At 42.3% G+C, this 144,179-nt stretch overlaps 1 protein-coding gene across 3 annotated transcripts; it reads right to left on the bottom strand.

Annotated features, from left to right (window-relative positions):
* Window positions 1-30,431: 30,431 nt before the first annotated feature.
* LOC125715160 (leucine-rich repeat and fibronectin type-III domain-containing protein 2-like) lies at window positions 30,432-105,704 on the bottom strand. 3 transcript variants are annotated; one of them, XM_048986445.1, is made up of 5 exons: window positions 105,346-105,704; window positions 67,581-67,617; window positions 49,032-49,129; window positions 35,714-37,114; window positions 30,432-31,716 (listed from the first exon to the last, which is right to left on the bottom strand). In XM_048986445.1, the coding sequence occupies exons 4-5, from the start codon at window positions 37,087-37,089 to the stop codon at window positions 30,744-30,746; spliced, it is 2,349 nt and encodes a 782-aa protein (XP_048842402.1). In that variant the 5' UTR covers window positions 37,090-37,114; window positions 49,032-49,129; window positions 67,581-67,617; window positions 105,346-105,704; the 3' UTR covers window positions 30,432-30,743. The 3 variants fall into 3 exon arrangements, with proteins under 3 accessions (XP_048842402.1, XP_048842401.1, XP_048842403.1); XM_048986444.1 differs by lacking the exon at window positions 67,581-67,617; XM_048986446.1 differs by lacking the exons at window positions 49,032-49,129; window positions 67,581-67,617.
* Between the last annotated feature and the right edge of the window lie 38,475 nt (window positions 105,705-144,179).

Here is a 144,179-nt window from a genome sequence, read left to right on the forward strand (position 1 = left end):
ATCAGGAAACACATATTTCACTTATTATTTCATATTATCATATTATATTGTTTCACCTTTTTATTCAACATTCATTTCCTTATTCTTTTACAGATTTATTGTTTTTATGGCACTCCTGCTACTCCATGCCGTCGTATAAATGAATCAATGAATCTACGATTCGGGGGGCATACAATTGTTTATATGATACTCATGCAGGGACACACGCTAAACACACGCCTTGCCAGGGGTGCCAGCCCTTACTCACCTGGCGTGACACTCACGTAATCTTACAGCAAATCCAAAACTCGCGTTTTTGCCCCCATCTGTTCCCTTTTTTGTCTAGACCCTGAATTTAAAACGACACCACTTTTCAGGCGTATTTAGAGGGAAAAAACACTCTTATATTCGGCTCAACACGGTACTTTTAATGAAACTGCATGCATTAAAATCTTATTTTCATTACAGTTTTGGTCATTTCTGGGTCTTGCAAAAGTATATCAATCACCTCAGGTCAAATTAAAATAATAAAAAAAAAAAACAATCACATAAGCAGGCTTTGATGTTTTAAATAAAAACGAACGCCTATTAAATCTTGACTACCTTAAGAAATTTGCAAATATATTTTTTCTTTTGGGGTGCTGCAATGCATCTGCAATGTATCATGCATGAGCGGAGAGTGAGGAAGCAACTCCAGGAGCCGGGAATCCAAACATACGGATTTATTAAGGGAGAATGAAGAGGATCGGGGAAAATGGCAACAAACATTAATGACAAATCAGGGGAACTGACTCGGACGTGGACTGAAATACACAGAACAAGCCGGAAATAACATCAAACAGGTGGGAACCATCGGGGTTTCACACGAGGTTAATGAGGGGACGTGACACACATGAGGATCGGACAAGCGGATCATGACAGAACCCCTCCCAAGGCGTGGGCTCTGGGCGCACCTAAGGGGAGGCAAAGGACAAGCCAAAACTGGGGACATGGGATCTGAAAGACAAAAGCAAGACCATCACCGGGGAACAGGAAACAGAATGGAAACACAAAACAGACACAGGAAGCAACCAAGACAACAACTGACAGAGGACAAGGAATGCTGACAGACAGACCAGAAAAGGAGACAAAGAGGGAACAGAGAATAGAGGAACAAAAGGATCAGGAGTGAACGGAGGAAGCACTGGGGTAAGAGGAGCCGAGACAGGAGGGACAGGGGGCTGAGGAGCAAACACAGGAGGCACAGACAGACAAGGAGGAAACAGAGGAAGCCAGATGGGAAAGGCCGGGGGACAAAGGGGAGTCGGAGGGAGCCACAGCGGGTGACAGGCGGCAGCCGGAGGGGTCGCAGGCGACCAGGAGGCCGGAGCCGGAGGGGACCTCACAGGGGGTTAGGAGGCAGGTAGAGGGACAGTCGAAGGAGTCAAGGAGGGAGTCGGAGGGGGCACCAGGGGAGGTGAGAAGCGACTCGGATTGGAGGCCGGCGCAGGTGCAGAGGGAGGCAGAGCCGTAGCAGGCGACGGCAGAGCCACAGCCAGTGAAGGAACAGCAGACCGACGATTCGGAGGAGGATGACTTTCAGGTGACCGAGGAATCGAATCCGGGGAACCCCACAGGTGACCGACGAGGCACCGGAAGCGGGACCGAGGACGGCCAACGAGGCCTCGGAGAGGGACTCACAGTCAACCGCTGAGCGGGAGCTAAAGGACCCATAGGCATCCGCCGAGCCCCAGTTAAGGCGAGCAAGGGTGAACCAGGGGGCAGGGCGGGCGGGACCCAATGCCGGCGTAGGTGTCCCCTCCCCTTTCGGGATACTGACAGGTGGGAACCTGGCCGGGATCCACCATGCCGGGGTAATGGATAGATAGATAGATAGATAGAAACTTTATTAATCCCTCGGGTAGATTCCTCTGGGAAATTCGGATTCCAAGAGCACAGCACCGACAGAAGTTACAAAAAAATAAAAATAACAACGTGAGCAAATGTTATATATATACATATATATACATATATAGATACAAGAAAAATAAAATACAAAGGGATAGATAGAATAAATAGGAATAAGAGAATACAAGGGAATTGCACATTCCCAGTATTGAACCAGTATTGAACTCCTACACCTAATGGTGTAGGAGTCAGTTCTCTGGTGGGGCCTCTATGGCCCAGCAGGGTGTTCCCCAAGAGGACCCATTCAAGCTCCTTTCCCTCCATTAAGGGAGGAGGAGTGATGGTCAAGCAGTCTGAGACCTCCTCGGGGACAAGGACTGGAGTCTTGGGAGCTGGAGGTGGAGGCTGTAGAACCTCGGGTGGAGGCAGAGGAGCCTCGGGCGGAGGCTGAGGAGCCAGGGCCAGAGTCTCAGGAGCGGACACAGCTAGGACAGGTGGCCCAGCCGGGACCTCGGGCCAGGAGGAGGCGGCACGGGGACCTCGGGCGGTGGCAGTAAGCGGAGCAGCAGGCACTGCAGGAACCGCCGACTCAGGGCCAGCAGGGGGCGCCGCAGGAACTGGCAGGACAGGCATGTCAGGCGCCCACGGGACAGGCAGGACAGGCACGTCAGGCGCCCGCGGGACAGGCAGGACAGGCACGTCAGGCACCCGTGGGACAGGCACGTCAGGTGCCTGCGGGACAGGCGGGACAGACATGTCAGGTGCCCGCGGGACAGGCACGTCAGGTGCCCGTGGGACCGGCAGGACAGGCACGTCAGGCGCCCGCGGGACAGGCAGGACAGGCACGTCAGGCGCCCGCGGGACAGGCTGGACAGGCACGTCAGGCGCCCGTGGGACAGGCAGGACAGGTATGTCAGGCGCCCGCGGGACAGGCAGTACAGGCACATCAGGCGCCCGCGGGACAGGCACGTCAGGCGCCCGTGGGACAGGCAGGACAGGCACGTCAGGCGCCCGTGGGACAGGCAGGACAGGCACGTCAGGCGCCCGCGGGACAGGCAGGACAGGCATGTCAGGCGCCCGCGGGACAGGCAGTACAGGCACGTCAGGCGCCCGCGGGACAGGCTGGACAGGCACGTCAGGCGCCCGTGGGACAGGCAGGACAGGTATGTCAGGCGCCCGCGGGACAGGCAGTACAGGCACATCAGGCGCCCGCGGGACAGGCACGTCAGGCGCCCGTGGGACAGGCAGGACAGGCACGTCAGGCGCCCGTGGGACAGGCAGGACAGGCACGTCAGGCGCCCGCGGGACAGGCAGGACAGGCATGTCAGGCTCCCGCGGGACAGGCAGGACAGGCATGTCAGGCGCCCGCGGAACAGGCAGGACAGGCATGTCAGGCGCCCGTGGGACAGGCAGGACAGGCATGTCAGGCGCCCGTGGGACAGGCAGGACAGGATAACGTCCCTAAACACGCTGACCCATTTGTTGGCCAGGCGAACCTCCCAGAAGGAATAAGCTGTTAGCGGAGGTTGTTCTGTGGCAGCTAAGCTCATGACAGCATCCTTGTCACCTTTTCACCCCTAATGAGTTTGCATCCCTGCTAAATATATTAGCCCCCTCCAACCAAAATCTTTTGAACATAATTGGGGAAAAAGAAATACTCCCTAAATGTTAGCAACAGTAATTTTCAAAATGGCAGTTGCATACAAACATATTTCGAATATACAAACTGATTCTAATTGGTCTGATAGGTTACTAGTAAAAATGCTTCCTTTGGGGTAGTAACTAACTTCACCACTAGGGGCTCCCATTATGTCAGACTGTAATAGACTTTTATTGTGATATTTCCACCTGTATGCAACGAAAGTATATAGAGATAGATTTATGTCTAAAGTAATCGTACTTAAATGTCACGATTATATAATTATATGTAGCGTACATCCATAATCAGAGTTGAAAATATATACCTGTGGCTACCACTTAAGTTTCATAAGGTCAGCTTTCATTTTACATTTACATATCCTAAGTTTTGAGTTTATGATGTTCAGGTTGTGATTACAAATTTCAGGTTACATTTTCACAACTTCAGCAATACAAGTTACGTTGCCAGTGAGGACCAAGGCAGCCAGGACTGAGAAGTCAGTTTTTTTTTTTTCCCAGAAAATATATTTTTATTACAAACATTTACAAAAATAATCCAAAAATAAGTTCAGACTGAAGTCAAACTATCAAAAATAATCTTAAGCCGGCACAAAAACTCAAACAACTCGCAAAATGAACTAATACTGACTGACAACTAAGAAAATGACACAGATATGTGTACACAGGCCAGACAGTCCTGGCTAGATCATCAGACAAAGGGAAACAACCAATTAAATCACTGTTGCGGGGGGTCCAGAGCCTATCCCGGAAGCAATGGGCACAAGGCAGGGAACAACCCAGGATGGGGGGCCAGCCCATCGCAGGGTACACTCACACATGCACACCTATGGGCAATTTAGCGACTCCAATTAGCCTCAGCATGTTTTTGGACCTTGGGGGGAAACCGGAGTACCCAGAGGAAACCCCACAACGACATGGGGAGAACATGCAAACTCCACACACATGTGACCCAGGCGGAGACTCGAACCCGGGTCCCAGAGGTGTGAGGCAACATTGCTAACCACTGCACCACCATGCCACCCCTCAAAGTAAATCATAAACCAATCAAATAAAGCTAATGTCCAAAAAATATACTCACCAACACTCAACCAAATCAATATCATTGTATATTCACAATTAAACCCTAACATTATGAACTCTGTTTGGAGCAGTCCAATTTTTATATATTTGGGATGACTCAGCTTTTACCCTACTGCCACTTTTAGTCCCCCCCCCCTGAACTTAATGTGTACAAAATAAATGACATTGCAAAAGAATCTAAATATATGTGCCTTCATCCAGAAATTTATGCAATGAAAGTGTCAATAAATATAATAAAGTGAATGCTAAGAACAAATGTCAAAATGCATTAATTCACAATTACTGCAAATAAATAATAACCAAATAATATCTAAAGAAAATACAATGCATTGGGTAAAACTGAGAGTGTAAGCTTTAATACTGTTTGACAAACTTTCGGTATTTGAGTATTTTACTCACAGATGGTTACTCTAAGTCTCAAGGGCTTCATCTAGAATGAAACCGACTTGAAGGACTCTCATGTGTTCTGTCATTCTCTGCCATCTTGGAAATCGTAAGCTAGGAAACAGCCTTCTGCTCCATGCAGCCTTCTGCTGGCAGAACCAGGTGTTGTGTTCAAATTCTGAGCATTGGTATTTCTTGGTTATGTTTATAATGTCCACTAGAGGGCTCTGTCAGTCTTGTGCTTCTAAGTAGTAACTAGGAGAATTTGGAAGACATTACTAGCCACGGCAAAGATTTGTTAGTGATTCTTGAGTTGCGAAGTAAACTATGATTTTGTTCCCTATTTGTGCTGTTTTCATTTTACCATCCTCCACTACACCAGAACAGCAGCTTTCTTCTCCTCACTCAAAACTTTCATCTTTAGCAGAGTCAGTTGTTATAGCATAAACATAGACAGTTGTTACAGTTGTTTGAAATGTATTATTGGGAATGTTTTGCCGTGGCTCAGTGTGAGGGTTTGCATTTTCTCCCCACATTGTCATGAGGTTTTCTCCAGGTGCTCTGATTTCCCCCCACAGGATAAGAACCTGTTGAGGTTAATTGGAGTTACCACATTGCCCATAGGTGTGCATGTGTGAATGAATGATGTGTGTGTGTTTGTGTAAGCTGTGATGGGATAGTGCCCCGTCCTGGATCATTCCCTGCCTTGCGCTTGTAACTTCTGGGAAACACTCCGGGCCCCCGCAACCCTGAATAAGAGAAGCAGGTATGGGTAAAGCATGGAATGGATGCTTATTCTGACATCCATTTGGTCCAATTTACGTCCCTAGCAGGTGTTCCAATAGGCAATCTGACAATATTATTGCTAATCAGCAATTATGGACATGTAACACAGCGTCTGTGTCTGACAGTAACTGACTGATGAGGTTCGCCTTCGCCAGGGATGTAGGCTTAGATTACACATAAAATAAGATGGCAGAAAGATTTCATTCTGAGCCTCATAAACCACCAAAAACCCTTCCATCACTTCTAAAGGAATTCGATTATCCCATGTTTTAGAAGTTATGAACGGACTACTGGTTTTAGATTTTGAATTTCTGTGGCTCCCAATCAATATTCACACAAATATTTCAAACTTTTGTCAGTATTTAAATTTTATTGGCAATGTTCATTTTAAGAGATTAAGTGACATTTAATTACCATTTAAACCCAAAGACTACTATGATGTATGATCTGGTGCATGTGAATACTTACACTTACATACACTGATCTGCATGCACCAAAATTGAATAATTGATTCACTGATTATTTTGAAAGACTGAGGGTGTTAAAGGCTTCTTACTTATTTGTTATAGCTTCGCAGGAGCCAAAATTCCATCCATCCACTTTCTGAAACCACTTGATCCTATTCAGGGTCATGTGGGGTGCAGAACCTATGGCCACAAGGAAGGGAATGGTGCAGGAAGGGGCACCAGTCCATCGCAGGGCACACTCACATACCATTCACTCACACACTCATAGGCAATTCAGTAACTCCAATTAGCCTCACCATATTTTTGGACTGTGGGGGGAAAACCAGAGTACCCACAGCGACATGGGGAGAACATGCAACCTCCTCACACATGGAACCCCAGTCAAACCCAGGTCCCAGTAGAGTGAGGCAACAGTGCCTCAAAATATTCTGGAGAATTATATTTTTTCATTGTATTTTGTAGTTGTGTTTTTTGTTAATTCACAAAATTTTTAGTGGTTGGAACACGTTTTGGAGACGACTGATCGCTTTTGCCTTCAACTCTGGATTAACTTTTCTGATTTACTTGTGAATGGTGACTACTTCATATCCACCTGTTTGCTGCCTACTCTTGCTGCCCGCTCACCAGCCTGCCTTGATACAAACTCACCAAAACTCATCTGGATACTTTCTGAACTTGTGACTTACATCGAACATCATTGCAGATAAGCGCCTAAATGACAAGTCAGCATCTGTTTTCTTGTTGTTTGTTGGGATATCATTTGGAAACTGGCATTACAGTACAATGCCTTTCCATAAATACTTTATACTGTATTTGCTGGATAATTGTTATGGAGCTCATGGTTAGATGAAGCCTAACTGATTTTGGACAGTGTGCCTTGTGACTGTGAAAGCTAGATATCAGCTTTTAGAACCAGTAAAATGTTAATTAAACCAGCTGTGTGGTGGGGCCCAGTGGTGCCCAGTGGGGCACTGTGGATCAATGGCAATCCCAGAGCATATGGCTCTTAACTTCCAGTTATAACTTACATGCTGGACCTCTAACTGCCAAGTTTTAGGGAGCCCTGGCACAGGGATTCAACAGATGGATTTGGGAAGATGTGTAATGATGAAACGAAATGATGCTTCATTTACCATGTGTACAAGTGTGCTCCTCACGCATATCCCATCATGCTCTCCTTTGAGACATACGCATACATGCAGGTGAGAATGAAGCTTGGGGTTCAAGCGCAGGGTCAGAAATACGTCTGGCGTCCCTGGAGAGATTTTTTTGGGGGGATTAAGGACCTTGCAAAAGGGTCCAACAGGGATGTGACTGTTCTGCTGTATGTGGGATTCCCAGCTCTGCTCTGTGTACGTCCATGTTTACCAAGTTGGACAAACATATTAAGCTCACCAAAATTTACTGGTCCCAGCAGATGAAATGATGTTAAAGTGAAGCAATAATGTATAACAATGTACTTTTAATTTAAAATAAGTAGATAAATCATTAAATGTGAAATCTCTGGCAGTGCTTAATTAGTTATATAATTAGTTAAATAATTCAGAGATATAAATTTATTAGCAAAAAATTGGTCAAGTCAACAAATATCCAGGCATATTGGATGGTGAGTACAAAACAAAGCTAATGCATATCGATGCATGTAATGTCAGTTTTACACCAACATGAAGAAGGCTGTTTTAGACTTCTGCACAGTGCTGTACGTGTTGTTTGGGCATCTGCTAAGAAATTTCATCACACGTCGCTCTCCTGTGGGTGTGGAGAGACCATGCAGGGTATCTATGTAATATGTGGGGCAGGGGCGGAGATGTAAACATTACTGCATATCCTTTTTACTTCCAGTTATCAATGGATGTTTCAGAAAATAATTAAATCGGTATTCAGCACCAATGAGATTTGAATAGTTTGAGCAGCGGCAGTTTTTCGTAGAAAATATTAAGTTGTTTTGTTTTCAGATACATTTCTATTGTTTGCTACATAAAGTTATATACTGCCTTCATAATAATAATGACATTGAAAATGTTTCCGAATTTTAAAAATATATAGTAATTTATAACAGCTGTTCCTTAAGAAGATGGAAATTTATTATATAACGCACGCAAAACTATAAAATTTAATTAATTTATTTAATAAAATAGTATAGTGAAGGATGTTTCTATTACTAATATGCTACTTATGTTCTGTAGCACCTTTCTTATGTTTCTAAAACAATCTTCTAATTGAGTTAACTATTTCTCGATGTCAAATTCATTATGCTGTACACAGCTTTTAGCATTAATCTCTTAATTTTGCAATAAGTAGTAACATTCACAATCCTTTCCCATCCACCAGAATATCCCAAATATTTTCAAGGGTCCCTTGCTGAGCACGATTTTCAGCCAGCTTTCAAAATGGCCGCCAGTGAGCGTGAGCACATGTATGACCGTATCTTGATGTGCAGTTATCTACTTATCAATCAATCAATCACTTTATCTATAAAGCACATTGAAAGGCACCACATGTTAACCAAAGTGCTGTACAAAATATTAGTTGTGACACCCTGCATCCCTTCCCCTCTCGTTCTCTCCCTCGTACAGCTCTAACAAGCCACACCTTTTGCTTTTGTAATCTTGTCTCTCGTTACAGTCTTTGTATTGATCACCCCAGGTGCCTCTCGTCTGCTCCCTCATGTGCCCTGTATAAAGTGTCCCCAGTCCAGTCATTGATGTTACTGCCTGCATTTGCTCCCCAGTGTGCCCTGTGTCCTGTACTCTCGCCTGATCCTTCCTACCCCGTTTTGATCCCTCATGGATAAAATGAATAAAACAATGACATTTTAACAATCAGGTGCTTCAAATGCTAATGAGTGAAAATATTTTTCAATCTTGTTTTAAAAGCAGCGATCGATGGTGCGGCTTTCATTTGCATTGGTAGTCTATTCCACAGGGTTGGTCTGCGTACTGAAAAAGCACGGTCTTCGTTTGGTTTGGTTAAAAGGAGCTGACTGGAAGATCACAGTCATGTAGTGCTTGGAACTGAAGCAATTCTAGCATGAAATTGAGATATGTAATAAGACATTAAGTTATTGATTAATACATCAAGTCACAGACAAGGTTTTTTATTAATGCTATTTGAGAACAAAGATGTAAGTGTGCCTACAGCGTGTGTGTGTGGGGGGGTGATGGTCCCCTTTAATACGTTTCGCTGACCAAACGGGGGAGTTCCCTTCATTGATTTTGCTGGGGTCCCCTTCAGGCCCTGGTTTGGCTATACCCAATGCTAATGTTAACTCAATCACATGGGTTTCTGTAGTGTTGCCTGTAGTGCCTGTGTATGCCAGTATGTGTGTGTGTGTGTGTGTGTGTGTGTGTATATATATATATATATATATATATATATATATATATATATACCTGGACATCATCCAGGGTGCACCTTATCATTGTGCCCTGTATTGCATAGGTTTCAGGTTTTAGAAATATACTTTATTTGCCATTTGTATGGTATATAGAAATTCTTTAACACATACTCAATATTGCATCTTACTCTCCACAAGAGACCCAGACACAGATGTATAAACAGTTCAGAGCAGGTTTTGTGGTAAGACTGTAGAAGCCCTGGATCAGCTGAGGTTAAAGGCCTCACTCAAGGAGCCAATGGTGATATGATTACCCTTTTTGCTATAGGATTTGAACCCATGGCTTGACAGACAAGGACACAGATCCCAAACCTCTGGAGCTGGAATAGGATGGGTGGTTTTGGTCAGTTACTAAACCACAGTCATGATCCTTTGCTGTATTAAATCACAATTATGCTGATGTTTACTGTAGCCTCGACTCCTGCAGAGCACACATGAGACATAGCAACATACCGGTACCCAAAAGATGCAACAAAGGGCTTCTCTTTTGTCAAAATAAATTTGATTCTAACTCGTCAATTACATGTTGTACCACCTTTATTACTTTGTGATATTTTAAACTAGTGCAGTGTATATGCAGTCCGTCAAATTTTGCTAGGTTTAGTTTCACTTACAGTGAAAAGACTGTGGGCTGTATTCCCCCATTCACTTAAATAAAAAAGGTGCATAGCTGCATGATTTTTGTCATTTAAGCGTATTCTCCCATGGACGTAAGGTTTGTCCCATTTACCCTACTTCAGAGCAAGTGCATGGAGATACACATTGTGGTGACGTATGTTGACACAAGACACAAAGTGCATAACTGTATATGAAGTGCACAGGGATGTCTTGAAAGAAATGGGACACTCTTGATACCTGAAAATGTAAACAAGTGACATGTTGCAACTATGTTGTATTTCATATTGTTCTTCACTGTAGCCTAGGCTTTGTAAAGATTCATTATACAACTTTGAGAGCTTAGATTTAAACTTCTTCAGAGGCATGTTGGACTGATCACCTGGAAGACTTCCTTGTGTTCAGTTTAAACATTAGTCATTACTGTGGTGGTGCATTGTGGTCTGTATACTTAGCCAAAGACGGTATTTCATACGGTATTTGTCAAAGTGTGGATAAAGTGCACTTAGCTTATTTGAAGAATGGGACATCCTCAAGTACTTTTGCTGTGCACATGGACATGCATGTCAGGTGTGGTCAAGGGTGTAACTTTGGCTTGAACATTGGGGGGGCTTGAGGTCTCCACTACAGGAGAAACATGATTATTGCGGGGGTTGTATTAGCTGGTTTTGATGTATTGGGGGGGGGTACAACCCACGCATTGCCCCCGTAATTTACACCTATGGGTGTGGTAGTGTGTAAGTGTGGAAAAAGTGAGGCAAATCATGTTCCCGATGTTGCACTAATATCACCGAAATAGCAAATATATATTTTAAAAGAAACTATTAAATTTAGTTCCCAATGTTGCGCTAACGTCATAACCAGCACTGTTGTGGAGCCTCCTAGTGGACGTTTCGCCTCAGTTTCTTGGCCTTATTATGGAAGTCATGTGATTTCCTGCCCCACAGCGGAGGTCCTCTGGGGTGCACTCAGGGAGATGCGCACTTTTGGAGGAGAAATGCCAAAACATGGGCATGTCATGTAAATGACCCTTATGTGCATTCTGCCGCTGACTTAAATGTACTTAAATGCACTTAAATGCATTTCTCACCACGTGCTTTTGAGGGCTGTATTAAGCCATGCGCCTCTATGCGACCAAACGCAACATTGCAGTGGTCAGAAAGATGAACATGTAACAAAACTAAACATTCTATTGCATCATACATTTACAAACAAATGTTACGATCCAAAACATATGTGAATAGTTCATATAATTATATAAAAATGATATAACAATTTTATATAGGGGACATCTTGTGGCTCCGTGGGATAAGTCTCTGTGCCAGTGATCAGTTCAGTCTCCCTGCACACCGCTATGGGTGGAGAGCAACACGGGGGAGATGAAAAGACAAGTATCGATGGCGGAGTGCTCAATTACAAGTATCAATCAATATAACACAATAGAATATGTAAGCATATACAAAGTATATTACCATTTGCCAGTATTCAAGTGACATCTGCCTTGTCAACACCTATAGTAGCAGATAAATCAATTAGGCTAAACAACTGGTCAATTAAAAAAATAATTCTTTGAATTAATGAGTGAAAAATTGGTTTGATGCAAGTAGTGCATCCTTGTAACCCCAAGCCACACTGCACGTCCTTGTAACCCCAAGCCACACTGCACGTCCTTGTAACCCCAAGCCACACTGCACGTCCTTGTAACCCCAAGCCACACTGCACGTCCTTGCACTCCTGCGAGACTGGGACAAACAGAGATTCCCTCATCTTGATTTACTTCAGCTGATCAACACTGTTTGCATCGCATGTGGATCACGAAATTCTCCTTTTTGAATTCCAATTCTTCCCATATTTTCATATTTATATACATGCACTTCATATAAACACAACATACCGCTTGAGTAAGGGGTCTCCAACGGAACTACATGATCAGGACACTCGTCAATTTAGTAACCCTTCTACACTTAACGGGGTAGACGTGGGTTTTAGTGACAGTGACTGGCATTTGGAATAAGACGTTACAGCCTACACTGTAGCATATAAACTTGTTTGGATTATGCAGCTGGTTTTATTACTGTTATCAGCAATTCATTTCTGTCAATGCTGCTAATAATAGCCTCCTAACATTTACACTATGTCTGTTGGTTAGGTCTAGGTCTATTTACTGTCCTAAATGTAGAGGGGGGAAAAGATGGTCTATACAGACTGGTTCAAAGGCACAATATTGGTCATTCTCACAAACTCATTGCAGTAACAGGCCCATCAGATTTCTCTAATTTTTAAAATAAGTTTGATGACAGACTCACATTTTAATATTGTCTAAAGTGTAGATTGCCTCTATTGTAGTTAATTGGTCATGGAGTAAAACAATTAACAAAACAAAACAGTTGAAGAAGTGAATGTACTCTGCATCTTATCATGATGATTGTTTATTGTGGGGTATCTGCAGCAAAGTTGAAATATTAAAAATCATTTTATATAGTTTTATGTTTAATGATCTTAAATCTACATTAGTAGAGACTATTTGGGGAAAATGGTTGAGGGATCATTAAATCAGACCTATAAATTCACGTAATTTTAGTACAGGCCTACCTCATAAGTTGCTCTGGACAAAATTCACACACTGTATTTCACTTTTACATTTATTTTTTTGTCAAAAAAAACCATAAGAATGGAAAAATAAAAGGCTTTCTGTGGAATTCAATTCGGTTCACAGTGTGAAAGAAATAGTCCATGTTCAACGTTTTGCTTGTTGCCAAAATCATCGAGGGCGTAACCACCTTTTATTGCTTGATGAATTAATAATAGTTCTTGCACGGCTGCGTCTTCTGTTTTGGGTTAAGTGCAGTAGGCGTGTCCACTCTGGTCAGGGGAAAATCCGCTTAAAACAAACTTTTTAAGCACTTTTTTGACTTAAGTGGATGATGGGATATAAATAGACCCATCTGAATTGAACTGAAATTTAAATTAGCTACATTTAAATGTTTTTAAGATAATTATGCAAAACATCTGTTATAGTGCATGGATTTCTGAGATTCATACATCCCTCTATCTATCCATTCTTGGTGAACTTTTCCTCTTGAAGGTTTGGTCGGTTGAACTGACCAGGCCCTCCTTTCTCCAGTAACAGATCCTCCTGAGGGATTCCCAGATTTGGAGACAGTAAACCCTTCAAAAGTGATCTGAAAGTCAAGGCCAAAAGATTGCAGTTCTCCACAAACAACACTCTAACTCCTTCATACAGGACATCCTTTCATCCTGACTGGAATATAGTCAAATTAAAATCCATGCATTTAATACTAATATGTGACCCAACGGCATATTACAAGGTAGACCAAAAAGAATGTAGTGGTGTGTGATGATATAGTGATTTTACTACTTCTCTTAGTGACTCAGTGACTCCTTTTAATTCGTTATGGGGGTTGTTCAGTATCTCATCTGCCTTGGCTGCTTAGAAGCAGTAGGCTCTCTTCCTCTCTTTCTTTCGGAAAAGTTATACCATTTCTTTCTAAATATTTTATGTCTGTATCCATGGGGTGGAGATGAAAAGGCTGTAAAAGCAATTTCCTGAAATATTCATCGACTTTTTATGATGCTGCCTAGAAGCTGATTTTGCTGAAAACAATGGAAATGCAACACAGATTAAAATGACAGGATATGCATAAGCAGGAATCATAGGGACAGAAGAACGTCACCTGTATTCTTGTAGAGATGGCACTCTCGCTTACTCTACACTGCATGAGGCACATTCTGTTCATTGTGAATCTAATGGAGACAATTCACACATTTTAACATATATATCAGAGTTGCTAACTGAAAATCACGTAGCACTCTAAAGTTTTAAACGCAGCAACAAAAATCCTGATCCAATCCTCAGTCACAATAAATGAATAACTACTGTTTGTATGCATGTCTAGAAAAGATGACCATGAAAGCTGAGAAAATGAGCTGCAATGACTCATTTGGCCATCTGGCATCGATTTTCCAAATGGCTTACTCAGGTGACTGCTCTGGATACAACACTTTTAAAAATTGCCACCCAGTCTCTAAATTTCCACTTGGATGTTGAACCAAAGAATATAAACATGCTTGTTAGTTGTTGATTTTCCAGTGAGTATCTTTGTAGTTATGTTGCCTCTGTTTCTGTTTTTACTGCCGTTACCTTTTAGCATACCAGCAGACCTATTAGTATACTAACTAACTTTTTAGCATACTAAATGACTAAACAGAGTATGTTTTCTCAGCGGATACAGGTCAATCAAGCTGCATCTGGATTCATTTTGTCATTTTGTGATCTGAATACGATGTCCATTCCATACATGTTTCACAAGCGGTAATTATATGATTTTAGTTTTCATTTACTATTTACCCATTTTAATATATAATTTTCAGAACAGGGCTGCTATTGTTTTGCTGTCAAAACAGTTATTTCATCTGCAGATAGCTATAAAGACATATTATGCATTTTGTGCAATTTACCTGTGATGTTTAAAGTGAAACACAATCATTATCTTAATTAATGAATCTTAAGAAAAATATCACTAGATATAGTGTGACATTATAGAAATACATTTAGATGCAATGTAATAGAAATTTTGAATAGATAATCATAACATCTAAGGCATTTTGGTTTAACATGCCATCTAGTGGTTACTACTAGCTAGCAATGAAAATGAGCATCATAGAAATAGGTACAGAGGTTCGGATCATTCTCAAATTCAGGAAGAACAAATAAGTGGACATCATTAACATGCACACGTTTTGTGCTGTTAGTTAAACTACAACTTGATGGTTCATTATTAAATTGTTTGTGTACAGAGACAAGAGAAGACTCCCTGCAGGAGACAGGAAGAGCCTCATCACAGTGGAGCAAAACAATGACTTTGCCAACATGGTATTCCCAAATACAGGATTAGATTAAAATATGAATAATTTGACATCATAAGAAGTGCTTCATTTATCACAGGTGAAATTTATCTGTGGGGGCCCAGGATGAACATAAATCCATCCATCCATCCATCCATCCATCCATCCATTTTACAAACCGCTTATCCTACTGGGTCGCGGGGGGAGCCTATCCTGGAAATAATGGGCACGAGGCAGGGAACAACCCAGGATGGGGGCCCAGCCCATCGCAGGGCACACTCACACACCAGTCACTCACACACGCACACCTATGGGCAATTTAGCAAGTCCAATTAGCCCCAGCATGTTTTTGGACTGTGGGGGGAAACCGGAGTACCCGGAGAAAACCGCACAACGACATGGGGAGAACATGCAAACTCCACACACATGTAACCCAGGTGAAGACTCGAACCCGGGTTGAACGTAAATCACATTTATCAATTTCCATTTGAGAGGAGCGTTGAAAAGCCAGAAGCGAGCCATATGTGAAGACATGAAAGCGTCTACAGTGTACAGGCAACCAATGTCAGGTGGTCCTTGGTCACTATGCTACACCTGGGGCCTCATGTATAAACGGTGCATACGCACAAAAATGCTGCGTACGTTCATTTCCACGCTCACGTCAAGATGTATAAAAACGAAACTTAGCATACCGCTACGCACATTCTCACAGCAGCTCCAGACACGCCGTACGTACGTTTCTGCTCGGTTTTGTAAACGGATGGCACCCAGTGGCAAGTTATTGCTACTGTGGTTTCCCTTTTTAAACTAACAATCATGACACTGACTTTATCCAATACACCAACATTAATTAAATGTTGTTTCCAAATGTACGGCACCTGATTTTAATCATTTTGGCTGGATGGATGTAACAATAAAACGGTGCTGAAAATTATCAAACTATTACAACTACCATGGCAGCTCTTGCGTCATTGGAAGACATAGTTTATGGAAGAATTAGAAGAGAGTGCGTATTCAGGGATCATAGTGATTTCTTGGCCCATGATGATGATTGGCTTCTAAGTTGATTCAGATTTCCAAGAGCAATCCTTTTGGAGCTGTGTACTGAATTGAGGCCAGGCAGCCGATAAAGAATTGTGCTATACCTGTTCCTTTATAAGTTCTGTCCACTCTCGGGTTCTTAGCCACAGGTGCTTTTCAGCTAGAACTGGTGGACCGATCGGGTATTTTGCAGTCATCACTGAGCCGCACCATGCCAGCTGTATGTAAATAGAAAGCACTTTCACTCACACTTTCAATTTAATGTACAAATTATGTGCGATTCGAACATGCGTCTCGTTAATGTTGTGGCTAGATGGCCTGGCTCTACCCATGATTCGTTCATTCTCAGGACCAGTAGTGATGTAAACAAACTTGAAAATGGGCTGGTATGTGATGGCTGGCTGCTCGGTAATGTCACGATCCGGGAATACTGGAGACGGTGATCGTGCGGGAAACAGGCAAGGGAAGCCAGGTACGGGGAATAACGGGGTTTTATTAAGGAACCGGGGACTGGGAAGCATCGGACAGGGACTTACAATCATCCACAATGACGGACAAGGGTAACAGGCAAGACCAGGACTTAAAACAGGACAAGACTAAGCAAAGTAATCAGACAAGGCTGGAAACAATCAGGGACGCACATGCGAGTAATCAGGGGGCGTGGCACACGAGGAGCCGACGAGCCGGGTCATGACAGGTAAGAAGATATTTCCCATTTTATAATTTGACCCAATATTGCAAGCTTTGTTTGAATGAACCATTTGACAGTTTCTTAGGGGACAGTGGGTACCCACTGAAGTCGTGACTTCTCAAGCTGCCCGCAAACCCCTAGAGTGAACAGGAGCGGAATTATTATGACAAGACCAGTGGGGTGCTGCTATACAGTTCGCAAAACGTGTGTCATATTGTACATGTTGCATAATCTGGCACAAAATCTTGGCTTGCCAGTATCTGAAGAGCTTAGGCAAGATGAACCTGACCCTGAGCTACCAAATTTTCCGCCAAATGGAACAACGTTACAACTTTGTTTGAATGTAATAGCAAGAATGTAAAACAGGTAACCAAACACTGCATTAATTTTTTTACTAATTCTTTTAATGTGTTGTTAATATCACACAGCGTATCATTTACATGTTTTAATTCACTGGCAACATCTCTTACAGCATGTGCTATTGCATTTTGTGACTGCAGCACAGCTTCAGTCAGCACACGGCCGGACGGTCGCCCCCCGGTTTCCGAGGCACGGGAATGTGTGCGTCCCAAAGATGTGCTCGGCACAGCAGTACCATCGCCGCCTGTGTCGTCCTCGGCACTGGGGGCACCTCTTGTACTATTGTCTGTAAGAATAAACAAAAGTAACACCGCATCTGCGCCCTACTTGTTATTCATAAACATGCAAGTAATTCAAATAAATATGGTAAGAGAAAAACTCACCTGCGTTGACATCGGAGTCCCCTCATCCGCAGGCTAAATTCCTGATAAAACTGGGTCCCCAATCACTGTAGCAACTTGTTGCTCAAAGGGTGTGAGACCAGGAATTCTGCTCCCTCCGCCTGTGGTGTTAAGACTCATACGGTGAGCGGCCACTCGTTTTTTCACGTCGACTTTAATGTCTGACCACTTCTTTTTAATTTCGGCCACCGTGCGAATTTCGGAAACAACACTTTTAACTGATTCCGCCACGCTATGCCACTCCGACAACTTTCATTTATTGCTGATGCCACTACTTAAACCACCAAATAATATCACTTTTCTTTTCTCGATTTCTAACACTTCCACTTCAGACTTGCTGAAATACTTCTTTTTTGCACATGGTTTATCCATTGTTGTTTAAGAAAAACACAGAATAAAGTGGACATTTATACAGATTTACATATGCATCCATCCATCCATCCATGCCCTCTCCGGGTTGGGGATGGGGTCCTTCCCCAAGTGGAAATTTACATATGCAAATATACATAATTATGGGCTGGTCCAGGGGGTGGCTGTGGGCTCGTTCTCATGCGTAAATTTAGGTGTATAAAGGGAATGTGTGTAAATCCGTGCTTACGCACAGTTTTGTGCATCTGGATTTTTTTTTGCATACGCACATTGCTAGTTTTGTCTGTACGCCATGTTTTAGTGTGAATTCTACGCACGTCGTTATACATGAGGCCCCTGGTCTTTACAACACAGAACATCTTATACCTTTCTTTGATGTACTTTTGGCGCCTCGTCCAGAGAGACAGCATAGGAACCGCACATCCAGCCTTCTATAATGCTATATATAGCTGTGTGGGATTCCTTCCACTAGGGGTTGAAACTCACACTTAGATGATTTTGTTTCATCCTGTTTCCCTTCCTGTACTCAACTAAGAAATCTTTTTCAGCTTGATGAGGGCAGGAAATTGAGAAACCTCAATAGCCAGGGGTTTTTCTTCAGGTAATGGAGAAGGCCTGTGATTATACAAACACAAAGGCTCAGGTGACCCTAATATGGGGGTGTCACACTCCGATCCTGGAGGTCGGAGCCCTGTGTAGTTTAGTTCTTTCCCTGTTCCACCACAAATGATTCAGCTCAAGAGCTGTGTGGTAATTAGCACAGGTTTGTGCAAGGAGGTGTGTTAAATGAGGGGAAACCAAGAATGTGCAGGGCTGCGGCCCCCCAGGTCTGGTGTTCGACACCCCTTCCCTAATACAGTAGATATCTTTGTGCCACCATGTGGCCAGGTATAGCTTTCAGCCTGCATTTAAGGACATTGCTAGACCAAAAAGTTGTTCTGATATGATCAAGGATGTGTGACGTTTTCTGCAATTATGATCTAAATATTATGGATGTTTTGAGTAAGATTTTAAAATGTGATTGAAATATCTGTCTTCAGTTTGCTCCTCTTGGAAGTCAAAACATCTGCGTTCCACCATCTGTTTTTTCACTGCTAATTGCAATTTACTGCTGTGTCATTCCAATTAGCAGTGACTAGTGTCACTTGCAAGGAAATATTATTAATGATAGAGCAACTTGCACCATCAAAAAACAACCTGGTAACAGTAAGGGAATGCATCAGCAGACCACCGAATTGTTTACCTTCTTGTGATGTTTTAATGGTAAATTAATGGAGACTGTGAAGATAATAATGAACACATGGGTAATGACTATTTAATTTCAATGAATGTCTGTTTGTTAATAAGGTAATTTGGTAATATCTGTTCTTAATCAGTTAGTAATGGAGGAACTTAAATGCTGTGTTGCGATGTAAGATTTAAGAGGATATGAAACATCCCAAGATCCATATTCTAGTTAATGGTGGTTTCGATATTTGATTTTAGAGTTGTGGTATTGTTTAAAATTTAATATGTTTCATACTTAAGTATTTGATCCTCTACAACTGCAATGATTATTAAGTATTGTAGCTATTTTTTGGCAAGTGGTCTGAGCAAAGTAAAACTAAGCAGAATTTCTGAAAAGCTCTGTGTATGTGTGTGTGTGTGTGTGGTCCAGCTTTACCTTACCTTGTGGGGACAAAATGTCCCCACAACGTGATGAATACCCGTGTTTTTTTACCTTATGGGGACCAGTCTCCTGATCCTCATATGGGAAAACTCTATTTTATAAAAATCCATCACTGCAATGAAAAAACCAAAACTGCAAAAACTCTTGTATTTTGCTTAGTTACTTATGGTTATGGTTAGGGCTGGGTAGGGGTAAAGGTTGTCATAGTTAGCATTAGCATTTTTCTCATAGAATTGAATGAGAGAAATATGATTGAAGTGTGTGTGTGTGTGTGTGTGTGTGTGTTTACAGACCAATGTAACTGTTTGTCCTGGGTATGATGTTAAAATGCATCGCAGGGAAATATTTGTGAGTTGGTGGTGGGATCAACACTCCAGCCACTGTAAAAACTTCATGCAGCTCTGACAAAACAAACAGGATTCATTTCTGCTCTCTGTGGGAGTAGCTCTGCTGCAGCCGCCTACAGCAAGGCTGCACACATCATGAAGGGGAGGGGGTAAAGCCCCCGGGACCCTCATCCCCGGAAGGTTCAAAACTGTCAGAGAGCCAATGGGGTCAGGCCTTCTGGGGACCGGAACTGGTGTGGTGCTGGGGCTTTGCCCGCTGCACAACAGCACTCGGGTCTTACTCTGAGGAGGCCCATCTGGAACGTCGTGTCTCTCCAGCATGATGACCATCTTCCTCTGCTGTCGGAGGAGCTTTGTAAGCTCTGAATTTCACTGGCAGCAGTCTCTGAGGTACGCAGTCCGGAGAGTGGCCAGATCTCTGCAGGTGGGTGTATCTACTTTTGGTCTGATGGCTGCCATACTCAGGGAGTAGCTGTTGCTGTGGCAGATTGGCTTCTCCCGATAGTGTCTCGGATTGACTATAAAGTACTGCTATTAATTTATAAAGTCTTGAATGGCCTTGCACCAGAATACCTTAGTGACCTGCTGACCTCATACAACCCTCCACGCTTGCTTCGTTCTCAAGGCACAGGATATCTGTTAGTGCCTAGAAAGAGCTACGGTAGGGCTGCAGAGCTTTCTCCTATAGAGCTCCTCAGCTGTGGAATGGTCTTCCACCGGATGAGCAGGTTTCAGGCTCACTCTCAATATTCAAGTCTAGACTAAAAACACACCTGTTTAGTTTAGCATATAGGGACACTAGTTCTAGCTCTAGCTAACTCCTCACTCCCAGTCAGACCTATAGTGTGAGGTGTAGAGCTGGGTGGGGATCGATGCCACTGGCTTTGGATAAACTGAACTGTCAGTGCTGTCACTCTAGCTTCACAATCCCTTGTGGAACTGGAGTGCTGACATTTCAGGGACTCCCCATGCCTGCATTCCCACTTGCCTCTCCCTCCTACGTATGCTGCCATAGCCATATCTGCCGGAGCTTGCACGTTGCACTGCATGTTGCACTCACCTTACTGTTGCACTGCCTATAGTCTCTCCTACTTTGACTAATTGCTCATTTTTTCCCTTACTGTTGTGCTGCCTGGAGACCTCAATCTTTCAAGATATCCTGCACACCCTGCTACATGTGACGTAGCCACTACCCATGACATCCTTGCATCCAGCTCACAGTTCTGCCTCACCCTCCATATCTGCCCCGCTGCCTTACTACTGGTTGCCTAGCGATTGGAAGGAGAGTCGGCACCGGCTTGTCATCACCTCCCTGCTCCCCGGTTGTGTCTCACATCTTATGACTTAGACAGTGTGACTGGGCACTTAGCCATCTCTCTATTTGACTATCCCTGCCGGCCCCTGGAGGACAGGCTCCCCCTTTGAATCTGGTCCCTCCCAAGGTTTCTTCCTTATAGGGGAGTTTTTCCTTGCCACTGTCGCCTTTGACTTACTCACTGGGGTCTTTGGGTGCGGATGCTGTAAAGCACTTTGAGACAATGTAATGTTGTGAAAACGTGCTATACAAAAATAAATTTGTTTGTGTCTGATGTCACTCTTTTCAATGAAAATATTTGAATTTTAAGGTTTATTTTTAAGGTTTGGAAATTGCTTGAATTTTGGATGAAGTTCTGAAAAATGCTTGATATTTCACGATATACAGTGATCTAAATCAATAGATCACTTATTAAACTGAGAGAAATAAAATAATTCAGACTAAAAAATGAAAATGCGCTCCATGATGGCCTTTGCGTGATCGTTTGTGCATCTGGTCTGTCTGACACAGCAGCTCGTCGAAACAAAACCAACATGCCAGAAGGGTCCCGGGAATGATGCCGTTCAACTTTTCGCCATGGGAGAGGCTGCACTCTCTAGTCATATGAAATGTAAATCACAGCCTGCACCTACATTAGCTATACACCTTATTTATGCTAACTCTTAGTTATATGTTAATGTAGAAGCACTGTATGATATAATGTATAATAGTGTTAGTATTGCTTGTCAGTTACGCATCATTTATTGGGTATGTAGAGAACAAAGTCAGCATTTCTAAATGGTAAACTGTGCTAACAGTAGCACAGTAGACATTAGCCCAGTGCATAACTAGCAAATGAGTTAAATATGCATGTGAATGGAGGGGCGAGAATTATTACGGAAGTCCGTAGAGGATTCGCTTTATTTTCCTTCTCATGGTTCTCAAACCATGGCTACGGCCTTGGCTACTGTAATGTTTTACAAAAAGTTTGAAAGTTGACCTTAAATGTACTTAAAAAGTACTTGAATTTGACTGTGGAAAAGGTGTACAAACCCTGGTGGTGAGCATGGTCTTGATGAGAGAGACATTGTATTCGTAACTTTGCTCAGTGCTTGATGGGTGCCCGCGAGGAGACACTTCTTTGGTCATGGGTGACTTTAATGTGACCACTGACACCGACAGTGCTGCCTATAAGGAATCTGTCAGGCCCTGCAGCTGAAGTGCAAGTGAAAGTGTTCTTTGACTTTGCAAAAGGTTAAGGCCTGCAGATCGCTGGATCCTGGTTCCTGCACCCTGAGCTGCACCGTTGGATTTGGTACTCTAGTACTGGTGGTGCGGTGAAGGAGATCGATCACATCCTCGTAGGCAGACACTTGAGGCTTAGGTCCAGTAGCCTACCACCTACTACTGGAATGAGGGAGGACCTGGCCAGACTCCAAGATCAGGCTGTTTGTAATGAATTTGTATGTATAGTCGAACCCACTTATCTCGACCTCGGTTAACTCGCCAACCCTATTAAGTCGATGTTTTTGAAGTGGAACTGCCAAATTCCCTCTTTGTCTTGGCATTTTCTCATCGGTTATGTCGATTCTTTTATGTCGTCGAACCCTAATATCTCGAGCACAAAGAAAGGCCAAAATCGCCACTTAACATCGGTTATCTCGATCCCCGTGACTAATCGCCAGCTTTTGAAAATGTATCACAAGTGCTAAACAGCTGCATTAGCGCGTATTCAAATCGCATTCGCATGGTAATTTGCTGAACAACGCAGCAGTGAAACGCAATCCAGGTACTGTAAATCCCCATCAAAACCATAAAAGGGCGGGGGGGGGGGGGGGGGGATGTGGCCAGATGTGAATGGCATGCTTACGTTTATGCTTGATTTGGTCAAACCAATAAAATGATCTTTCACTCCAATGACTCACTCTTCTTGATCTTGTCTGAGGGATAACACGCTGTAGCTATTCTGTTAAGAGAAAACTGGATAATCAGTGTCAGAGCGAAATGACTCGTGAATTTAATTTTGACACTGGTTAGCTTTTTGTAAAAACGAACTACACCCCGCTGGTTTTTTGTGATTTTGTGAGCGATCTTTGTGTTTGCAATGTTGGAGAATATAATTAAAGGTTTGTATCAAGAATCGACGGTGGTTTTCATTGTATACTGGTAAATCTCTGCTGTTAGTTGGTGCCCATATGCCTTTTGTTGTTAGCCAACATGTATGTACATTTTTATAGCATGCCGATCGCGTCATCAAACAAATCGCGGCAACGCTGTTGTGTAAAAAAACACCAAAAACCTCTGCATGTACATTCTCATTTATTAACGCACATCATGTACATAATATGTGCTTGAAATTTCTTTCATATATTGCCACCATATTGGGTTCCGGTTATCTCGATCATCGGTTACAGTATCTCGACGCTTTTTGGCACACCCCTAGGCCGGCGACATAACCGTGCACAACTGTACTTTGTGTGAGGAGCTTGCAGACTTGGGTACTACTGCTGATACAGCTGTGATGTCAGAGACCTTCTGTGATGAAACCCTGAAGGTAGCTGAGGGTTGTGTTGGTGTTGCCGTCATTCCCAGAAAGAGGTGTTCCGTCTTGCAGGACACACTGGGTATTATCGAAGGGAGTCGCAGTGCATGGCTTGATGGCAAATCTGATCTATACCAGGAACTGTATAGATGGGCAACCGCAAGGGCTCTGAGGGCATATATGGAGGCATTTGTTAGAGGGATCTGTGAGCAATGTCCACACCATCTATAGTCTAGCGACCCACATTCTGCTTACAGAGGAATTTAAGCATTACGTACATCTGAATCTGTTCCTCGGAGAGTCGCAGCCAGGGCAAGTGATGAAATGGTCCTTACGGATTACACACTAATCTGTGCCGGCCTATACACTAATACTGTGAGTGTTGTGCAGAGTGGAGGCAGAACCTCTGTGTTCTTCCCAGTTGATTCGGGGGTTCGTAAGGGGGGTGCTCTTGTTCCTACTCTGTTCAATGCTTGTATGGACTTTTTGTTGGGCAGGGTCAAAAGGTGCAGCAGTTATGGGGCATCTGTCGGTGAAGAAAGATTCATTGATCTTGACTTTGCCGATGATGCTGTGATCTTCACGCAGTCAATGGAGGCTCTGATCTGAGCTCTCGAGAGACTGAGCGAGGAGTCTGAGTGTCTGGGATTGTGAGTGTCCTGGATAAAAAGTAAGATCCAAGCCTTTAATGACCTCGTGGGCACAGCCATCAGCAGTGTTTTTGTCTGCAGAGAGAATGTCGACCGTGTTGAGAAGTTCACCTACCTCAGCAGCAACATTCATGTCTCTGGTGACTCTTCCTATGAAGTCAGCAGATAGCCTGGGAGAGCATGAGGTCGCTGGAAAGGGGTGTGTGGCGCTCCTGTTATCTTTGTAAGAAGACGAAGGTCTAAGTCTTTAGTGTATTGGTGCTCCCTGTTTTGCTGTATGACTGCGAGACATGGATGCTATCCAGTGACCTAGATGAAGACAGGATTCCTTTGGTACTGTTTCTTAGGAGAATCCTGGGGCACTGCTGGGAAACAGGTGGTTGCTCCGGGAGTTCCGAATGAGGCACATTACTGTACCTGCCTTGTGAGGGAGCATCAGTTACGGTGCTACGGCCTTGTGGTGTGATTTCCTGAGAGTGAGCCAGCTCGCTGGATGCGTATTGCTGAGAAGACGAGTGGCTGAACCAGACAAAGGGGATGCCTGTGTAACACCTGACTGCGGCAGAGAGACGGCCATTTCTGGAGGGTGGGCCTGAGGGGGGTTGCCAGCCGGGATCCCAGGATGTTTCTGCGTGTGGTGGGTGCGGAAATGCATGATCCCCTACCTGATCTGACCTAACCTGACCTTACCTGTACCTGTGTGTAGGTCCCTCAGCACACTTAAATGTTTTTATGAATATTTTTATCTATAACTCTAAATGTGTGCTCAGTGTCACATAATAGAAATTACACAAGAAAAAGGAAAAAAAGAAAAAATGTGTATTATTGCATTGATCACTTCAACCTGGTGATAATAGGGGTTGTAAATATAGCATGTTATTAAAAGTTAATTACATTTCTACTATGAGCACCTTGTAGTTCTACATAGAAAAGTTTAGCTCCATAAGCAAGACAGTCAACATGCTTATGAATTATTGCCTTATACAGCTTTAATGGTTTATTTAAGCAACTGGACCCTTATTATTCACATAGTGCATCATGTCTGTGGTATGAGAGCATCTCACTTTTTCTTGACTTCTTTTAGTGATACACAGATCTGTCTTGTTCTTCAGACTCCAGTGGGTGACTTGACTCAGTAGCAGACCCTGTGGTAACGATTTGGAGGGTCAGAGACTTTACTCAGGGCTCAGAGGTACACCAACAAAAGCCAGGATTCTGTATGTTTGCATGTGTGGGTGGGTCCTGGCAGCAGGGTTTTCACTGCCTCACCTTCCCACGATGCATTATGCCATATGGTGCAACAACGTCTCATGATTACCAATGAAAACCTGAAGTCACAGCCAAATATTTGAGCAAATGTAACAGAAGTATCATAAAAAATAATCTCTTCTTGATTGTTTTTATTTCACATTTCTCTAGAAGTACGTTAACTGAAGTTTAATATTGTCTGGCTCATCAGATATATAAAAATCATCAGAACATTATTCTGCTTTTAAAACTACTAGATCTACATAGTCAGGTAAATACAATAAACACTGAAGCGCTATGAAGTATCAGAAATATGTTAGTTCTCCTCCAATCATTTTTTTCAGCTTCACAAACCCCCCCTACCATACCCCCACCCCTTCCTCTGGAGTCAAGCTTTTTTATGTCTTAAACTGACTGGAGCCCACAGATATCTCTCCTCCATGGAGTCCTGGGTCCTAGTTCTCCCTTTCATAAGTCCTCCAGCTTCTTTCTTTGTTTCTATTGAAAAATCCCTTTTCGTGGATGTATCAGACACTTTCATTTCCACTTGACCTCCTAATAACTAAGTCCTAATTGATCTTTTAATGGCATTCATGAGGAAGCTGGCAATCAATCCACAAAAGAAGGTCTGAAGAGAAACTTTGAAAATGTTGATGGCATCAGTTAAAGGCTTAATCATGGCCACAGTACGTCGCATGCCTTGTCACTGATTTCTAATCAGAGTTCTGAGGTGGGTTCATTTAGACGGCATAAGTCCCAGTGTAATTTGTATTATGCAACCGTCTCCTTATACTCAATAGCTAGCGGTGGGACATTTAACAGCAATGCTTCCTGTAGATAATAATTCAAATTCCTCAACATCTAGAGGAATCGTACAACTTGTAGCCACGATGTACAGTAGATCTGTGGGAGTTACGGATATATATCTTTGCTTCAGAGGCAGAGAGGACTCCAGATTAACTTTTCCACCAGTGGTACCAATTTTCTCAGTTAGTTGCACTAGCATATGATTTGGTTGTATCCATATTTTTCTTTATTTGGTATTATTGAAAGCGAAATAATTTCTTTTTCACTGGCTCAGTCAGTCTCTCACTCTCTGCATCTGTTTTTTCACTTTTGTTTGCCTCGGAACTAGGGTTGGGCTGATGGACAATGCCACCATCCATCGTGGACGCCTGACAGACATTACGATCTTGAGCCAGTATGTCGAATGTCTTTATTGTCCCAACCTGTCACAAACTTTCCACGTTGCATTTGCGTGGCCCAAGTTTAGCCTAACTACCTGTTTAGACTTCAGCGACTTTAAATAATTCATTACATTTTACTGATCGTTTAAAAATTGCTATAAAAGGCAAATAAAACATTACTATTAATCAAAATAAAGGAATGAAGTTGTCCCCGATCACACCTTTATTTAGAAAAAAAAGACCAGCATGATGTAATTATATTTGTGTTTAATCAATTTATAAATGGCCATTTAAAAAGTACTTTTACAAGACGACCCTCGATTTCATCTTCCATCATGATGTTTCACTATCGACATCATCACATGCCGGTTAGGTAGAAGTGGCCCAACCCTACTCGGGATCTCTCTCTGGCTGTTGCTCTCCACCAACCTCCTCCCCTTTCTTCTCATTTAGTTTTATTTAAATAATCAGCTATAGATGGCCTCGTTTTAGAACCACAGCTAAAGGGTTTGTTTTACCTTTTCTATCATGGGTGTGTGTATATTTGCACACTCCTGCATGCAGGTGAGACCAACTTAGGAAAAAAAGACACTGTGAGTCAGGGAAGAAGAAAAAATATATTTCAATCACAGTTCGTTAACGCAGAACCTGTGCAGGAGCAAAGCATCCTAAGGATTATCACATGCAGGCACAGATGTGACCACGTGAAATTTTAACTCGCACTCTCAATAAATGGCTGCATATACAACCATTTTCATTTCAGTCTGGAACCCTTGTGGGTCAATCTCAAACTTTATGTTTTTTTCTCCAACCATTCTAATGTAGACTGGCCAACGTGTGATCACTGTCTGTTATGTGCAGCTTATGGATGGGTAGCCAGATATTCTATTGTGGTGTAAACTATTCTCAAACACTCTGCAATGAAGTGATGTTATCCAGGTTCAAATGCAGCAAAGTATTCACGAACCATGAGTACTATCGCCAAACTTGTTGGTATGATCTTATTAATACCAGATGCAGCTTTTGATTTTTACCAGACATATACTGTATGGACAAAAGTATTGGGACCTATTCATCCAGAAGAGCATTTGTGAGGTCAGGCACTGATGTTGGATCTGAAGGCCTGGCTCACAATCTCCATTCTAGCTCATCCCAAAGGTGTTTGATGTGGTTGAGGTCAGGGCTCTGTGCGAGCCAAATTCTTCCACACCAATCTCCCCCAACCATGACTTCATGGACCTTGCTTTGTGCAATGAGGCACAGTCATGCTGGAACAGAAAAGAACCTTCCTCAAACTGTTCCCACAAAGTTGGAAGCATAGTTCCAAAATGTGACAGAACTAAACTAGCCTTAGCCCAACAACAACCCCATACCCTTATCCCTCCTCCACCAAACTTTACATTTGGCACAATGCAGGTAACGTTCTCCTGGCATCCATCGAACCCAGACTCATCCAGCAGACTGCCAGACAGTGAGATGATTTGTCCCTCCACAGAACACGTTTCTACTGCTCCAGAGTCCAGCGGCAGCATGCCTTACACCACTCCATCCGACACTTGGCATTGCGCTTGGTGATGGGAGGCTTGCATACACCTGCTCGGTCATGGAAGCCCATTCCATGAAGCTCCGGGGCACAGTTTTAGTGCTGGGGATAATGCCAGAGGAAGTTTGGAACTCTGCAGTTATTGAGTCAGCAGAGCGTTGGCAACTTTTACGCCCCATGCTCTTCAACACTTGGCGACCCCACTCTGTTACATTACATGGTCTGCTACTTCATGCCTGAGTTTCTGTTGTTCCTCAGTGCTTCTACTTTGCAATAATACCACTTACAGCTGACTGTGGAATATCTAGCAGGGAATACATTTCACAAACTGACTTTTTGCAGAGGTGGTATCCTATGACAGTACCACGCTTGAATTCACTGAACTCTTCGGAACGACCCATTCTTTTACAAATGTTTGTAAACTGACTGTTTGACTAGGTGCTTGATTTTATACACCATGACAATGATTCTGAATGAAACACCTGAATTCAGTGATTGAGAGGTGTGTCCCAGTACTTGTGTCCATATAGAGTTACTAGGCTCATGTAAGCTAAAAAAAATACTTGCAGGTCATATACTAATATTGTTCCCAAGTTCCTGAGCATCAGACCAGTGAGGAGAATGGAAAGATAGAAACCATAAGTGGATGGAATATGTTCCTTCTGCGTAGACTTACCTGATTTGTAATCATCCCATCTCTTTTTCTGCTATATTACTATTATTAAATTTTTGGGTATTACTAACTGGGCTCTTTAAAACACCGCATTACACACAGCAGAAAATGTTATCTATGACATCAAGACATGAATGAAACACCCAACACATTTTAGAAAGTCTTCATATTTATCGTTTTGTAGCAAAAACAAAACAGGAACAAAAAAAAGTGTTTGACCACAGAAACATTTTCAACATGTCCAAGATAGGAACGAACACAAGTGTGTTATAACAATCCAATTCAGGCACCTTCTTCAGGTCTGCCAAACTGAAATATTAATAGTGCTACTGTACAGTAACTTCAGCCATAGTCTCACTTCATTTTTACACAAAGTCAATATACAGTGCTGGGAGTAGCGATGAGTTAGAAAGGCAGCATGAACAGAAGGAAGAGTGACGAGCAGATTGGGGCCACAAGAGCTCCGATGATTCAGCTAAGAATTTCACACGGTCCCATGAAGATGCCACAAGCAAACCCTCAAATGGATCGTGCTGAAAATGAGATGTGTGATATGGGAACCAGTTGCATCGTCTGAATCTGTAATCCCATGCAAAATCCTTCATAGTCCAGCTGGAACAGCACTGAAATAAGACATTTATTATTCCCATTCTTCCCTCTATTCAGTCTATTCCGTTACTAATAGCCTGTCAGAATGCTGACACCAACTGTATTAGCTGCTATCCATTCCCTTCTGCATTCAAACTAAAGAAAGTGTTCTGCAAACTGGGTAGTGCAATAAAAATAGTTTCACAGGAAAAAAACAACAAAAAAGACATGTTTGGCATGAAATTTTGACAGGAGACAAAACTAAAGGTAAAAGAAAATGGATGAAGATGCCTGTCTTTGCCACATGCTCTAAACCCCTTCAACAAGGGAAATAACAGGCTGGAACAGAAATGTCTGACCTGAAAAGAATAAAACATAAAATAAACATATCAGTCTGTCAGTTACATTGGGGGTCTGGAGTCTAATATTCAGGCGTTCCCCTCCGTCGGCACAGTCCGTTCAGCCTGACGGACGTGATGGCAGAGGTGGTGATGTGCAGCGGCGTCCCTGCCTTGACCCTGTTTATTCACTCTTCTCTTCTGAGAAGCACCTGTCCCCTACTCAGCATTACTGCTGACATGTGGAGGCCACAAAGCTGGGAGAGAGTGCTAATCCCGGGAATGCCCACTGTGACGGCAGCAGCCTTACACGTCTGGGTTAATGTTCCTCCCCCCCCCCCCCCGCCCCCACCCATAATCTTATGGCTAGTTATCATTTGGCGACGCCTCCTGACCCCGATGCGGATGGATCATGGATGTGACTCCAGTCACGCGACTGAGAGATGGTGGGGATTCACACGGCGTTTCTGTCCAGTACCGGAGGAGGAGATGGTTCGTGTTTGCTGACTGCTCCTCTTCCTGCTCTGCTCTGGAGTATATTATGGCACAGGGCGGAATCACCCTTTACAGTGTTGTGGTGAAGCTGGAATGCGGATTCGGCAGCCCTCCACTCCATTTGGCTCTCTGAGAAATGGTTTCCTTGGGGTCAGGAAGGTGGCCTTTAGGGTGGGGCACTGTGCTGTCAAACGGTGCTCTCCAGGACCCACTCTGAACCCTCCAGACTCCCCTTGCCCTCCTCTGCATCTTCATCGCACTGCAGCAGCATCCCGTTCACAGAGAGGCTTCTGGTCCAGACGCTCCTGACCTTGCGGGGGTGGGGCCGTGCCTGCGTGCTGGAGGCAGCCGCCGCCTCTCCACCCACATCCCCCATGTCAAAGGACTGGCTCCTTCTGGGCCTGTTGCTCTCCAGTGGGAGTGTAAGCAACCGACTCAGCCGGGAGTCCGTCGGCGTGCCTAGCAGAGGCTCCCGGTCCGTGGAAGGAGCCATAGGGAGCACCCCTGTGGCAGAGGAACCTGGATCTCTTCCTGCAGCCTGACCCCTCAGCTCCAAGGAGGTGATGGCCCCCAGGAGGTGGTCCAAATTGGGTCGCACCTTGGAGTGGACTGGCTTCCACCGCCTTCCGAGCGAGGTGCCCTGGTTGTGACCATCTCCATTTCGGCCTCCCAGGGAGGAGGAGGACGAGGAAGTAGAGGAAGAAGAGACTGTGAGGTTTCCTTGCAGGGTGCTACACCTGAACGTCACCACCTCCTCCCGCAGTGTCACCTTGGGCTTGGGCGGAGTGGGTGGCGCTCCATTCTGCACCATGCGACTCCCATTAGTCTGCGAGTAAGTATCGCTGACGGCAGACAGCTTGACTGCCACCTCCTCGGCTGGTCCTGCCTTGTAGCGCACCATCAGGATGACGATGAAGACCAGCAGGGTGGCCACGATGACACCACCCACCACCAGGATCATGGTGCCCCCCAGGAGCTGCCCGCGCAGCGCCTGACACTGAGGGTAGTCATCGCGCGTGAAGAACTGCACGCAGCCCACCACGTTGGTGGCGGTGAGGGTGGTGGCCGTGTCCTCCCAGGCGGCCAGGACACACAGGTCGTAGCGCGTCCCGGACACCAGGTTTGTCACCAGGAACGCTTTACTGGATGCGGGGATCATCCTTCAAGACCAAAAAACCAGAGGGAAGTCAGCTGTGACAGCAATGACCACTTTCACACCATTAGATTAAGGTCTAAACACATGCATGTTACACCAACATAGTTTTTAAACATAAGCTCTGAGTAAGCCATTTAATATTCTTGTTCATTCCCTGTATGCCATGGCTGGTCACTCCAACAACTATTCTGCAATCAGGCTCTGCTCTCCGGCATTTTTTCTCAGCCGGGTTTTTAACTGACAGCCAAGGTCCGTGAACCATCTGTGCTGGAGCTCAACTTAGCTGTCCTCATCACATTTCAGAGTCACGCAACAGAAAAATAAGGAAAAACGGAGCAAGGTGAGTGCTTGTTATAATGTCTCCAAGATTACGCTTTTTTGGCAGATGTAAATTCTCTGCTATACATTTCTCTGCCCCTTGATCCCTTGTGTCACATGCATGTCCAAGCTGATGTTTTCCTAGGGGTTGAAGGGAGGTCATAGGCTGAATCGCAGCTTTTTAGAAACGAGACAAGTTTTTACTGCAAACGCAATGCACTCTGTACAGTACAGGGCTATAAACTTGGGGTCCATCTTTTCAAAGTTTGTGGCCCTTTCCGCCCCCTCCTGTCTAACACACATTCTTTCAAAGTTGATGTGTCTGGGTACAAATAACACACTGTCACCGTGTCAGAGAAGATTACTAATGACATTAAATGCAGTTTGCACTGAGGGTGGAAGTTTATGCAGCCCCCAGTGACCCAGTCCTGTCAATCAGTAGTGTCGGGAAAAAGTGAGCCTGACGTGCAGTTAAATAGATCAGGGGAGTGTGTCCAGAGACTATAAAAGGGTGTAGACTGGGGGGGTTGGGCTTTATGCCTCACCATGACTCCCTGGATGACAGAAACAGAGAGGAAAGCTTGTAATGAAACTGCCTGCAATTTTAAACCAGAAAAACAATTCAATAAATAATAAATACACCAAAAAAAATCTCCAGTGTCTAAAAATGCGGGAATTAATATTTAATTCATGTAAAAAAAACAATCGACAGACATTGCAAAACGCAGCAATTCTTTTTTTTCAGTCTTGCCTCCTCTGATTGCGGTCATGACGGATTTCAGCCTGTCTGTGTTATTAGATTCATCCCGTTCAATTCAAGCACGCTGCCACAAAGCGACACTCAAGAAAATGGCTGGTAAGCCTTATCATAAATCAGATAAAAATGCAGAGCGGAGTGTTTCCCACATAGGGGAGAGCAGGCAGTTCAAAGATGCTCCAGTGAAGTTCAGAATGAGCCCAGTTTAAAGTACAGCTTCGGGGGGCTGGAGTGGATATGAATTACTAGTCGGAAAAAGGGTTCAGGGCTTTGCCAGAAATAGCAGAATGAGGAAATATAAGATTTTCCATCCAGGATGCAATAAACTGGATTTATAATTACCTCTTTAAGTGACGTTTCACACATTTGAAGAAAAGGTACAGAAAAGTTATAAAAAATGTGTGAAGTCAATCATTTACAAGTTGCGATTGTTTTTGGCATGTAAATTAGGAAGCCTAATGTTTACGTTCTTTTGTGATCTCATATTAAAACAATCCATCCATCCCTCCATCCATTGTCGATACCCACTTGTCCTATGTGGGGTCGCGGGCGTTCGGAGCCTGTCCTGGAAGCTACAGGAGCAAGGCAGGGAACAAGCCAGGGTGGGGCCCCTACCCCTCGCATGGCCACCATTCTCTCACACACATTCACTTCCACAGACAACTGCAGTTCACCGTAGCAGGTTTTTGTTGTCGGATGGGAAACCGGAAGAAACGCCATGAGGACACGGTGAGGACATAGAGCTGGACGGAGACTCAAATTGCCCTCCAGCTAAAACTGCAATATATGTTCAATTCCATGCTGCTGAGGATGGACAGGTTTTCTTTCAGCCACTGAAATATTACATTAAAATGTACTTAAAGAAGTATAAGAAAATGTAATAAGTAAGTGCCTGCACTTTTGAGAAAGTAGAACGTGAACAGGCCACTGCAGTCACCTTATAAAGTGTGCAGGATTCTGGGGCTCCTGCCAGATGAACTCGATAGTACCGGAGCCCCCACTCCCACACCAAGATATTAATGCACGCGTGAATGCACTGGGATATACTGACACTATATCACTGTGTACACACCCTGTTCAATTCATAGACTTCAATGACCATAAAGAGATATCAATATGCATCTTACCCTAATCACATCCTTATCACATACATTTCTTCACAAGGAAAGTACAAAATACTATATATTATTAATAAATACAGAAATAATTTCAGTTCTGGTTAACTTATGTACAGATGGCCTACATATGTACTTAAATTCACTCTACGTACTGATTTTGATGACTATATTTATCTAATCAAAATGTTATTTAATAATTTGATTCCAATAAGATGTTCTTACTGGGAGCTAATAATTAACAGCCCTAATGTCGAGGAAATGGGGCATCATTTGTGAATCAGATTACTGTGTGGGATTAAACAAGAAAACCCCAGGAAATGTAGCACTTGGAAAGGCTACAACACAGCAAATCTGTAGAACTCGCCTGAAGCTTAATTAGAAGCCCAGCTGACAGCCCAATCAGAGCCCTGCACGCCCCTTCCTTATGCTGCTAACCCACGGCCGACCCTTCTGCTGTCCTGCTATAGAGTACTTAGCCATGACAACCAGAAAACTGGAAGACGCTGGGTGACAAAATCCAAAAATTGTGCCTTGATGCCTCAGCATTTGTCCAAAGTGTATGCAGACAGTTTGTTACTGTTGTAGCTCGCAAAGTGAACCACTCTTTTGTTTTGCTTGTGTTCTTTAAACGATGATTTATTTTCTAATATGTGCTTGGAGCCTACAGAGAGCAGAGTCTACACTCTCCCCGAATGGTAAGTACTCTGCATGATCTTACAGTCAACGCCTGTCATGTTATCCTAGTATTTGTCTGTCAATAAGCATTGCTTACATTTTTATACAGTAATATTGGCACTAAAATTCATTTTCATGCTTATATCTTTGTGATTGCTAGTACTAAGCTTGTCATGGATCGCTGGTGTTATGAAAGGATAAAGAATAATCTAGATATATTAAAATGAGTAAACTGGGCTACTAGCTGCAAGCTGCATACCAGGAAATAAAATCTAAATTCTCAAATATGCAATGTTCTACCACAAACTTGAAGTATTCATAGTCTTGACATGAGGGAAAAACTAGTTTTGACACTATCAGAATGAGAGTTGGTGATTCATACTGTGGGAACAAGAGACTCTTTCAGCAGTGATGACTAGTACTTGATCTGACATGAACGTGTAAAAATCCAGGAGCCTGGAAATTTGGGTTTTTCCCCATAACGAGGAGGATGTGGACCAAAATGAAACACAGCTCTGTTCTCTCTGCAGGAGCAACACAAAGCTGGAGAACATGGACGGATGTACTCGGCTCACTGAATGCGGGAAGCGTGTGTTTGATCTGTAGGCTTTAGCAATCCATTTCCTGGATGTGCTCTGATTAAATGAAATCAACAGAAAAGAAGCAGAGCATGAAAGCTTAGGTTACAAAAGGGTTAAATCCACCGAAAGTGCATTCTTCAGCTGACAGTGGACAATCCATGTGATATGTTGTTTTACAGAAAGTATTAATCACCATGAGCTATACTTTGTCATTATCTAATTTGCTGCTTATTAGAGGCTTTTGTCTAAGGCGACTTAGCAGTTTTCATTTTGTATTTTTTTTCTATTTTTCGGCTGGATGCACACAGAAAGCAATTTCACATTAAGTACCTTGCTCAAGGGAGCACAACAGTGTTCATGCCAGAAAGGAAACTTTTAACCTTCTACTTACAAGTCAGGTTCCTCGCCCACTAGTTCACATCACCGCTAGCAGCAAAATTTTGTTAAACCATGTTTGTCAGCATCAAATCCATTCTACAAAGGCTCAGAGACAAGGTTCACTGTGAGGTTGGGAGAAATGAACACGAGTCAGTGTCCTGCAGCTTCTCTTACCTGTATATTAGGACTTCATCATCGGAGCAGTTGTATTGTAGCTGGTACATCTTGACTCTTGGGGCACCGCCACTGACGGACCAACTGACTAGAGCAGAGACAGCGGTCACTTCAGACACAGACACCGACCTCTCCGACTGGCTTTTTCCATCGTTTTTGCCAGCCCTGTTGGAGCTGGTGATGTCGGAAAGGCGCGATTTGGGCTGCGTGGCACGGTCGGTGCCATTGCTGAGATGCGGTAGCTGGACAACGGACAGCTCCGCCACAGCGGTCGCCTCACCAGCCACGTTGGCCGCAATGCACGTAAAGGCACCCGAGTCCTTAGTCGTGGTGATAAGGATTTCAAGAGTGCCGTTCTCATAGACTACAGCGCGGGTGGAATTAGCCACCAGGCGCTCATCAGGAGCCACCCAATGGACGGAAGGCGTGGGGTCCCCGGCAGCTACACACTTAAGGCTGGCACTCTGCCCTTCTAGCACGAGCAGCTTGTGAGTGTGCTGGGTAATGAGAGGCTGCTCACAGATGAACTCCTCCTCAGCAACAGACCAAAAGTAACGCCCCTTGAGGCGTGGAGGGGAAGCGCAGGTCTCTAGGTCATCGTCCCTCTCGAGACGCCGTAGCCAAAGCAGCTCGCAGTTGCAGTGCAGGGGGTTCCCGCCAAAGCTGAGAGAGAGCTGCGGCGCATATGGAGTGACTGGTGCCACGCTCTCCTGGGCCCGTGCGAAGATGGAGTCTGGAGGTAGCTTCTGCAGCCGGTTAGAGGTGAGATCCAGACGGGCGAGGCGCTCGAGGTCAGCGAAGGTGCCCTCGGGGATATAGTCGATGAGGTTGTGGTCAAGGCTGAGCTGGTGCAGGTTGACCATCCGTCGTATGGAATTCCAGGGCAGTCGGTGTAGGTTGTTGTACGACAGGTCCAGGTCCTCCAGGGAGGGCACAAGGTCATCGAGGGCATGATCAGACACACGGCTCAGCTGGTTGTTGCTGAGGATGAGGTGCTGCAGGTTGAGCAAGCCGCGCAGGTCGTCAGGCCCGATCTCTGCCAGCCGGTTGTTGTCCAGGTGCAGCGCCCGTAGGTTCTCCAGGTCGGCGAAGGAGAGTGGCTGGATGGAGCTGATGGTGTTGCGCGACAGTGTCAGGTCCACCAGGTCCGTCATGTTGGCAAAGTCCTGCCGTGACACCCTGACGATGTAGTTCCCGCCCAGCCTCAGCTCCACCGTCTGTCGGTCCAGGTCCGGTGGCACAAACAACAGCCCTTTGGATGGGCAGAGCGTGCCCAGTGACTCGGACAGGTTCTGGCAGACGCAGTACTTCGGGCAAGCGTGGACCATCATCACCGTGGTTCCCAGGAGGAGAAGGTGACTGAGCACTTGGTCCATGGTGAATTCACTCACGCACAGGAACCTAGCATGCGGAGAAAGAGAGAAATCGTCAAACATCCTGTTTAAAATTAATCTCACTGTATATTAGATACTTTAAGCATGTAATATTGTAATACTGAAACTTGTCATGGTATTATAGCACAACCACGTTTTAAGAAATGTAGCTTATAGTCATTCATTTTCTGTAACCGCTTATCCTATTCAGGATAGAGGGGGGGTCTGGAGCTTTTGGGCACAAGACAGGGATTAACCCAGAATGGGGCTTACAGGGCACGTTCACTCCTGTGGACACCTTGGTAATTCTAGTTAATCTCTGCATGTTTTTTGGACTGTGAGGGGAAGAAGAAGTTCTTGAAAGAAACTCGATGACACAATGACACAAGAAGAACATGTGAACTCCACAGAAGTAGCATTGATGCTGGGACTCAAACCCTGGCCCCAGAAGTGTAAGGAGCCAGAGCCAGTCATGGCACCACAGAGCCGCTTTGGCTTGCAGCCATATGGTTTGGAAATGCTTTCTTTACAAATCTGTGCTAATGAAGCTATTCGGAAAATAAACTCCCCAGATAGGGTGGCAGGTGGGAGCGGGCATCACTCTGCCGCCCCCTCTCTCTCAACCCTCTCTGTCCTATGCGGCTTCATCACAGTGGCCTTCTTCAGAGGCCACACACTTGCACATAGAGATTTTACTTGGCTCTGCCCGGCTGCCGATTGACGCGTCTCAATTGAGCTGCGTGGCGACCCGGCACACTGTCGGCTCTCCAAACTCACATTCGGGGTGAATAGTCCTGACCGCAGCTCTTTGGTATACTGCTCAGAATACGTGCGTACACCTCGGAACACCCGACACGCCATACGGGGGGCAATTAAACAGAATTTAAGGACACTGCCTGAAAAACCAGTGAGCATTAGCAACATATCTCAGAGTGCTCTTCTGACAAGAATGACGCCTTTATGCTGCAGAGCCACCAGTTTTTAAAACAGCATTCTGGTGTAGTCCTTCAATATATGTGCACAAAAATAAACTTGGTGAGTAGCTGCCTATTTTTCTTACTGAAAAAGGTAACAGTCTAGTGGGAAAATGCAGCAGGTATATAAATAAATATTTCAAATACCCCAAATATCACAAAAACAGCAAGAAACGTGGGGCTGGAAGCCAACGGTATCCAAGCTTCATTTCTAATATAGGTGACAGCTTTTTGCATCTAGATTATACATTCCGTGGGTTGCAGTTCCAGTACTGTGAAGCATATATATATATATATATATACTTCATGATGTTTTCAAAACGTCTATTTAATTTCATTTCATTATTGTGACATGATGTGTGAATTGAGTGATTTGCAACTTGATTTCAGGTTTATTTCAGACAGAGAAATGTCATCTAAGTGGAAATGGCCCTTGATGAATTATTTCCAGCGCAGGTGTCCGCAGAGTCCCGGTGCGGATGACGCACACAGACACAAACGACGGTCACCTTCTGTGTAAGTCATGCTTTTTTCCAACCCTGTGAGAAAACAAAACCAACTCTGAAATAAGAATGAACTCTGCACTGAGCAGCTGCACCCAGTCTATGATTAACTATTAATAGACCCGGACCGAATTTATGAGCAATTAGCCACCGACGAGCTGTTGCTAGTTTTGGCTGACATTGCTGAAAGTGAGCTACATCAGCACATCCCTGACACGTGAAGATCCCTCCGTGAATCACTCCAAATGCCTGACAAATGGCAGACAAAAACAGCCGGGGACCAGGGCTAGCACCCACCTATCTGCCCCTGATCTTTCATGACCGTGTCTGTGTTACAGATGCAGCATTTCTCTCTGTAACATTATGGCTCAAAATTCACTCATTTATACAATAAGACCACGAATACAGCACAGTATAATTTAATGCTATTAATTTAACTCTGTAATTAGGTAACCAATTATTTTACACCTTCAAATATTTCCAATGTACTCTCTGAGTAGATCTACAGCTGTAAAAAGGGTCTGAATAATGAAACTTACAATCTGGACTGAATCTTAAAGAAAACAACATTCTGGGTGCCCAGGTGAATGCAAACAGGCATGCTTCTTCGAAACTGGTTGATAAAGATACTTCTTCAGTTGTCCTGCAGATCCGCTGCTCAGTCAAGCACTATATTAGATGAATGCAGACATGTCCATTAAGTGAGCCACCTGAAGCCCTTTCAAATGGCTTCATTATTATTATTTTGCCGCTTGACTTCCTATTTCACACAGAGCCAGGTAGGATCTGTCCTTTTATACAGCCGGAGCAGATCAACACTATCCTATTTGAAGGCGGGAACATGAAAATCATCTGCGGGTTCTTGAACAAGCAACCACCCGGTTACAAATTGGTGTCTTTAACTAGCCTTAGCGCTTAAAGGAGCTGAGTTGTAGGTTTTGCTGGTGGGACAATGAGCCATGTGTATAACATGCACTGTAGGTACAAAAGCAGCGGCACTCACAGTGTCTCATTGTCTCACAGTGTCTCATTGTCTCACAGTGTCTCATTGTCTCACAGTGTCTCATTGTCTCACAGTGTCTCATTGTCTCAGTGTCTCATTTAAAATGTGAAATCTGAGTAACGACACTAAGGTGATTATGAGCCTTTTACACCTCCACTAAAATATTACAATGAGACCTTAAAAACAGCCTGAAACCAGCTTCAGTATCAGTCTACGTACGAAATGGGCGTATGCCTGTACAAACTGGAATAATCTTTATATTATGTATGATGTACTGTAGTGAAATATTACAGTAGATCTTACAGCTAGGTTATATAATCATATCTGTATGCGTGTGTGTGTGACCTTGCACGCGTGTGTTTCTGGGGTTACCTTATACAGTGTACCACTCTGACAGAAAACACACCGCAAGGCATTAAAAAAAAACCTGAAACTGAAACAAGCTGCAGATTTGTGGAAGTCCGTCATATTGGCAGTAAAAATCTGCAGAAATATATTGGGCAAGGAGGGCTGGAATAATGGAACGAGGTCAGGTAGAGAAAATAGATAGATTAGAGAAGATATAGTACAGAACTACAGAAGAGGAGGAGTGCAAAATATAGGAAGAGTCATTCTGTGCAGCCTTTCTAAATCCAACATTTGCAATGTCACAGGCTGCCTAAGAGATGACGCGCGTGCAGCACGCATTTCTCACCGCAAGATGGGAACGCTGAGGAGCCCATGTGGCAGATCCTGGAAAAAGCACAATGTCATCGTGTCCTTGTGCCTCGCACCTCTCAGAAATGGAGAACCAGATCAGGTGAAATATCCACTACAGTCTCTTAGCCAGAAGAATGCATTTCCTGCTTATTACTAAGGAAGTTAAAGGGTCACCTTCAATAAGCCTGTTCCTCAAAATCTATTAATATCAAAATTCGGTGCATCAAAAGTCTTCATACAATTATCAAAAGGAGTACAGAAATACTAAACCAGAGCATAAGAAATGTATATCACTGAACAAACACAGGTTTGTAATTATATCTTTGGTCCCCACAATGTAATATATACATGACCACACCACATTTTAAGGCTTTCATCCACTGCCTTTCATAAGAAAAATTAAGGATAGTAAAAATAAAAAATTCTTAACGCTGCCTCCACAGCAGACCACGGCATAGAAGAGAACACTGGCAACGACAGACTGATAGAAGATCAGCATGAGCTTCCTGCAGATGCTGAAGGACCCCACCCTCCTCGGGTATAGTGTGTCGGTTCTGGCTGAGCAGTCCAGTCTATCGTCCAGCTGCCGCCCCAGGTACTTACCCTAACCACTTCGGGGGGGTTGGGCCTCTTAAAGTCCACCACCACATTATTATTATTATTATTATTATTATTAATAAACCAAACATCAGCTGTGTGTGCATCAACATTAATACCTCTTCGGTGTTAATAACCCTCAATTTCATTGATAATTATATAATTATACATTAACGGCTTCTCTGTGCTTCTGACACCTCCAAGTCTTACCTCATTCTGTATTATAATCATTCTAATTAATTCCTCTTTTTGGAATAAGGGGCTACGAAGCAGACTGGTCCCTCATTGTGTGGCTAATTAAGCAGGATGCCTACTGTTCCTCTTTATGATCTCATCGCTAATCATCTGAAATTCTTCTTCCAGGAGGATTAAAAATACTAACCATAGCACACGCATATACCCAGATCGCAAATACACATGCCTGCATGAACATATGCATATATGAATGGTAATTTTCCGAAACATTGATCCAATACAGGAATGCTTTAAGTTTGGAGGCTGTCCCAGAAGAACCCAAATCGGAGGCACCTTGGAAGGGATCCCAGAAAATCACGGGGCATCCAGAGACACACTCAGTCACGCACTAAAGGTAACATAGAGATACCGATTCCCCTAACTGCAAGACTCTGGAATATAGGAGTAAAGGTGAGCACCTTCAGGAAACTTACATACATCACTTTGTAGATGCTACCCGCTAAAGCCAGTATGCTGCTCACCATAAAACCCCAGTATTTACATTATGGAAGTGAAACATGCAGTTAAAATTTCTCCTAAGCATTCGGTGATCTTATTATGATAATGTAAAAGATGAAATATTGTCCGCCAGGCATTAAACACAAATCCATGGAGAGCATTTGTTTAGAGAAAGTGTTGGTGACAGTAATTATATTTCAGAACTCTCATTGTTTTACCAATAAAATCCTGTGCTACACAGGGGAAATTAGCAGCAGGCATGAATATTCTTTTTTTTTACATTTTTATTTAGCAGAGGCTTTTTGCCCAAAGCATCATGCAAATGAGGGGTGCTTGGGGTTAGAGAGCAGGCTCAGCCAGCATCTTGCACCCCTGGAGCAGGTAGGGATTAGGGCCTTGCCCAAGGACAGCAGCATTACTCTGCCTTCCACAAGACTCTAACCCGAGACCTTCAAAGCACTGGTACCGCCCCCTACCTTACATTGTCTACACAATACACAACTACAAAGAACAATTATGTCAGGATTTATGAAGAACGTGTTTCAAAAAAGACAGCATATACAAAAAGAATAGAAAGCTGCCATCCATCCATCCATCCATCCATCCATTCACCGTCCATTCTGCTTTTTCGCCTATCCCATCTTGCTCTTCAGAAGACACATAGACACATACACAGAGCAAGCTTGGGGGTCAGCGCACAGGGCAACCAGCACGCAGTGCACATGGAGCAAGTGGGACTAAGGGTCTTGCTCAGGGGCCTAAAGGCAGCATTAGTCTTCTGATCACAGGCATAGTGTCCTAACTTGCTGAGCCACCCCCACCCATCTCATATAAGGATTTGAATCATTTTCAGGACTTGAACAGCCAGTTTGCAAAGTTTTTGCACCATAGGGAACAATTTCAGGGCTTCAATCGAAGGTTTTCAGTTAACATGCAGAACTTAAACAACTAGAACAACAAATTCATAAAGTGAAAAGGGTCCCACATGCAAACACACCCTCAATATCTGCAGTGCTATCGGCAGCAAGAATTCAACCATCACCAAAGAGTTATCAGAGCCCTCTTTTCATTCCAAAGTTGGCAGATTGTATCTATCCGTTCATTAAAATGACTGAAAACCACACACCACCATCTTCCGTGAATGCTGATGCAAGTGAGGAAAATCTGGAACGCTTATGCCTGGTGACGAGCGAAATATATCGAAAATACCAAGAGGATAATACTGTCTGAAGTTTTCACAGTAACTGCGCAGTTGGACTCTGTACTGGATGCATTTGGAAGATGGGCGGATGTACAGTCTGAGGTAAGTTGCACCAGTTCGTAAAATGATACAAAAATAAATTGCATATAAATGACTTTCAGCCCACAGGCCGACTGGGGTATCAGGCTGGTCTGAGTCACAGAACGACTCAGGTCGGGCCCCTCAGGCGACTCAGAGATCTTCTCTGGAAAGTTAATTAATAAGGTAACAAAAGAATCACACCAGGAGCATGAGGCCAGGGAGAAGAGGAAGCCGAGGGAAGATGGAGCAGAGGTGTGACAAAGCAAGCAGTGACACGGTGGATAAGCTCCCAGTGCTGAACAATCAAATGATGGGGAGACATTTATGCTGGTTGGACAGAGAGAGGGAAAGAGAGAGAGAGAGAGAGAGAGAGAATGAGAAAGAGAGAGAGAGGGAGATCCTCCTCGCCTGACAAGTTGTCCTTAGTCACTCAGCCTCACTCACATGCTATTTTTGCCATAGTGCATTCACAGTGAGCTGCAGTCTTATTGTGGTGGTGTAGGTGGGGTGAGGAGGGAAGCACCACTAATAACAGTGACTGCCCCCCTCCCCCATCAGCTCCCCATTTTGCCGCCCGCCTCCCTGCCTCGTCCTCCCTCGCCCTCGCAGTCTGCGGAAGAACAGCGCACCCCAGGCCACACTTCAAACGACAGCCTCCCACAAGCTCTCAACGTTATTGTAAACTCCCAGGCCACCCCCCTTTGCTGCACAGCTTATGCCGGCGCTTCAATGGGCCTTATCCGGGAAGAACTGGCCCGCGGCGATCCACTGCACTACCACAGGATGTGGGAGAGATGCAGAGTCCCGGTTTTTATCAGTCACCACCAGGCACCCTCCTCCCGCACAAAGTGCCACGGGCCCCAGTTTATAGCACGGATTCGCTGATGAGGATTCGGCAAAGAGATACCTCAGTCTAACTGACACTGCGATTCTTTTAGAGATCCGAGCCAGATCTCCGGTGCCGTCTGCGATCGTAAAGTTAACACGTGTGTTTTCCACGGCACTAAAACGGCTACAGCTTGTGACGGCGTGATCGCAGAATGTGCGCGGTAGGAAATTAAAAGGCTTTTAAGTTAAATGGTTGAAAACTGAAAATGAACGCGTGGAAGATTTAAAGGGGTGAGCGAAACGCTCTGCTGGTACCGCCTGCAGCTGCTGCCAGGACTCATAAACGAGGTTCTCGCTTCGCCTGCTGAAAATCACTCCCAGCGAGCTTGGCAGTACTGGAGCATCTGCAATATTTACATGGAGGCGTCAAGTGGCAGCATGAGACAGAAACGGGTGGGCATGCTGTGCGCTGGTCCGGCGAGAAAACAGCTTTTCATTTTCAGGCACAGGTGCAATAGGCATAGCACTGGTGGAAGTGACAATACCCCATCGCAGAGGCACTGCAGACAGCCATTACATTCTATCCTCAACCCTACTCTCACAAGGCCGCGCCACATCACCGTGAGTAATTCAGGAGGAAGATCTCCTCTCATGTGACGCTCATTCACTCATCTTATGCTCAGGTTACTGTATACAGTATACATTTTTAAATATAAAACACATGTAAATATAAAAATCTCTTTTCTATTGAAACCCTTCACAGCAACTATTGGTTTACACCAAGCAAAGAACCATTTTTGAAACCTTATTGTGATTTGACAGTAAATGATTGATTTTCCTATTATTTTTTATCATGTTTCACATGTTTTTTAATTAATGTTCTTTAAGAGTATCCTACAGCATGAATATTAAGTATTACAGGATGAAATAGCTTTGATGTAGTTAGCTACTTTTTAACTGTAGCTGGTAGTGTAGCTATCTACTATAATAAAGTAGTAGCTTGGCTGTACCTTTTAAAAGCAGTTTCCCCAACACTGGCTATTCCTAGGTTGTAGTGTCACTGTGTATCATACATGCTCTATTATCACTCAACCAATTGAATGATAGATTAATTGATTGATTAATTAATTGGTTGATCAATCAAAGATGGCTGATGTTATTTACTGTAATGCATCATAGATACATTGATAATGTATTTTAATGATCGCTATACAAATTAATAAAGCGTTGCATAATCTTAATGCATATTGACAGTCATGAGACATATTGTTGACTATAGTACTTCATAAACTCCAACAAAGCTTTCATCTTTAATGCTTTATAGATACCTTCATAATGCATTTTAATGCTTAGTATAAGAATTAATAAAGCATTACAGCATCTTCCATTGACAGTCATAAGGCATTATAATGTTGATTATAATACTTCATAAGCTCTAATAAAGCTCTCATCTATATTGCACTACAGATCCCTTAATAATGCATTATAATGGTTGGTGTAAGACTTAAGAATGAATTATACTAAATTATGAAGGTATTTATAGTGCTTTATAGATGAGAGATTCATAAAGCATTCACAATGCACAATGAACATGGCTGAAATGTGTTATATTTATAATGCTTCATGAATTCATTATAATATATTGCAAATATGTTCATAGATTTTTACAGACATGGTATTCATAGACAGTGTTACCATGTTATCAATTATTGTTAATCTAATAATGGATAAAATATATTATTAATTTTTAATTCTCTCTAATACTATCTCAGAAATCTCAGACATCTTGTTATTATTTGAAAATGCAAGAATGCCACATGTATTAATCAAAAATAATTTGACTGGCAGGTTTAATATATTACTGTTGGCTTTTTAGAATTTCACTTTCACAGACGAGTGGTAGCATCCAGGGGAAATTAGCTCTGGACAAACCTAACATAAATAAATGGATGCTGGTGACGTGAGCCTGTTTTGCAAAGATGCTACATGGACCATTGAGGTAAAGTCAGATATGGTGCCTGCTGGGTTTCTAAGTCATTAACTGTCCCATTGAACCATTATCTGCCGCACACACAGCATTCTCCTGGTAATAAGAGCAATTAAGCCCAAATAAAATATTAATAAGGAGCTTTATAGCTTTACTGTAGTATGCCTAGTCAGTGAATGCAGTAAAAGAGCACTAGCTAAGCACTTTCGAGATAAAAAATCACTTAGTAATATCTGAAGAAGAAATCACTGGTTCATGCCTGATGTACTAGCATAATTTATGTAGATAATTGAAAAACATTCATGAACAAACAGGTATTAGCGATTCAGATGCATGTGTGATATAATACTGTGCGGTATAATAATGTAATACACATTAATAATAATATAGATCAGCCATCCATGATTTTTCCCCCCCAGTCTTGCCCAGCAGCACAGAAAGGTTGTGTATTATGTTCACATAGGGTGGGTGGTGCAGAAGAGCAAAGTGGGGGTCAGACCACAGAATAAGCCCCGCCCATCTCACAGCACATTGTCAGTAAGACCCAGTCAGACAGGCAATGTCAAGCTACCAATCTTGACACTAAAAGGAAACAAACTGTAAGGTGTGGAGAGAGTATGGATGTTTCAGGGAGGGGGCGGGGGGTGAGGTTGGGTGACAAGCCCATTTACAGACATGTAATCATCGGGTAATTGTATGAAGTGAGTTTGCTCTGTAGCTGTGAGAGTAAGAGCCCCAAAAGAGCAGTGAGGGGGTGGGGGGGGGCTCTCTGAGTTTCCTGTTTTTGCTTAGAGAAGTAAGAAGTTCCTTTGTATGTTTGCTCGATTCCACCCCTTCAGGTCCTTGTGTTTGGTGGATCTATTTCTGTGAAGAAACTAAAAGGTACTCCAACTTTTTCTGTGATATTCCAACTAATTACGAAAGGAGTGTAATGATTTTTTTTAATCCTCCATAACCACCCAGTCTTATTCTGGACACGGTCGCAGGGGGGGTCTGGACCCCATCCCAGGCAGCAAAGGGCACACGGCTGGGGTACAGCACAGATGGGATGCCAGTCCATCGCCGGGCACAGACACGCGGTATGGCATTTCAGGGATGCCAGTTAGTCTACCTGCATGACTTTGGAAAACAGGAGGAAGCCCACATGATGCAGGGAGAACATGCAAAGTCTGCAACAACAGAGTGGGGGCGTGGTCTGCACGCCCAAACTAGGTGGGAGGGAACAGTGCCACTGAGTGAGTCATCGCGCCACACCAGGCTATCTTACCCTAGGAGTGCTTGAATTAATTACAGAGAGAAAGTTTCTTGGCTGCCTCTCTTCAGATGGGGCAAACTAGCTGTACATAGAAGAGGCAGCGCGCATAATGTCTGCTTTCACTCACTCCGGCTAAGCAGTGGTGTCACTGTGACTGGCTCCTTCTGCCCCGGTCACAGAATGGCTTTGTTAGCCTCACTTTCATTTCTGGTGTGTCTAATTAGCCGGCGGAGCTGATACTGGGCCGGATTCCATTGCATTTAAAATGTAAAAACAACACATTTAATGCCAGTTACTATGTTTCTTTGACAAACATTGTTTTGGACAGTGTAATATGTATAGAATTCCAATTAAATGTTCACTTCCCTGTGCAATGTAATATAAAATGTTACATAAAAATATAAAACACTAGAATGCAACGGCTTACATTTAAATTCCGGGCAGTGAAGGGCACCTAATCCTTTAAAATTCTACTCTTTTAAGACGGCTTATGAAGATCCGACTAGATAAATTTATAACCAGACACAGTAATTCCTGGAAATAGAATGTGCGTTACGTCCATCCATTCTCCATAACTGTTTATATGGCTGGAGGGGCTCCTGAGGACAATCACAGGAAATACAGGGAACAAGGCTGCTGGGATGACACTCGCATACAAACATACAGTAAGGAAACTCGGAGATGCCAATGAACTACACTTTGCGGACTGTTGGAGAAAAAGCACATGATCAAGAGAACAATGTGATAACTGCAGACATGACAGCAAGGCAGGAATCAAATCCACAAGACCGGGTTGTGAGGCCTCTGTGACACAAACCACTCCTGTCACTAAGAAATACCTGTTTATGAGGTCACTGGAATGTACAGTGTTCAAGACAAATTGCAGATACAGATAATTATCAATAATTTCTGGTAAAACAGATTTCTTTGTAGTGATTATGCAACCCTTGGTGCTACATGGAGACTGATCAGATACCAGCAGCTAATACTGAACAGTATCCAGTATCAGAAACATTGGATACCTCAGACATGTGCTTGCAACAATCTATCTTCTTATACAAGCAAACAACTGACAAACGAAATATTGCTGGGCGGTAAATCTATGTGACATATATCTCGATATATTTTGATTCACTATGGATGTGAAATTGAAGCGTATATTTAGTTTGGCTGCACATGTATAGAAGATGCTAGAGTTTTCCTGCTTTCATATCCATCCATCTTCTAACTCTTCATTCAGCTAGAATCGCTCCTGGGCAGCATATAGCAGAACAGGTCAAGCTGGAAGGGATACCGGCCCAAGGAACAAGCACACTGAGACACACACACACACACACACACACACACACACACACACACACATGTAGGGTATACCTATCCTTATGGGGTCCGCTAAATCACTTCTATGGAAAAATGGTAATGCAAACTATGACAATCTTAACCCCCACCCTGCCCTAACCATAACCATAAGTAACCAAGCAAAATGCAAGCGTTTTTGCAACTTTTTCATAGCAGTCACAGATTTTTATAAAATAGAATTTTAACACGGAAAAAACGGATATTTATCACGTTATGGGGACATTGTGTTCGATTGCAAAAATGGTCCTTACAATGTCAAAATAACAGGTTTTCCTTACATTGTGGGGAAATTTAGTTCCCACAACGTAACATATACATAGCACACATACACACAGGTGCACAGAGACACAGACACACCGAAACATGCAAAACACAAATCAGAGATGCCACGTAGACTGACTGTAGGTCTTTAGACAGTTAGGAGGAAATCTGCATAGTACAGGGGAAACAGGCAAACTTCATATATATATGGGGGGGGGGGAGATTTACACCCCCTTCTCTGGAGGCATGGGGCAACAGGACAAAACAGTGAGCCAATAATGAGCTTCCGGTCCACCCACCTTTATAGATGGTAAGGCATGGGACTGTCCAAAGGTGCTCAATCATTCACAGTTACAGATCCACAACACAGTAACAGAGAACACATGCCACCTGGACAAAATACATGGAGACTTTGGAGAGCAAAGAAACTGCCTCTATCCATTAGTGCTCATTTTTCCTGTCTTTCCTTTCCTGACTCCTCTGCTCCTCATGATTTATACCTACCGGTATATTTCTGGATTTCTGCCATAGGTTCCCTTACTTGCAGAGACGTGTCTCTCTTGTTCTGTTAGTTCTGCACATCCAATCACGGAGACACCCCCCTGGGGCAAAAAAAAAAAGAATAACAAACAGAATGGAGAAGCGTTAATGCTTAACTAGAACATTCACACAGATTTCTGTGATGCTAGGGATCTGACTTAAATAAAGTTATTCGATAGGTGTCTTAGATCAGACATAAACAACGTAATACCTCAAAGCGCAGAAACAGTGGGGATGGGATTATAGATTTTTATTTAATATTCCTGCATTAACACGCAACAGAAGTACTTCAGAGGTTTTTCAAGTAACGGAAAGACCTGCTTATTTATTTGGGTCTCCACAGTTTCCCTCTTTGATGATGCTACTTAATAACAGCTATGCCCCGAGACTAAATTCAAGAAAAGCCAGTAATTCCCAAGAGCACACAGGCCAGTTCTGAAAAATGGCGGAAAGGAGATTAGACTGATTTATGGCATTGGAGGAGCCCAGAATGCATCACTATCCACATAATGCTGTCTAGTTTAAAAACAGAGATGATTCTATGCATCTCTTACAATAAAATAGATTAGAAACACAAACACCAACAAATGGACGTTACACACAATTTGTTCCAAGGCCCTCGTGACATTCACTTAAATTTCTGCTCATTTCAGGGTGGCCTCTTCATATTTCACTCATAGGTTTGCTGGGCTCGTCTCCGGACTCAGCCTTGTAACAGAGGGAATTGCGCCCTAAATCTCCTAGAATGTGATGGAAGCCCTCGCCGCCTCCCTTTTCACGTTTTTTTGAATTACATAATTTTTGTAAATATATGTCTTGCATGTGACAAGATGGGTGTGTCACTAAGATCCAAGGGCATTCATTGCGGTCTTGTGCCTTTCATTTTTATGCTGAAGAGGAATCATGACATTTAACTCGCGTTTATATCTACCATACTGTATACATGAATCTCTTTTTGACAGAAAGGATTTTTCTTTTTTTTCCAGTAACTCCGATTTGTATGTTATATATCATTAAACGTGCACTGAAATGCCAGGTACAGTTAGGTCTGCTAACCAATTGCTGCACGAAAATGCGTGGTAATTTTGTGGACTTCGTCAAAGAAAAATAATGCAATTAAACAAAAGACAAAGCATTCCAATCCGCTATGATTGGACAAAAACAATCTTGTGTAGTAATCTGCCATGTAGTTGATCGATTTACTGCAATGCCTCAGAATAATAGGACAGACTACATTGTATACCATTGGGTATGTTAACTGTAACTACACGAAAGGGAGCATTTATCTGTCTCTATTTATAGTCACCTCTCTGGTCTAAATTGTCAGTGGTTGATCTTTAAACATCATTTAAGGACAGTGCTTTCCCAAAGGATGTAGCTGTTTACATTCGGAGCAATCAAATATTTAATGGACGAAATAGAGAGAAGACCACGCTTTTACTGAAAATAAGCCTGACCAAGGTTTTAAGAACAACTGTTATCTGCCAAACGCTCATTAATAAAATGCTTGTAAACTGTTACTTTTTTCCTGGAAAACATTGCAACGTCATTGCCAGGAATCTGAATCCGTGAATGACCATGCAATCAGTAGATAACAGCCAACCTGACATACACTAATCTACGCTCCAATGAACTCACCTGTGTTATCTGATCCTTACAATCTGAGTGAACCATGATATTGTACCTTCAGAAAGCATTCATGCATTGATTATTTCTCATTTTGCTACTTTACAAGGTCATATTACAAATACGTTTGTGAGAAAAGGTTTTTGAACCAACTGCAATTATCTGGATTACTGCAAGACCAATAGAATCACCAAAAAAATTCCATGATCTGATCTTTATCTTTGTTGTAATAATAGGAAATAATGACGGCCTTACATTCAATTAGCAAAATCTTTTTGGCAATAACCAAATGCTTTCCGCAACTGCTGATCTGATCTGTGCAGTGGTTAGAAAGTAATTTGGCCCATTACTCCATACCAGCATTCCCATTCCCAACCCGGTCCTTGGGGAACCACAGTTGGCCCACATTTTTGCTCTCTCCGAGGTACCTGCCAGACAGTCCATATTTTAGTTCGAGAGCTGGGAGGGAGCAAAAACATGGACTGTCTGTTGGTCACCAAGGACACACAGACATATATCAAACTACTTCAGTTTATCAGTTTCCGTTTATTTTTATAACTCAGTAATTTAAAATTGAAAACCATCATTATAGTGATAGCATTATATTAAAAATAACATAGGAAAATGAAAATGATGTTAGGGCAGGTGTATTCCATTTTCATAATAGCTCATGCTAGAATGAGAATGAGGTCCACCTGTGTTGATCTGGAATCTATGCCTTCAACTGCCTCAGTGCAGAATAAATATTAAATACTGTTTGATGTCTCACAATTCAAAGAGTAGATAAAATAGTAGATAAAAGCTGCCAGTGGCACTTCGAATTGAAAGTGATTGGTGGCAGAAGGGGGGCGGCATGGTGGTGCAGTGGTTAGCACTGTTGCCTCACACCTCTGGGTCCCGGGTTCGAGTCTCCGCCTGGGTTACATGTGTGTGGAGTTTGCATGTTCTCCCCATGTCGTTGTGGGGTTTCCTCCGGGTACTCCGGTTTCCCCCCACAGTCCAAAAACATGCTGAGGCTAATTGGAGTTGCTAAATTGCCCCTAGGTGTGCATGTGTGAGTGAATGGTGTGTGAGTGTGCCCTGCGATTGGCTGGCCCCCCATCCTGGGTTGTTCCCTGCCTCGTGCCCATTGCTTCTGGGATAGGCCCTGGAACCACCGCGACCTAGTAGGATAAGCGGTTTGGAAAATGGATGGATGGATATACATACTGTATATACTGGATGGATGGATGGTGGGAGAAGAATACACAAAGATTGCCAAGATCAGTTCCAGGAGTGCACACTTAAGTCCTTCATAACAAAATAAGGTGTCACACTGAGAAGCTGCCAAGATCAGGCATAACCTCAAGCAACCCGACGAGGAGGGAGGCTGCAAGTGAAATAATTAAGAGGAAAGCTACATTGCGTTGTCACTGCATAATTCACCGCCTGACATGTGGAAACATTGTCCAGAGACCAATTTCTGCAACACTACACAGATTTCGGAAGAGTGGCACTGCTAAAGGCACTTGTGGGAAAAGACTATCATTAAGCCACACCTGGAGTTTGCTAGAAGCTATGAAATGTGCCATTTGGAAAGTCAACACTTGTTCGGATGAGTATTTACTGTATGTTCCAAGAGGACAATGGGCCAAAAAACACAGCCAACCCTACAAAGAAATGGCTCAAGCCAAGAAGGTCAATGTTCTGGAATTGCCGAGTAGAAGCTTGCATGTGAATCCCACTGAGAATCTGTGCTATGACCTAAAAGAGTCGACTGGAACTCTTTAATTTGGCAGAGCTGGAGAATAATTGCATGGAGAACCTCATTAAAAATGTGAATAAGCTCTTTTTTTAAAATCAGTAATGTGTTGCATTTTTTTCACCCATTCTCTAGCAAAATTTTGAAAAGTTTGAAGGGGATATATTCTCCTTTCTATTGGATCTGTACCACACAAAAAAAAAGAAAATCCCCAAACTTCAACCAAATATTAATGCAGATTAGCAATTAATTATGCATCGTTGCTGTAAAATTCCCATAAGCTGCTCTTATCACCTGTCACTGTACATCTGATGTCCAACATATCCCAGCATGAGATTAAAGTATGATTACGAATGGTCAGCATGCGTCATATTTACGATCGGCTTGACAGAGTGCAGTATGTATTTTTGTAAGCACCTTGTTGGTCTTTGATGCTGTACATTATTGTACATTTAACATTAGTGACTACAACAGTCTTACAGTAGTTAGAACACACTACAGCCACCCAATTTGGTCTGCTTGCTCTGTCAGAAACACTTAAGTGGTTCCATGACTATTAAAAGTACTTCACACAGTAAAATCAATAGTCAAGTCATGCTTGCAATATTATATGCTTAGGATGCAGCTGCTATTTATGACTAATACAGAAAAAAGCACATCTCTTGAGAGTCCTATTAAACAAAGTGTTAAACTGGAATTCACAGCCATTAAATATGCCCACAAACTATTTCTAAAATAAAATATTTCCAGCTTTAGTAATGGCACACTCTGCTAGCAGATTTTAACACACTGATCAGTCGCTTGGGACAGATTTTAAACTTAATTCAGGACAGTTTTATTCCTTATAATCAGTGATGTATACCCTTTTACTGTGTGAAGATCTGTCTAACTTTAAACAGGTATGGTAGATGTTTGTCCAGCTACTCCATCTATCCATCCATCCATTGTCCAAACCGCTTATCCTACTGGGTCGCGGGGGGTCCGGAGCCTATTCCGGAAGCAATGGGCACGAGGCAGGGAACAACCCAGGATGGGGGGCCAGCCCATTGCAGGGCACACTCACACACCATTCACTCACGCATGCATCCTATGGGCAATTTAGCAACTCCAGTTAGCCTCAGCATGTTTTGGGACTGTGGGGGGAAACCGGAGTACCCCACACACATGTGACCCAGGCGGAGACTCGAACCCGGGTCCCAGAGGTGTGAGGCAACAGTGCTAACCACTGCACCACCATGCCGCCCCTTTGTCCAGCTACTCTTTCTCTCTAATTATGCAGAAGAAGCATACCCAGAGGGGTTGAGGAGCCAGTTGACTTTGGACCTACAAAAGTTTTTTTTTTTCATGGACTCAGCTACAGAGGATTTTCCATCTTCTCCTTTTTGCCTTCTGATTATCCACACCTTTAAAATGACATCATACTTGCTCAGAGTCTCTCTGCATTGGTGTGATCTGTGTGCTTCTCAGGCTGTCAGTGGTATTTTCCCCTATGCTAAACAATGTAGGGCAACTATGTTTAAAAGGATGTCACATGGAAAGCATATTTAATCTGAGCTGAAAGCAGACATCAGTTTTAATAGGCAATTCCTTGGTTTTCAGCGTCAAAAATACAAAGAATTCTGGGCTAAATACGGATAACAACACAACAATGGTTCTGACACCAAACTCGGTTAATACAGATTAGATGTATGATATAGTATTTCTCTAGACATATGACTATATATAAAGGTCATTCACACCAATATGGCATTTCACAGAAGTGAGATCAACCACAGTGTACAGCAAGAGCTGTCAATTTACACTTGATGTATATATATATATGCATATTTATTTTTTAAATTCTGACCTTCTGATAATGACCCACTTTATTCTACTGTGAATGCTCTGTAAAGTTGGACTGCTATCAGTTCAGCTTCCAGTTCCTTATGAGCTTAAAATGTCAGTTCATAATAAATTATTCTAAACAAATTTCCAAAGGCCATGGAGAACATTATGATATGGATTTCGTATATCCTTAAATTATATGTGCCAAAAATCAAAACCTATTTTGAGAGGTTACTGGTGAAAATATTTTGACCTTACATGTTTTAGCATAAAGAGAGAGAGAGAGAAAACAACTATATACACACACTGTGCAGCACTTAAAAACTTTCAAAGGTTCATCCTAGATACCAGTAAACCAGAGAGAGAAGCATTTCTGACAACACAGAAGCTTAAAATTAAATATGAAGCTCGCACTGTACACTCAGTCCTGCCTCCTGACTACCTACATTTCAATATGAAATCTTTACCTTCCTTCTACCACAGAAATCACATATGTATATATCACAACTCAAGCAGGAAGTTGTACACAATAGCCACTGCACTATGCTATTTTAGATAGGCTGATCCATTTTTAAAGGGGCATCTGTGTGATTTTGCTGTGCTATCATGTTGTGCAGCAGTTCTAGATATAAACAAGGGCGTGGGAATGGACTACACACATGCTGATATGTAATGGAGAACTGTTGAGCTGTTTGCAGCCTAAGACAAGAGCAGAAATCATCTGATCAGAGACACTGGCAAAGAGAAGTCTGTACTGTAGCTGGAACCATGAATCTCACAGAAACATCTGCGGTGAGATACTTCCATCGCTAGGACGCAGTTGGTGGCGAAGAGTGTAATTCATTTGCGACAATGTGACCATTGGCACTGGACCATAGCAACCTTAGCGTGGGAGAGCCGTGGGCAGGCAGAAACGTGTAGAAAATAAAACCTAAGGCATGGAAACATTTCTTCATGTTTAACAAGTGGCTGGGTAAGTGTGAAGGTTTCACCGTGTGGAATAGGTTTAATTCCGAATGATCACTGCTGAACGACTACACAGTGCCGTTATCATCCTTGGCAGGTCTACAGTACAGATACTTAATGCATAACACAAGTCATAAAAAGACTAAGTCAACTCAAGGGGGGCCTTTGCTGTCTAAACATTAATACAGCAGCATTCTGACACACTTGAGAACCGAACAATCCCAGAATCTCAAGTCACTCTGTTACTCTGAAGCATTCAAAGCGGGTTATAGAAAGGTGAATAATACAAGCAAACAGAGGGAAAAAATGCAGGTGTCGTATGTGAGGGCCTTATTACATAAAAAAAAAAAATCAGATTACAGGGTTTTATTAAGGGCTGGGGATGCTGGTATTTGAATAAAGTAATTTAAATTCCAGCTCAGACTCCTACTGCTGAGAAACAGCCGGAATAAAACAGGAAGAAAAGCCAGATGGGAGGAATATTATGATTGATATCAACGGCATATTCTGTCAAATAAATAAATAAAATGGCTTTGTTACTAACAGCTAACACCAGACGAAATATGTCATGTATTAAATGAAAGCGTGATGTGAATTCTTTCACATTAATTTCGCACCTGCAACACTGACCTCTGCTCAGCTTCCCATTTGATGTGACCTTTTGTTGCATAATTGCACATCCGATGCCCTTATGACTGTGGTGGTCAGTAATAATATGTATACCTGGGAGCAATTTGAAAAAACAATGCTTTGCCAGCAGTTCCCCATGAGGGCGAGACGTCCATAAAGCAGCGGGTGATAATTCAGCACACGGCTTTCACTTTCAGGGCGTCTGCACGTACTTCCGTGAGCCTGTCACCTGGAAAGCGCTCCCATTTTGCAAATATATGCAGATCTAAAATTCTAAAAGACGGTGCATGTCTGCAGTAGAGGGTGACAGTAAAATCTAACAGGGTACAATGAAACAGAGTATAGCTTCAAAAAATGACTTTGGCGACAAAGGGACTGTCCTATTTTCATTCTCCGTCCGTTCGGTGGGAAGGGTCCATTAGTCGTAGGGACCCTGTAAAGAATGGTGAGCAGAAGACAGAGGTGGCCTGTCCTATTTTTTTGAATGTGCATTTTCATATCAAGTTTTTGCATTAAAAACATAATGAATACAGGGGTGGAACTTCAGAATTGTTGCTACTAGCCAACTATGAGCTAATGCTCAGTCTTTTGTACTCAATCTTCATCTAAATTACTCACCTCAGGCAAGTAGGTGAGCTTAATTTCCATCTCTAAACATATAAGAGTTTGCACTGCAAAGGACTGGCATCCCATCCAGGGTGTCCCCCCTGCCTCATACTCCGAAATCCCTGGCATAGCCTCCAGGTCCCCCAAGACCCTGTACTAGACCAAAGGTTCCAAGATAGAGGGTTTGCTGACTGTTGAAGAGAATCTCACCTGACCAGGAGGGTTAGATTATTAAACCACTTTTAATTTACAAGGTAAAAAAATAATGCTGAAGACTCAGTAATCAGTTGACCGAAATGTATTCTGAGGCATTTTACGCTCCAGGGCTAGATTTAATTAGTTGCACTGGGGGTGTGAAAACACATTCATATACAGGTCTCACAAAGCAATACGTGTGGCAAGTAATTTCTATGCTAAAATGCACTTCTTTCTTACATCAATGGGTCAACAATATGTACTACAGAAGTAGCCTTTCATAATTTATTTTGAGTTGCATCACAGAGTATTGTTATTCACAGTTGGAAAAAAAAATGACTTAATTTTTGTCAAAATTTCACCAAATACTTTTTGAGGAGCCCCAACATGGCTGAGGCTCATTGGAACATCGGAAATGGGAGGGAAATTGGTGCGGGAACGACATGGCAAGGCGGCTAAGGGAAAGTCCATTGTCCAGGAAATCTTAGACTGAAGTAGCACAATGCAAAAGAAAAGAACTAAACTTCAGCCCCGCCGCTGGTTGCCATGTCTTGTGCAAGAATAGCATTTAAAACACTTGACAGCAATGCTCCGTTTGTCTCCTGTGGTTCTATTCATTCGGGGGCATATTCAGAGGCTCCACAATGAGGCTGGCCTAAATTCAGCAGAGGAGAGCAGCACCTTTAGAAATTGTGCTGACACAAACTGATATTCGCTGAACAATGATTTATGCCTGCGCCGCGGCTCTGGCTGTCCGCTGACAAGCTGAAACCTTATTTACAGCGCATGCTGCTCGACTCAGGAGTGACCGGACCATATCTTGGAGTGGCAAATGGCTAGAATTCCCACACCGGCTGGAATAAAAATTTTGCCTTTCCAATTTAATGTTCAAAATGAGCAGGACACTGGATCAAGACCAAGCACATAGAGCGTCTACCTAAATGCTTGCTAATATAATGATATACATGCATAAGAGTGTTTTGAAAAAAGGGTAAGTGATATGCCTGATAATATTGGTATTAATTATAATGTCAATTCAAGCATTAATCCTTACCATAATCTTGTACTTATCACTGGATTGGATTATGCTATGTGCCTATCTGATTGCAGGAAAATGGATTTGAACACTTTTCTACCAGAAATTAATAGCTGGACATTTATAGATGATCACCGACAGACCTCTGACCCCACTGCTGGTGGGGAATGTGAGATCCATCCTCTCAGTACCACACAAAAGGTTTGCTGCTCTGAAGATCAATTGATGACAGATTTCATGTTCTATTTCCAAGTGTTACAAAAATTAAATCTAAAGTGTCTACTGAAAAATGCATATAATTAGGATAGTTTGAAGTCACTCCAAAGGATACACATACCCACTGGGGATGGAGCATCCACCCAGATTTGATACATAAGCATTTCTTATGAAAGTGTAACAGCCATCATGTCACATGGTCTTATATTAAGGCTATGTGCTATTTATATACATATGTATTATTAACAAAGATGTAGCTGGGACGCCCCCAATGGCAACCCAAGGTCTACCGACGCACGCTTCAGCCTACGGCGAAGATCTGGGTCACATTTCCTCTGTGCTACAATATCTGTCAGTGGCGAGTGGCGAGGAGGACCAGACAACACTGAATTGGCTTTTTGCCCCACCAGGAGATATAAATGAAGTGGGTTCTGGCAACGTTTATCACACTAAAGTGACGTCTACTGTTCATTGGCTACCGGGAAGGCTGTGGGCGGGGCTGAGTGATAAGCGCTCATCTCCAAGCATGTGAAGATCCTCAATGAAGCCTGCAACCCATACAGAGACAGGTTAGTGAGGCATGTATAAATGTATAGCACACTCCAGGATTGGGAGTAAAGAAACAGATAAGGGGTCAGCTAGAGCAGAAGTGGAATACAACAGAACATCTATGTGGAGCCTGCAGGTCCTCTGTACTTTCCCCATGCCCTGAATGTGACAGCTGACTATGACTGTAAAAGCAGGACTCTGTTAAAAAACATCTCAATTTAGCCTTTGATGTCTTGAAAACCTTATGAATAAATATATAAATTCATAGGGACGCAACGGTCCACCAGTGAGCCGTCATGCACCAGCAGGGGGCGATCAGTACCACGCAGACTGGTTTCCACGTAGTTGGCTACAAAGTGTGCCAACAGGACACGGTTGGCAGCTGCTAATTGCCCCAACCTGGGGCAGGGAGTGTCTTCCACAGTGCAGCTGGGCAGAACGTCAGGGAGGGAAGAAGGATAAGCAAGTTGCTTATGCCCTCTCTGCCCTCAAAAAAAGACAGCCTGGAGCATATACACCCTGAAGGAACTGCCATTATATTGAGTTTTAGGATAAACTTTTGGAAAATATCGTCATCATTCGTCAATAAGTGAGCCTTCAGCAAACAGACCCATTGCTCTACCACTCTGCCTCTCTTTGAATCAGGACTCAATAGATGACACAGCATGACATCACACTTAGTGTGCAATGGCAGCAGCCAATGACAGTCGTTTCAGGTTAGGCTTCCGTTCCTGTGGCTTTTTCGGGGAAACTGGTGCCAGGGACACACCAGTTGTCACACTCTCCCACCTTTCTGGTGACATCACCCATTGTAGAGATCACAGCATGGTTTACACTGAAATCACAAAACACAATATGTTAATGGAATTTGGAGGCCTAGGGAGAACTCTAGTTTTCTGACCAACAACTTGCCCTTAAAAAGTTGAGGCATCATTCTTTGTAGGGAAATGAGTGGCTTTTCTATAATTCGATTCAGTGACTCAGACGTATATTGTCTTAGAATTAGAAGACAAAATGTTGGGGAAGGCCAGGACTGAGACAGTGATACATTTCATTTACTTTTGAGCCAGTGCCGTCCTGTGGTAGGGCACCTCACCGACATTCGAAATGTCGTAGAGGTCTTGGTGGAAAGAAGCTGTCAACTAGGGAAGGGGTGGGGTGGTTGTATTAAATAACTAATGAATGGTTAAATTTGGTCTGACTCTGTTAGCCAGATGAGTCCTGTGGCAACTGGTAGCAACACTCCTGTATGGAGCTAAAAGCTGGAGAACTGCATGAAGATGTTATCTATCCTCATCTGTCCCCACAAACATCTAAACCGTCCCCCTCATCCCCACATGCACCAAAACCACCCCCACCCAGTCACTGCAGGTACCAAAACCACCCCCACCCCCTCCCCACATGTATCAAAACCATCCCCCCCTCATCTCCACATGCACCAAAACCATCCCCACCCTGTCACTGCAGGTACCTAAACCACCCCCACCCTATCACCGCAGGTACCAAAACCACCCCACCCAGTCACTGCAGGTACCAAAACCACCCCCACCCCCTCCCCACATGTATCAAAACCATCCCCACCTTGTCCCCACATGTACCAAAACCATCCCCACCCTGTCCCCACATGTACCAAAACCATCCCCACCCTGTCCCCACATGTACCAAAACCACCCAACCCTGTCACTGCAGGTACCAAAACCACCCCCACCCTATCACTGCAGGTACCAAAACCACCCCACCCCGTCACTGCAGGTACCAAAACCACCCCACCCTGTCACTGCAGGTACCAAAACCACCCCCACCCTATCACTGCAGGTATCAAAACCACCCCCACCCCATCACTGCAGGTACCAAAACCACCCCAACCCTGTCACTGCAGGTACCAAAACCACCCCCACTGCGTCACTGCAGGTACCAAAACCACCCCACCCCATCACTGCAGGTACCAAAACCACCTCCACCCCATCACTGCAGGTACCAAAACCACCTCCACCCCATCACTGCAGGTACCAAAACCACCCCCACTCCATCCTCGCATGCACCAAAACACCAACAGTGCATTGTAAAATTAAAAATATCCATATTGACCTTTAAATATCTTAATTATTATATTACTCACTTAATGCTGCAATTAGGTATTGTTGGGGTGAGAAGAAACAATTTTACAGAACAAAAGGACTTATTAATAAAATGCTATAAGAACATGCATATATGAGCAATTTCATTACTGTTATCACAGTGTTACCATACATTCTATTACCATCCCTGCAGGAATACCATAAAGATCATCTCCATGCCTGCTGTTACTATGGGAATATAATTTTTTTTCCCCATTCCCACAGATCCTGAAGGTATTACCGTTTTCCCCATTCCCACGGATTTCTACAGTTTTACTGCTTTCCCCATTCCCACGGATCCAAGCAACATTACCATTTTCCCCATTCCCACGGATATTACAGCTATCCCCATTCCCTCAGATATTTGTGGTATTACCATTTTCCCCATTTCCATAGACCCCTATGATATTACCGCATTCCCCATTCCCACAGATATCCGCGGTATTACCATTTTCCCCATTTCCGTGGACCCCTATGATATTACCACATTCCCCATTCCCACAGATATCCACGGTATTACCGTTTTCCCCATTCCTGTGAATCTCCACAGTATTACCGCTTTCCCCATTCCTGTGAATCTCCACAGTATTACGGCTTTCCCCATTCCTGTGAATCTCCACAGTATTACCGCTTTCCCCATTCCTGTGAATCACCACATTATTACCGCTTTCCCCATTCCTGTGAATCTCCACAGTATTACCGCTTTCCCCATTCCTGTGAATCTCCACAGTATTACGGCTTTCCCCATTCCTGTGAATCTCCACAGTATTACCACTTTCCCCATTCCTGTGAATCTCCACAGTATTACCGCTTTCCCCATTCTCATGCAGCCCTCTACTACAAACTCTTCTCCTTACTGCTGCCCACAGCCCTTGTTGTGTGTTTTGTTCTGTCCTCCTCACAGCATGCTAGTCTTGCCATGGGCTTTGACAATAAAGATTTCACAAACAGGGTAGCACTTCACCTTGTACACACCTACTCCGGACTACTGTCAGCTTTCTCGGATGAGTTTATCACTGTGCTCCTCTCTCCCTTTGTCATGGTTTGAAAAGCTTAAAGGTTAGCCACAAGGCAATTTACTTATAGATTTTTTTGGTAGAATATCTGAAAGTAAACTTAAATATTAAGAGCGGCTGCACAATGTTGATACAAAAACATATGTGACACCTGTGACCATGGTACACAAAATTGTCAATGAACCTAATAGCTTTGAGAAACCACAGTCTTTAAATCTGGCTGTCAGTACAGTCGCTATTATATTTGTATCACATTATGTGCAAAGTACAAATCCCTGCGAGTGACACCGGGGGTGCTCTCCGCAGACGTAGTTTGACAGATGAAGGAAAACCCAGCAAGGCTACGGGGTTGCATTACTTGCCTTGTTGCCTGAAATGCACCTACGATGTACTGTGAAAATAAACAGCTTGGCTCACGGCCCCAAGGCTTCAGTTGTCTTTATGAATGCTGGATCACTGATTGATCGCCTTCGTCCTCGTCTCTGCTACGGCAAAAGCTGCGGCACCGTTTGCTGCCGCTGCTGATCCACCTGCATCACCCTGTGCTCAGGTGACCTCTGAATGCATTCTCCAAGACGTCAGATTTTCTGTAGTAAGTGGTGTGCTGATTACTTAATCATGACATCTGAAGGTACTTCATGCATTTCCTGGGTTGCCAGCTTTGGTCAGGCGACTGGAGTGGAATTTTCAGTTTGAGTCTGCAGACACATACACATGCATTTACATGACCGTAAGTTGTAAATAGTCTGAGTTTGCAAACTACTCCAACGCTTTAGATGTTGCTAATTTTAGGTTTATAATGGAATAATATAGATTTGCCATAAGATTTCTTGTGTGAGAGTCTGAAAGTGTGAGTGTCACGCCAGACGCGTGAGACTTGGCAACCCTGTATTTAGAAACTTTAAATACAATGTCTGCCACGTAAAATGAGTTTTATCTTTTTTTTCCCCCAGGAAACCTGAAACCTTTTCAATACATTCCTAATGTGAATGAAATCTCCAGCCAATAGGAGCCCACAATCTTAAGCCACCCGGCAATTCGCTGCTTTTGTGTGATGCCTGTAAATGTGACAGCACCCCATGATGGGTGTGCATGCAACCTTCAATCATGTATATTCATTCCTCACCTTAAAATCAAACCAACAGTGTGTTCCCTAAACAGCAATGTAAATGGAATATACTTTATACTCAATACACAAGACATGCTGGAAATTGATATAATTTAAGGAATCCGCCATCAAGGCCCCGTGTAGTTTTTAAATGGTGCCATTTTCAGCAGCCTCTAGTGAGGGGAATCCACGTCCTTCATGGCACAGTATTCAAAACAGGAGAGCGTCTCCAATTCAAACAGCTGTTGACTAGGGACACTTCTGTGTGCCCTTGAGCAAATTGCTTTTCTTGCAATGACCCACTAAAATTGTGCCTGTATACACAGGCTACAAACAAAGAAAACTCGAAGGGATTGTAAGTGCTGCACCGACTAAAGATGCCAAATAAACATGCAGCAAATAAACATGCACAACCAGGAAGAGGTGCCTTGCTTCTATTCAGGTCCATATCTAGAAATGCTGGACCCCTGATAAAATGTTACCTTAGATCAGTGGTTCTCAAACTCAGTCTTCGGGACCCACTGCCCTGCTTGTTTTCCAGCTATCTCTGCCCTACACACTGCTGACTACCTGGATCAGGTGTGTTCAGTCAATTAGAAGCTGAAAGACAGCTGGGACTTGTGTGTGAGGCAGGGATAGCTGGAAAACAAGCAGGGCAGTGGGGCCCGAGGACCGAGTTTGAGAAGCACTGCTTTAGATGGAGGGATGGGTGTGATGGGGGAGGCGATACATTTTGGAGCTAGCCCCCCCTGAATAAGCCAGGGTTTCCATGCCACTCCCTGTCCCACACGCCTTCTCCCATTTTAGCTACATGTCTTGCTTCCGAGGTCCTGCTATGTCCTGACAGGACCCTGATCTCACAGTGCCTCGCCCACAGAGCCAGGCTTTTGGAGATGTCCCACAGGCTTAACGTGAGAGGATAATCAGCCAGCTTCACGAACGAGTGAACTGCCTGCCGGCAGGGCAGGAGAGCGCAGAGGAAGCCGTAGCACGGCACGGTGCCACAGGAGCTAATCCCCAGCCCTCACACCGCTCCTGTGTCCGGCCCTCAAGACGTCAACACTGGCATCACACTTCCGTGGCTTAATTATCGCTCACGCCACGCTGAATAAGCGAATGAGTTTTGCTCCATATCATCTTTTTTCTCCCCCCTCCCCCCCCACTCCCAATCCAAATGATGCCTCTAGCTGGCTGCTCTGGTTTAATTATCCCGCTCGGAGAGGCAGGGCCGGAACAGGGCTCAGTGCTGGCTTATCGCTGACGGTGCAGTTCAGCTGTGACAGCAACATCCCCGCCATGACCACGCTCACAACAATCCGGAGCAGCGGTGCATTCCAATATTTACTGTGCAATTACGCACACTAAATTTGAAGCATTTTCTGTTTATTATACACTCTGGGACGCTTTTTACAAGACTGCCTTTAGATGTTCAGATTTATTTTATACATTAAAAAAGAAAAGTTTGGCCAAGGTTATGTATAAGGTGTGTGTTTACTTGAAGAAGAAAAGTAATTTAAATGCACTGCAATAAACAAATGTTTATTCATTAGACATTCGTAAGAGCCAATTTTAAGAGCCAATTTTGGTAAAGTCAATCTGAAATTCCTAAACGCAATTCTGATCTTTACGAAAACATTTCGGCTATTTTACTGGTACTGTGTCCTCCGATGTCTCCTCAGAGGCAGAAATGATAATTACAGAGAGACCACTGTTCAACTAAATCTTTTTATCAGGAAGGCACTGACATTTCACGCTGATAAGTTACAAGGCCCACAGCAGTGTTAGCAAACATTTAGACCCATTAGCGAATCTAAGCTGGTGGAGGGCAGCAGCACCAGATGACTTCAAAGCCCGTTGTTCTCCCGATCCGCCCATCTGAGGTCCACCGACACCTCCAGGCAGCTGATGTTTGTGTCTGAGAAGGAGGCAGAAATCAGTTTAGGAGCCTTCATCCTTGTTGGATTCCCAGCGCAGATCTGCCTTGGTTTAAGCGAGCGTGAACTACTGAAGCTCCATAAAGACGGTGGGAGTTGGGACCGTCACCATCATCAAAGAGGGATGACAATTAGGCAACTGGCCAAATGTTTAAAAAAGTTGGATTCATGCAACACTATTGGAATTTCAAAGTATCCCTTTCTACACTGTCCTCATTAATAAGCTTTCCTGTCCTTGTTAATTAGCTCATTCTTTTCTCATCCCTTTATAATCATGTGGGACTGGCACAGGCTTTTCATCACTATAAAAATATGTCACATATATTTAGTGTCAGTGTCCTTTACGCACACATAGAGGATGATGAATCCTGACTGTCATTTGTTTAATTTAGTGACATAAAGCAGCTTGGTATAATAAGAAAATATATTTGCTTAAATTTTTGCATTATTTCATAAGACTTTCAAACTGCCAGTCACAAACAGAAGGATAAAGGGGATCACCAATTCTGACGAGCTCGTATAAATTTGTTTATACCTAAGCCTGCTTAATTAGTACAGACTAATGGTCAGAGAGGTATTTGGTGAATATAATTAATGAAACATAATTAAAGAGCTTGTTTATATTAGTGAAAATGCAGGAGCAGCATCATCACTGTAAGCTTTCATCATCTTTGTTGCACCATCATTATTTTAGCTGGGTAATTTGGTCCTTAGGAGAAGTGGAGAGTGTGGCCAGGATTGGGCTGTGGAGTATGAATGAGCACCCCCCCGTTTCCCTGCAGTGCTGTGCACTGGTGTGACATGTGACACCGGGTGAGCTGCCTCAGAGTCCAGATGCACTATCCTGTGACCCGCGGTCTCTCCCCACCCACCTGCTTACCCACACATCCGCAGTTTTGGTTTTCATTTTGCTTTTTTGGTCCCTGCTGAAACAGCAGACTCCATGTGGCGTCTTCACACACCTCCAGCCACATAAAAACCCAGGCTGCACCTCTGCTGCCTGTCACATGGTTATATTCAGCAGCTGCCAAATATGACTTGCAGTTTCATAATATATATATATATATATATATATATATATATATTTAATTTTTTTTCAAAAACCTATGTTGGTTATGTATATACTGACAACAGTTTCACTGGTTATTCAGAATTTGTGGTTCGTCACCTATACACTACTTATTAAAAGATTACATGAAAACCCATTTTTATAAAAGAACAATAACAAACTGCCCATCCATCCATCCATCCATCCATCCATCCATGTCAACGTCACAGGGGTGCTTGGAACTACCCCAAGCAAGAAAGTGCAAAAAGGCTGGGTGTACAATGAGATGTCACTGTCGCCAAACATTAATATGTCAGAATCAAATAAATGAGTTTGAAATGACTGGCAATTTTACTGGCAATAGTTCTGTAAGACGCTATCTATTTGAGAACCCTCCTCCCAGCGGAAGTGTCCTTCTGTGTTTTTGTCGTTGGAAAGAGTGACATTTCTAAAGGTCAACCCATTTGGGTTCTCTGTAACCTTTTTCACCTGCAGTGCCATTTGATCCAACTGTCAGCTGTTCAGTAATAAGCTTTATTAAGTATAATCTTGCCCCAGAGATTAGCTTATTGTTGCTCCAACAGAAAAGGCCACATCAACTGGAGTTAATAGTTTATTTAAATCTGCATTTGTAAAACAAGAACAAAGTAAAAAGAAGATTTTACTGTCTGTTTACATAATTACTGACTTATTGGGCACCGTATACATATTACAAAGCCACTATATTGTCGTACAATAAGAACAGGGATTGACTCATGCATTGCCATGAGCATTTAGATCACAGTCATAAGCGTAAACAGTTTGTAGAGAAGCCAGCCTCAGACTAATATAATCAAACAATGTTAAATTAATTTAATGCTCCATCACAGTAACATGATATGTCAAATAGAGATATATATATATATATATATATATATATATATATATATATATATATATATATATATATATATATATAGCTAAAAGTTATGGATCTAGCATACTGCACATACAAACAAATGTCATACACATCCACACTATCCTATGTGCAGTACTGTATCCAGAAGGTGTTGTAAAACCGTAACTCCTTCAAAGTCATCGAGCACCCCCATATAGGAGTGCCTGACAGATGCAGGGCTGAAAGGTCAAAAATGAAAAGCCTGTCTGTTTCTGACCCAAGCCCCCGTGTGCCGGTGCATGCATCCGCAGAGGCGAGGGCTGAAGGATTCACTCTTTACGCTACACTTCTGCCCTGATACTCTGACTGCATCCCGATAGCGTCCAAAAGTCTGCTCTGTTTCCCCCTGTATGGATCTAAGTACATCTTTACCTCTGATTCCTGACTATATGAAAGTATATGTATATAAATCTTTACAAAGCATGAGTCTTGAGGTTCACCATGTACCTTAACTTGGCATATCATGTTTTATCATGTGTTTTATAAGAGATTACATATGCTACAGACAGCTCATAGGAGTTTTAGTCACACAGAAATGTTCTGAGGGCAGAAATAAAAATGATTGGTTCAGAATGATAACCAATCAGAGTGTAGAAGAGGTGGGTCTAATCAACTAGAGGAGGCAGGGCCAACAAATCAGATGTCTTGGTCCTGCCTCCTCTAGTTGCTTGGACCCATCTCCTCTATAAAATGTTTGGCTATCTCTCTGAACCAATCATTTTTCATCCTGCCCATTTTGTGTAATAAAATTCTCACAAGCGCTACAGATGACCCACTGCACATACTGATTATGTGTTTTTGACTATGTATTTGTCTAGTCCTGTAAGTTACTGCAGAGAAAAGATCTATAAAATAAATATAAACACAGAAATTGTTCTTGTGGATCCCGCATTTGCAAAAACTTCATCCATGATGCAAGGTCACAACCACAGGGCTATTAAACATGCTTTTATTGAGGACTGACCTTTCTGACAGACGAGAGAGGTGAGGTTTTAATGTTTCTATAAAAGAAAAGACAAATCAAAATTATCTTACAGTGACATACAGGAGGTAAACTAAAAGTTAATCCAATTAATACTACCCTGGGGCCTGTTTCGGAAAGCAGGATTTCTTGCTTAGCCAGATATCTTGTTGGATTTAATTAAGGTAGTTTGGGCTAAATTTAAGTGAACAAAGATAAAGTCCATTTTTTCCTCTTTACTATTGTATAAACGTGAACTTTACAAAAATATTTACTAGGTTACTTTGAATAATTTGAGTGTAAACGTCCTTTCTGTGGGAAACAATGAATAGGAAATGTGTTTTTTTCCACCCAAACCTTCTCAAATCTCACAGAAGACGTAAAAGATGCATTATACAGTCAATAAATTGAGTTCTCTTCCATGAAAAGACATTAAAGAACGCAAAATATTATATAATCATATTATCTTATAATGCATCTCTTTTTCACATTGACTCACATCGCTGTAATTATGATTAAATATAGAAATAAGCAGAATATAATGATGTAGAATTTGCCCCAAACACATATAATGCCGTTTAACAATATCAATTCGGTCTGATTTCCAGTAATGACCCATATAGGCTTTCCGGCAGCCAAGCAGCGATGGCTTGAGAAGATGAAAGCTGTGCTCCCAGTTTAATGCTAATAGACTCTTGGCAGAGGGCTGGGGAGAACTCCGAGGCTGGGGCCAGCATCTCACGCTGCAAAGTGCCTTTAAACGACTCACAGCGGGATGTGAAAATGCACAGTCCCAACATTTGACTTTCCCATATCCAGCCTTTGAAGGTAACCTTTAGCCCTCGAGAATGAGTAACGTGTCCATTTGCGGGGGGAAATAAGCAGAAGCAGAGCTCTCCTTTCTGGTTTCCTCATCTCAGGTATGTCTAATCAGGTGGCCTTCAGTGCAACATCAGATCTTTGCCAGATAAAGTCACTCTGGCAGCCCCAAAATCAAAGACCTAAATTCTATCACCTCCTCTCTCTCTATCTCTTCAGCCCTTTACCTCTTTTGTTATTGTAGGCAGGATGCAAATGAACCACGGCTATTTGCCTCTTTTTCCACAATTTTTGGTCAGTTAAATGGCTTACAGTATTGAGTATCAGTGTTTTCAAAATGGAAAATAACTGCTAATAAAGAAACAAACAAATGAATAAAATAAAAGCCAAATACACTGGCTAGACAGTCCATTACCCATTTCAGATGGATGAGAAAAGACACCTTTTCGGGAACCCATATTACCATTACGGGGTAACTCTAGAAGTAATGCTGAAATACAAGCAAGCTGCTCCATTCTCTCTCTTTCTGTTGGATTTTTATAATCTATGGTTCACTGTCATGGTACTGAATGTTTCTACCGATTCCGAGGTTAAAAAAAGCTTATGGTTTGCTTTATTAAACATAATATTCCATTAATGAACTCAAGCATAAAGAAAACCTGCCCATTTGCCTGTGATGTAGTGTTGTAATGCTTGGAAGGTAGATAAGTGAATAAAGCAACCATCACGTATAAGCGTATCTATCATTAGTGTTAAATGAATAAAATAAATAAATGTTCCAAATCAGAGTTTTTATATGCGTACCGGGTCCAATAACTACATAAAATGAAAGAACACTTCTCATTTCTTGGAATCACTTGTTGTCCCCCATGCCTCCATGTGTGTGAAGTTTGCCTGTTCTCGCCGTGTCATCGTGGGGTTTCCTCTGGGTATTTTGGATTGGATTTCCCCCCACAGTACAAAAACATGCTGAGGTGAGCTGGAGTTACCAAACTGCCCCAAGGTGTGCGTGTGTCAGTGAATGGTGTGTGAGTGCACCATGCATTGGGCTGGCGCCCCCAATCTGGCGCCTGTAGCCTCCGGAATGAGTTCCGGACCCCTGCGACCCTGCATAAGCAGTTATAGAAAATGGATTGATATATACAAAACTCTATACCTATACCTATCAAACAAATCCATCCATTTTCCAAACCGCTTATCCTACTGGGTCATGGAGGGTCCGGAGCCTATCCCGGAAGCAATAGGCACGAGGCAGGGAATAACCCAGGATGGGGGGCCAGTCCATCGCAGGGCACACTCACATACCATTCACTCACACATGCACTGCGGGCGATTTAGCAACTCCAATTAGCCTCAACACATCTTTGGACTTTGAAACCTGCAGGAAACCACACAACAACATGGGGAGAACATGCAAATTCCGCACACATGTAACCCAGGAGGAGACTCAAACCCGGGTCCCAGAGGTGTGAGGCAACAGTGCTAACCACTGCACCACCATGCTGCCCCCTACTGCTCAAACCAAGTGAAATAATTTAAGCCTAAAATTACAAATTACATTAGTGGCTTGGTGATACATACAGAATTTCCCCCTTATAAGCAAATAAAATGGAAACATGCTAGAGTAACTCCGGCACAGATTTTTGATAAACAGGGTTGAGTGTGTTTCAATGAAAAAGACCTTGGAAATATACCTTGGAGTTAGACCTTGGAGTTATACTCGACACTTACATGAATAACATCCAGTCATCTTTCTTCTGCAGTGTATAGCCAAGGTTGAAAAAACGAATGAATGACGTCAGGGAAACTAGTCTCCGTGTTCATTACTTGAACACAAAGTTAATTTTCTGCTATTTGATTGCACAAATTCTTCATTAACCTCTCTTCAGCTACTCCAGGATGCAGCTGGAAGAGTCCCTAGTAGAACTGCTACCAAATTTAAAGCTGAATACAAAATGCTAAAATAAACACCTTTCCATGAGACGGCGACACCTGAAGTCAATTCTGACCCGATAATATGAATGCTGAATGGTAGCTGAGGACTCTTTCGGAATGTAACACTCTCATCCAAACACATGTGATGCTGTGCTTGGAACTGTCAAAGTCCCTGTCTCAGATTCGTCTGCTCCTTGTGCTGGTTGAGCCTCACAGGTAGAATAAACCACAGCACTGTCACATGAATAGCAAGCAGGCATGTGCCACTGTAAGCCTCAGATCCTGGCTGAGCCATGTAAGAGTGAGGAACCGTGAAGACCACACAACAGCAGTGAAAAAGCAAAGCAGCCCTTCTGTATGCTGTAATGTGCCGTGGCTCTTTGTGCTTCTCAGAGTGAAACCACGTTCTGGTTGCCTGATATGCAGTGGGAGGCGAACGCTGAGGAAATCCAAGTACGGTCTTTACAGCATCTCTGTTGCCAAGCAGGGTTCACTGTAGGTGTGACTCCAAAAGCAGGCGAGTGGCACTGGACGCCCCAGGTCAGCGTAAACAGGTGCCAGACACATCCCTCTCCCGTCTCCACCAGATGTGTCTGTAGCAGGCACTTCCTATGCTATATGAAAGCATGCTGCCAATCACCTACCAAAAAGAAAGCACTCTGCCAATCACCTACCAATAAGAAAGCATGCTGCCAATCACCTACCAATAAGAAAGCATGCTGCCAATCACCTACCAATAAGAAAGCACTCTGCCAATCACCTACCAATAAGAAAGCATGCTGCCAATCACCTACCAATAAGAAAGCACTCTGCCAATCACCTACCAATAAGAAAGCATGCTGCCAATCACCTACCAATAAGAAAGCACTCTGCCAATCACCTACCAATAAGAAAGCACACTGTGGCAGCACTCTTCTGCCCGATTTGATAAAAAAATACAGCTTAATTTTTTATCATCTCAACCAATGACATAGGAGGGTTCTTGATATTGGGGGGGGGGGGGAGGGGGCAGCTCAATAATTTAAATATGAAAGAATTGTATTTATATTAAATATGGTTTCTATGGCTTGTTTAGTCATACTGATTGCTTTATGCCTTTAAGAAATTCACAAACCTGGCAATCCATATAAATGCAAACTATTCATAAACCTTCAGTACCTTCTGTCCTCATTGGACTGTCCACAGTATTTCTGCGGAACTCAAGTTGAGGTATGATAATCTGCCAGCAGGTGGGCACTTCCTGAAAACACTGAGTGGGAAAACTAGCTAACTGAGAGAAAAAAATGCAAATATCAACTTGCTACTCTGCTAGTTTAGCTAAATGAATACATATATTAGGGCGGCATGGTGGTGCAGTGGTTAGCACTGTTGCCTCACACCTCCGGGACCCGGGTTCGAGTCTCTGCCTGGGTCACATGTGTTTGCATGTTCTCACCATGTCGTTGTGGGGTTTTCTCCGGGTACTCTGGTTTCCCCCCACAGTCCGAAAACATGCTGAGGCTAATTGGACTTGCTAAATTGCCCATAGGTGTGCGTGTGTGTGTGTGTGAGTGAATGAATGGTGTGTGAGTGTGCCCTGTGATTGGCTGGCCCCCCATCCTGGGTTGTTCCCTGCCTCATGCCCATTGATTCCAGGATAGGCTCCGGATCCCCTGTGACCCAGTAGGATAAGCGGTTTGGAAAATTGATGGATGGATATATATATATATATATATATACACTAGTGGCAAAAATCATGGAAACACAGCATTTTTGGCATTACGCTTTAAAAATTACCACACAAATACTGGTGGTAATGTTTATAAACAATCAAAGAATGTTTACAAATATCATATATTGGATGATTAAATAAGTAACTGGGGTAACTGGAATAAAGTTGGAAGTGTTTCCACAATTTTGGCCGCTAGCATACGTCTTTGATTGGAGATTGATGTGAGAAAGTAAGCTGATTGTTCCCTCAAATGAGAAGTTGAAAGAATTATTTTAAAACAGAAAGAACAGGAATCATTAGAAGATTAATAAAAAGGTTTCACATAAAAGACAATGCAAAAAGTGACAAGCAGCCAGGCCTCTCTCTCCTAGCCTTACAGGTAGTATTTAGCTGACAACACTTCTGAAAACAGTCATTAATTGCCTGCCCTTCCCACAGAACAACATGCAATTACACTGAAGGAATTTAATTAATATTCATGAAGAGCTAATAAATTAAGCTGCAGCTAAATGATTAAGGTGGCTGTCCGTGTGAACAATGAGTCCTCGGATCTAACATAATGATCAGCGGGGTGTGTGGAAACTGACACCACTGAATGCTTCTGCGGGTTTTGGACCCACTGTGCTGTACTGTCTCAGCAAGAACAGCCCGGCCTTCAGACACCATACGGACCGGCTATTCGGCGATAGGACTGTGACAATATCCGAGCCGGGCAGAGAGAGCCGGCGTCAGACGCGAGCATGTGAATCTCTCCAGCACAGCACCGTCACGTCCAACACGAGTAACTAAGCAACGCAATTGTAAATGTGAATGGTACTTCACGATCTCTCCTCTTATGCCCTCGTTGTATGTATGGTTTAGTGGGAGGGACTCATTATGATATTTCACACATTAAGGCTGTTCTGAGCATGTGTGAAACGAAGAGCTGCGCTCTGACTCACTGTAACCAGCGCATGAAAGAATCATCTCTGGCTCCAATATGTTTTTTTGTTTTTCTCTATGATCTAACAAGCAATTAAAATCTGTTTGCAGCAATATTCTTTCTGGTGCCAATGAAACAGTAGAGCGTTTTTGTGTTTCGTGCCTGAGGTGGTCTCTTACAGTCATTTTAGTCAGGTTAGCTACATAAATGCATATTTTCGATATGTCTCTTAGGAGACAAAAACAAAACAGGTAGAACGAACACCTGGGGTTATGACGATAAATTATGAAAACAGTCTCGTTTCGTACTGTGAGCCAGTTACCACTCTCATTTCACTACTGTCAAATCAGCATATGTGTATGAATCCCCAGCCTGTTCTAATTTGACTATAACATTGTTTAATTATTTAATCAGACTGCAAACACTTTTGCGTGTCATTAGCGCTGGCTTGCACCAGACATGACTCAAAATCCCGTTCCACGTTTGGCGGTGTTTGGCTATGTTGACAGCATCTGCTGATGTGTATGGTGATGTCACCACTGACATGCTCAGTCGGCTGAGGACTTACAATGCATCTACCACGTGTCACTGAATTAGCTCACTTACTCACCTTAATGCCATCTGCTGTCATTAATTACTGAACACTCTGTCAGTGAATGCAGCTTATACATAAATTTATGTACACATTTTGTATTGCCTTAAATTAAACAGATATGAAGCATTCATGAATTATTAGTTTTAAATGAATATTCAAGAGGAAAGTCTTTAGACAATCCCAAAGCAATGTCACAATGTCACTCTGTCTAAATGATGTAAAGCACAATCAGCCAAGAATCATTTTAGAGCCTTCTCTCTATTAATGAAGACAAAATTTGGCATCTATTTTATAAATGATCAGGCGTAATCCTTCAGCAAACTATATCTATTTAACATCATAAACTACCCCTTACACCATGTCACACCCTCAGCATATTACAATACCATTAAAATAAGGTATACAAGGTTAAAGACTAAATCCTGCTAGTATCATTCAGGTAAGCCAGTGGGGACAGCCAGCAATTTCATTTTTAAAAAGCTTTTGCTGTTAAGTTTGCCCTTTATATCTGCCTGTGTCATTTTTTTATGCTTTTGTGACTCTTGTAACTCAAAGTTTGCGCTTCATGCATTCTTCAGTTTTATTCATTGCAGGGTACATGTGCTGGACTTTTCCCTGCCTGCTAATGCCGCAGTTGCTTGGTTCTTGGCACGGCTCTGTTATCGTGTGGCAGATGGCCACCGCTGCGAACAGCTGAGTAGAATTCCACTCTCTGTCTGTGGCGTCTGACTGTCTAGCTGTCAGTGGACAGCATGAAGAGAGCAGGTAGGTGATTGACAAGTAAACAGCCAACAACAGGAAAAGATTTCCAGGGTCCCGCTGGTGTGCATTGCATAATATGTCAGGGGGGGCCTGAGACCCCACCCTCCCTGTGCAAACCCAGCACATTGTATGCAACCAGAACCCAGAATCTGCAGCTCGGCACTAAAGGCAATGCGATCCAAGGTTACATTCATGTGAATGTCCTTGAAGAATCTTCCACTTCCACTACTGGTCAAGCAAAATACAGATCAATCCCTGCAAAAAAAAATCAAAGTTTACTACAACTCTAGGTCATTTGACAAGACAGCAGTCTTAGGAATGAATAATGCAATAGGCTGATTTTCAGCATGCATCTTTTCCATGCTGGATGGTGGAAAACAAGCATTTCTAGCACAAAACCCCTTGTTACTAAATAACTGTCTTCATACATCATCTTCTTTTCTAAAATATGTGTTGTTAATGAATGGCCTACTTGCAGTCTAGACCGAGAGCATTCTTGCAATGCTGCTCCTCACAGATTGCAGAAAATGCTAATCAAACAGCTGTAGGCCATATGCTAGGAGTCACCGGGTTGCAAAGGATGAATAAACGTATAATACAACAAATGCGCATCTGGACACACATAACTTAAAACAACAAATGATTTCAAACAATTAATATTCATCGCATACTTTATATTCAAGTGTATACGTAAACAGAGAACTAGGTTGCTTTGATTAATAACAATTTGACTGATTTGTTCAGTTCCAGTCTTTCTAAACTTGTATGTTTATGTGTCAACCACGTTACTGTGTTTCATGCAGCAAAGCTTATTTCTGTGATTTAATATTAAGAAAGAGGCAAAATGAATCTAAATCTGACATTTGCTAGACTGAGTCAACATCTGCACTGGGATTTCTGTGATTTAAACCAGCCGTCAATGTGTTTAATCTTTATAATAAAGTCTAAACATCTGAGAAGGATGCAGTGAGATCCTCCTTACATACAGTAGCAGCCACATCTCTCCAAGCACATCTTATTCTCCCGACATGGATAACCCCACAGTTCTTGGCAGGTTTAACTCTGCTCATGGCTTCACACTTGCAGTGCCCCCGCACCTATTCCCAGGTTATGACGCCCTTGTGCGAAATAAACAAGCCCAGCCCCAATGGCCAGCTGTGATCCCTGGGGAAGATTCTGAGTCAAAGGCGATATTGCAGAGCTCGCATCAGGCAGCTCCACCAAATGCTCTCACATAGCATGAGAACGCACATCTCTCAGGGGGCAGACTGTAGACTATATTGGACCTGAGTCCCCCCACAAATAATGTGGAAATACAGATAAATGCTACAATATCTAACTCCAACTACCAACCCAATGTCACCCAACCCAATAACCCAAATTGAAGCATACAGATGATGTTTGAAATACATATAAATCTAAGATAAATCAATAAAGTCTGTTGTAGAAATTCAGTGAAAAAAATGTACATTATACCAATTTGCTAAAGGCCACAAGAACTAAGATGCAACATTATCCTTCACTCTTAATTTGTTAGATAAATACAAAACTAAGCTTTTTTATTGACTTTACAGAAACTTCTAAGATTCAATGATTTAATCCATGGTAAATGGCTTTTTAACGATCCGTTGCATTCATAATGTAGACAGCTTGGATGAAGCACCAGATTAGTGTTTAAACTGAATGACGTGGGTCAAGGACATTTTGGGTTATAATCAAAAGCTGAAAATATAGATGAAATCTTCATCTGTTATTAGTTAAATTAGCTCTGGCAGAGAAACCCCATGAGAATCCAGTAAATTTGCCTTGGGGATGACTGTAGATGACTGTGGATGACTGTAGATGACTGTGGAAGACTGTAAATGACTATGGATGATTGTGGATGACTGTTGGTGACTGTGGATGACTGTAGATGATTATGGATGATTGTGGATGACTGTTGGCGACTGTGGATGACTGTAGATGACTGTGGATGACTGTAGATGACTGCAAATGACTATAGATGACTAAGGATGACTCTGGCTAAGAAAACCACAAACTGGAGCATCTAAAGCTAGTGTGATTTATTATCTCTGGTCCAACAAAGTGAATTAACGAAGCTTGAGCTGTAAAGAACTTCAAGAGGTGATACAATACTTTTACAAGCACAACAGAATTATTTAAATGCTATTAAAAGCAGTGTCTGAAGTAGCTACTGACCGTGTGACACTGGTAGTTAAAGGCCATATGTTTTTGCTTCCTGTTCTTCCGGATTCATGGTGCCATGAGACACCCCCCCCCCCCCCCGATATTCTTATATTAAAGCTCAGTTACCTGTAACATAAAAAATGAACTCCAGACAGCATTGATCTGTGCTATTACACGTCTAGCATAGTGCTGCATTGTGATCCTTTATTCGCCGCCCCTAGGGATATTCTCTTTTCACCCATCCCGTCTTGCTCTCCGTGAGACAGACACATACAGGTTAGAACAACCTTGGGGGTCACAGCACAGGCTCAGCCATTATCCAGCACCCCTGGAGCTGTAGGTTAACGGCCTTGCTCAGGGGCCCAACTGCACTCATTACAGTCATTTTTTCAGTGTGTATGTGTGGGGGGTGTAACTTGCCTTGCATAATTTCATCAATGACTTGTCATTAACTTCCAATTGGAATCTGACTAAAATACAATATAGAATCCTTTATTGATGACATCACAAAGCTGTACCTGTAATCCAGTCAGCAGATCCACTTATACCATTCCTATTGACATACAATTCCTCCCTTGGGATCCCAAACAGCATTTGGTATTCTGAGCAGCATTGCGTTACATTTGTTCATATACCTGAGAAGGGTTGACTTTCCTCTAGATGTAGGGTTTCATTGCAGTACTACAGGAATTTTAATTTAATACACCCTCATGTCTGACATACTGCATACTTGCAGATCCCCCCCCCTCCCCACCACCACTAATTCAAGCATCACAAATGTATAGTTAATTTGCCTTCCCACTATTATGTATTACTGCTCACGGATTTCATCCTGAATATTTATTTTTGCATGCATAATTACCATACTGCTTCTCATAAAGACATGAGGAAAATGATCTCTGAAAAAGAATGAGCGCTGATGCTGGGTGGCACAGTGCTTTAGAGCAGTGTTTCCCATTCCGATCCTCGAGGGCCCACAGACAGTCCATGTTTTTACGTTTACCTGCTACTGTGGACTGCCTGGCAGGGAGCTGGGAGGGAGCAAAAACACGCATTGTCTGGCAGGGAGCAAAAACATAGACTGTCTGTGGGTCTGCAAGGATTGCATTGGAACTGGGATAGAGGAGAGCACTGTGTTCGATTCCCATTCCCAACTATGTGCATGTGGAATTTGCATGTTCTCCCTGCGCCTTTGACTGTTGCCTCTCGTAGTTTAAACAAGGTTTGAGGACCTGGAGTCTCTACATTTCATGCAGTGTGCAAATACGTGCCCTGTACTGGCCTGGCGTTTTGTCCAGGGCATCCTCTGCTTAGTGATCTCTGCGTCCCGGGATAAGCGGCAGGCTCTCCCTGACCATGTGCTGAATAAGTGGCATGGAAAATGGATGGATGTCATGCTGTCATTTGAAAGATTTACCCAGAGCATCTGACAGATCTTGTTATTACAACATACAGCTAATCCAATTTTCACTCCACTACAACACTAAACTTGCCAGAACCTAAAAAATAAATGTTAGGTTCAAGCCTATAGCCTATACAGTATAAATGTATTTAAAATTAGCTGCTCCAGGCTTTATTTAACTAAAATTAGTCCAATGAATTCTATTAGCTTAATCATAAATTCCCAAATTCTACCAAATAAATTGATTTTCATATAATGATGGGAAAAAGACCTACTCTGAATTTTATGCTTTAACTAATTTAGATATGTTTGATGTTCACATTGTGCTCATCAAACCATAATAGTTGATAAAGATAACAGAAAATACAGTTTTCACTTCTGGATATAGTGACTTGTGTCATCTTCTTTAGCGACGGCACCTCAGATTCAATATTTCTTGTTAGAGTTTTTCTCACATGGCCTTGGAGGAATTATGCTCCACATTCTACTTCAGTGGTGATACTTCTGGTCTTTCCTACCAGCTCAGCTCTGCAGTACTGTATGTAGGTCCCTCTACGGCATCTCTACACGCTTCGGGTCTGGACTTTGATTTGGCTCTTCCGCAGTCTTCAATTCCCTTTTTCCCCTGAAATTCTTCCATAGATCTGCATGTGTATTTTGGATCATTGTCCTGCTGCGTGACCCACTTTCGGCTCATCCGCAGATGGCGATCTCATATATTCCTCCAGAATCCTCTGCTATAGTGTGAAATTCATGGCAGACTCAATGACACCAATGCGTCCAAACCCCGAGGCGCAAAAACAGATTCAAACCATCAACCCCCTTCCACAAGCATGCTTGACAGTAGGCATGATGTCTGGGTGAAATATAGTGTTTGCTTTATGCTAAACATGACATTTTGCATTATAGCCAAGGACTTTTGCTCTTAAACTTATCTGTCCACATCCTAGGTTTCAAGAGCTGTCTTGCAAACATTGAGAAACTTGCAATGTATCTCTTTGCTATACTTCATCAATCTTTGCCTGGACTTATAAAGTCAACTATCATGGCAAGAGAATAAAAACTGGCTAGAACAGAATACTGAATGCAGTTCATTATGAGATCATGAATGGCTACAGTTTTTAATTCTATCCTTTTAAATGACGACCGGGTAATTTAAGAAAAAAATTGAGTTAATCCTTCTTACTACAACATAACTGATGTAATTTTGCATAGACAATTCACTCTATTTTCTAATCGTTCAATACCATACTTGCAAACTTTATACTTTATATAAGTGATTTCCCAAAATATAAGTTTTTTTCAATATCCTATGGCAGTGTTCTAGCAAGAGATATTTAAACGCACACATCGATGCCAAAAATTTCTTAAACCTTTCTCAATACATTATTATTGCAACAAAGTAACCAATTATTATACAAATTTTCCAGAAGTAATCTATAAAAATCCTCTATGCAATGAGCCATGAATCATGCCTAAACAATGAAGACAAATTATACAGGTTTGATATTCAGCATAATTTATTTTCAGTAAGTTGTCACTGTGAGGCATGCCCTGAATTCTGCGATTCTGCTTCCCTCAATTCACTGCACGAATCCCGAATCGCATGTCTAATTATGTGTACACTGCTCACCTCAAAATGCTGATGACTAATTCTTTTCTCTCTAGCATAAATTATTGCTTTTGCTTTTTGAAGTGACTCCTATGTAACCATGGAGTCTAAGCTATATATGATGTTCTCCTGCCTTAGCAAAGAGAGATTTGTCAATCGCACAGTTAAATTACATAATTTATTTCCACATAGCAGATGTGTTTTTTTAGTGCAGCGACCGTAAGGTGACTGTAATGCAGGACACTTACTAGAAAACACAAAGTTTAGATTTTCGTTTCAAACATCTTTCAGTTCCTCCAGGTACTCCAGTCCACCTCCCATCCCCCATACTCCAAAAAACATGCTGAATTTAACACAAACTCAGAATTTATATTCCTCCTATTCCATGGCAACAGAGTCCTGAATATCCAATACTGAAATTTAAATACTTGAGAAAAAGTGTTTACTTATTGATTGTTGACTATTTAATATTGGGTAATTATTTACAATTAATTCTTATAATTGAAGTACTACTTCACACACACACACACACACACACACATTCATACATACCTGCCTTTTAAAAATGATATTACTCAAGCCTAAATGTAAATCGTATACATACACGTTCCACTAAACCGGTAAGCAGGGCAAACAGCAACCCTCAGGGAAAAAACAAACAAATAAAAAGATTCCAGTGACATGCGTGATTCATTTAAATATTCATTTTCAGAGGTAGATCAGATCAGCATCTGCCTGTAAAGCTGCAGGTTTACTGTACACACAAGAGTATGAAGAGGCACTAGTTGCCCTAACCTGCTCTAATTTGAGATATAACCACTTCCTCCTGCCTGTCACACTCTACACAGGGAATCAAATCTATTACGCGTAACTACATTTAGCAGTGTGTAATACTTTGGCACATCACAGCCCTTCCGGTTTACATTGTGTACCTCTGAATTCAGCATTCATCCAAACAGGTGCGTATTAAGGCCACGTTCAGGCACCGAGTGACCTCTCTGTGTGGACAGCTACATCAACACTCTGTGTGTACCTGTTTTGGCATGTCCTTAGCTCACTCTTCGTGTTGTGAGATAGGGTAGATTCGGCGAATGCATAGAAGCTTCTCTCAGTTCCAGGTCGCCCTTTTAGCAGGATTCCTGAGCATGTTCAACAGACTCCATACCAGCTAACGATCCTCCGCTATACAGGTGATTTTGCCTGAGGGCCAGAAATCCCAGACTCGGATGGTATAGTGCAACGGCTGCTGGTGACAGAGAACAGTTCAAAATTTCAAACAAATCCTTTGTTACAGCCATGACTACATATATCTGCTCCCACCATTAGATGTGCAAATCAAATCTTTTATGGCTGCAATATGGCGGAGTTCCGATGCAAGCAAGATGTGAAGGAAAAAACTGGGCAGTGTGAGTTGCCTCAGTCACAAATGCTCTACTTCCAATTATACACTATGCCAAAGGTTTTGGGAAACCTGCCTTTACAAACACATGTATTTTAATTACATCCCATTCTTACTTCATTTGCTTTAATATGGAGTTTGCCCACCCTTTGCAGTTATAACAGCCTCAGCTCTTCTGGGAAGCCTGTCCACAAGGTTTAGGAGGGTGTTTGGGAATTTTTCACCATTCTTCCAGGAGAGCATTTATGAGGTCAGACATTGATGCTGGAAGAGAAGGCCTGGCTCACAGTCTCCACTCTGATTCATCCCAAAGGTGTTCTGTTGAGTTGAAGTCAGGGCTCTGTGCAGGCCAGGCAAGTTCCTCCACACCAGACTCACTCATCTATGTCTTAATGGATCTTGCTTTGTGTACTGGCGCGCAGATAGGTTGGAACAGGAAGGGGCCATCCCCAAACTGTTCCCACAAAGTTGGGAGGATGAAATTGTCCAAAACGGCTTTGAATGCTGCAGAATTAAGAGGTCCTTTCACTGGAACTAAGGGGCCAAGCCCAACCCCTGAAAAACAACCCCGCACCATAATCCCCCCTCCACCAAACTTTACACTTAGCACAATGCAGTCAGGCAAGTACTGTTCTCCTGGCAACTGCCAAACCCAGACTTATTCATTGGATTGCCCGACAAAGAACCGTGATTTGTCACTCCAGAGAACATGTCTCCACTGCTCTAGAGTCCAGTGGCGGTGTGCTTTACACCACTGCATTGATTCTTTGCATTGCACTTGGTTATATAAGGCTTGGATGCAGCTGCTCAGCCATGGAAACCCATTCCATTCCGATGCACTGTTCTTGAGTGTCATTAATTGCCAGGGCACGGACTGGGGAAACAGGGACAGGACTCAAGGAATCGGAAACACAGGGTTTAATCGAAGGTAAAGGAAAGCAGCACAACAGAATAGACAGCAAACTCAAAATGATGTTAATAACAGGACTGGGGAAGCATAGTTGAACGCGGACTTATACACGAGACTAATTAACAACAACGGGAAACAGCTGATGACACGGGGATTCCTCATGAGGTAGCGAGGGGGCGTGGCACACAGGAGGATCGGACGAGTAGGGCATGACATTGAGCTAACCTGAAGGCCACATGGAGGTCTGTAGCTATGGGCTCTGCAGACAGTTAACAACTTCTGCACACTGTACGCCTCAGCATGCATTGCTCCCGCTCTTTGATTTTACGTGGCCTACCACTTCATGGCTGAGTTGCTGTTGTTCCCTATTGCTTCCACGTTGTTATCATACCACTAAGAGTTGACAGTGGAATATTTAGTAGTGACAAAATTTCACAAATGGACTTATTTCACAGGTGGCATGCTATCACTGTACCATGCTTGAATTCACTGAGCTCCTGAGAGTGACCCATTCTTTTGCAAATGTTTGTAGAAGCAGTCTGTATGTCTAGGTGCTTGATTTTATACACCTGTGGATAAGGTAGTGATTGGAACACCTGAATTCAATGATTTGGAGGGATGTCCCAATACTTTTGGCATGATACACATTGATATCGACGTCACATATGGGTTAAATGCAGAGGACACATTTCATTGTTGTGCACTGTGTGCTGTGATGTCTCAACCATGACCACTGATCAATAAATTCTAATTCTAATAATGCTTAAATATCAACACAATATAACAGTATAGTTCAGTGGAGTTTTGAAGGTAGTTTCATAGTTGTATTGTCATTCATTTCTGAATATGATTATTCAGAATGGCAGGTCACATCAAATTGAAAATGAAAATGCCCCGTCACAGGCTTAACGGTGTTTTAGACATCTGGAAAAAAAAACATAAATTGGGAAGCATAAATGTACATAATTTGTACACGAACACTGCATACTTACATCTACTGTATCTAATGGTAAACCTGCTGTCGAACCGCCTAGATATTTTTATCTTTCTCTGTCCCACACTGGACACTGCTGTTATGAGTCAGAAAGTATTTATTGTTGAAAATAACGATCGGGGCTCAGAGAGCTCACAGCACTTCCCTTCACATAAGCCTCCGCTTCCTGGCAGGCACTGCGTGCACATCCCAGGTGAGCCTCACTGTAAGGCAAGTCGTCACATTATGCAAAAGGGCTGAAACTGTCAACTTCCTCCATCAGTCTCAATTTACTTCAGATGTTTGTATTGAAAATGGTATTGAAAATGGAAAAATCTGCGATATAATTGTTCTCTTTCAGATGGAAGCTCAGGAAAATCCCATGTGAACTAAAAGCACTCTATTTAAGAACATGGGCACCATTACAGGCCCAGGAAATGCTGTACCTTGGCAAAAGCAGCTCTTTCCTGACCTCAAAGAAGGTTTACTGACAAGAAGGTAATATTATCGGTTCCTCTGTTCTCCCTGTGGACCATTAAAGCAGCACTGTCAGTGCTGTGTTGCATTGTGGGATAGCAGACACACACACAGACACACACACACACACACAGGCGAGCACGAAACCTTAGCTGTGCTCTTTAATCAGCCGTGCTGCTGTGCGAGTAGACGCTCCTGAGCACTCTATCATTGTGATTCAATCCTGCCAGCCCCATTCCAGCTGTATCTCAAAGCAACGACAGAAATGGTAATTACAAAATAACAAACGTAAAAGCTCCATTCATATTCACTAGCTTATATTTCCTGTTAACTCCTAGGAGTTTTCCACAGATGCCATTTGAGAATGGGCTGCTCACTTATTGTGTTGCCTCTTGCATTGATGACTATAAATACTGCGCCTCTTAGCGGAACAAATAATAAGACTTTTGAGGCAGAATGTATCAGCTGTTGGCAGGGAGCATCGGAGCAGTCACTCGTACTGTGACATGCTGTCACGGCAAATACTATCAAAGATTCAAGGAGTTATCACCTTGGCAATCACCTTCAGATTGCTTCCGCAAACTGGAGATGCACTCGCATGTGTAACGAAGAAAAAAAAAAGTACATAAAAGTTAATACCCAGGAACAACGTTCCTCATCTTTCTGCAAGATTGCATCGAACAGATTTTCAGCTAGCTAAAAAAGCACATTTGAATATTTGGCTTATTTTAAATTCTACACTTTAGTAAGCAATGGAGATGTTTTGCTATGGATGCATCATTTCTTGTTACCGACAAACGCTTCATCGGCATTTGTCATTTTCATTGTACTCCAAAGCATTGCTGAGTACGTTATTAAAGTTATCCATCGTTAAACTGGAACGCTTGCCAGCGGATGCATTAAAAGCAGAAAGCAAATGATAACTTGATAACAAATGATAATCCCCATAAAAGCCCCTTAGACTATGCAAATAAACTTAATAAGTAATAAACCAATATCTGCTTTACACAGTATCCCTACAATAGGTCCAACCATTTATTTAATTTAAATAAAACAACAAATAATAAAACAAGCACTAATGTTCCCTCGCAGGGTAATAAATCACTGAAGCTTGCATACTCCTCAAATACCCCTTGAGTATATTTCCATCATCTGTACTTCTCACGCTTCATGGGAAACTAAGATCTAGAAACCAAATGAAAATCCTGACTGAGGAGCATAAATATAGCATGTTGGTGCCCAGCAAATAACACACGTGCATCACAGTGCATCACTGCATCTACATCCACGTCCAAATCAACAGCATCTTCCACCATTTTGACGTCCTATATGGGGGGTGGGATCTCTGGCAGCCGATGACAGCCGGAGTAATCCCTGTAGGGCCCCCCTAGCTGATGAAAGCCCCACCGCACGCAGAAGCACTCATGCACAAAAGCCGCAGAAGTTTAAAAATTTTAACGGCTGAAAGTAGGTTAAGCACAGGCACGCCAGTGAGCAGAATCTTCCCAAACATGATAACTACCTATACGCTCAGAGTGCACTGTGCGTGTCTGTGGAATGATACACACACACATTACAAGATTTTATCCACACAAAATACAGCTGAGAAGCAAGAGAAATGTGGTGGCTATACCGTATCCGTTAGTGTACTGATACCATGTGTGTATTACATTGCATATCGACTTTGAAAATAACAGAAAAATAGTTAAATGGAAAATAATTTTACACAACAGAAGCATAGTATTCAATGGATGCTTAATATGCACCGATTTAATTTTCTTTCAGTCCACCTACATTTAAAGCTGCAGTGATATTCAATACCATCCCTGCTTACAGCTGCACATTTCTGTCCAGGAAGGAGCAGAAGGGAATGATGGGAAATTCACTCTCTGAGTCATGTGACCTCACGAGCATCATGCAATATTAAACAATATTAAAAGCAAACATCTGCTTGGTTTGTTACCCAGCACGCCTACAATCAGCCTCTGAGAAAAACCCAGTCACTGCAGAATTATTTGTGTGCACTGTACGCAGCCCAGACTCCCATCCACATAGAGACACAGCATCATGCTTGTGACACGTGGACCATGCTCAACTCACTATGATCTCACATCCAGCTCAGCAAAACTGAACTCATCCATTGGTCGTCACTCACTCATGCGAATTATGACACAATCTTGATGGAATCTACAGAAAAGCACAAAGCAGAGAATCATATTTGAAACGTGGGCGGCGTGAGCCTCTGGGAGCTGGAACTCTGTGCTCGTGATCATATGGCCTCCGGTTTAAATCTTGTGATCAGCAGAGTGACTTCACATCAAGGCCAGTCCTTACAAGGCCTGGCTCACCCTGCTTTGGCAAATCCGTGTTGCTAAGTATAAATGTATCGGCTAGATTAAGAACACATACAGTATCCCGCCCTGTCATACAGGGGGCTCCCGGGGTTGGTCTCCAGGCTCAGGCTGACCCGATACTGGATAAATAGACATTAAAGATGGATGCACTAATAATAAAAACAATGACAATAATTAGATCTGGCCTCCGCTGTCACATTGGTCTTCCTCCCACAGACTAAAAACAAGCAGGATGTTCCCCTGCCTCGTGCCTTGCGGTACCTGGAAAATGCTCCATCTCGCCTCCACCATTCTGTACATTCTATATATATTATACAAGTGAACATACATATATTTCCATCACCACCCAAAGACTTTATGCAACCAGACTCCAGTGCCACCCAAGGAAGGGCCGGAAAGAGCTGTTAGAATGGTTCTACAGCTCTCCCTCACTGAGGAGCACTGGGCGTCCCAGCAGAATGCCTTACAAGGGCAGGGAGCGCGAAAGGAGCAGACAGGGAGCCCACAGAGCTGCTTAAAAGAGTGCAGAGGCCCCTCCCGTGGTCAGACACACCACCACGGCCTCCCTTTCTCCTTTATACACTGCATGTGCCCAAGAAAGCCTTCTGAAGTGCAAATGTAATGCAATTATCGCACATAATACAGAGACGGCGTGATCCTCCTGGCTTAGAGCGAAAAGAACGCACATGATGATAACGAATTAGCCTAGCATGCAGCAGGATTATGCCAGTATCTCTGCACAGAGGACAGAAACATTCAGATACACAGTGAGTCCAGCACTAACAATGTATACTGCATTTCCTATCTGCCTTTAAAGGTCATGTTTCACCCTCTTGATAATGAAATAGATTCCCTTTTTATTACAGTGCTGTGCTTTATTGCAATTAAACTAGAATCATGTCGTTACATTAATTGAAGTTTTAGATGAGAATTGATGGCATGGCAGACTAACCACCTTATTGCGTAGAGCCCCCCCCCCCCATCCCCCCCCAGCACCCTTCTGATCTTCTGATTGAGAGAGGTTAACAGTCTGCTTTAGATATACGGAGGATATATGGAGGATAAAAGGAGATTACCAGGTTGGGAAAAGTAGTGATTAAAATCCTCAAATCTATTACTGAGCTGGTGGTCGACCCGGCTACTTAGCAATAACGAAGCTGAATACAGAAGACAGAACCATGTTACCTCGATATTTTTATACATTATTTCTAGTTTAAACATCAGCGGCTCTCCTGCTTCTGCATTCGAGCGAAAGTCAGTAAATATACTGTCTGCAAAGAAATCAGAACTGAAAAAGGTAATAAAAGTAAGTTAATGACAAAATGGAACCTGCAGAGCTGCACCATTAGCACATGTATGTTCAAAGATAAAAATAGCTAACACTATTAATTCCCATTAGTGAGAACAAATTTGTATAAATATTACTACAATACCTTTGTGGCACTACATAAATCTGACAGGTATTTAATACCTTTCCGTTAATATGTTATGTATTAAAAAGATTAAGTAGTCCAACAGAGTGATAATGAAATGTAAAAACATTCTTCGATAATGCAGGACAAGGTGGTATTAAAACAGCATTTTTTGCTGCAGTGTACTGAATTGCATAATCCTCTTTACTTCAACAAGCTTAATGTCCATACTGTATCCCTCCTTCTTCAAGCTTAATGTCCATACTGTATCCCTCCTTCTTCAAGCTTAATGTCCATACTGTATCCCTCCTTCTTCAAGCTTACTGTCCATACTGATATCCCTCCTTCTTCAAGATTACTGTCCATACTGTATCCCTCCTTCTTCAAGCTTACTGTCCATACTGATATCCCTCCTTCTTCAAGATTACTGTCCATACTGTATCCCTCCTTCTTCAAGATTACTGTCCATACTGTATCCCTTCTTCAAGCTTACTGTCCATACTGATACCCTTCCTTCTTCAAGCTTACTTTCCATACTGATATCCCTCCTTCTTCAAGCTTACTGTGCATACTGATATCCCTCCATCTTCAAGTTTACTGTGTATGATTATATCTCTCCATACTTCTTCAGGCTTACTGTCCGTACTGATATCCCTCCTTCTTCAAGCTTAATGTCCATACTGATATCCCTCCTTACGTCTTCAAGCTTACTGTCCGTACTGATATCCCTCCTTCTTCAAGTTTTCTGTGCATGATGATGTCTTTCCATACTTCTTCAAGCTTACTGTCCATACTGATACCCCTCCTCACTTCTTCAAGCTTACCATCCGTATTGATAGCCTTCCTTCTGTCCAGTCTGCATGAGCTGCATACTACATCAAATTACTGATTAGCTCAGCAAACATTTTCATCAATCACCCACTGACACAGATTCAGGTTCAAGACTATAAAAAGTAACCTTCCATCAGGCAGATCTTCAGCCATCTGGCTATATGTTGACCATCTTAAAATGCTTTACTCACCATCACAGATGAATATTTTTAGTGAGCCACTCTGGGTTAAGTACCCTGACCAGATGCATAATCATCAAATCTTGGAAAAATATACTGATTTTAAGTGCTTATGCTTGTACGTCTTCATTCCTATCCACGATGAGACCCACAGAAGGTTTCTTCTGGGCTTCAGATCCAGGATATCTGGCTTGCTAACCTGGAGCATGTGTTGATGCCTGATATTGGTGTCAGGCAGTGGGATGCTAGGGTTTGGCTGTTAACTATGTGAATGCCATTGGGCCTGAATGCAGATGTGTTCACTCAGTAGGATCTTCTCTAATTAAACTAGACAACCTGACAAAAATGCTGTTATTTTATCACTAAGAATAACAGGTAAAATAATCCTAGAAACAGAAATAAAATGCAATCACATTTTTATATTTCTTGTTAGCAAATAAAAACCATCCAAATTAGTTTAGCCATTTATTCACATTTTAACTGCAACAATCTGCATGTCAGGTGTGTATGTACAATTTAACCTGTTAGCAGTAAAGCAGAGTGCAGCAGCCAAATGGGAGGTGTGTAAAGCAGAGACGAGTGTACAGCGGGCTGTGGGTTCAGCTCCCAGGTGGGGCAATCAGACCCAGAATGCAAATGGATACCCAGGAACTAGAGCACCCAGGAAAAGAATGCGGTGATACCCACCATGCAGAAACATTACCGAGGGAAAACTAAACTGGTGGAACAAAAGTGTCCTTAAACATTCATCATCAATGCTCTGGATTCATGTTAAAAGACACAAATCTGAAAGAGTCTATGGTTGCAGAGGTTAAGACAGGTTAGCCTGTGATTGGAAGGTCACTGGTGCAAATCTTTGGCCTGCCAGATTGATTTCACCATCAGGGAAGGCCCTTAACCCCAGCAGCTCCAGGGACTCTGGCTGACCTTGTTCTCTGATCCTCACTTGTACATTTCTTTGGACAAAAGCGCCGGTTAAATTAAAAAAAATAAATAAATAAACTTGGCCCCCAGGGTTAAATTACCATCTAAGAAGGCAGAGTTCGCGTAACCTTAGTTTGACATTGTAGGCGCAATATAATAGCATGCGTCCAGGCAGCCAAATGATTTCTCACGGGTGTCTGCACACCAGCAAAAACGTTATATACATGCACCAATTTAGCATAGTCTCTGTTGAAACTGAGAAAATTAGCCGAAAGCCAGGAGGATCTGATAGTGTAGTGCAGGACAGCTAATTCCTGTGTTAAAAGTCTGACACCTGTGTAAGGGTCATACTTCACTGGAACGAGTGCAAATGTGCACGAACCCCTCAGAGACTGCTACTGGGTTCTCCAGCTAATTCGATGTACTGCATTTTCGATGAGCAGTTTTTAGCCAGAAAATCAGGAATTTACTGCTACGTTTGGGGAGTGGGTAGATCAATAGGCAGACTGCTCTGCCTTTTTTGGGCCACAGCGTGTCACAAAAGATTCCGTGTGGCGAAATGCATGAGGAGGGTCTTTAGAATGACTAAACAGCGGGAACAGACAGCATTTAAAGAGAAACAACACGTTTGATGCAAGGGGCTGCATTAGTTCAACAGGTATTTTCTCAACATAATATAATGATTTAAAAATGTACTCTGTAACCAAAATGGAGTTAAATTAGCTTTTTCCAAAATGAAGGGCCATGATTATCAGCTCTCTGCATAGGTAAATGATTTAAAAGCAAACAGGACAGAACCACAGCAGTCTTCACAGCGTGTCTGTTGGTAAATGTCCTGGTTTTCAAAACTTTGGGATCAGGTTTGGTGGACGCTCTGTATGTTGTATCGCGTGTAGAAGATACCCGACATGGAATGAAATTTAGCAGGTTATCGCGTTCAAAACATTTCAGCCTTCAATTTTTCAACTTTTTTCCTTTATAGATTTCTGATAAATACACACATTCCAGGACGGCACCAGGAGTGGCCTCACGGGGATTAAGCCCCAAAAATCAATTCTACAATCTGTCATGGCGTTATGATACGACAGTGTCTGGGCTAAAGTCGTGGGTATCCTCTGACCCCAAAAGCGCCCCCTGCTGGCAGAGTAGAAGCAGGTGTGCGGTGAACTGAAGTCTTCGGTTTACCATCAGACTCACAGATTGCTGCCGTTCCCTAATATTCGTTAATCGCCGACTCAAATGAAACGATTACACGATGGTGCTTAAATGTCAGTGCCGAGCATGGAAAGCTACTTAGGAGGTGGGCATGACTGGGCCTCAGCTGCAGCCATTTCCTGCCACCGCGACATAATATAAATATCAGACGATGACATAAAATGGTAATGCTTATATAATTTTAGTACATTTATCTTACTTAGCACTACAAACATGACAGAGTTTTGTGGTTAATATGTTTCTCTGATCATCCTGGTCCTGCCAGGTATATTTATTGGTGTATTAATCTTGTTTTGACTTGCAGCTGCTGTTTAGGGTTTCGTATCTGTAAGGAGCAGCAACACCCCATCGCTTACATATTGCAAGCCAAGGTGCTGCACTAGTGATGGGGATAGTCTTCCATATCTACACATACAGGGCTTTAATATATCGAGAGCACATGCAGCGATATTCCGGGTCACTCCCTTTATGTAATGCTTTGAAATAGATTCAGCTTAATAATGGCAATATCACTCTCTCTGTTAAGCTAAAAACGGGAATTCTGCAGTCCTGTCAAAAGACCTTCTGGGAAGGAATTATACATTTATATATAAACATGCGTTATATTTATCCTTACCGCTGAAGGTATTCTTTTACCTAAAGGCACTATGGGCCACTTAAAGCAGGTCACATTAAGTATACAAGTACTTAATATACTTAAAAATACTTAAAAAAGAAATTCACAAAAAGATTATGCATATGTTACCTATTAATTTTGGGTGTGATCCATATATTACACAAGGCTTTTTTTCATCCAGGGTAAGCTACGATTCTGGGAAAAAGGAGGACAATCTGCTGTAAAGATCCTATCCGGCCCCTTTTCTCATATTTGAGCAGGTGGCTAAATCAGCACTGTCTGCAACATGAAAGCAAATGCAATCAGCCTTAAAACAATCTTGATCTAACAAACAGAGGAGCTCTCTCATGAGGATCAGTAACTAAATAAACTGCAATCATATTCCTCCCGCAGCAGATTTTAATCTATTTCTTAGTTAGTTTGACTTACTCTCTCTGTACTCTTCCAGCTGCGTAACTGGCAGGTTTGATTGTTGGTTTTTTGCGGAGTCCTCCTTTCACCAGGAGCGGCCCGTGCACAGGCTGCGTGTTTTAATCCATCACTTCCCCTCTCCATCACATAATACACATCTCACCTTATTTTCAGGCCCTTGAGCAAGTTGCTGACTGTCAACACCCCTCTGCATAGCTTGCATGTCCCATCAGCTTTCCCCCAAAATGTCTCACACTTCCCGACTGTTGTGAGTTTGGTATATATACAGTAACAAATATACCGTTCCTGTGATTGCATGATAAGATACATTTCAGTATCTGGATCACTAACAATAAAGACTCTTTACTGCTGCAGGCTTGCAGAATGAGGAGAATACATGCATGTGTGGGGGAGGCAGCCGGTATGAGAACTAGGCCCTTTGCTCACCTGTGATTAACCACGTGAATGAAACACAGCTACCTGGCCGTCATCCAGAAGTGTGGTTTTTCCATCCTGCGTGTATAAGTGAGAAGCTTTGTCTTATGCCGTCTTCAGACTTCATAAAACTGACCATTAAACTAAATACCCATTTAAATGTGCTGTCAGTGCTACCTGCAAATGCGGCGCAGGTCGACTCCAGCAACCGAGTCCGGTCTTTCTGGGTTCCTGAGCGTTCCTGAGGCAGGCCCATAAAAACCTACAAAACGGCATGTAAGGTGGCCGTCAGCCTCATTATCCATTTAAAGCACAAACAAAAACTAGCGATTAGCATAAACAAACCCGAGTGATTAATTTGTTTGGAACCCAACAGATTTTGAGATTAAGAGTCCTTGTTTAATTTCGCCGCACAACTGTCAGAGGACTTTCTGCCTGTTATGTTGTACGCTCGAGGAATTTGGACTCGATTCAGTGACATCAAGCATTATGCAGCTATTTTTAAGAACATGGGGAACTTATTGTGTTGGATGTGATCTAGCTACTATCTCTGGTCATTGCTGCCAAGCATGTTACTGTAAGCATCTTATGACTGTAGCGTTTGTCTTTATTTATTATTTGGAATGGGACTGAAAGAATAAGACACTATAGCTACCTCAATGGTCATTTATGCTGTCAATCATATACTGTATCGCCCAAATGTTTTTACATCAGGCTACTGCTTACCACTGTATGTGAAATCTTTCTGCAGTAAAGAAAAGAGACACTTAATTGAGGTCAGGCAGATTTTCACTTGGTTAAGTCATTATCGGAATGGATCACACCAATCCTCTACGTCTCGCTGACAGCTACATTAACAAGGCTTGTTGACAATGCAGTAAACAGCTTCTGCTTCAATCCTGGGATCAGACAATGTGGTGTGGTGCTTTGACAGGGACTCTGCATTGCCAAGAAACCATTCACACCCATTACCAAAGAATTCGAGGAAAATGACAGTGAAGTCCAATAGATTGTACAAAGCTGTATGGTTTACTGCACAGTTTACTGATAACTGTTTATTATTCATGTTAATGATTTATTGTCTATTAATGTATATATGTCTTTTTCACTATCTAAATCTGTGTAGTTTGCTACTACAAACTTGCAATCTTCTCCTTCATTTATTAATGCATTAATCAACGTGTTATGTACAGTGTAAACTTGTATTTGCCAATAAATACAAATAAAACAAGTAGATATACATTGAGACTCGTGTTTATTTAACCTGTGTTCTCAGGTTTGGGAAGGGGGGAGAGTTGTTTTCTTTGAAGGGGGCTGCCCCCCACGTGCCTGCTGTTGTGTCCGGAGGTACCTGCTGCTGCTGGATTCCAGGCTGTCTCTGCCCTGTTAGCCGATCGCTCAGACACCTCCACATAAGCTCAAAGGAGACCTGTGTTTGTCTCCCTTTCTCTGTCTTTTAGAATTGCTAACCTTTGTCTGCCTTCCCTGAGCCTCAAAATGCTTTCTCTTGCTCTATGTGTGACCAATAATTCAGCATTATATTTTGTGAATGGTGTTATATTGTTTTATTCTATTGTTGGTAGGTTTATTTCAATCTGTGTTTTTGCTGTAACTATGTAAAATGTGTCCTTATAAGAAAAATACCAGCATTAAATAAATGTTATATAAGCAAACACCATTATTAATCCTGCCCCTTAATGGGTGATTTTTACCTCTTTGAATACAGAAGTTATTTGTATCACAAATGAGGATTGTAAAGAAGTGAATACAAGCTCATATAAAGGGTAATATATTACACACATTAATGACATCAACAGTGAACACTCAAACGAATAAACGAAAATATTTTTATCTTTCATTTAGCTTTTATTTTTTTGTAATTGTAATTGTATGAGAAATGTTTAGAATAGGGAGGATTTATGGTCCAAAAGACATAAATGTTGCTCTGTGTGCTCTTCCCCTAGCTAACACCGCATACGGAGTCTGGTCTTCCACTAGCTAACACTGCATGCGGAGTCTGCTCTTCCACTAGCTAACACTGCATGCGGAGTCTGCTCTTCCCCTATGTAACAGCGCATGCGGAATCTCCTCTTCCCCTATGTAACACCACATGCGTAGTCTGCTCATCCCCTATGTAACACCACATGCGGAGTCTGCTCTTTCCCTATGTAACACCGCATGCGGAGTCTGCTCTTCCCCTATGTAACAGCGCATGTGGAGTCTGCTCTTCCCCTATGTAACACCATATGCGAAGTCTGCTCTTTCCCTATGTAACACCGCATGCGGAGTCTGCTCTTCCCCTATGTAACACCATATGCGGAGTCTGCTCTTTCCCTATGTAACAGCGCATGTGGAGTCTGGTCTTCCCCTATGTAACACCACATGTGGAGTCTGCTCTTCCGCTACATAACACCGTATGCGGAGTCTGCTCTTTCCCTATGTAACACCGCATGCGGAGTCTGCTCTTTCCCTATGTAACACCGTATGCGGAGTCTGCTCTTTCCCTATGTAACACTGCATGTGGAGTCTGGTCTTCCCCTATGTAACACCACATGCGGAGTCTGCTCTTCCCCTATGTAACACCACATGTGGAGTTTCCTCTTCCCCTATGTAACACCGCATGCAGAGTCTGCTCTTCCCCTATGTAACACCGCATGCGGAGTCTTCTCTTCCTCTATGTAACACCGCATGCGGAGTCTGGTCTTCCCCTATGTAACACCGCATGCGGAGTCTGCTCTTCCTCTATGTAACACCGTATGCGGAGTCTGCACTTTCCCTATGTAACACCACATGCGTAGTCTCCTCTTCCTCTATGTAACACCACATGCGGAGTCTGGTCTTCCCCTATGTAACACCGCATGTGGAGTCTGGTCTTCCCCTATGTAACACCGCATGCGGAGTCTGCTCTTCCCCTATGTAACAGCGCATGCGGAATCTCCTCTTCCCCTATGTAACAGCGCATGCGGAGTCTGTTCTTCCCCTATGTAACACCACATGCGTAGTCTGCTCTTCCCCTACGTAACACCGCATGCGGAGTCTCCTCTTCCTCTATGTAACACCGCATGCGGAGTCTGCTCTTCCCCTATGTAACACCACATGCGTAGTCTGCTCTTCCCCTACGTAACACCACATGCGGAGTCTCCTCTTCCCCTATGTAACAGCGCATGCTGAGTCTGCTCTTCCCCTATGTAACACCACATGCGTAGTCTGCTCTTCCCCTACGTAACACCGCATGCGGAGTCTCCTCTTCCTCTATGTAACACCGCATGCGGAGTCTGTTCTTCCCCTATGTAACACAACATGCGTAGTCTGCTCTTCCCCTACGTAACACCACATGCGGAGTCTCCTCTTCCCCTATGTAACACCGCATGCGGAGTCTGCTCTTCCCCTATGTAACAGCGCATGCGGAATCTCCTCTTCCCCTATGTAACACCGCATGTGGAGTCTGGTCTTCCCCTATGTAACACCGCATGCGGAGTCTGCTCTTCCCCTATGTAACAGCGCATGTGGAGTCTGGTCTTCCCCTATGTAACACCGCATGCGGAGTCTCCTCTTCCCCTAGGTAACACCGCATGCGGAGTCTGGTCTTCCCCTAGATAATACTGCTTGCAGAGTCTACTCTTGTTCGCTCCAAACATCCTCTTGTTGAGTCGCTATAGCAAGTCAGCTGAGGCCAGTGATACAGATCAGTTTTCTTTCTAATTCCGATTTCTGACCTTCACAAGTTGGGAAGGGATTACCTCATATGCATTGCTGGAGAGTGTTCTTTTTCATTTTCTACCCAAAAATACATTCATATATTGTTGGAATCGATACTTGGATTTTCCCCAGCTACCAGCTAAACATTCACCGAGTACACGATCAAGGGGAGCCTACTGAAAACCACTGGGTTCCAGTTAGGGGTCTATCACGTGGTACACGCTCGAACACATTTGGAGAGGCCAATCTGCATGCACTTCTCCAACAAGGGGAGAACATGCAAACAGGACACACACAGTGGCAGGTGGAGCCAAATCCCCGGCCCTAGAGGTCACAGTGCCACCTGCTCAGACATCCTGCTGCCCTGCTTGCCTGTTTCCCCTTTTCTCCGTAAGACTGTGAGTTGGTCTCCGCTTCCGGGCCAGCTGCCCCTGCAGCTCTTTTAGGAGGTAATGCCGGTCATTTCTGACAGCTTCATTCTGGTCGGATTGTGGGTGAGTATTATTTAAGACTGAGAGTGGAGTGGTGGCTCTGAGGCTAGGGACCTGTGACAGCAATCAGGAGGTTGCTGGTTCAAATCCCATGAATGCCAGGAGTGATTCTACTCTGTTGAGCCCTTGAGCAAGGCCCTTAACCTGCAGTTGCTTCATCTTGGGTATGATGTTAATCTACATCTAGCTCTATAAGGAGGTCCTTCTACTTACAGCGAATAACTTGGGGGTTGGTGGCAGGATTGGCACTCTAGCCACTGGGAAAAAAACTCACAGAGGTCCATTCAGACTAGTGTGGTGCTGAGGTATCACCTGCCACATGGCTGCACTCAGGTTCTCATCCCTGAGGTGGTATGTCGTGTAGTGGGTGTAACAACACACTGTAATCAGTGCCTGCTCCTTACCTCCACCTTATTTAAACACACAGAAAATAGGATAACTATTATGCGGAAGCAGCCTAATTCCCTTCAGAATGCACTTCATGCATGTTTAACGCAGCTGTGCATTATATTGTAACATAGTTCTACACAAGAGTGTTACATTTTTTAAGTCTTTTTTCCAATTGTATATGGGTAATTTAACATCCATCCAGGGTCCATTGGTTCTATAACGGAATCATTATAAAGTCATCTCACTAATTTGTTTGCTTAGTATTAGTTATAGTTATATTAGTTATAATTAGTTATATTCTAAATTTTAATTGTACACAAAATCCTGTATGCTTGAACTTTCAGGCAGAGATATATTAGTAGCACGACTTAACGTCATTATTGGCCAATGTTTGCTAAAAAACAAGACATCAGCATTAGGTTCAGTGTGTCAATCTTGGTCAATATCGCCAGCCGATATTTAGACTTTACAGGTTAGCTACTTATCGGTATCAGTTATCGGTGTCTGTAATATTAGACAAAAATATATTAGCTATCGGTATGGATCAAAATTTCCATGTTGGTACCCCACTACTTTCAGTATCTGCACAGATATTGTGGAAGATTGCGGCGTAAAGACCTACAACATGACCAGAACAGAGGCAGAGAGGAGCGACACAGACAGGCTGCCCAAAGAATGGCGCACAAAATGGTGATGAATAGCCCACAAAAAAATCCCAAATAAAAAGAAAAGTAACATTTTCAAATAAAATAATGCACGATACATACCCTAGGCCCACACATCAAGCCAGCACGCTAACACTACACTTTCTGAATCCGCTCAGCTAACCCCAAATAAAGCGCTAACGAATGAATTAGTCCAATCACGGCTGGCTGGGTTTTATTAATCGAGGGGTCTTTGAGAATGGCGCAGGTAATCAATCGCCATGCTACCACAAACAATAACTCAGACCTAGCCATGACAGTGCTGTGTGTGCCGCTGGGTCCAGATCCCTGAAATCATCCAAGCTCATATAAGGACAGCTGATGGTGTCCTCCAGGGTGAAATGGTATCTGTTTTCACTCAAATCCATTCACTTTTGAGGCAAGATCATGATGTCGGTCTTGTCCAGATTTCCTGACAATGATCACATTTGACACAACTGTTCCAGGAATGACATTCTGATAGCACATTTCTCTTACTCTGAGGGTCTTTTTCAGCACCCGACCTAATAAATCAGAGCCACCAATGGGAACACTGCGGTCTGGTTGTTGCTATAAAACACATTTTTGGAAAAATCCAAAGGGAAAAAGATAAATAAGGGAGGGTAAAAAAAGGCTTTGTTCTTCATGCCTACTGAAAAGCTGCACTGACACTGTAGTCTTTATCTGACCTCAACAGGTCCACGTCTCTCTCTCTCTCTCTCTCTCTCTCTCTCTCTTTCTCTCTCTCTCTCTCTCTCTCTTTCTCTCATTGTCTCCTCCCTCCTGATTCATCTTTATTTCTCCACATCTTCAACCACCTCACATAAGAAGTACCCCTTCTGCTTTAGCTGGAACTGAAGATCTATTTAGCGACCAGAAAATAACTTATTTTCTTGGTCATTAACTTCTCAGACCAATGACATTTCCTGCGGCTTATGTAGAGCTAATATGCGAATGTCATAACATGTATTACTTATCCTGTTTGCATTTGCTAACTTGTTCAAGATCGTTTAAAATTGCAAAGAACATTCACGATTGCTGTGACTCTTCACTCCAGGTGTGCTGCTGGTGTCCATACAGATGTCCTTTTAACACTGATTAACCTCTCTGTGAAATGAAATGAATAATTGCCCTCAAATTATACAAAGTCATCCACAGAGATGATTGTGGGAATGATTTTGGTAACCTGTAGTCTTTAATAGAAGTGTTCTATCACATGAAGATAACTGTGCACATCAAGCCAACATGGTGAAATAATGAGGTTTAAATTTGACATTTATGTAGCAAACCCATAATTATGCTAAAAACAAATTGGGGTGAGTTTTTCAAACATTTTGAAAACAATGGTAAATACCCTTTCTATCCCCTGACTAAAGGGCAGGAATTTGGCCATGTTTACTGTATAGCTTGACCTGCATCTCTTAATGCAGTAATTCTGCTACTGTACACATATGGCTCCCGCTTCTTGTGATGCGATGTTTATGCAACTCCTCAAGGTAAACAGTGTAACAAATAAATAAATAAAACTGTACAGAAAGGAAAACGCTAACACTTCGTAACACAAATGCAAGTTATCTTCTATGATTAGCGATAAGCCTTTGGGGACCTATGAGTGAATTTTGAATGACTGGTTTTGACCTGAATCCTGCCACTATTGATTCATACATCACTCATACAATGTCATCATGTTGTTTTACAAATAAAATAAACATTAAAAAATACTGCTGAGTATCTAATACTTTCTAAAAGATGAATGAACTAGTTCTTGTTTGGTCCCATGGTATGGTGTATGTATAACCTATTTGTCAACCATTTTAAGAGCCCTGTGCTGTGATTTTCTCTCCCCGTGGTATTGTTCAGGGCTGTAAAATAATGTAGAATGATTCTGAATTAATGATTGAGTCATTACACTATATTCTGTAAGAGAGGCAGCAGCTCCGTCGAGGTTTAATTTCAGAATGTGACTGGATGACACGCTGGAGGATAATCCACCTTGCATCTTCACTACACCATCGGCTTATAGTTAAGGTGCTCGACATATGAAACAATGTGAGCATAACATCTCACACAGTGTGTACAAGAAAAGCACGACGGTGAATGTCAGGGAGACTTTTCAGAGAATGTCCTAGATCTGGCCACAGGAAACATGCAAAATGCTAAAGTTCTGAGGCAGGTAATTAGGGGGTGTTTTACAAGACGGAGATTTTAAAAGACTTTGCAAATGGTGTTACGCAGCAGTCTGACAGCCAGATGTATTGCCTTGTTAATCCTTGGTGAGACACAGTGGCCAAAAGATAGACAGAAATGACAGAATAATGAGAAGATAAAGAGAAGCAAAGATGAAGGAAATTAAGCTGACTCTAACACAGAGAATTCTGATTGGACATCCAGACAGCAGCAAGTCAGCTAACCACAAAGCAAGTGCTAAGGACAGTGCATGGCAAACATCCCCCAGATTCATAGCATATATATACCGTTATACCTATAGTCTTTGTATTTACTGAGAGGTACATCCAGCAATGAGACAGAACATACTCAAGACCTCTCAAGCATCCAACAAACATCATTTCACCCCAGTGGCAAATTCCCAAGCAGATACTGACATTCGACAATTACCTTTTATACTGTTAGTGTGCTAGAAATTTATTTATTAAATTTATTATCCTGTAATATAAATAACTATCATCTGATATTGATTTTGCTAGAGGTACACAAAGCAATGGGCCAAAAACAGTTTCCATTAGCATATAAAATTTCTATGAATGGAATTCGAGATTATAGCTATATTACCGTCTACATTTCAGTGGTATCCTATACTGCAGCAAATAGAAAATATGAACTGCAAAAGGTTTCCATGTATACATAATTACTGAAACATCCGAAGACCATCCTTCATCCAAACAAAGAAATATACATACAGGGATTGTGAGCCTGCAAGTGAAAAGCCCTGCAGTCATTTCCCACATTTTACACTGCCATTTATTTCACTCCACAGCTATGAGCAAATGTATATTCAGATATTTTATTCCTGGGTCTCTAAATTGTATTGCTTGGGTCTTGTTGGCTTTAACTATTTCACCACCTCTACAGTAAATGTTTTAGCACCAGTTTGTTCATCTTAAGGGGATTTTGTACTTTTAGTAATTTCTAGGAATGTTTTTAATTGATTTAATTTCAATTATGTTGGAGCATTTTTCATAATGGAACATTAGCACGTACCACTTGAAACAATTAGCATTGTGTAACATTTTTTTAACTAAAACAGGTTTCCAGGTTACGTTTTGCTTTTCCAGATTAAAAAAAAAACTAATCCAGTTTCTTGCATACAGTACTAATTTAGGCAGTCAAATATGTTTAAAGGTATTCGTTTTGGCATCTTGGCATTACAGTAAGTGCACATTTACTCAGAGGAAAAGAAGCACATTTTAACATTACAGCTATTAACTCAAAAATTGTGATAACTTGTTGGATGGCTAGATGAACAGTTCCCAAACCTCTCCTCAGGGGCACCTCAGCTGTTCCATGTGTTTGGTACATTTCAGCTCTATTAATCAATTTACTTAATTAGTTAAATAACACAGGGAGATATTGATTAGCTAAACATGGTGTACTAGTAGATTACTCAAGGAATAGTTACTGCAAATGACGAGGTGTTATTAGGAGGGATTTTGAAATGGCTGACACACTTAAAAAAAACAGATTTCCATAGTCTTACACCAACATGAAGATCATTTACACATCATTTTGACTGCCTACGACTTTTGCACAGTACTGTATGTTTATAAAGTGTACTCAAGTATATGTTCTGCGTCCACCTGGGTGCCAAAACCCACATCAGTGCATTGCTAATTAGTTTCCATAAGCTCAAAGTTGTATCACACAACCGCAATGCCACAGTATGCAAAATACTGCTTCAAAGGGTCTCCGGAAAACCATATGTGCTCCTCTTTCTTAGCACTAGTGGACATGGCCATCTGGTTTCCTCAGACACAAATAGCTGATTTAATTAACAATGAATCTGCATGTGGAATTCACAAAGTCGATCAGATAAATGTAACCTGGAGCTCGGAAAATCAAACCGTAACCCACCTATCCCGATAGCTGACAAGCCCAACTTCATAAGACGTGAGAAGGATTGCTGCTGTGGACAAACACACAACAGCAAAATCAGATGGAATTATGTGAGAAAATCTATTTTGTACAAATCGTGACAGATGAAGGGACATTTGCTGCTCTGAAATGTCACGGTACTTCGAGCTGTAATTTTTTTATTATTTATTTTAAAAGTAGATCCAGGCAGAGCAAAAGTCAGCTGTAAGTATATTATGAACATACAGTATCTGCACTCCCTTGATGCCAGGGTGACTGCGTAAACAGCAGACAGCAAGATATGATGGAGAGGATCTACAGCTTGCTCCTAAATGTCTCCAGAATACCTTCCTGCTGTCCTTAAGCAATTACGGAATTTACACGTCAAGTGGCCATGTCCTCATTAGGATGGAAAAGAAGAATTGAGAAAGAGTCTCTTTGGCACACGTCATCTTACGAACCAGTTGGCAAGTAGTATCTGATGTGCAAAAATTATTATGATCATTTCAGGAGTTTCCGTTATATCCTTGTGCCAAGTACTAAGCTATGCAGATTCTTACTACAGACGACTCCTCAGCTTAATTTTGATGCCAAAAACCAAGATGAGAGCTGAAGTGAAGTTGAATTTGAATCGACAGCCATTATAAGGGCAATCTTAGGAAGGTGACTCCTTTCACTGCAATAAGAGTGGTGTTCAATTTTCCTACAGCAGTTCAAAAGCTGGTGTATTGTATTTGGTATCGACAATCACCCCACTTTGCTACCCCTCATCAAAACATAATGAGTCTGATCAACTGGGCCGGCCTAGAGTATCATATGAATACAGTCGCAGAATTACACTGTTATCAGACCCAAACCATCATGCCAGTTACCTCTGGCTTTAGGCTATCCACACCCACACACACAACCACATAAAAACACCCACATAAATTCACAAAACACACTCAAGCACCTACAGCCGCCCTGACATGTACGAACATCAATACAAAAATGCTAAGATATATACCAAATATACAAACACATACACAATATGGACAAAAGTATTGGGACACTTGGCCATTACACCTACAGGAACTTTTATGACATCCCATTCTAAATCCATCCATTTTCTGAAACTGCTTGTCCTATTTAGGGTTGTGGGGGGTCTGGGACGTATCCTGGAAGCTATGGGCACCTCCCCCTTCCTCTGAAATCCATAGGCATCAGTATGGAGTTGGTCCCCCCCCTTTGCAGCTATAACAGTCTTCTGCGAAGGCTTTCCACAAGATTTTGGAGTGTGTCTGTGGGACATTTTGCCCATTCATCCAGAAGAGCATTTGTGAGGTCAGGCACTGAAGTTGGACGTGAAGGCCAGGCTCACAATCTCCATTTTAGTTCTCCCCAAAGATGCTTGATCATGTTGAGGTCAGGGCTCACTGTTGGTCAGTCAAGTTCATCCACACCAAACTCACCCAACCATGTCTTTGTAGACCTGGCTTTGTGCACTGGGGCACAGTCATGCTGAAACAGGAAAGGCCCTTCCTTCCCCAAACTGTTCCCAAAAAATTGGAAGTATAAAATTGTCCAAAATGTCTTGGTTAGCTGAAGCATTAAGAGTTCCCTTCACTGGAACTAAGGGGCCCAAGTCCTAGAAAAACAATCCCATACCATTATCCCTCCTCCACCAAACTTTACAGTTGGCACAATGCAGTCAGACAGGTAACATTCTCCAGGCACCTGCCAAAACCAGACTCATCCATCAATCTGCCAGACAAAGAAGCGTGATTCGTTACTCCACAGAACATGTTTCCACTGCTCCAGAGTCCAGTGACAGTGTGCTTTATACCACTGCATCCAACACTTGGCATTATGCTTGGTGATGTGAGGTTTGCATCTGCTTGGCCATAGAAGTACATTCCCTGAAGCACAGTTTTTTCTTTTTGCTGGGGTTAATTCCAGAAGAAGTTTGGAACTCTGTTGGAGTTACTGAGTCAGCAGAGCGTTGGCAACTTTTGTGCACTATGCTCCTCAGCATTCGGTGACCCCAGTCTGTTACTTTACATGGTCTGCCACTTCATGGCTGAGTTTCTGTTGTTCCTAAATGCTTCCACTTTGCAGTAATACCACTTACAGCTGACTGTGGAATATCTAGCAGGGAAGAAATTTCACAAACTGACTTATTGCAAAGGTGACATCCTATGACAGTACCACGCTTGAATTCACTGAGCTCCTCAGAACGACTCATTCTTTTCACAAATGCTCTTAAACCTGACTACATGGCTAGATCCTTGATTTTATACACCTGTGGCAATTGGTCTGAATGAAACGCCTGAATTCAGTGATTAAGAGGCGTGTCTATGTAATATTTCTAGACCAATTCATCAGTTGGTTTTATCAAAGGAGGTTATAACAGAGAAAGCAGGGTCTATGAAGCATTTGGGGTTAAGTGTCTTACTCAGGGGCCCAATGGTGAACCAGTGACCTTCCAATAACAAACTTCTAAGCTACAAAGCCATAAACTCAACAAAGTAAATATACAAATATTTAACATACAGTTCTATGATGACATACTGCAGTTGTTCACGGACACATCTACTGCTGATTCACTGTCATGTTAAACACACATTCCTACCACACATGCAGGGAATACTTTCTCTGTCCCTCTTTCCCTTTACAGGTACGTACCCCCACATCCAGCACACACACTGACTGCTCAATCAACAATAAATCTTTCCTGGAAAAACCCATCCAGCAAAAGATGACCTTGAAGCTCTTCTGATTTCCATAGGCAACGAGTGCAGCATCATCATTGTGTACATTACTGTGGCTTTGTGACACTTCGGTAAGCTCGGTTTTCAAAGGGCCGGTGTTACATCTACCTTCATTCTGAAAGTTTAATCAAGACTTAATCAGGGAAAGAAAGAGACTCGACATATTCTCCGGGCAAAAGATGGACTGCAATTCTTCCACTTCTGGCCAGTGTTGCACAGCTTGGAATGAGAAGTTCAAGCATGGTATCAAGTTATTTTTAGGTGACACTTGCATAAAAATACATGAATGCCCTGCCAACTAAGCAAGTCTCCAGGGTCTACAGTTAGCCATTTCTCCATCTGGATGAGGTACACGGATGGTACCGGGCGACATGGAACAGGCACACAGCCCCCTCTCATTTCCTGAAACCAGGATATGGGTTACAGAGTATAGATTATGGGTTACAGACCATCTGACTATAATTGGCCTGAATGGTATAAAGTGTTGTTGTACACCTCTGCCCTTGTTCTCTATGCCACAGTAGCACTGGTCTTCACACAGACTGTCGTAATTGTACTATCCATGGTCCTGAAACATGTGTCTCCAGACTGGTTGTGATTATTAAAAAACGGTATTTAAGAAGCTGTATTTCAGCTTGACGATCCCATGGGGGAGTGTCTTATCAGTACGGAAGGCATCTCACACTAATTTGTATCCATCTGTAATTATGATTCCTTTTACGATTTCCTAAATGTACAGACCCGCATCCTAAAGCGGACTTAGTGTCAACGGATTTTTATGATTTATATGTTTCATAGAAGTAAGCGCTCTGCATCGCTCTCTCTCACATTCACGCCCACACATTTAACTTGTTGCATGTACAGGAAATTCATTTTAAAACGTAAAACGAATACATGTGTTCACATATTTAGAGTTAGAGTAAACTCCTGCTCATAGTGTGATATCCCCAATGCAGTGCGGTCACGGTACAGCACGGGGTTGTTACTGCGTAATGCGTACAGATCAGACGGGCGACCAAGATACAGCACGGTTTATACACCCCTGACAAGAGGTATTAATCCCAAGTCCTCCAACCTTTACTACTCACGTAAGGAAGAAAACTCATCATTAACAACAAACAAACCCGAATTTCATCCATCCAACTTCGAATCATTTTAGATACTTAGATTTCACTGAAAGGGCTCAACTGCCACTAAGGATTTTTCGTTAATCACAATAAATAACGCACTCCTCGCCAAGTATTAATGGTTATGCAAATTAAAGAAGGAATCCTCAATTTTTGCTCCCACGTTTACAAAATAATATTTTCTTTCGTGTTATAATTCATATATCCCTAATACAAGTATACTCACATAAATAAAACATACATGGTTTGCGAAGCTTATTATTCCTGTCACAGGTGAATAATATTTACTTCGACAGTTTAGTCGCCAAAGGGCTTCCTTTCACTGTCTCCAGACAGATTGAAACAGCTTTTAAGGCGAAAAAACGCCAGTCTGTGCTCCAGACAAATCCACTTGGAAAACACCATAAAGCTCCTTACACATAAATCTTCAGGCGTGTATCAGCAAACCTCCACCTTACCTTGATAAGCGTTTTATCTACTGTGTCCTATGGAGATCTCACATTCTCCAGGCACGGTTTTACTCCGGGGCATCCATCCTCTTCTCTTTTGGAAACGAAATGCGAACCGAGCGATGTTCATCCTTCTTGCAACCCTCGCCGCAAACAGGGCTAAGACTTCCGTAGTTTTTCACAAGTGCAGTTGAGTTGAAATCGCCCTAAACCGGCACCCTTGCCTGCAAACAGCACAGTTTCTTCAACGGATTATTCGCCCTTAAGGATCCGGCAAATATTTCGTATAACGGGATTTGTTTAGCCCGACGCGGTCTTCAATCAGCGTTCGCTATGATCTTGCGGAGTGAGGAACGTTTCGTTTGTCTCTCATATAAAAAAAATGAATATCAGCACAGAGGAGCAAAAAAGAAAAGCAAATGTTTCAAATCATTTTGGCTAAACGAATTCAGATCCAAATCCATGTAGGAGAAATGGACAAAACGGCAACCGCAGCGCATAAAACGCGAAAGGGGCATGTTAAGACACTTGCTGTGAGCGCCCTAGTCTTCTGACTGCACAGCGAGCCTGCACCCCGCATGCAGAAGAAACATCCACATGCACACGTGTATAGTCGTCCTCTGTCCTTCAGTAACAGAGATATGCAAGCAGGAACAGACATCTTCATTAACTTTTTTTCCTAAACCATTAACACTTTCATTTTAGTTTATTGCGTTTGCATTAGAAAAATCCAAACATCTGACATCGATTGGGACTGACTGTACATTGGCGTGGATTAATAGACGAATAATCTCAATATATTACAATTCCTGGGAATTCATTTCATAGTTATTTTAATAACTCATTTGTCTCGTGGGTTATCTGTCTAGGGGCTTATCTGTGTTATGAGGTTTGAAGTTTAGAAATATAGTATGTGATGATATTTATCATTCTGTAGTATGTGACATGTACTGCAAAGTGGAGTGTATGTTTATGCAGGGGTTCAGACCAATGCAATTATGACAGACCTATCCAATTTTTTAGTTCCCCATCACTCATGGGCCCTTGGAATTGTCTTATCCCCCCCCCCCCCCCCCCCCCCAAATTTATATACTGCATGTGGTCCAGAGTATATGTATACGTAGCTGGCCAATCTCCATGGCTTAATCATATTTTGATCTAAATGAAGAAACACTGTAAGTTAAATACTCAGGTGAATGCATTTGCAAATCAGATTGTCTGAGAGGCCTCCTGTGTGATAGTAATGGTCTGGCAGTAAATGCAAGGTGAGAGTTTGATGGGTTTGCTTCACATGGTTTATGTGTGACAGAGCAGATATAAATAAAAATGCCTGTCACATTGCGACCAGGCATGGCAAGGCGCATATATATACATAAATATATATATTGTATAGCAGGTATGATAATTGGCATATATAATTCTGCAGTAGTGTGTGTGTGTGTCTATCTGTGTATGTGAGTGTGTGTGTGTGTGTGTGGGTGATGCATCCCAACCAGGGCTTACCTTTGCCTTGGCCCCTGTGCTTCCTGGGAAAACCCCAGGGCTCATGTGAGCCTGTCCAGACTAAGTGATGGAAGATGAATGGACGGATATTGTTTTAAATTTTATCTCAGTGGACCTACCAGGGCACAACTTCTGAACCTGGAGTGGGGAAACCTACAATAAAAAGTACCTAATATTTGCTGCAGTGCAAATAGGTAGGCGAGTGTGTTTGGTATTGGAAAAAGTGTGAGGATCTCGCAAACCCACTACAGCTCCACACAGATCACTCACCCTGTGAAATCACAAATGAGTTCCCCGCTGGACATATGACTCATTCCTATCTACAGTATGACGGTCATGCTGACGGATCCAGTTTTGTGTAAAAGATCCATAGAGGATGGACGTCACAAGGAAGACCATAGAACGCTGATCCAGAACTCGGTGTCGCTGATGATCACACGTCTTTCATGTCAGCAGGCCAGATCACAGCAGAACCATCCATACCTGCCTTGTTAATCAGGATTCTACAAGAGCTCACTGTCTGGACAGTAAAACCCTGAGTGATTCTGGACCCTCTGATGAAATGTCACCAATAAAATTCACAATTCTGTGGCCCCTGTAAAATGCTGGGCCCCCGGAATCAGCTGGGCTATCCATGCCCCTACTGTGTCCCGTGTTATACTTAAAAATATTTCCAAAAAGGAACACCAACTCACTTCTGCTGTACCCTTGAGAATACCGCTTTTCTTGAAAATTCTGATTAAAAATAACCTTAGATGCAGGCTGCGTACAGTAACAATGGACATTAATGACACTATACACATTTATCATAATTGTGGAGTAGCGAGTGCTTTTTAACATCAACCTATCAACGTACAAAGGTTGGTGTAAATTAACCTGAAATTCATTGTGTGGCTTGGTTTTAAATTTAGTCGTTGGAGGGGCACACTGTGACCATTCTGCTGTCCTTTTGCTGCTTGGACACTGCCAAGGATTTCTTGGGAGGGGGGTCTAGTGGCCAAGAGCATTTTTTTCACTCAGCCCACCTGTTCCTTTGTCTCGTTCTCTTTCCTCAAGAAACCCAACTAGATACAAAAGCTCAACCCTCTTCCTGTGGCTGTGATTTGCTTGTTGTCCTTTCACTGTCACTTTTCATTGTCATTCTCTGTTAGCCCCCTTCTTGTCCCGCCCCTATAAGACAGCAATGGGATTCTCCATCCCTGTGTGTCACAGAGTTTTTTGTTAGCTGGCCTATCTAAAGCCGGTTTCACAGCCACCTGATGACTGCTTTTTCCTTTGCCTTTCAGCTAGCAGTAGACATTTTCAGACACGCTTCATCCATTTAATGTTTAAGCAGCGCAGAGTAATTCCGCAGAATGCTGTAATATGTGGACATACTGTAGACGCATATTGAAATGTCCAGCAGGCCATCTCATCAAATTTGTTTCCAGAAACGTAAACATCACATGATGATCATATCAGCTTAGTGACTCATTCCGTTTGTGATTATGGGATTCCTATTATTTATTTGATGCTTTTTTTTTTACTTGTGTTATGCAGTGCTTCAAAAAGCATTCTCGTGATGTCTTACAAAGTTTGGCTTAATTAGATATTAAAGTCCATCATCCTAGTCAGGATAAACAGTTAGAAGATGGATGGATGGATGGATGGATATGACGTTTTTCTATTTTGTTAAATATATAGAATACTAATAATAAAGACTTTTGAGAATATTTAATAAGAAAAAACACTCCTAAACAAGTACTAGTTAGTCTGCTTCTCAGTTATGGAAAAGAGGTCAAAATCAATGTATTGATGTATTCAAAATATTAGGATTTCCCCAACTATTTAGATTAGATATACGTAAGGGTTTCACATCACTTCATCCATTTTTCATGGTGAATTGACAGACGAGCACATGACAATCTATTTTCAGACTTCCTGAACAGAGGTAAGTGGCAAATAGGACAAACCCAATTATCTATCTTCCATTACAGGGTCACTGGGATCTTGGAAACTCCTGGATGTCTCTCCTCAGCTACAGTCACAAATGAAGTACATGTTCATGTTGAAGTTTGGAGAAGTATTAAGTGCACTAGCTACTGTACAAACGGCATCCGGCAGCAGCCTGGGTTTCCCGGTTCTGCGGAAGGGGGTGGATTGTTTCTATGAGATGGCTGCCTCTGCATATTCCTGCCTCTTCCTCCTCTGCGTGAAATCGGTGACAAAGACAGAGCATCTCTTAATTTGTGCTTTCACACAACCAGTGTGATTGATCTGTAATTTCCTACTTTGACATTTAACTGGATATCTTATTTAGGGTTGCCTCTTCATGACGATTTAATATCACCCTTAAAAAGATACCAGATGGTTTTTTTTCAGTGTCATAGATGCTAAGATGCACTTAGATGTATTTGTGTGAGGACTGACAGTGCCAAGGCGACTGTGCAGTGAATTGTTTTGCCGGCCCTTAATTAGTAGAGGTACTGTACTTTATAATTGCTGCTTATCTTATGATAGATGATTGTGAGGCATATCAGATTGGTGCCCATGTCTCTCATCCTTGTGATCCCCTTCACTTTGCACCCGGTCTGTGCCTCAGCAGGTAGGGTCTCTGTACTTGTGATTAGAAGATCGCAGAGTTAAATCTCATGCTTGGCAGAATAGTCACATTGCTGGTAGGCCCTAGAACAATGACCGTAGCCCCCGGAAATGCCCCAGGGGGGGCCGAATGAATAACTAAGCCTGCACTCAGACCCTAAGGTTCTCCTTATCTGGGTGTATGTTTCAAAGGAAAGCTCAATCCGATATGCGAAGAGTAGCATTGCAACATGCCTGTACAAATGGCAAATAAAGCATGATTTCAGTGGCCCCAACGTCAATCCAATCCCCTAGCTTACTGCACCTTTTTATTCTCCCCTAGCATCAAAATTGTGCTTGTTTTCCATGACTTTTTATACATCACTTTGATTTCTGAAACAAGCATATTTTTCTCCATTTCTGGGAACTGGACTCTACCTGCTACTGGACTGAACCTGGTTCAATGACAGCCTAAAATGTGGTTTAATTAATAACACTGGCTGGGAGCGGAATGTGACAATTGTTTTGTGTTTTGCTGTAAATGGTTTGATTGTCATGGTGATTCAGAAGAAACTACCTGTTTGATTGCATTTCTCTGGCATGTGACACGTGGCAGTTATTTTCTATTACACTGTTTATGTGCGCGGTGATTTAGTTAGTAACATACATGATTATTTAAATGCTTATTATTGTAACATTTTCAGAAATTTGGTATAAAACCACTGTTGCTATAAAAACAGTCTGTTGCTGCTGGTCTCTCTCTCCCTCCCTCTCTCTCTCACACTCTCACTCACTCACTCTCTCTCACACACAGACAGTTACACATTCTTACACTCACACATTCACCCCAGCTGAGTAGAGGTACTTGTCTTCTGACCTCTCCCCTCCCAGAAACATTCACCCCCCCCCCATCTTTCATTCAGCATCACTGCTGTTTTCCTTTTATCGCACAGCTCTTCAAACGGTCTCCATACAACTGTTAGATCTTTGCTTCCCTTTTTTTAAAGGATTACTTCAAGTCTGCCATGCCCGTGCTGGAAATCAAAATGCAATTTTTGTATGAGTCGCTATAGCCCCACCAAACCTTAAAAAAATAGAAAACAATTTTAACAGCTCTGTGTTCTTATTTGATCATCTAAATAACCTTTTTATTGCTATTCGTCAGGATGTGGCAGGCATAATGGTGATATTACAGGTACTAAGTCATTAATTGTGCCGAAGTCACCTTTGATAAGCAAGGACCAGAACCTGAGAGTGAGGGTGCTGCCTGTAGGGGATGAGCAGTCAGCACCAACAAATCCTGACCAAACAGGTGTTAGCAGAGCACACCGGCAGGATGTCGCTGATTCATGGCATCACAGCCACGGAGCTCGGAGGACAGCAGCAGGGACGCCGCACCACACTTCTGCACGCAGTTCAGTTTCCATCTGATTCACGAAGGCGTGAGGAGATGTAGCAGGGAGGTGGCAAGCGGCCCTCGTGTCTGGTGCCTCTCTTCTTTGGAAACGCTGTGCTCAGTCGGCAGACTTCTGTATCGTGCAGATCCCACTCGTCCCGAGAGACGTCCCCTTTAGGAGGAACAAAGCGCTGTGTCAGGAGAGGCACACTGCCTCGCATTAGCACTGGCTCATAATGAAATTAGTGCACCTGGGCCTTTCTCTGCAAATGGCCCCCTGCACCATTAAGGAAGCAGCCGAGCCTTTTTAATCCGGTATAGAGTTCCTTGGGCTATCACCAGTTATACTTCCATTTCTTGAGAACTACTGAAAAACCGGGATATTTTCTGGGCCCTCAGTGTTCCACGCTTAAGACCATGGGAGCTCTCTTTGGGGAAAGGACTCCTCAACATTTTGCTCTTGAAAGTAGAAGCATTTTCACATATTTTGGTTCACTAAAAACGTGAAAAAAAAACAAACAAAGTAGCATCGAATAGAAGGACCTTCACCAAATCATGTACTGCCTGCTAATGCTACTTTCCCAATGAACATGCTTACATGTTACTTCAGACAAATACTAATGTACAAGAACAACATAACAGGCAGACTGTTAGGCAGACTAAGGAACTATGGGATCTGTATTTGACATCCATTCCTTTCTGAACAATGTATGGAAGGCACTATGCACACCAGTGGTGGCTGCTCCATAGAGGTAATACATCCTACATTAGTATCATTTGTCATTTGAAAACAGATTTCTCTCCTCTTTAGAAAAATTCACTGTTGTAACTCATAAATATTACTGTACCTTCTTAGCTCCTCAATTTTTTTAGCCACCAGCTGCCACTAATAAACAGTTTGCTATACCTTTAAAGCATTACTTTGAGATATGTAACCAGTTTTATTCTGGAATTACTGATTTACATTTTAAAAAAGACCACAGTGCATCAGTTAATCCAACGCCAGCATAGTAAAAATGGCAGCATTATGGTAAGATGCAGGGTATGTGGTCACTACAACCACTACGAGGACAAGCAGGAACAATGACAGAAATTGTAAGGGTTCTTGTCCCTTTTTTACTGCCAGGAACAGAATAAATATGAGAAAAAGCTCGTAGCTTCTCAGTATCTCACCTCATCTGCACCCAGCCCTTTTCCCAGCCTGCAAAATTAGCACGTGAAGGTCATTTCCATAACAAGTCTTGAGTGGACCAATGGGCAGCGCGACACCAGCTGAAGGACAAACACATATTTACAAAACTTGCCAGGACAGGCTGGGACAGAAACTAGGAGACCCAGAAATTGGAGAACGAAGGTTTTACTAAATGAACCAGGAAGACAGGACAGTACTGGAATCTTCAGGCTATTCTCGTGGTCACGGTCACAGGTCCAAATGGGTTGAAAGGCGGGGGAATCAGAGGCATGGAGAACAAGGGGTGAACACACAAGGTTGATCCAAAGGACACAGAAAGGCAGGAACAGAGAAGGCAGGCAGGGACAGGAACAGATGCAGGACAAGTCAGAAATACTAAGTAAGGCTCATGGAAAAGCAACAATAGCTCACGCTGAAGGTGAGGACAGAGGGACTGATGAAGGAGCAACGCAGGTGTAGGTGATAATGCTCAGTAATTGGCCGGTCCTGCCCTGTGGGACCTGGTAAAACTGACCTGAAATCACATTGTCACATAACGTAGCACTATATTCTGCTATTGCTCCAGTGAACACAATAGCAGATTCAATGGTACATAAAGAAATGTGCATTGAAACCTGAATAATATCTTTCAATAAACTATCAAGTAATGTGAAAACATATTCTATGCTGCAGGACTGCACTCTCCATAGATCTTATTATTACAAGACTTTAAGAAAAGTGTAAGGAAAAGCATGGTGAGCGATTGCTGTGAAACAGGGGCTTTAAATCAGTTAATATCCACTTTTCAGTGTCAAGCAGTTTATCCAGATTTTACTACATTGTATTTTATTCATGCTGTATGACTCTTGGGCTTAGTAGGTGGTGGTGCAGCCTCACACCTCTAGTGTTGGGGGGGGGTTGAGTCCTGTCCAGGCGCCATGTGTGTGCACTTTGCATGTTCTTCACATATTTGTGTGGGCTTTCTCTGGCTACTCCAAATTCCTCCCACAGTTTGAAAACTTGCACTTTAGAAGAACTGCCACTTGTATATGTCCTTGGGGTGGGTGCACTGTGCATCCTGGGCTACCGTGCTCTGAATGAATGGTCATGGATGAGTGGAAGGCCCTTTCGGCTAAATGAAAGCACATGCCTTGCCATGATGGGCTGGTAGCTGTACTGGGATCTCCTGCATTCTTGACGATTCTGTGCAGCAGCTGCCGTCGTTAAAAGCTGAAACAGGAGAGGACCTGAGTTATTGTGTATTTTATTATGTAACAGCAATATTACTGCTCTGAAGAGCAGAAACACCCACATGAACGGCTCCTGCTGCCGAACATTCCTGTGCCCCTATTCTCATCTCAGCGACGGTGTAAACTTCCAGAAGTGTAACTCTAACGATACACCCCGAGAAAAACGATCCAATTTATTTCACAATGACTTAAACCAAAGTATATAGAGGTTCAGAATTGATTGATAGCACCCGATGACTGAGGGCAGTGGTAATCAACAAATGGCAGGAGAATTGGAAGAATGCAGGAATAGTTATAAATGCTTCAATACTAACAGCTTTTAGTATTGAAGGTTGCTCAGTAGATAGCACTGTTGACATTTCCGGAGTTCAGAGTTCTAACGTCGCCTTCATTTTGTGTGTGAGAAGTCTGCATGTTCTCTCCATCCAGGGTGCCTCCTTCCTTGGACTCTATGCTGCCTGGGACATGCCCCAGGCTCTCTGCCATACTGTATTTGGTAAATTGTCGTGGAAAATGATAAAATATCTGTTAAAAATGACAATCTGTTCTCATGGAGCATGCAGTCCATGTTGATTTAATCTGCCCTTTGCAGTGGTTACTTATCTACTTCCACCACTAACTTGCACCTCCAGGGTAATGAAATCTAAAAACATTTCCTTATTATCACGACCATGTCATCATGCACATGTGTTTTCTTACAGGTATATCTGCCTATATAATCACAAACGTACCAAAGAAAAAGCATGAAAAAAAAATTCTTTAGAAGACAAGGCAAGCCTGCATACAATACACACATGCAAGTTGCATCATATCCCATTGCAGAGAAATATAGTAACATGTTCAGGATGATGGAACAGTAGTACTTCTAAAGGTAAGGCATGTTGTGCTGTAAAGGACAGCTTACTAGAGCCTTACAAAATGCTGGTGGCTCTGATTACGGAACCAGAAAGCAGCTAGGATGTGCTTCCAACCATATAGATGAATCAATATATTCATTCCATGAAATGTCAGTGGGGAAAATATATAGATATGATCTAGGGATAAGAAATGCAGGAAGGGACCAAGGAGATCAAGGCGGAGATGAGATCTGACTAAAGCTTCACATAAGAGACCCAGGAGGAAAGGATCCGTTTACTGAGGTTCTGCACATTGATTAAGATTGAGGCGATTAATAAATAATGACTATGAGAACCTGAAACTCTAAAGGAGACAGGTAGTGAGGGCATTTGACCTGTTCAGCATTGTACCATATCTCTATCCTTTTTGATTCTCGATTCTATCTTCCTTAATGGATACAAAGTGTTTCGAGTTGTGACCCTTCCCAACCCAGAGCTATGCTGCTATACAGCATACAGAAGTGTCTCCAAGAAACATGCTGAATTTTTATGATAGAAAAGAACGTTCCTAATGCAGCAAAATAAGGTTTTGGAGGGGAGGCATGGCAAGACAAGGCAGGTGGGACGCTCGAGCTGTGGGTGACTGTGAGTTGCTTAAACTGAGGTAATGACTCACAGGACAGAGGGAATGTAACGCTGGGCCACTCCGGCTTACGTGGGAACATCAGTCACAGAGGAAGCAAAAGTAGCTGTAGTGAAAAGAGGTAGGTGACTCTAAGGTTGCGAATGGAATGTACATCATCTTATATACATCATCATCTTATATGCAATGCACTTAATTATATACTATATCCTAAACACTTATTGCTTCTGACTTGTCTTGGTGAACCTTTGTGAGTCTCAAGACCTTCTTCTGATCGGGCTCAATCTAGACACTGATTGCCGTAGTCGAAACAGGTGCACATTGCACTAAATGGCATGAACAGACCCTTCAGAGCTGCATCACAAATTACAGCTGACAGGCCGCAGGTGTTTGCTTCATCACACACAACATCCCCCCCCCCCCCCCCCCCCCCCAATGTTACTGTGACCTTGTCACCTTGCGATAACGTTACTCAGTTAGAGGCAGAGTAACAGAACGCATCGGAAATAAACAACTGAGGTGCAGTTGGAATCGATGAGGTTACCAGGGACCCGAGTGCCAGCGTAAAGTCACACGCCGGCCCTTCCATGGAAGCTGAAATACATTTGCTGCACTTTCATTAATATTTGGATGACAAATGCAAACAGCAAAGAACGGAGAGTTCTCCAGCATAGGTACACAAAGTAGAAAATCAAATTTCATAGTTTTCACTGTTACAGGGTCCAAGGCTCAATAGCAGCAATAATCCAGGCTGCAGCTGAGAATAGAAAATACATCCTGACAAGCCGCATGATCTCTCACTCTCACACATTGTCTCTCATTATAAGCAACATATGTTTGACAGATAAAGTTTGATTATGTGCTTATTTAATTTGGCTCAGTCGGGCTGAAGAAGTGGAACAAAATATGGAGATAACAAGGCTTCCCTGTCTGAAGAGAACAAATTTCAGCATATTTTGACAATTTCTCTTTAATTCACTGCCATCGCCTGATCTAATACTCAATTGGCATTTTGAAAGTGATAACTGGGAGAGGTACACTGAGCCAAACACTGCAAATTTACCGTCACTTGCTGGTGGGGAGGGTGGCGTGCAAAAAAAGATAAAAAAATGAAGTAGGACAGACAAGCATAGAGAATTAAGGCGAGAGCTGCTGGTCTAGGATAGGACTGGTGGCTGGGGAGGGGGGGGGCAGCATGTATCTAGATTTATGGCTTAAAGACATTGATCCGTTATTTTTTTTACTTGCCAGAATTCTCTTTCACCGTCTGGCTTAATTAAGGTGCTCCTTTCCGGCAGCTTATTCTGCGTAACTTTTTCATTTTTAACTTTCTTTTCCTGATGTTCTTGCCTTCCGCCCCAAAAGAATAGTCTGCCTTCCTGCCAGGAACAAAGCTATAAAAAATCCAGATGATGAACCCACTGCGTTTCAGTTTTCTGTGCGGTACTCATTTACAAAACCAGTAAGTATCAGTGATATCATGGTCACGTATCATTATGTATCATTTTAACATGTGTGGTGTAGGGAGCTTATTAACACTGCTTACCTTCGACGAATGACACTTGATGCAACGTCAACACTAGGAACAGACTCAGTTAACGAGAATATGAACATAACCCATAGACTGAGAAGCAATTAAATCTGTGTTGGTTTGGAGTCAAAACAAGCAAACACTGCATTGCCAGTGATGTCTCTTGATATGCATATGCATCTTCTGAAGGGGTATCTTCTGGCTACAGGCTTCCCTCATCTCTGTCTCTGCCTGCGTCTAATTGTTCTCCAGCCATAATGTCAGCCTGCAGGCTACAGGTAGGTGTGGCACGGCTGAGAATGAAATCGATTGATCTACATCGCACTGGAACGGGGTGGCCAAACCCACCCTAACCCTCCATGGTGGTCCAGCCGGTGTTTTTCCCCTTGTTATCATGGACTTGCACACGTGTCTCCCCCCCCCAAACCCTTACCTGTTCATTGTTTATCAGATTCTAGCATTGTGGCTTGTCGTTCTTTAGGCTTCCTGTTTTACATGGGAAACAGAAATGCATCACTTATCGTCGTTCTGTGAGCGCAAGCATACCGATTGGCTGCTTGCGGCTTGTGACCTTGTCCTAGGTCGTCACACACAAGCGACTGGCGGTTGAACAAGGCGACTTGGATTGAAGAGCCCTCCAGCTAATAGGCCGACTGCCTCTTGTGGCTAAATCTAACCTCTGCAGGAGCAGGTGCTGCCCTGAGGGTACAGAAGACCGCAAAAGGGTCTGCAGGTGAGCATCAGACACCATTAAAAATGACCTCTGTGGGGCATCGGACCTATTATCTATTGCTAATATAGTTGTACTGATATGAACTTACACAGTGACTACATGGCACTAACAGTGAATCACTTCTATTAAACCAGGGGTGGGCTATCATACGCAGAAAGGGCCGCTGTGCGTGCAGGTTTTCGCGACGAATCCTTAATTAGATTATTAATTAGAGAACTGATTGGCTGAAGAGTCCTCACAGCTGAGTGTGAACAGCTGACCTAAAGGTTACCCCAAAAACCTGCATAGACACCGGCCCGTTGCGGATAAGATTGGCTACCCCTGTATTAAACTATTATCCTAAAGTCACAAAAATGTTTCTGCACTGAACAAGTCTTTATTAACTGATGCATCATGTGTTAAATTGTTTTATTTACCATGATATAGAATTTTGGAAGGGGGTCACAATGAATGTCCCGATGGCTAGTAATATATAACGCGTGGCGTATCTGCTGCCTTCCAGTGCTGCTGCCTTCCAGTGCTGCTGTGACTGTGTTTTATCCTTTACCAGGGATTCCCCGGCATTTGCAGAGGTGACCAGAAAAGCTCCCTTTCTAGTTGTACTCTATCAGTTTCGGTCCAGTGGAGTTTTTCATACAGAATGTGCTTCTTCATTAATCACTGGATGGTTTCTCAACCCCCACAGTGGGCTCACTCACCAGAACGGCCGTGAAAAAAAAAAACAATATACAGGCAAGGCAATCCTCTTCTGTTACTGCGTGTGTGTGTGTGTGTGTGTGTGTGTGTGTGTGTGTGTGTGTGTGTGTGTGAGTGGGCACAGTTTCAGGTCAGATTGTTTTTCCCAGGTTTTTTTTGGCTCATTATTAATCATTATTGTTTACATATACTTTAATTTTTCCATTCCACCACAACAGCTCTGGAGAAGCATTTAATCTTACTGGAGATACAGGTCAATGGCCCATTATGTAGCAGACAGACATCTGCAGTGTTTCTTTAAGTATACACTGTGGCCTGGTTTTATAAAACATTTCAGTAAATAAATGCTAGCATCGAAGTCCGGCCTTTACTTTGTGACATTGCATTTTGTGTCATGATTCTATAACATGAAAGTGGAGTTAAAAAAAAATCGATATTTTAATCACCAAAAATCAGCTTTAAATACATAAAAGGAAACTATTTAATTACAGAAGTTCTTCCAATATCCACTTCATAATTATTTACAGTATTTTTATGTATTTTGACATAAAAGTCTAAATGGGAACAAAGAAGAATGTATGCATAATACATACTGAGATCGTTTAATTTGCATTCTACAACTTAACGCCTGAGTTCTGTTCCCATGTCGCTATGACGCACATGTCCTAGACCCCGAGTATCTCTCTGGAGTAGCTGTTTCACATGCACTGTGTGTAAGCTCCTTCACCCCGTAACTTTCCCAACACTGGCAGGGAAATCCCAAGTGTTCAGACAGCAGCACGTCTGTGGCTGCCGCCTTGGCTTCCAAATGCCTCTGTCCACCGTAACCTTCTTTCTCTTTTCCCCAGCTGGTCCACAGGCAAAGAGAAGGAATGATGCAATAATCACTTTTAATTTGTATAGCCTTCTCTGCAGAGAGTACCCAGATGCCATGCCTCTCAATCTCAAACAAGGAGAGGATACAAAGATTTCCCGTATCCATGACAACATTCGAAAATGACAGCAGGATTAACGACGACGGCCAGAAGTTACTTATACTAACTGTAAATCTGTCCTCTGACTTAATCAATCATAAGATATACAGGAGCAAGTAAATCCTCCTCAAATCAAATAAAATAACTGTATAATTATAAATAGTTTCCCCACAACTTAGTTAAAACACACAGCATTCCAAGTATTAGTTTTTTTTTTTGTAGTGTATGTGTTTTTCTAGTATTAATACTTTTTTATGTGCAATTTTTATAAAGCTATGGTAAAACTGATTATAGAGAGGACTATTTTTTCTGTATCATCTGAGATTGTACTAATATTACCTTTTTATACGACCCTTATGCATACAATTGTCTTTTGCTAATTTGCTCAACTTTCTCTGAGGAAATACTGAAGTCCTCTGTGAGCAGATCCATTTCCCTCCCTGACAGTGTCCATACTTTACTCCTAATTAGATTAAACTGTAAATTTGATCATCAAGAACGTGCAATGACTCAAGGATGTCTGAACTTGATGAAAGACAGAACAATTATTAGTCTATTAGCCACTGGGAAAAGTAACACCCATATAATCAATCATCTTTTTATATTTAAATTAAACTGAATTTCAAGATCTATAGCTATGTAATGGTCTGGAGAGATTTCACTTTCTTAATTCTTTTAAACTCCATATTCATCCACACATTTAACTTGCATCCATTATAGCCTCAGAGCAATTCAGCAATACAATTTTTTGTGACGGCTGATAATTTCTGTAAGTCATTAAGAATCCTTCTCATGTCAGATCAAAGGTTATCAATGGTCGATAACAAGTGAAATACTGTGAAACTTGTTTTTATTGCAGAATTAAGTTAAAGTTATTTAAAATTGTGCTCGCAGTTGGGGTCAGTGGTGAAATACTGGAAGCGTGTATGCATACATACATACATGTATTATGGAATGCCAAGAAGGAAACATATTAACCATCTTTGGTTTAAATGGAATGAATATCTATCTATCTATCTATCTATCTATCTATCTATCTATGTATATATATATACATACACACACACAGAAACACACACACACCTGGTAAATATACAATGAATGCTAATTAAAATCATACACTGAACGATTCAAGTAACTGGAGAAACAGTAGACTAAAGTTCTGCAATCTCTACAGAATGGTTTTTCTGGTTGAAGACAGAAAGTGTTTTCACAATTTTGGCCACCAGTATGCGTGTGTGTGTACATTGGACACACATTTTGAACAAGATATTGTTATTTGTTCAATTCACTGATACAGAATGGAACATTTTCCCTAAAAAACATACAAATAAATAGATGCAGGCCAGTTACTTTGGTATTCAGCGATAAAAAGGTCAAACCAATATAGAAGGTCATAATCACATAAAAATGTCCTCTTGTCCTCAGGCTGACTTTGGGACTTGTCTGACCCCCTGGATCCGCTCCTGAAGGGGCAGCAATAAAACCAAAGCAATAGCTGCCACATCATAAAGAAAGCTTCATGCAAATTGTTCCCTGATTTGATTTGACGCCAGACTACAAATAAATTGGATGTCTGATTGTCAAAAGGCTATTTAAGTATTCCTAACGCGATGCTGCTTGATCTGTTCCAGGAGGAGAGAAAGGCTGAAAGTAAACATCTATCTCAGTCCACACAGCTGCCTGGCCGAGTGCTGTCAGGCTCCTCGAATAACAGTGATTTTGCAAAGCACGGGATGGGGCATTGTCAGTGCTGTTTCACGATAGCTTCAGTGCAAGACCATGAATGACCACTTGCTGTGACAGTCCCACCAGAATTATTGAACATAAGATTTAGTAACAGTAGACTTTATCCTAACATGAAACTGCAGGAAGAACAGTTGGCCCATATTAAAATAATCACCAAGCAGACTATGCAGTCGGTGGCGTGGTGAAGAAGCAGGTAGTACTGTTACCTCGCACTGTGTATGTGGGTTATGCATAAATTACACAGTGGGGACCGAATGTAGCTACAAGTTTGACATTGTGGGGACCATTTTTTTTCAGTCCCCACAAAAGGAAATTTAAGTAAATTCTACAAAAATATGTTACTACAATCAAAAAAAGTAAAAATCCCATAAGTATTTTGTTGGTTACTTGTGGTTAAGGTTAGGGTTGATATTGTTGGGATTAGGGTTTTGCCCATAGAAATGAATGAAGTCCCCACAAAGATATGAATACAAACGTGTGCATTTCCATGTCCCCCCCCGTTGTACAATAATCTGGCATCCCCTGCTGGGGACAGACTTCAGTCCCCCTGCAACCACGACCAGAATAAGTGACTAGAAGATGGATGAGCACCACGTATGTCACTGTGTTGTACAATCCTGACATGCATACAAATCAAACCATGCATATTGTCAAAAATAATACTTAATTTACAACACAATGATACACAATTCGTAAGTGCTATATAAAGGGCAGTAATGTTACTATAAAATAAGACCAATTCTTCATTTAGCAAATAATACACATGCGGAGCACTTAATACAAAGCACTGCCTTTCTATCAGAAAACTGGAACTGCAATTTATGGAAATCTTCCATAACTTTGAAAATCTGTGTTACTGCCGTTTAATCAACAGCTCTCTAACTACCTGGAGTTCTACCTGTTACCGCGAGGAAACTTAGCTGTGACTGTCTTCAATTACAGTGTTATTTTCAGGGATCCAGTTATAATAAAGGAAACCTAACTTCCATCCATCCATCCATTTTCCAAACCGCTTATCCTACTGGGTCGCGGGGGGCCTGGAGCCTATCCCGGAAGCAATGGGCACGAGGCAGGGAACAACCCTGGATGGGGGGCCAGCCCAACGCAGGGCACACTCACACACCATTCACTCACGCATGCACTCCTATGGGTAATTTAGCAATTCCAATTAGCCTCAGCATATTTTTGGACTGTGGGGGGAAACCGGAGTACCCGGAGGAAACCCCATGACTACATGGGGAGAACATGCAAACTCCACACACATGTGACGCAGGCGGAGACTCGAACCCGGGTTCCGGAGGTGTGAGGCAACAGTGCTAACCACTGCACCACCATGCCGCCCCGGAAACCGAACTTTAATCTTAATTATAGTATAATATTATATAATGGATGGAGGGATAATAATCTAACTGCAATTGCAGTGAAACATGAGAAGTTTCTGCTCAATGAAGGGAACAGGAAGAAAGATACAGCAGAAGATACAGACTATTACAACAGTAGAGAGGCTACTTTAGTCCTCAGCAGCTCATGAAAGCTTTTTGAAACTCCCGTCCAACTAGACACAACAGCATGAGTGTCAAGAGCTGCCCAGTGACAAACCCACAGTGAACAGCATACTGTGAAATTCCATCCAGCCATCGTCCAGCTGTGTATGCTGGAAAGGACTGCGGCAGAGGGTACAAGGCTAGGTTGCACCCTGGATAGGATGTACTGGAACACCAAATAAAATGAGTTTTAAATAGAGGAATTACTAAATAACCTAATTGTATTTGGTTAGTATATAGAAGTATACAGAATGCAAATCAATGCTCTGTACAGGCAAAGAATGCAAATCTCAGATCTCAGCATTTAATTACCAAAATTTTTATGTCTTTGTTTCCATTGTTGTTATGCCCCTGAAGCTCAGTGGCTGTGAGGAAATACACTCCACAATGAGAAAATTCTATCCACGAGCAATATTCAAACATTTATTTGTTTGTTGAAAATTTCCTTTTATGTTAAAAAATGACTCACTATCACTGACAACAGTGGTGCAACTAAAAGTATCCATCAAATGTAATTATCATAGGCAAATTTTTCAGGATACTCTGCAAACTAAATAACTTCAATCCAAATTTTTAAATGCCACTTACTTTTAAGATTTGCAGGGGGCATAGCCAGGAAAAACAAAAAATCTTAAAAGATTTTAAAAGAATAAACAGCATCAAATGGCAGTCAGTAAAATGCTGTGGTGAATGACCTTCTGGAAACCTGGATTGATCTAAATGGTACAGTACTGTAACATAAAGGCTGAATTCCTAACCTGTTCATCAGTGCTGTTCATCTCCATAAACCTGCACCATAAAGTGCTTGGCATTTTTGGCAGATTATTTAAGATGGTGACGCTCATGCTTCAGATCACCAAGTATCCCTTTGTTGTTTCTTACATAATGTCCTTCATGCAGTCATATTTTATATAGCTAATTTTCGGCATAGATTTCATGTGGAATTTAAGCGCCACGCTGTTAAATCAGCCTTGGAGAGAAGATGAATCACAGCATGGAAACGACTGCTGCTAACGCCACAGAGGATGGCAGCTTCCCGGTGTCGTCCTCAAGCCGACAATAAACCACAGGTTTGGAATCTTCATCCTCACATACCGGCCCTGAGGATCATGTTTACTCGAAATTACGCCAGTCGAAATGGGGCTTTTAAACCTCGCTTTGCCATATTTCAGTAGTATTTAAGTAAACGTAATGTAATTGATTGTGACGCCAAAAAAAAATCTTCTGCTAACAGGCAATTGAGAATGTCATTCCCTTTTCTCAATACAGTCATGTCAATATCAGTTTTGATATCTTGCAATAACATCAACACATCATTGATGAGCAAGTTCATCTATTGTACATAAATTCTGAATGATGTGAGATTGCATTAACATTGTTGTCGTTGCACATCATCAGTAGATCTAGTGGAAGTGCATGGCTCTGTGGGTTACATGAGACTGGAAGGTTGCCCATTCCAATCCCAGGTCTTGCAGAGTGATGTCACCGTTGGGCCCTTGAGCAGAGCCCTTAACCCCAGTTGCTCCGAGGACAACGTCTGACCCTGCTCTGTAATTCTCATTCAACTACAGCGATTGCTAAATTAATGCAATGTAATTTAGCAGTATTTTAAAAATCCAAGCATGTTCTTGTTAGTTTTTTTGATCGCCTGCATTTTAACTGAGCTTGAATGTAAAAGACTTTGACTGTGTGTTACTTATTTATCATTGTATTGATTTTTGCAACACTGCTTTAGAAATAAAAGGTAGTGATGCTCACACATTCCAGAAGAGAAGCTGATGAATAACTGATTACTTGGCCATTTGATGAACTTTTTATATAAAGGTCCCCATAAAATCGATGGCTATGAAGAAATTCTAGAATGGGGCTATATTAATTAAAAGTTCAGAATGGATATATCCAGTTTGCCAAAAACATCACAATCAGGACTAATGATTACAGAAATTTCCCAGCAATTGAAAAGTGACACCCAGTCAATGATGACCAACCTGCATTGTATAACCCATTCAAAAGTAGTTTTCTGCATTTCAAAAGAACAAACTGCTTGAGGGCCCATCTGAGAATAACATTAACAATTTTCAAACCTGCTTTTCTCATGAGATCTGGACCTTCCGGGTATAATACATAGTTATATTTTTCATGCTGAATTATGGACGTGTTTGGTATTCTTCTGTTAGACACCTTACACTCCCTCCAGGGGGCGATGCTGATGACGAACTCAAGGCTGCGTGAAGAAGCCCATTATTTGGCCAGGTGGTTGCTGCAGCTCCATGGATAAGGGCAGCTGGGGAACAAACCTTCAAATGTTCTCATCAAAGCAGACAATCTGACCTTCACCATGAGATGAATCAGTGAGATTACATAGGAACTGAAAGCAGCCTTTGTTGTTTTTCTTGTGACTGAAGTAGGAATCTGGTACCTTGAATTCTGGACCTGAGGAGAGGTAGAGCACTCTTACAACTAATAAAAGTCTTTAATTAGTGCTGGTTATGGTATCTGTTCAGATTAATGAGAAACACCTGGCATCCTCCTGTAAGGAGGCCCAAAGCAGCTTCTTCTCATTACCAGTATTACAGTGCTTGCTGGCTTTGATGGCCTAAAAGCAAGACAGTGAACTACAAAAAACTGTTATAGTTTAAATGTTTTAATAGCTTCTATACATTATTATGGTATAATTAAACTCATTCATTTTCCGCTTTCATGTTGACTGTAATTGCTTTTGATCTTGTGTTATGTCTATTGATTTTTTTTACATATCACAAAACTATGCACCTATGTGCAATTTGAACCCACCTTTGGAGATCGGCAGAACTGGATGCTGCTTTAACTTCTCACCTCTCCCTACAAACCATCCGAGTGAAGTAACTGCCAGATGCACTGCACCACCAGGAGCAATGGCTTGCATGCGTAGTGGAACCGAGGCACCCAGAGATGTCACTCCCCTGCGTCTTCCCTAAGCACACAAGTCGAGCACACAAGGTCGAATCTGAATGCACGGACCCCCACAGGGCAACAGCACAGCTGTCCCTGCATGTGAAATCCCCGCATGTCTGAATCGCTTCCACAGATGACAGTTTATTGGCTTACAAGCGATGAAAATGAAACATGGATGAGCAGTGCTGAAAAAGTCTCTTCAGTGAGAACCAGACAAAAATTATTTGTTTTTCATAAAACGGTGAAGAACTCCAACAACAATAGCTTTACTAAAAATTAAAAATTGGTGCAAAACTCCAGAACTTTATCTCGAACTGTTTTCTGAGATAAACTTTACAGTCTTGGATGTGTAAACGCTCTGCTTTTTAAACCCTTGCGATCAGGAGGCAAATCAGGATAAGCCCTTAGCTTCTCCTGCCTCCTAGCATTTTGGTTCCTGTCCATCTCTCTTCCCAAGGGCTCGCTAATCATTTAGACCAGTTTACCATGACAGTACGTGTCCGCGTGTAGCTGCGTGCCGAGGATCTGCGGAAGCGCACGTCTAAACAGCATCACTATCAGTGGGGTGTCAATTTGATGACTGGTCGAGGGGCCTGGAACAGTGACAGCTATTCTTTAGTCATGGGGCTCCGACACGTTCAACAGATAAATAGGGAGACTCAGACCCTAATAGAGGCGGCAGTCATAATGCAGTGTGACCCAATGCCCATCTTAATTTCATGCTACATCCTTTGTTTTGGATTCATGCCTATGTTCCATGCATTTTTTATGTAACTGTTAGGGATAAGCAATTGCTTTGTTTTGTTTGTTGTGTTTAGAAAAGGTGGAAAATGTATAATATATGACAGCACAATTGACAGGGTGAGTGTTGACCTATGGCCATTACTGAATGTGTAAAACCACAGGTGCCAAACCCTGGCATAAATACTACCTGCGGCTCTAATGCCGTGGATCTGGGCTGCTCGCTCAGTATGAGCTGTGTTTTTATAAATTATTTTCCATAAGGTTTTTGTTCTTTTTATACATGTCAATTTATGTCTTCTCTGATTCTGAGCTGCAAAAGAGCAAAGATGTATGCATTCCTACTTCCTCCAAAATGCTTGGAGCTGTTTAAAAGGAACCCTTTGCAAGCCTGACAATAGGACGCTGATCTCAGGGAGAAAAACAGAGCTGGCTTCTTCTCTGCCTGTCTAGTGTCTTGATTACAGAGAGAAAAGATAAAAGAAAAATACGGAAAGCTTCCCCATCTGAGCCATTCCCTGCTAACAAACTGCTTCTGCCTGCATTGATATATTTCTTGGCCCCTCAAGTAAATAATGTCATGCGAATTGAATGCTCTGATTTCCCCTGCCAGACACCATAATGCTTGCAGATTTTACAATGGCAGCCACTCAGCAAGCCTGTATTGCCATGCAAGTCCAAACCCCCATGATTCATGTTAACACTGCTTTGTCTAATTCTTGCAGTGACCCCAATTTCACAGCTAAAGACATTATTGTTAAGGGCTGTCCTGTTCATGCTGTCACAATTAACCCCCCTCCTTTTAATTACTTAGCTTATTTATTTCAAAGTCCTATTTGACCTTGACCCATTTGCACAAAAATACAACTTCATGAATCAAGGATGAGTCTAATTATGCCTTTGCCTGGCCTAACCTGGATTGTCACATATTGTCTAAAAACAGCTCTCAGAGCACAATTACTGTGTAAAAATCTGTATGCAAATTATGCCTGTTTTACATAGGGTGCCTCGATCTACGAAGTGCACAGCTTTGGAAATCATCCTTCATTTTCTTCATTTTAGCTTTGCTCAGTGACGGTCTCACAGTCGCGTTTCAGTAGGTGTGCAATACAAACTCAGGGATGTTCCTGTCTAGAATTTCACCTCTGATCGGCTGTCATACTTGGGGAAAAGCGTCGAGCGCGTTACAAAATTAACATGTCCAGCTACGGAGGATGATGTGTGATTGCGTGGCATTCTGCAATGCAGCCGGTGATAGCTGCAGCTAGTGTTTAGGCAAATGCAGCTTATCAGCACTAATACTGTGAAAGAGGTCATACACTTGACATATATATTTTTCCCAGCCCTGAAGTGAAAGAGTTGTGTTGGAGTTGTGCACATATGAATCTCATTGCCAGGACTGGGCTTGCACTGACTGTCATCAGAGTTGTCTCGTTCCGAGTCTGATATCTCATGAATATGTATAAGCACAGGCGGTGAGAGTGAATCTTTGAACAGCAGAAATAGGAAGAAAAAAAAATGTAGACAGACAGCCTGTGGTCTGAACAACAACAAGTAACTTTTTGCCTGATTTTCCCTATGGTTTCTGATGCCTAAATGTCCTGCTTCTGCAGCGACTGCTAGCGATGGCCTGTCTCCCTGGCATTTGCTGATAAGCTTAGAGAGTAAGACCACGGAAGGCCTTGATAAGATGTTTACAAGATCTGTGTGTGGATCTCTAATACTCAGCAGAACAACCGCCTGGAAGTTTGGGTAGCCTAAGGCCTTAATTATATGTGGCCAATTTGATGCTCAGTGCAGCTTTCAGACAAGAGCCAGGGGCTAAAATGGATAGCAGCTCTTAGCCTGTGCCCGTGGTTAATTGTCTGACATCTAAAAGGGCCCAGATGATGGAATATGTAACCAGGGATTCACTCGTTTAGTAATTATGCCTGTATACATTAGCAATTGGCTCTATGCATGAGAAATGATCGTTATATGCATTAGAAATCATCCCAGCATGCATTATACAAAGAAAGGGAGCTGTAGGTCTTCATTATAGCCAAACTTTGAGATTCTTAGGGAGAAGGACACTTTTGATTGGATCTAGGGAGTGATGTAAAGCGATTTCCAGGCAGGCGGTATTTCTTACCTTTGCCACCTTCAGTCCCAGATATGTATTTATTTCATATGCCATTTGATGAACCTGTTAAGGTTGTACCTCAGCCTTTTGCCCTGGGATAGACTCCAGCCCCCTGCCTCTGGGAACCTGACCGAGATAAACAGTCAAAGGATGGAGAGATTGACTTCCATCTGACCGCTAAATATCAATTTCAATCCGCGCTTCATTCCTACCCAACCGGTCAGAGCTGTGCAGATCAACTTTTTTACTCTTTACAAAAGCACTTTTCATTAATGATTTTTAAACAACTGGCTTTAATCCATAATCTTAAAACCGTGGTTTTAAGTCTTCTACTGGAAATAATATAGTTAGACACTACTCTACAGTATTCCATCTTCTGTCCATGCCTCTTTGATTTAGATGATTCCTTAACTTTTTCCTCTCAGATTTCCTACAGTTTTTTTGTATGTGTCCCAATATGATTTATATACACAGGAAACCAAACATGCACTGAGGGAAAAAAAACCCTCTCCATTGCTTTTCGATGCACACAAATAGCATTGCACATAATCAGCATATAATGTCCTCTCTTTGTATGCAAACTTGATTCACTGAGGTTTTGCAGGGACTAAATCCCTTGCCAGGGGTTAGTAATTATGGGTCCCTGTTTGATCGTGCTTCTAAAGAGTCTCTTATCAGACATGATAGTTTATTAGCCCGAGTCTGTAGTTCATCTGGCTCCTCAGCGTGCCGAAACAGCAGCACAGGAATTGGAGAGAAGCGCAGTGACTGACAAACAGCGATCCCACAGAAAAATCCATCCATTTATAGCATATTTTCACAAGGATGCTGCTACAAGCAATTTCCAGTTTAGTTTACAGATAAACCCAATTTGAAAATCGGCTCACAACAAAACTATAAATATTTCCTGACCTCTTTTAATAAAAGTATTTATGGAAGGCTTTGGGAAAATGATATCTCTATGACATTCATACCAGCAGTAGAATTACATTTTTTTTATATAATGTTAACTTTAAATTGATTAAATTGATTGATTTCAGTTATTTTAGTTCATATTTCAAATTTTATTAAAAAAAAAATTAATTTACAGGTAAGTGCAATTGGATGGTCCAATTAGATATTTAAGGTAAAGCGGTTTCTTCCAGAACACGCCTAATGCTTATTACAATCTGAAAATCTGATTCCTTTTCTCTTCCCTGCATCCCTTCTTTGCTTTATCTTTTTTTTCCACCCAAGTTCAGATGTTTCCAGTTCTGTGTCATCGACGGTGCCTGAGGTGGGGCACTCTGAGTCATGATCGACAAATGCCAGGAGTTCAGAGGGTTGCTGCAGTCTGAGAGGAGACGCACTTCAGCTGCTGAAGAACACCTTCGCTTTATGATGTCATTTCTATGGTGCAGGCTTGCCTGCAGAAGGACCCCCACATTATGGTGTAGAGACATTATACAAGGAGTGGGGGCAGTAAGTACCGAAGTTAATCACCAGCCTGCTTCTCAACTTGCGGTTAACAAAGCTTTCCACTTACTGGCATTAATGCCCATTAGCTTCTTATCTGCTGTTAATAAGATGACAAATTGAATCCCAGCAACGAGCGACCTCTCCCAGGATACCAGCAAACCCTTCCCCCCACTGATTAAGCCTCCCTCCCATTAAGCTCACCTTATAGGTCACGACGTGTCTGAATAATCCCTTAAAACACAGAGGATCCAGACGTGGGATTAAAATCCATCTTCAGCAGTTCTCGCATGGTTCTCTTTTTGCATAAAAGACTATGGGCTGTCTTTGTTTTCATTGAATCGATCGATTTCATGTCAGTAATGGTCCATAAATAGGAGAAGATAGTACATAGCTGAAAGAGTCCTGTATATCAAAAATGAATGTCTGTGCAGTTTGTGTGATGATAAATTCATGGGGATGTATGTGGGAACACTCAGGTTGTCCTGATGCAATAAGGAAATGAATGCATAGTCGTTCGTTCTGTGTTTTCGTTTGGCCTTTTGTTTAGTGGGATAGGAAAGTCCATCCTTGCACAGGGTGGATTCCCGCTTTCTCCTTGCAGCAGCTCTGATCTGGGTTGAGCAAAGCATCATGAACACTGACCCCTACACAATGAAGTCTTCGTCTTGCAGTGTGAGTGGGTCGACGGTCTGGTGTCTGTCCAGAGCGCTCCGCCGAATCGGGTCACAGCTGCGGAGAGAAGTGTGTCAGAGCCATTGGTCTTGGGGAAGAATGAAACAGCCACACTTTCTTTTAAAAGGATCATATGAAAAACTTTTCAAATATTAAGCAGCAAAGACCCCTGAGCCTGAATTTTTTTTCCCTGTTTTTTTTTTATCACTATTTCATTTTAGTACATCAAATTTCATACAGCTTGTTAGTCTGCTCAGGCATGGCTATGAAAACGGCAGAATAGAAGAATGTGACACAAGGCCAGCCCACAGCATTTTCCCTTTCAGTCAGCCTTTCGGTGTTACAAAAATATAATCAAACGGAAACCAGAATATCCATCCATCTTCTAATCACCCATCCCAGTGCAGGCCACAGGGGACGCAGGGCACATATACAATCATGCACTTCTGGCAATTTGGAGATGCCTGCTAGCCTTACTGCAAGAGAAAATCCATGCAGTACTTAAACTCACACAGCGGAGGCAAGATTCAGACCCACAAGCCAGGACATGCGAGGCAACCGTGTTAACCCACCAGGCAACCCGAAAGTTAAGATGCTTGGGGATGCAAGCCATCTGTTTTCCATCTCGATAACGTAAACTCTCGCTTTATCGCATGCTTATGTAATTATTTATTTGTGTTGTAAGGACCCCTCCTTCCCACCTTACACATCCCTTGAAATGAGGTCGAACCCCCAAACCAGAATCTGTATCCTTTTCTCATAGCATTATGTCCTTGAAGCATACAGACTTTCTTGTAGTAACCTTATAAGTTTTTTTTTTTGTAAGTTAAATGAAACTTCTGCTTATGAAAATGATTTATGCTACACAATATGCAACAAACTGCTTCCACCCATTCATCTTCCCAAGCTACTTATGCAACACAGGGTCGTGGTGTTTGTTATATAGATTAAGATATAATTCATAATCTATATCCGAGTTGAGTATTCTTCCTAATTTATGAGTCTGGCTGTAGTTTTAATGGAAATAAGAGTTTATACTGCCGCAGAAATGTTCTCCCTCCATTTTCAAATTATTTTTGCCTTTGGAATCACACTTTTAACCATGTTTTGTGTTGGCTTTGATGCACTGACTTTGCGTTAATTATTTGATAACTACTCTAAATTCAGAAACAGTTTTCCTGTCGACTCTTTGATCAATACAATCCCATAAATCACATCAGCATAAACTTGGGACTCCAGGCTGAAACGGATGACACTGATTCAGCCATCCAGTGCTATGGCTCAGATGACAAATTTGGACACGTTCTACCATTTAATCACGAGACAATGATGATGGACCTGGCGACCCCCCAGCCCCCATCCCCACGCCGCTGCCTCCTCATTTTAATGAGCCTGAAAAAAGGTACAGCTTTGCCTGTGGCGTCAACCATGGAGAGACATTATAAGTATGATTTTAAGGGTATTAATAGATATCCTGCTGTGGAAACTGTCTGAGAACCAGTGAACACCCACATGGGTACGCACAGACTCACACACAAATATGAACGTGCATGTGGCTTATGCAATTTATTGTCTTTCGCTTTATTGATTACTTGTAACTGTAATTGGGATGTTTGTATCCATCTGTGATTTTGTGAGATATGGTTCTGAGATGTGGACCTCTATGGAAGATCTTGAGACCATAGAGAGTGATCTAACGCAGTGTTTCACAACCCAGTCCTCGGGGAACTTTGGACAATCCACGTTTTTGCTCCTTCCCAGCTCCCAGCCAATCAGAAACACTGAATTCCTGTTACAGGCGCGCTAGGAGCAAAAACGTGGACTGTCCGGGGTTCCCAGAAGACTGGGTTGGGAAACACTGATCTAACGCAGGATGAATGATGCCTCTGCTGCAATGGGCAGGGCTGGTAATGCATTCATTTTCTTGTGAAGGGATACGATTCACAATATTTTTACAGATAGCTATCAATGGGTTCAGAAGGTAGCACTATTGACTCACACCCTCCAAGGCTGAGGGTTCAAATTTCACAGTCCAAAATTCAGTATCAGGATTTTGTATGTTCTCCCTGTGTTCTCCCTCAAATATTGTGAATCGGATCCCTTCACAAGAAAGTGTGTGTACAGTATGTGTGTTCTGTTCCTTTCAAGAAAGCTTGACAGATGTTGTTTGGCAAATTTCAAAACAATTATCCACAGATTTGATGCAAATAACCACTTTTTTCTGCCCTATAGGTAACAGATTCCTGCTGGTGTATTATGAGGAAAACGAGAACCACACAATCAACACAGCTAAACCCTACAGCACAGAGAATCAACAGGCCAGAAACTGCACAGACCACCCGCCATAAAACACAGGTGATCGTTCTAATCACCTGGTTTCACCCGACCATGACCCTCCAATAGGCACTCCGGTCAAAAGGGTAATTATTATTTTTTCCTGTCATGTGAATGGGCAGTATCACATAAATCTTTAAGGTAACCAATGAACACAGATTTATTTGTAACCCTACATGCATATAAGCTATACGATTCGCTGAGAAAGCAGCACTCTTAGCACTGCTTGTGAGTAACTGAAAGAGGAAGAGAGATACCTAACAACAGGGCTTTTGGGCCCCATGAAACCATATGATATTGGGCCCCCTAACTGGACCAATCTAATTATGTTCCAAATTCTTCAAGGTCTCTGTCATTCAGGAATCATCCTGACTTTCCCCCTCTTTACAGCCTCGATGCCCAGCACATGTGACCCAGTCAGCCCAGTCCTAGAGGAAGCCCTTAAGCCAATAGATCGCTTACATGAATGAACCAAAAACAGAACATCGCAGGGTTTTAATAGGATACTGAGTTTGTCATTGCGCTGCATAGCACATGGCGGGGAGAAAAGGGCGACGATCCACTTCCGGCTCCAAGAAACATGGGATTTATGAACAAAATAATAACACGAAAACAAAGGACCACAAGGGGTCAGAAATAAGGGGGAATAAGGGGGAATACAAACTGAACCAAAAATAAAACTTCACAGGGAAACAGGTGATACAGATAGTAGAGCTAAGGAGATAGACACGTAAGAAATCACAAACTAGGAACAAGAAAACTAATTGAAAAGAAATACTAGGGAACAAGATCTAATGAATACTAATAAACAGAGGAGGCTGGCCTCAAACTCATAACTAAACAGCTTACAGTCACACACACAGCCCAGAGAGCCATGCTGCAGTCCAGGGAGTGGGAAACACACTAAGGACTTGAAGGACAACAGGGAGGAGGACAGGATGGCCAGCGACTCCTGCTGGCAAAATGGGGAAGCGACATGAAGGGCAGGGTTGGATGGGTGCTGACCATAACAGTTACACATCGCCTCTGCTCAACCAGCCGGATATCAAGTTAATGAAGGGATATTTTTGCAATTTTCTTTTTGCCACTGCAGCGGCATTTTTTTTGGGGATTCTTTGTCCTGGCCTTTCAACAGTTCGCTCATTAACAGTGCGACATGTGTAATGTTCTGGCGATAATTTATGCAGTGTATAGACATGAACGGCCTTATAAAATATTAAAAAACAGAAAAAACACTGAGAGACTTCTGTGATGATACTCGGGGCCATTGGGGGGCAACAGTTCTGTGGGTCTGATTCTCCTAAGAATGAGCTCCCACCGAAACCTGCAAATTCATCTAATGCAACATGTGATGAATGTTAAGCTGTGGACCTGAAACTTATTCAAAACTAAAATTTCTGCAACTATAAATTTAAAATGAACGAAAAACTATGGATTACTGCAAGCTATAATACAAAGGGAATGGCTTAGCTGAGAAAACTATACCTACTCTTCAGACTCTAAAAATGCACGTGATTATGGTGCTATATAATCTTTAATCTATTAGTTCTACTGAATTATTTGCTTAGAGTATGAACAGAGTTCATTCTGTTTAAAGAAAGCAGACTGAGCAGAATATCTATTTTTTATTATTAGTGAAAAACACAGGTTTTTATTATTTTTAGCCTTGCAGTTTATGTATTATGCATGCAGGTTGTATGGCATTAACAGTACGCACCTCCAGGGCCATGATTTTTAAATCCAGCTACAGATCAGTGTGTGTGGAGTTTGCACTCCCTGTGTTTTTTAATGCTCTAGTTACTCCCACAGTTCTGGCAGATGGGTTTGGCCTTACGATTGATTCTGAGTTGAGTTTGAGTGCCCTGAGATGGACTTACATCTCATCTACAGTCCTCGCTGTAAGGGACTCTGGTCATTAGAAACAGCCGAATGGATCAATGTTTATTTAAGACCCAAAACAGCACTTAAGAATGCAAAGGAATGATGAGGAATTTTAATTCCTGAGTTAGCAATGTGCTAACTTGAGGTTGAGACAGCTGAGGGGGATACAATATGTTTGTGGACAACAATGTTATTTATCTTGTGTTATATAGCTGGATAAAAACTGGTGAACAAGAAATAACACGCACATATGTGTGTGTCTGTGTGTGTGTATAAATGTGTGTGTGTGTGGACTAGGTTTATGTTACATTTTGAGGACCAAATGTCCCCCACAATGTAATAAAAACTTGAAAAAAAGCACCCAGACTAAGTGGTGGAAATGAATCTGCATGTTGTGAAAGGTAATGTGACTGTATAGCAATGATTATAATATCATATCAAACGGACAACAGAGTTGGCAGTACAGGCACATTGCTGGTCCCATCGCTGGTCTGCACGGGTACAAAATTACATCCAAATCGCACCATTACTTCTGCGTGCTTAACTTTTTTTGTCACTGAGAATATACATGAAAAATTCAGAAACAGTGCTAAATGTATTCATGCATGTCCGCAAAAGACAAAAGTTAAATTTCTTTCCTATTTAAGGCCAAAAGTTTTACTGTTCTTAAAATCACAATACATTAACAACGTACTGACACTGTTTCTGAGTAATCTGTAGTGATGATAATTACTTTAAACAGCTTACTTGCTGTTGCAGCTGGGTTGGTGAAGTGCTTCATGTTTTATAGACCTTCTCATTCTGTCATGTCTCCCTGAGCTTGCTCACATTCAGAACTTATGGCAGGCGAAATCAGCTTAGCTATGAAAGGCATTAAATCTTCACTTTCATTGGTCAATGACTCTATCACATGTAACATGAGCATAGAGAGATTTTAACGGCCTGTCCGATGACCAGCCATGAGAGGTGCTAGATGCAGACTGATGTGCAGACGTATTAAATAGCATGATGCTGTTATTGATGAAAACACTGCAGTAATGTCACAATGGGCACAGCACTGACTATAAAACTCTTATAAAATCCCAATAAAGGTTATCATTCATATTTACATCTTTGGACGTATCACATTCATCACGTATTATACATATTTTTTGAGACAGCCTGATATTGGAACATTCGTGAGGAATGAATGGAGCCTGCTTCACATTGCCTTTAGCCATGATTAATTATGTCGTTGTGGGACACAGAGAAATGAGTTCACTTTCGCTTTTAATTTACGTCATTTGTCAGTGGGCGTATGGAGTGCAGGGGTACGCTCAAATGCCTAAATGCCCCCCTTTGATTTTCTTCCCTGTCTGACCTTTTTAAGTCCTGGGTCAGAGGTACGGACAGATATAAGTCTAAACCAGTTATTTTTAATAAGTGCTGTAAGTCCTCTGGACTTGGGTTTACAGATTCACAAAAAAAATTCCCTGTCTTCATTGTCCAGCTCTACCTCACACTCTGCTGTATTTTAAAGTTTCCAGCTTTATATTTCAAGCAATTTTTGTTTTTAGTCCCCGTTTCTATGTCTCTTGGTGAGCAACAATCATGAATTATTGCTCCATATTGCCTCCCATTTAAAAATGTCTAGGAGGATTTACTGCTGGGCAGGAATGCTGCTGCCTTGAAGTATGTTTACATAACAGTGTGGCTGAGTCACAATGTGGAGTGAAAGTCCAGTTTTGCAGGAAGATTTTGTAGCCTAGAAAGGTTGAAGCCAATGCCAGTCACTAATATTCATCAATATTCCTCCATAAAAACGTCCTAATCCGTCAATCTGTCTCTCCATCTCCTGGTGAGGGCCAGCAGTGGTCCATCATATTTGTCTTGGATAAATCGTGTGATACTTGTAAAGCAGCACAATTCGTTAAGACGGAACCAGAGTTTTCTTCTGTGTTTACTTTGGAGAGAGTTTTAAAGGATTAATTTATCCTGCAGAACTAGCTTGTCATATTATTATTATATTATTAAAATTTGATTTCAGAGTGCTTACGAAACGTAATGCTCATCCGAATTTACAAAAAATAATAATTCAGTTAATTGCACTTTGAAGTGAATCTGCAGCAATGGGGATTTTGTGAGACATGACATTGCATAAACGTCTCTAATTCCAGAAGTTTGGAATTTCATGCAAACTTCTTCCCATCTGTCCATTCACCTGACACTCTTGGCAGATTGCTGCATGGATTGAGACTTACTGTAGAAGAGAAAGCGTATAACGGCATGAAAACACTCTGTAGCTTCAGCTCTATGCTTATCTGACGGCGGTCATCATTAATGCATGCTGCTCTTCTGAGATCCAAAATTACACCCTTAATGTTCCTGGTTAAGGTGACAGGGCAGAGCCCCGACAATGAACGGCATTACTGTAGTTCAGTGAGCAAATCATCCAAGGAGCTTTGAAAGACTCACAGCTGAAGACTGACATTCCAGCCCTTTGCTTGGCCTTTTCAAAACCTTGATTCTTTATTTTATCCTTTAATAAGATAACTAGTTTTTTTTTTTTTAAGAAGGTTGTCTGCAGTTGAACTTTTCCTTTAGTGTTCAGATCTACAGCTCACATACACATACAAAATCTGGTGGGATTTTTTTTTTTTATTTGAAAATTTATTTGTAAATTATGGTTTAAAGATTTTTGAAACAGGCCCTTAACCCCAATTATTCCAGGGATTGGTTGAACAAATAAATAAATGGAAATGTAATAATCTCCATTATCAATGTTTTGATTATACTCTTTAATTTCACGTTACCTTTTCGTGGACTTACTTTTGCTCCTTTGCGGCTTCTGTCATCTTTAAAGCCCATGTAGAAACCAAATGGAGGTGTTAGACTCAAAGCTAGCTGCAGAACATGCTTTGCTCCATCTCTGGTACACCAGTGCTTCTAGCTGCAGAAAATGCTTTGCTCCATCTCTGGTACACCAGTGCTTCTAGCTGCAGAAAATGCTTTGCTCCATCTCTGGTACACCAGTGCTTCTAGCTGCAGCAGTGGTTTTCACTGGTGCACATTTGCATTTCTGTTTTATCAGTTAGGCCAAATGCTTGCTTATAAATTACAGGGTTAAACTGCTTGTTTCCTTTTCTTTCACCCTGAGGCAACTTAAGCGAGTCTAGTGGGAAGAAGCTGATCATTGCAAGTTGGTTACAGGTTTTGGAAACTTTTGCTGCTGAAAATATTGACACTTAGCACTTGACATGAAGCAAATAGTCAACCACAAATGACTCATTGATGACTTCCAAGGCTGCTCTGTTACACCTAAGCAGATTTTCTCCAGGCTTAGTTCCATGCATGCATAATGCCACTGGAGTATGTTTCTGAATTAATAAAATGCTGGAAGCTTTTAAGCTCCTTTGAAAATGTTCACATTATATGACTGAAAAAACTATGTTCTAATCCATCCTGTGCTGTATTTTGGACAGGTGACTACTGTATGTGCGGAGCAGATTCTGTCAAATTCTGACCTCTAAGTTTAATTTCAAGTAATTGCGATTTATGTATTATAATGTAAAACAGAGAAGTGTCCACCCATCTAGGTCGGTCAGCAGCCATGTTAAGATCCAGCTAAGTCTATCCAGCTTTCATCTATAAGACTGTTCATGGTGTAAAGAGGGTTTGGAAGCAGCAGATCTGTTCTTTCCTTCCGGGCCAAACTCCAACGCCCATAAACCTCCATGGCTAAGCTGTTTTGAATTGTTCTCTGAATGGACAGATCTCAGTACTGGTTTGTGCATTATAGGAGAATATGAGAACAAAGAAGAAGTCAATGCACAGCCTCAATTGGGGTAAAGTGCATCACCTATGAATCCTCTCTCCTATAAGTGAGCCACAACTTTATTTAACAATCTTGTTGCCCTAGTATGTATAATTCACTGCAGATGGCTGAGCTAGACCATGAGCATGGAAGATCTGCAGTTCTCCTACTTTTATGAATTCAGTCTCAGAAGCACTCCAACAAGTAGGTGCTGGAAATAATTCTGGGATCAATAGCCTGCAAAACTGGCCAGATGGTGCTCACTTGCATAGCCTATGCTTTACTGTGCAATTCACACAGTACAAAGTGGCCTCTTGATTGTCAAGCAATTCTTGCCTTAGGGATCACAGACTTGCCATGAGCAGGGTGCAATTCTGGGGAGACTTTTGAATTCAAAATACTACTTAACATACATCTAAAGTGCTTCCCAGACATCTAAAGAAAAAAAAAGGCTGGCACGACAATTTGAATGTGGGAATATTTTCTTTTGCCATCTTATTCAATATTTGATGGTTAAGTATACTATTTATAACACAAAATTTCTTTCCTCTCCAAATACTACATAGTGTATAAGGTTGTCAGAACATAGCTAGGCATGGGTGTAGAGAGACCAGAATGCAAAAACAAGTTCATGGGGTTTACTGGGTGATACACAAGGCTGATGAACATAGTTAATATAACAGGGAAGACAACTACACTGACACAACATTGCCTACACTAGCTACTGCAAAACTTACTACTACCACACACAATGGGAGACTCGCTCAAGGACAACGGCTAGGAATGAGGATGCTATTGAAAAGGTGCAATGGGTAGTAATGTCCTGCAAGGTTAATATATACCTTTTCACCTAAATAAATAAACCATAAACAGGATGAATGACGGATCTGAACATTTTTATAAGGACTTATAAAGATATCCAGTTGAAATGGGTCTCTAATATGTGGAAAATGAAAAGATGTGGAAAAGAGTTTTTTCCTTAAGGTGAAAATACGTATTTTATTCATATTCATTAAGTTGTAAGAGAAACACATGCACACACAAAGACATGCCCACCGCTAAGGGTTCAGTATGTCCTCTCAAAGCCTACAGGCACAGCATGTGCTGCATAATAACTCCGAATGCTTCTGTCATTCTGACTTACATTACATTATTTATCCCTTCTTTTTTACTTTTTTTTATCTTTGTTTAATTACTCATCTACTGTCACCTTGTTGTGTGCTTCTTCGCCATTAATTGAAAAAAAAAGGTCTTAGCAGACAGGTTGAGGATTAGAAATCAAGGATAAACATCAGTCCATGCACCCAGTCTTCCAATCGTGTATCATAGACAGAGGTGTCAGTAGAGGGTCAACCCTGGAAGAGACGCCAGTCTGCCACATGATTCACACACCCAATCATACACTATGTGAAACTGAGAGATGCCAATGACCCTAATTTGGACTGCAGGAGGAACCTGCAGTACCTGGAGGAAACCTGTGTAACATACAATGTGGCATAAAAAAAAAGTTTAATATTACCATCTTTTTTCCTCATTTCATTTCAGGAATGAATTCTCAACATGCCCATTACAAATTCAACTGGATGAACTACAAAAAACATTTACATAGCAATTTTTTTCGTTCATTACCAATATTCACTGCTACCTATTTCATCATTGCTTGGGATGTAAATGCCACATTAAGATCTCCGTGCCGCGCTTTGTGAGTCAACAATGAGCCTCCATCGTGCATCGTGCAGCCTGGCCGAAGGACACATAACCCATTTCACCTTGTCTCCCTGCTCTTTTACTCGACACAATGTCTCATCCTTTGAAAGGTGTCTTAGCACATAGGTGTGAATGGGACCTTCTTCTGCACATAATGACTCACACAAGGCACGTGCAGATTGAAATCCCATCACGTTCACTGTCTGCTGTGAATTTCCCATAGGTTTTTTTCCTGGCTTCTGCCGGTTTTCACCTGCTTCTTTTATCCTGTAATTTCCAGTCCCTCGACAGAGAGATTTGCATATTTTGGCACTGCATCCATTTGCAAGGAGTGCGGAGCCATACAGCGCACACCCATCATAAATGCCCACACGGCTTTGATTCTTCAAAGGTCGTCCTCCATAGCACCAGCCAATCACTGCCTTTGGCTGCAAACCAGAATAAACACTTCAGAAGGTTTGCATCATCCTATGGGATGCTATTACATGCAGCTATTACAGGTCCCAGCTGCTGCGGTCCACAATGGAAATGTAACGAAACAAGAATTCATAAATAAGCAATGCCCATGTCTCTGCATCTATTCTTTGTTTTTCCCAAATTCATTTCCATGTGAAAGGGTTACAGTACAACGACCTTACATGTGCTGTGAGCCCAGGACATGTAGCGATGCCAGGTTGGATTTTCAGGTTGGATCTCAGCATGGAAGGTGAGAAGCCTGATTTTCCAGCTGGGAATGGGAATGCGCTTCCCGAAGCATGATTACTACCTCAGCCAAGCCGGACATGCAGAACTAGCAGTAGACCGAAAAGCCTAAGAGATGGGGGACATCATCTGTAGTTACATTTTCTGTGCTAGGTGATTAAGGTTAAATTATTATTTTCCACCTCAACATGTTCATTGACTTATTCCATCTTTCTTAAGCAAGAATAATGACAGTACTGGGGCACTTTCTACATTTTGATTGGGAGGGGGCGGGGGGGGCGTTTCGTTGGCTTTTTTGAGCAGTGTTGCCGATGTTCATTCTGAAATGGTAGTCTCCAAAGAGATTCAGTTAGTTCTGTATACCAGGGGAGTCACTAGGCCCAATTTAAAGGAGAATGTGTCCTTCTAGATATTGCTGTGCTCCCCAATAATCACAAAAAATCTATAAAATCTATAAGAATTTAATTAAGCAAGTCAAGTTTTTTTTCAGTTTTAATCTTGGTAATTGGGTTAAACTCCTCAAATTGTAGGACTGCCTGGATCGACTGGTGCACCGTCATTACATTTCCCATAGTGTCCCAGTGTCCCACAACTACAGTAGCTCGCTTGAATGCCTTATGCGTGCTTGAAACCATCAAGTTGTAGGCCATACGAAAAAATCCTTGAAGATGGACATATGTGAGTATTTAACAGGAGGCAAACCACATAGCAGGCAGCATTAAGGCTAGCATTATATAAAGCCTACCATTGGCCCAGCAGCAAAAAATTAGTCTGTTAAATCAAAGGCATTATTTAAGTTGGTACCAAGAATATTTTGGTTCTTTATCAAACAGAAGGAAAATTGTACATTTGACAACTGCTTATTTTGCAAGTGTCGTGTTGTGTTTCTTTTAATAAGAGAAGGAAAATACACAAAAAAGACATATTTGAGGAAAAAAAACCATTCGCTGCTTCTGAAATATTTCTCTTAAATCTCTGGGGGGGCATCTCTAAGTGGAAACATTTTGGGTGCAGTTTTGCTCAATGGTGATGCGAATCGTGAAGAGGTGAGTAAAAACAGTGGGAGAGCATTTATTTCTGCTTGCATTAATTCAAGAATGTTTGCATGATATTATTTCAAAGTACTGTACCTGTTCTTCGTAGTTCTTGTCCGTGGTCGAGTGACTTTAATGGAGGCAATGGAGCCCTGCTTGCAAAGTATGCCCTTAAAAGATAAATAAATGGTATGTCAAGCAGGTGCGTTTGCGCATACCTGCCTAGCCCTTACCACTTGCAGACTGGGCTGTGTCCCCCCCTTAATTCTGAGTGTGCCCCAAAACAAGCATCCGTCTAGAAACGCCCTTGCTTATACCTTCTGCTTTCATAACGATTGCAGCTGTCTGTTTTCCAAAGGATGTAATGCCGATACACAGCTTCAGATCTGTACCTTTTTAAATGCGCCTATATTTTCACAGCAGCATCCCCGCAGCTGATTGCCAATAGCTTTGAACACACTACCTTTTAGATGTGCACACTTACTGTATTTCATGAGAAATAATTTGAACTGCTCTTACTCTGGAGAGATTGGCTGCTTTAAATGTACCATGTGAACTCTGAAGGCTATTGGGTGCACTTGAACTTTATGAGTGCCATGAAAAGCGGATGGAAAGCTATCTTATGATGACTCAGGGTTTCTCTAAACTGATTTATTCCCCGAGTGTGTGGAAATCTTCATTAAAATTCACCATTGAAATGTCTCATCAAAATTCTTCATCAAAACTAATGGAAAAGAAGCAGCAAACATGCAAAGATTTCCCTCGGCACAGAAAACTAAAATTTGACAGTGATTTTCCACATAGTTGCAGAGTTGAACGGTACACAGAAGTGATGGAACATTTAATTTTAGCAGTATTTTTCTGACATTTGTCACTGGATAAAATTATATATCTTTCAGGGAGTCTTTGGGGAAAAAATGCCAAGGGAATAAGATGTTCACCAGTACTACTAGATTTACACAAATTAACAAAGATTGTGTTGGGAAAACTGACTCACCTGGCTTCCATGTCAGTAACGAACATGATGTATTAATATTACTTAGAGGAATATTGTGAAGTTATACAGTATGACTCCTTTTATACTATCACACTTAATCCATGAAAATGAGCTAGCACCAAGGTGACAGGCAATGACATGTAAATGGTATTTTGTAAAGCACTCTAGTCAATAACTCACTGGCATAGCATGCAGAGGGTACCCATGTAGAGAGGCCTTCCTGTGAAGGAATACCCTGAGATCATGGCCCCATAAAGAAGGAACACAGGTCGATACCTGGAAACTGTATAGCTAAAACAAAACAAGATAGAGACTTAACTAAATTAAAGTAGCACAGAGAGTCATGCTGAGTCATTTAAGAATGGTGAGCTGGAGTTAAGCTGAATGACTGACTTAGCAGGTCATATCCGGTCATGCCGCATAGCTTCAAGTCATTAATACTAACAGCTCACCGGAGCTGTGCAGAACTGCCTATGTATTCAGTTTAATGGTTCCACTATTAAAATTTAAATTACTCTACACAATTCTCTTATAAAATGGTACACTGGTCCTGGCAGACATCCGCGCCTTTATGTACAATGCATTGCAGGAAAGATCGACGACGAAACCTTAATGTCAAAGTCATTCCTACATTTCTGGAGAAAAATAAGAGACTTATGAAACTGTAAGACAGCAGTTGCACTTCCCACTGCTTGAAACCCCAGGAGAATTGGAAAAAAAAGGAAAAACACTACATGAGTATAATTAAAATGTAATGCCAGACGTGTGTGTACCATAGCATGACAAACTTCACCTGCTGTCTGCATGTTTGCATATTATTTATACAGAAAATTATCATACCTTTAATCAAAAATGAATATTATTTTAGAATCAGAATTCACAAATAAACCTTAATGCACATTTTTTTATAATTATTTAAGAAACTCCCAGTTGGTAGCTGGGATCTTTATAGTCATTTCACATGTTCGGTGAGACTCTATATTTATTGATCAATCTCTCATTACAACCACTTCCAGGCTGAGAGGGATCAATTATTTTCTTACAACAAAACCAGCCAATACTCTGTTAATGGTCAAAGATAAATTATTTTGCCCATATTGTGATGTATCCAGCCTATTTCATTTAGTACATCAAGGCCATAAAGGTAATGAAGGAGTCTTATAATACTTTCTATGTTGTGGAGCTTCCTCCTGTCTTTCATTGCCAACAGGATTATAAATTGTTTGGTGTGTTTTTTCTAGTCTGCCAAACCTGCTTCTTTATTTTTATGTACCACTGTCCCACCCAGTAGTGCCATGAACTGTGACATCTTCTCTAATCCCCGCATTCTGTGGTTCTGCGTCCCCTTCTGACCCTCTTAGGTTGGCATGAAAGGAAAAATCAATGAGTTATTCCTTATATATCTTTATTTTTTTAAGATGCATTGGAAACAAGACATTTATTTGAAATGGGGTGACTTTCCCATGGTGACATCTTACACAGTTGGGGTGGGATTGTCTTAGTGTTTCCTTGAGAATGTTCTTATGATATAGTACTTTTTGGAATGTTTTCTATTGATAAGATGATTGTATGTATGCAGCACGTCTGTCACCATATGCATTTTGAGACCTTTTGATGTGCTGTATGCGGTTAAATTCAGAAGTCGAAGTTCATTGCCATCTTTGTGGATGGTGCTCACTTTATGTTCGCATAGTGTGATGGCTCAGAAGCTGGCTTCACTGCTGGGGGGAGGATGTGATCTGTTTGCAGTGTAGTCTTTGTGAGTAAATTAAAAAGACAATGCTCTACCGTTTCTTATCTGAAGGCTCTAAACAATGCATTGGGTAATTCAGCGTATAGATAGTTTTATTTGTTAATGCAGCATTTCATTACAGCCTACCCTG

Source organism: Brienomyrus brachyistius, chromosome 19 (genome assembly GCF_023856365.1).
Source record: "Brienomyrus brachyistius isolate T26 chromosome 19, BBRACH_0.4, whole genome shotgun sequence".
In the NCBI taxonomy this organism is placed as follows: Eukaryota; Metazoa; Chordata; class Actinopteri; order Osteoglossiformes; family Mormyridae; genus Brienomyrus; species Brienomyrus brachyistius.

Excerpts from the sequence above, each read along its gene's own strand:
- LOC125715160 (XM_048986446.1), bottom strand. The coding sequence starts at position 37,089 with ATGGACCAAGTGCTCAGTCACCTTCTCCTCCTGGGAACCACGGTGATG. Across the intron at positions 31,717-35,713 it reads GATGAAGTCCTAATATACAG|GATGATCCCCGCATCCAGTA; the intron begins GTAAGAGAAGCT and ends TTGGTCTTGAAG.